Here is a 144179-nt window from a genome sequence, read left to right on the forward strand (position 1 = left end):
AGTTGATTCTCTAAAAAAATTCTGCATTCCTCCACCTTTTTGAGTTAATTCTCCATTTCTTAAAAAAAAAGTTTTTAAATGGAGTTACTGGTGTCTGAACTGAGGGCCGCATGCATGCTGAGCACATACTCTCTCAAGTGAGGTATAATCTCCCCCTTGATTTTTTTAAACTTTACTTTCTTTGTATGCAGAGGTTAGTGACCTCTAATTCTTTTTCTGGAGACTTGTCCATGAACCTGTAAATCTATAATTAGTGGACAAAATTTGATTTATTAAAAAAATCAATGGAACATTCTGCAATCCATTCAAAAGGAAATGCTCATTGACATAAAATGTTTCTCCTTTATGGTGATTTCTAATTTTTGGTCTGCCTTAACTTATTAAAAGTAATCCTCATCATCATAATGACCAAGCTTGCTCTGAGTGGACACTTACCTAAGGCTAAAATGCTTTCCTCATGTTTTAATTCATAGCAGGTGTTTAAGGGTAGGTATCAGTGTCTCCTTTTCTGCAGCTGAGGGGTTGAGAGACGGGGCAGCTTGTCCCAAATCTCACGCAGCTGGCGTTGGCAGGCTCAGGGCTGGAACCCAGGCTGCACAGGATGCATTCTCAATGGCTCCTCTGATCGGCCCCAAGTTGAGTGGTTTCCCGAACTCCTGTGAGTCCATAAATGAACGATTTTAGCGATCTCAGCTTCATGAAGCCTTCAAAGGAGAGACACCAGTGAGAATGTTAGACAGAGTGGCATAAATTAAAATTGTACATTTTCACAAATGTTGCTTTTTCAGGCAATGAGTTAAAAACTTTATATTTTTTTATTTTAGTGCTCTGTAAACACTAAAATCAAAACATTAAAAATGATTATACTGCAAAATTGGAGTGGACTTTGAAAGTCCAACCATTTCTAATGATGTTGCTTGTTTTTCTCTAGTGGTGCTTATTGACAGAAAAATTTACAAAGACTGAATTGTTTCTATGTAGTCTTAGTATGGAGGAAAGTTTTGTCAGTGAATATTGTAAGTAAAATCTTTAATCTTTTCTTTCCTGATGATGAATATGTAAGTTGTTTTCATGGCTTAAGTACATTTCCTCATTTGTGAAATTTGAGTGATGCCCTTTACCTTGTTTGACTGTGAGATGTGGACGCCTTGTATATGAAGCACCCAAGAGCTGCTTAGTAAAAATATGCTGTCACAAGGACAGATAGTTTAGAAGGATCAACTCTGAATACTAAAGAGGGTGGCTTGTTTCTGATGCATATTCAATATGCATATTTATGAATATATGAATATGGCTTAAAGTAACAAGGATTCAGGGTTTTGTGTGTGTGTGTGCAGTATGAAGTTTTAATGAAATCTTTATCATTCTAGTGAGACAGGGGCTAGTTAAATCACCTTAAGCAGACGGCCTTGAATATTATTTACACAGAATGTGTGTTGTTACAACTCAGAATTCATGTTGCCGTGTAACCATCCACTCAGACATTTAAATTCGTAGGAATCTGACCAGAATCATTAAGTTTAGAAAAATCTACATTGATCATTTTCAGGGAATAAGCTTCTCTTTTTGTGATTAAAGAAAATTTTGATTTATTTTTCTGCACTCTTAATAGGTTTTAAAATATCAAAACATTGATTTGACTTGTCACTTTTATTAATAGAATAAATCTCATGCTGTTTTAATGTGCAAATAAATGTTTTTGAATTTCAATACACTTGTATGCTTTCCTGGCTCTTTGAGAAGTATTTTGCAAGATACCTAGATTAATTACTGTTGGAAAAATACAGACGTGACTTTTATGAATATAGGCCTAGTACAGATCTGTTGGTTTTTGCTACAGTGCAAGACATGAGGCCTGGGAGAGATTTGCTGCTGATTGCCAGGAGGACAGATCCCAGATCTCAGTCTCCCCTCCTGTAAAATGAAGTGGCTGGACTGAATTCTTTCCTCTACTAAGAAGTTTCCATGAGCCTGTGTCTTTTGTTTATATTCAGGAGTATTAGCAATGTCAGATTAAATACTGAATACACCTCCCTTCCCCGAAGCAAAGTGCAGTATGTGCTACATAAGATATAATTATCTGATTCTTCTTTCTGATCCAACAGGCAATTTTTGTGTTGCATCTTTCCCAGCAACCTGGAAGGTGTATTTAGCCATAGGTGGTGCTGTTGCACCTTCTAACAGTCTTAATATTCCTTTTGCAAAAGAAGGTTTAACAAATGTTATTTTGTTTTGATTCCGTTGCTTAGTGCTTCAGAATAGCACAATGTCCATTATGTCTGTCTACCTGGAAAAATTATTCTGCTTATGTCTTAGACTTATTCTGTCATCTCGCTGTGAACTTTTCAGACTTGCTGTGCAAACAAAGGCAAAATCGGTCTTTTCTTCCAGTGTTAGCAACCAGTGAGCCGGAATTTTATAAAGCAGCTAAGAGCGGCCTCTGGAGCACCTTAAAGCTGGAAAGTGTACTGAGTTCCCTGAGTATTGACCCAGCAGCTGTGTATCATTTGTTGGGAGGTGATTTTGTACATATAAGAAGGGGTGTAGTTTTTTGTCTTGGGTTTGCGTGCACGTGCTGCCACTGAGCAACGTGAGCCTGAGTTAGTTTGCTCTGAGTTTTTCCCTCGTCTGTGAGATGGGGACGCTCGTATCTGCTTTGCAGAATTGTGAGAATTAGAAATTATGTAAAGTGTTTAGCACAGTGGGAATGTCAAAGGGCTCATAAAGTTTAGCTCCTGTTTTGTATGAAGCCATCATTTTACACTCTTTGGCAGTTACTAAGAAACAGGAAAATAAGAAAAGCTGGTTTTATGCTGAAAGATATTTGAGGAGGTTCCATAGTTCCTATACCCATAATTTAGCATCAGCAGGGTCAGGACAGTTACACAGTCGCCCTGAACCAATGTTAAGCCACAGAATTTTTTGTTACTTCATATATATTGGGGCTTAATGGGACCCAATACATATACACATGTTTTCTCCAGCAGCCAACTTAGAGATGACACAGAAGAACAGGCAGGCGATAAATGGCTCCTGTATTACTGATGAAGCCACGTTCTCCATGAATTTCAGGGCTGTGGGAAAATGCGTGTCATGATACTGTGCCCCAGAACTAGAGACTCATGCAGTCCCAGTTAGCTCTGGGCCACAGTGAGCCTTCCCTTAAGAGGATCTGCCCCATCATGCACAGGGCTGCCTGCCATGGAGCTGAGCATCCCGGGTGCTTCCCAATGGTGGCCAACACTGGAGGGAAAGGAAAGGTTTCATATGCCCTGCTTGTAGATCCGGACTCACACCTCAATCTGTTAGTGTGAGGAGGGCTAGCCGTTGTCCAGGGGTCAGGGGTGTGAAGGGAAAAACACTCTCCATGGACCAGATTGTGGAGGAGGCTTCCCTTCCCTCAGTTTAAACAGGTGGTGGGATGCAACAGAAGGGTGCTCCCCAAGAGTTTATAAGAGGGGAAATAAGGATTTCCTTTGGGACTCAGACTAGCCATGAAACACAGAAGATGATTAGAAGGGAGATTTGTAAATCACTTTCTTATTAAATTCACATTTGTTGAGCACCAAAAAAGTGCTACATTCTTTTCTGAGCGTTTTACAGAAATGAATCCTTCAATCTTCACAACAAGTGAGTAAGGAAGGTTTGATAGTTATCCCAGGTTTACAATGTGGAAATTGAGGCACGGAGAGAGTAAGTAAGTTGGCCAAAGTCACAGAGCTAGTAAGTGACAGAGCTGGTATTTAAACCCTGGCTGTCTGGTTTCCAGGCTCCCAGGGATGGGCTTTGGGTGTTTAGAGGTATCTGCATCCCTGGATCTCTGTACCTCTGTGCATCACTTAGCCCAGAAAGGACAGGGAAAGGAGAGTTACACAGGTGCTCACAGTCGTGTCTCAGCCACAGTCCACGGACAGTGCACTGTGATTGGCGTTAAATGTCTTCCTGGCAGCAGATCTTTTCGTATAACAGAAATTTAGTCCATTCAGTTAATCTAGAAACCCTTCCTGCTCTGCTTCTGTCCACTCTTGTCATGTGACTGCCTGCCTGTGATTGGGCTGTTGAGGAGAATCTGTACTCATGGTTGAACTCTGATATTTCAGTCTGGTTTGTAGTTTCACATCTCCTGTTACATTAATAAATTAAATTTCTGGTTTTCTTGCATCAGTCTCTCATGAGTTTGGTTAATGTGAAACCAGTCCATGGGAGCCCAGGGGTGCTGACGGTATAATTTCTGAGCACGTTGTGGCACTTCTACCTGTGCGGACCTGCGTGGAAGATTTCTGCACAGCAATGACCCAGGCACTCATCTATAAACGCTGGGCGTGCTTGCTGTTAGATAGTACATTATTCCCAAAACAGGGACCTGGCTGATCTGGTGGTCTGCTTTGTAATGAAGATATCTAAAGAATTTATCTTGTTTCCCTCTCCCCATGTCTCCCCTAAAGGTAAACTAAGCCTTTTTACTCATTGCGGATTCTACAATCTCTGCCTCATCCCATCTTTCACGAAGTTCCTTCTTACTAACACACAACTGTTAAAGACTATTTCCTTTGATTATACACAATAAATATGGGAGCATTTGAGAGGTTCTTGGAGTTGGCTCCCTAATCCCTCTCGCTTTCTTTCCTTTTTCCACAGTCTTGAGTAATTCATTCCATGTTGGTAAGACTTCTGCCAGCCAGAACCCACAGTTCCAGGTGAGAAGGATGCAGACTTTATCTCTCCTACCCGAGGGAGAGAGAGAAGAGAATTGAGGTCTGCTCCCCCGTGGTCCCTTTCTGCCCCAGGGCCACTCATGTTCACCTGCAGACTTCTGGCCTCTGCTCACAAGGCCTCTGTCCCAGGACTGACTGCAGCCTTTTCTTCCCTTGTCTTTATTTCCTGTGCCTTTCAGAAGTTGGTCTCTTCTCTGCAATTCAACCCTGGCAGATGTGATGGTGGTCAGCGAGCTGGTGGGCAGTCATTTGGTGACTCCCAGGAGCCATGATGATTCTTCTGAGTCTCTCATTCGGGGTTACAAAACTGTCGAGCACCGGAGGAAGCCCATTCACGTGAGGTCAACACAACATCACATCACTTTCATTTTGTTTTTGAATTTTCAGTGGAGAAAGTATTAGTAGGAAACTGTTCCAGATTTTCGGCCGCCTGCTTTCCTCACCATTATTTCCTTGTTGGCTCTGGCGCTTGTTTAAAGAACCAGGTTTCTTCTTTGGTCATTTGTAGCAGCTGGGCTTGCCGAATCCTTGATCTGCATTTGAAGCAGAATGCTTCTTCGTGATGTCAAACTGATTTTCCTTGTCATGTCTTAATAATTTGTGTACACTCATCAATTGTTTCAAGTGAAATGCTCTTTTCCAATTTCGGTTAACTCACATTTGCTGAACTCCTGCTTTCATGCTGAGGGTAGTTTCTTCTTCCTGTAATAAAATTTAGCAATTTGCATTTACTATGGGAAGGTAACTGGCTGGAGGTGCTTTTTTTCTTACCAGTTTTAATAACAATTCACCCATTAAAATGTACGGTGGTTTTTACTCTATGCCCAGAATTGTTCATCCCAGTCAATCTTAGAAAATTTTCATCCCCCCAACAGGAAGCCCCTTACGCATATGCAGACATTCCCATCTTCCCCATCCTCCCACAGCCTCAGAAAGCCACTTTTCTCTCTCTGTGGATTTGCCTGTGCTGGAAATTTCATGTAAATCGAGTTACTTCATGTAAGTGGAAGCATCTATTGTGACTGACTTCTTTCACACTGAGTAACGTTTTCAATATTTGTCCAAGTTGTGGCCTGGGTCAGTACTCTATGCCTTGCTATTGCTGAATAATATTCCACTGTATGGCTGGGCCCCTCTGTTTACCCATTCATCACGTGATAGACATTTGTGTTGTTTCTGCTTTTTGGCTGTGATGAGTAATGGCGCCGTGAATATTCCTGTAGGAGTTTTTATATGAACATTTGTTTTCAGTTCTCTTACGTGTGTGCTCAGGAAGCAAAATTGCCTGGTCATTCAGAAACCAAATGTTCAACTCTCTAAGGACCTGCCAGGCGTTTTTCCAAAGTGGCCAGTCTGTGTTACATCCTCACCAGCAACGGCTGCGACCTCTGCATCTTCTGTGTCCTCATTAGTGCTTGTTACTATTTTTTTGATTATAACCTATTGTAGTGAGTGTGAAGCGGTTTCTCCTAGTGGTTTTGACTTGATTTCCCTTACAGCTAATGATATTGAACATCGTTTCTTTGTGCTTGTTGGCCATTTGTATATTTTCCTTGAAAAATACTTTTCAGATAATCTATTCATTTTTTAATTGAGTTGCCTTTTTATTGTTGAGTTGTAGGAGGTCCTTTTTTTTTTATATAGATACAAATTCCTTATCAGATAAATGATTTGAAAAAATTTTCTCCTGTGTGTTGTTTTTTCACTTTCTGTATGGTGTCATTTGAAGCAAAGTTTTTAATTTTGATGAACTCCAATTTATCTCTGTTTTCTTTTTTCCTTGTGCTTTTGTGGTAATATTTAATATCTGAGGTATTTTATTTAACCTTTTATATATAAAATAACTTAATTATTAGGACCGTTCTAGGAGACGGGTGCTGTTGTTGTCCCCAGTCTATGGATAGGAGACTGAGATTCAGAAAATTTCACTGACTTATCAGTGTCAAAGCTACACAGTGCTGTTGGAATTCAGACCCTCATGTTTGTCCCAAGTATCTGTGATCCTCACCACCATGCTCCACTCCTTCCTGGAACCGTTAATGAAAAAGTCTTTACTTTTTTGATTTCTTGTTAGTTTTTTTTTTCTCATTGGGGCTTCATCTCCTCATTTCCTTAAAGAGATCAGTGTAGGTTTATTTTAGGTCTCTTGTAGGCAGAAGCATTGCTAACAGTTAACTTCTTTATTACTCACTCCCCAGTGATGGCTTTTGCTAATTGACCTAATCAAGTCATGCTTAAGTCTTTCCTTCTCATGACACTAACAACAGAGTCATGACTTACTGAATGCTCAAAGCAGAAAGTACTTGATTGATTTTATTTTGCTAACCAATCAAACCAATCAAATAAATACCCGGTGTTGAAACATACGGTAAGCCCTCCAGAATAGGGTCACTGTCTTCCTTGTGTTTCATTTGTTTGGTCACAGTGTCTGGATAGTGCCTTGCTGTCCAGCAGTTTTGTTAGGATACGGTGCTTGTGAATCATTCTAAGGACAGAATTTTGACAACAGACTGTGTTGTTCATTTCACGGGGGAAAAGTTAATATAGAAATACTGCTCAGATCTATTTTAAAATTAAGTTTGGAAATTTGAGAAGAGTTCAAGAAACCATACAAAGATCTTTTTCACTAATTTTAGATCTATCTTAGACAAATTATGGTTACATAGCAGAGTAACTTATCAAGTAGATTTGACAAGAGGAGTGTATAATTGATTATTTGTTTTAGTTGAAATATTCTACCTGGGATAAAATATTCAGTGCCCATAAATGAACAAATATGTTTGTATTTCTATGCAACATGGGAGTAGACTTCATATGTTTCTATATAATATATATGACTGTGTGTTTTATTCTGTCTGTCAGTGTTTTTATAGATTTTCAGCAATGTTGTAACTTTGGAATTCTTCTAAGAAAATCACCTCAGATTCTAGTGCAGTTTGTACTGTGTATGCTGTCTTATGCATGGGATTCCACTGTCCCCTTAGTGAGGAATTTCCTCTTCTCTTGTGTTAGAATCAGAGTTAAAGGAACTGTGATTTCTAGGCCTTTGCTTTCCATGTGTTTGCACTTGGGTGTCAATCACAATTTTCCCTTTCTTGAGTTTTCATTGTTCAATTAGAATTTTTGAAAATAACTTAATTTGTTGCATCGGTCTCCCTAGAAACTTGATGTGTTTGTGCTTTTCCGTTTTCAATTAATGAAAAATGTAAATACACTCTTGTTTTTAAGTAGTCCTTTTTCACTAGATATTTGTTTACCTCTTTATAGTTAAAATATTTTTTTCCCAATGAGTGAATCGGTGTGTATATTTTAAAAGAAACTTTACTTTTTATTCTTTTTATTGTAACAGATATATTCATTGTAGAGAATTTAGAAAATAAGGATAAACACAGTAATAACTTCACAATGGCCTCTAATCTCACCTGGAGATACAGTTGTAAGGATTGAAATTGAGAATTACAAGTCCTCTTAAATTGTTCTTCTTTTTCAAGTACGATTTGGTTACTGAGACCCTTGAATTCCCATATGAATTGTAGCAGCAGCTAGTCAGTTTCTGCAGAGAAGCCCGCTGGGATTGTGATCGAGACCACGTTGAATATACGGATCGCTTTGAGGAGCACTGCCATTGCAAGAGCTCTGACTTCTGATCCAGGAATATTCATGGTGTGTCTGTCCAGTTATTTAGGTCTTCTTTAATTTTTTTTTCAACAATGCTTTGAGTTTACAGAGTTTTATTTTACTTTTTGTTTTTTGCCTTTATACTGAGGACAAGTGTGCAAGGTACCAGAATCAGAAGTGTATTTGAGCCCCGCCACTTGCTGCCACAATGGTCACTGTGCACTTGCTTCACCCGCTCTACAATCTTGCACAGAATAGGACCTCAGTAACTCTCTCTCTCTCTTGAATGATTGTATGATTGTTGGATGATGCTTGAGAGTCCTTGTGATGATTTTATTTCCCCAGCCTTTCCCCACTTCTTTACTATGCCCTTTCTCTTCCTTTCCTCCAGCCTGGGTTTCAGTCTACCTGTGGCATTGATTTTTCTTGTCTGTAGACACTACCTTTCACTGGTTCACGATCATTTTACATGTGGGCTGTGGAAAATTGCTAGATGTCCAGAAAGAGCCAATCGATTGCATGCTAGTATTTTTAGAGTGTGTTGCTGTTTTATCGATTGAAATTAAATCAGGCTGACCCCCTGAGCCCTCCCGTGAGCTGTTTTCGCCTTCCTACAGGTGATACTGCTCTGGTTGCTGAATGTGCCCTTTCCCCAGACTTGGTTTTGGAGTTAAGTCACCATCAGTGGAGCCCTCTCTTTAAAAGATGAAGAGAAAATTTGCTCCTTCTCCCTGGTTGGGGACTTGGATGAGATGAGGTACCAGATAAAGAATGGAGCCCCACCTCATTCTAACACCCGCTCGTTCCATTCCTTTCTCCAGGGAAAAAGAGTACAATTCAACACTATAAACATTGATTGTGAGCTAATGAGATAGACAGGACAACCGATCATTTATTAAATATCCTTTCATGCCAGAAACAAATGTATTATACACACAAAAAGCACACAAAGCACGGTAGTAACGTGATTACACACGAGGGTCCGAGTTCGAGTCCTGCTCTGGAGTGACCAGTCCTGAGAGATGGAGAAATGTTAGGTCAGCTTAGCTTCTCCCGGACTTGTTTGCTGTCCTGCAAAGACGGGCTTGCTAGGCGTCCCTCCCCCTTAGAGGTGCTGTGGGGTGTAAATGGCGCGTGGGCAGCCCGAGCACAGCTGCTCATTCCTCGTAAGGGCAGGATAGCATAGCTTTTGTGATTACGGCTTTAAGATCGTCCCGTGTAGACTCTTAGTGCTCCGAAGGGATGCCTTGTGGTTTGGAGATGGGATTCTCACTTCTGTAAATACCCAAGTATTGTGTTATTGGGCCGTGCTGATTTGAATCTATTCTTTAGAAAGTACATATTGTAGATATATTTTTCAAGCATGCATGCTTTTTTCTTTTATTATTTATAGTTCTACCCTCTCTCTTGGTGTGACTTTTCATGGAATCCAGGAAACAGTCCTAAGCCACCTGCCTCTTCACACTTCTCCGTGGTGGTTTTCTTCCCTGACTAGAAGAGGGTTCTGCATAGGAAATTTTCTTTGTTCCCCTTTTCTTGGAGTCACTCTGTCTGTCTGCCCATTTCTCACCTGTCCATCTGTCCATTTATCTACCCACTGAATCTTCTGACATGTTCCAAAAAGCATTTCAGGCAGCTTACAGAAGAACAGATACCAAATAAACAGGTGAGAAAATGGGGCCAAGTTCAGACAGTGAGGCTAGGAGGCAAGCCTGTGTGAGGGTTGCAGGCATGAGAGACACGCGTCTGCCTTGTGACCTATAAGATCGACAGCAACAGTGTGCCTGAGGCTCCCAGCAGACACAGGGAAACAGGGTTTGTGGGAGATGCTCACTGGCTGCGAAATAAATAAGTGGCTTAGGAGATGCCCAGCCTTTCCAGCTACTAAGGCTTAGGAGAATATTTTGAGTTTCTTCCAAAATCAGAATATTGCATCTTTTCTTTTTTCAGAGATCTATGTATAGTTTGTTACATTCTATACCTGGAAATTTCTCCAAAACTGCTTCCCACATGATTCCCATGGCTCGGGAATGGGGTGGTTATGCTCATTGACGGGGGTTGGCCAGAAACAGAAAATGACAGCCTCAAAGGAACCTGGGATTTGTCAGTTATGTTTTGTCAGTACTGTAGAGTTCAAACTCTTTCACAGTATCTCTCCATCTGAGGCGGCAGCGTGCTCTCTTACCAGCATCAGGAGCTCAGGACCACAGGATGGTGCGGGCTGAATGCACTGCCGTCAAGACAGCTGTGCTAGTCACTGCAGGTGTGGTTGTTTTACATACGGCATTTCATGTTCTTTACTAGAATGTTTCAACAGGGAGTTAATTAACTGAGTCAATTCACATTTAATAAATATGATGCTTTGTTGAAAAGACAGTTATAGGCAGAATATAAGCTGTGAAGACTTTAAAAACGGTTTCATTACTGAAATTTCTGTAGGGAAGATACTCAGTTTATCTTATTTATTCCTCTCTTTTAAAGTAACAAAGAAACAAGACAGAAAAGGCAGAGGATGGTTTCTGTTCTTCCTCTCCACTTGCAGGTGCCCTCACCTCCAGTAGCATCCATCCAGACACCAGCACTGACACTGGCCGTGCTCAGAACTGCCTCAGACCTGAAGACACAACTGACAAATAGAAGGGGGCGACGCCCTGTTACAGCAGGTGCTCTCACTTTGTGGGTCCTTATGTAACTGCACGATGTTAATCAGGATCGCCCATTCTACATTGTGTAGCGCTGCTGCGGTGTCTCCTAGTTACTTGTTTCTGTAAGTATTCATGTATTATTCCCCAATGCGTGGTACTACACGCCTAAAAATGATTTTTTCAGATGAAAAATAATTTGCATTTAATATAATAAGTCTGAAAAAAGGGGCAAAAGAGTCTATCCTGGTCCCGCTACTCAGAGATAATAATTAACAATTTAACATTTATTTTCTGTTCTTTTCGTCAGTGTGTATCAGCTCTGTCATAAAAATCAGTGAGCACTCTGTCCCTGTTTACTGTGCGGAAATCTCCATTTTCCATTCGGCTTATTACATGTTTTTCTACAATATTCTATCTCCCCTGGCATGATTTTTAATGACCAGTGTAGCATTCTGTCTTAAGGAATGCATCGTCCATTTTACTTCGGACTTAAATAAACATTTAAATTCCAAGTATACTTAACTGAAATACTGAAAAGAGAACTGTGGTGGTACAGGAAGGCCCCTAACTCACTTCCCATTATTTCCTGAGAGTAAAAGCTGTGGAAAATTTGGTATATATATTTCATGACCTTTATGCCTATGAGATACATATATATACACATATGAGAAATCAATGTATAGGTGTGTGTATATATGCTTTATTTAAAAATGAGACCATACTATATGTTTTTCTGCAGCTCGCTTTATTCACTCAGGGGTATATCATAGACGTCCTCCCACTCCAGACTCACCCGGTCCTTTCAGATAGATTGGAGGGGTCTCCTGATGTGCGGGTGTCGTCTCTTGTCCACGGACACATTTGGTGGGAGAGTGCTGTGGACAAGGCCCTGGACCACTGCGAAACGCCGGCTCCCTCAGCGCCCGCAGCTCGCCTTGATTTACCGTAACATTGTCTTAATGGTGGACAGTTAAGTTTTCTCCACTTTCCACTGTCAGAAAGAATGTTTGACTTGCATCCTTCTTGTACAGACATTCCTGTGATCTTGTATGTATATTCCTTTAGTTAAGGCTTCTGGAAATTTAGTCCCTGGATGTGACACTTACATTCATCACAGACTCCTTTCAAGTGACTCTAGAAATTCCTTCTCCATTGGGGAATGAAAAAATGCACAATTACTTATGTAACCAATTCTCTATCGCTGGATATTATTTCACTTCAGTTTTTCTTCCCACCTTTGTAAACAGTGCTGTGTAAATGCCCTGATGGGTACATCTTTTTGGACTGATTTTTTTTTCCTAAAGGAAACGATTCCTAGAAGTGGAGTTGAGTCAGTGTGTATGTACGTTTTTCAGAGTTTACATATCAATTGATATGTCATCCTCTGAAAAAGTCGCTCATGATTTGTTCTCCAACAGATGGACACTAAATAGAATATCTTAAAAATATTCGCCAATATGATAAGCAAAAGTGCTTTTTCATCGTTTTAGTTTGCATTTGATGACCAGTGAAATTTTGAGCTTTTTTCACTCATTAGCCTTTTGAATTTTTTAAAATGAATGATTCATTTTGTCCTTTGCAAACATTTAAGTGAGGGAGCTTCTTGTTGCTTTGTGACAGCTCTTTGTATGTTATGAAAATTTACTTCGTGACTTCATCAACATGTATCACAGAGTTTTTTCTTGTCATTTCTTTCCTTTCATTTTGTTCAGAAAGTTTTTTTATTCTTGTTGTGGCTCAAACTACTCTTAAGATAGTAAATGTCTTCCTTGTGGGTTTTATCTTTGACATTCTTAGAAATACTTCCTTATAATGGAATAAATCTCTTCTGTAAGTTTTTTTAATCTCTAAGGTGGTGATTATAATAGTACTTGTTATAGTGAGGAGAAGTTGAGTTAATAAGAGCAAAGGGTTGTATTTGCTGTTATTAGTACTTTTTAATATTTACATCACTATGTGCAATTTATCTTGTGGTCATTATGACAGGAATAGAATTTATTCTTTCTAGGTGATTCTGATTGTCCCAGGACAATTATTGAATTCATACTTTTCTCTTTGATTTGAAATCCCATCTGTACAAAATAATTACATACACTAGAGTCTCTTTTTGAACTCATGGTTCCTTTCTGTCAATCTCCCTTCCTTACTCCAGCACCATATCTTACATATTGTAAAAATTTATTTAATCACTGGCAATCTGATTTTTTTTTTATTCTTTTCATCCATCCCAAATTTTCTTGTCTACTATTATGACTTTATTATTCCTGAAGGGTTCCAAAATATTTTGTTCAAGTTAAAAAAATCAGATTGGAATTTTCATGGGAGTTTTTAGTAAGTTTTGAATTATTCTTAGGAGAACTTACATCTTTACAAAACTGCTTTCCTCCATGCAATATGTTTATGTCTCTACATTCATACCTCTTACTTTAACACTCAGTATAGTCCTGAAGTTTCTCCATTTAGAACATGGGCATTATTTTTGAATTTATTCCAGTTTATTGTTTATGTTTTTGTTAATTTTGTGAGAATTTTTTGCTATTATATATTTAAATGCTTAAAACTGACATTTAGAAAGGAAGATTCTGTTTGTCAGTACTCAATTTGTAACTTGTCATTTAAAATTGTAAGTATTAAGCACTTGTTCCAGAATCCTTTCTTTTCTGTTTTTAAAAATTTGTTTCCAAGATTTTCAAAATGGTCATAGCTAAGTAGTAGTATAGGTGGGGAGACAGATGGAGAGAGGTAGTGTGGCTCATGTACAGACTGTGAGCAGTTTCATGGCTGCCTTTAGGCTGGAGAAGCTGCAGAAGAGCCCAGGTTAGACCGGGGGTGGCTTTGTATGCACTTGAAAGCCAGCTCTCCTGCCTGTATGGTGAAGCCTAGTGGGCGTGGCAGGTAGATGATCAAGGTCCGATGGAGGTCATTGGCTGCACAGAGCGCTGTGTCTGTGAGAACTGGCTAACATTACCATGGGAAATGCTTGGCACCATTAACACTGCAGGGGAGCTGGGGAGCCTGTGTGTTAAGGATTTTCCAGTCCTGGGAGTGGGAAGAGCAGACTCTGCATTCAGATCTGAGTTTGAATTCATCCTCTTTAGTTTACTGGTCCCCTGAATTTTGTCAAGTTATACATCCTCTTTGAACTCCTGTTTTCTTGTCTCTCAAAACAGGAGAATTACGGCCTGCTGCTAGAGTGTTTGATCAGTGTAAATGATTTGTGTCTATAAGATGCCACGTACAGCCACAATCTCAGTGAGAAATGGGTTGTCGCCTCTTCTTCTGCAACTCAGTGCTCGATAAGACATCGGGGGAAACCCAGTCCCTAATTTGTTGTGATGCAATGAGGAACAAAATTAACGTCTTGCCTTTCCCTAGCAGTATTCTTACTTCTTTGTTTCATTTACCTCTTTCCTCCTTTACTCTCCCCTTTCACCTCCTCCACCAAAAGAGACTGAGACTGAGAACACTAGATTCAAATTACTTTAAATGTTGGCTCATCCCCATGAAATTACAGTGACATTAAAAAAAATCTGTACACAACCCAGACGATTATATTTGATTTATACACACACACACACACACACACACACACACACACACACAATCAGGATGCCTCCCGTTTGCTGAAGGAGAAGGACCACTTTTTCTGAGTTTTCATTCACTGAGCTTGAGAGGAAAGTCTCTTAAGCAGAAATTCACCTGGCTTCGTGCATGGTTTTTTAAATTGGATTTCTGCTTTGTGTCCATAGAAATATTCTCCTATTAGAAGAGGGGAAGTGGAGACATAGATATTCTGCTGAGATATTGGTGTCATCGTATTTGAGTTGGAAAGGACTTATGACAGCATAGAGTTGTAAGTTTTTATGGGTGAGAATCCATGATAGTGTAACTTGGACAAGAACCCGGGTCTTCTGTCTTCGTGTCCACGTGGATGAAGAGGAAACTGGGTGGGGGATGGCAGGGATCCTTCTTGCATGAGTTCCAGGGTCTTGTTAGTTTTCATTGTTCATCTGCCTTTAGTTTATGTCCATGTGGCCTCTCATGGGAAGGTCACTATGTCCTGATAGATTGAGTTTCTAATCAGCAAAAAGGTCTGGACCCACTAATGGTTCCCAGAGATTTTCTGCTGACCTGCTGACACTTTATATACATGAGACCTAAGAAATTCCTGGATATAAAATCCTTAATGTTATCGTTTGCCCTCGAGTTCCATAGGAATGGAGTGCTGCCTCAGGCTGTCTAAGGCTAGATCTGAACAAAGATAGGGTGATAGGCTGTGCAGATGGACTCTCCCCAGTCTAATGGGATTTCCACCATAGGTTTTAGAATCAGGCAGATTAGTTCAAATCTTGCCTTTACCATTTATTAGCTTTGTGACCTTGAGGAAGAAACTTTACTTTTTTGGGGACAAGTTTTCTTTATCTGTAAATAAGTTCAGTATTTATTTTAGGGTTTTTGTTTTAGAATTGAATGAATCAATTCCCTCATTTATTCCTAAAATACAGATCACATGGTTCTATGCTGGTGCCTTAGTAGTTGATTACTAAGGGACTCAGCAGTGAGAATGTGGGTGAGGACCCCTGGATAATAGAGCTTATATTCCAGGATATGCTTGTAAAAGACTGGATTGCAGTGGATTTTTAGTAAATGTCCACTCCATTCCTAATCCCCATTGATTGTGTATATATCTTTATACTAATATATGAACAATTTTTTATTGCAATTTAAGTCTCTGTAGTATTTAAAGTATGTAGCTATAACAAAAATACGTGAAATAAAATGATCTGACTTTTATTTTCTTTTCAATAAGCAAAACAAAATAAAATAGAAAAGAAAAGAAAAAGTTTTGAAGGAGTAGAAATAATTTTATTTCCGTGGAATCAACTCCCTATGTTAGGTTTTTCGGTTGTGTTCTTAAACAGCATATAAAATTGACAGGTTTTGTGTTCAGTGTTGATAGCTGGGTGAGTATAGTTTCTTTTTGTGGTTGTCTTTGATGAATTATTTGCACTAGATCACAAGTAATGTGCATGTTACATATTGGAAAGGAGGAAACAGTGGAGACATACTACCTCCAATGCAGTCATTTTGTTACCGAGTCCAAACTCATTCTGCTCACCAAATGACAGGCCAATAAACCGGGAGATGAGGTGTTGGAGCAAGGAATAGTGACTTTATTTGCAAAGCTGGCAGATCCAGAAGATGGCAGACTGATGTCCTGGAGAATCATCTTCCACAAGTCAGAATTGAGTCTTCTTTTATACTAAAAAGGGGCGGGGTTTTGATTGGTTGTTGGAAACTTCTTGCTGTATGAATTGCTTGTCCTTTGAATCCGCTGTTCTTGCAGCTGTCCATGCGGATCAAATCATGTTGCCCCTGTGAAAACTCCAAAAAAAAAACAAAGGTTATTCTCTATTTTGCAACTTGCCATCTCTACATAAGTGCAGATGAATTAGCATCCTTCAAGATCACGGCCAGGAGAATAGGCTGTCCTGGATATTTCAGTCTAAAGGCAACTTTCTTTTACAAATGGTGCAGAGCTAGCAAGTCTGAGCCTAGAAAACAGGGCACAGGGTTAAAGCCAAAGGAACAGACCTAACATGGGGTCAAAATTGTTCTTTTCTCTTACAATTCCCTTTTCTGCTTCATAGATAATTTTAGTAAGAAACATGAGCAATTTTGTATTTTTGCTTCTTAATAACCGATAAGTGGGCCAACTATATTTTTGTGAGCAGAGATGCTGTGCGGGCATAGGGGTCACAGCACACTCTTGTTGGGGGTGGCCGACCCCGAAACATGTCTGATGCCACGTGAGTGTTGGTGAGGGTCCCCCTAGCCAGCGGCACTCTTCAGGAAGTAGCATATGTGCTTTGACTTCTTGAGACCTCATTTTCGGCTGTAGGAAATTTTTTCAGATACTGCGATTGAAAAATCACTCCAGCTGGGGATAATTAGGGAAAAAAGGAAAAGGAAAAGGGTTTGGAGTAGAGTAGAAGAGAAGGACATAAGATCACGGAGCCTGAGTGCTTGGCAGCGGGGCCTCGGGAGAGAGGGGAGCAGAGGTGGGGAGGGGCCTGGCCCCGGAACCAGCTCCTGCACCTGTCCCCGTGCCCAAGCCACGTAGCTTCCAATGGGCCTGGGCCACCTCTCTGGGCTGGATGTCACCCTGTGCAGAACCTTGAAAATCGAATGTAAGGGGTGGGCAGCACTCACATAGGGGGTCACTGTGGATTTCGGTCAAGTCCACAGTGCCTTTTCTGGTCATGTGCCTTCACTTGTCCTTTATCTCAGGATCTGAGGGGGAGGAGAAAGGAACTCAGGTAGAGATCCAGGAAGATATCCGACTGTGTTAATAGAGGACAGACACAGTTACAAGGGGACCGAGGACACTTGCAGCAAAGTAAAATGACTTCACAACTATTGCTTCAGAGCTGCAGGTGTGAGAGAGCCTAAGCCTGTTTCAGAGTGCAGGGGACAAGCGGAAAGGAATGGCAAAATTTCCACTGAAAATTGAAATTTTGTTAAATAGCCTGCTACTGTTGCTTGTATCACTTGAATGAATGCAGGCATATTTCTGTGGGCATTTATAGGTTCACTCAACCCCACCAGCCCCTCTTGCCCCCATCGGGGATGGGATTTCTCAAGCACAGTGCACCTCCTGCTTCGGTGGGCCACGCTTTGGGTCCTCGCCTGGGGCCGGGCTGCTGCAAGGCACTGAGTCCCTGAGGCACGGCCTGTGATACACGACAGGAACATCTCTGCTATCGACTGAGGGCCTCCTTTTCCCCCTGCAGTGTAAGAATTCCGGTGACTGAGTTAGAAGCATGCTTCCAAGCTGTCCGTGTCCTCGGCATCCAGAAGCGGAGCCTGGAAGCTTCCGAATTTCTCCAGAATGCAGTCTACATTCACCTTCGGCAGGTGAGTGTATGTCCTTACACAAGTGGAGGAATTACTGCAGTTTTCCTGGAACTTACTCACCACTAGTCCATCTGATTTTTCTGTGCTAGGATTCAGTATGGCCTGCTAAAAAATCTGGAGTCAGATTTTGAAACCCTGATGAAGAGGATTATTTATTTTATTTCACTATATGATAATCTTTTACTTTCAAAATTCAGAATTTTTGGTTCTTTCAGGCATTTTTGGGGGGGTTGGCAAAACAAATTTGCTCTTTCCGTCTTTGCGACCTGTTGCTTTGTGCCTCTCACCTGTCTTCTGTCACTTGTGAGGCAGTTCCATTTGTGACCCTGTCCGTGTTGTTCATGTTATACAACATAAAGTCTGTAAAAGTACAGTCCCTTTTACTCCGAAGACATTCCACAAATAACTCCTTAAATCTGGGTGTTGTTTTAAGAAGACAGAATCATTAGAACATGTAATTGCAGGTTGCTAGTGCAAAATCCCCAAATCAATAGTCTAGCTCAACATCTAAAATCTTTCTAATCTACCTTGGATTTGTATGGATAAGTGAAGCAATTTGCTAAGAATTGAACACCAGGGTTAGAATACAGGCTGGTGTAGCTCAGCAGGTCCTCCTGAGCCAGTGCTGTGCCAGAGGGCGGGGCTGAGGGAGAGGGCGGTGCTTAGGGAAAGAGGAGGGCCAAGGAGGTGGGGGGTCCTGCCCTCCCTGAGCTGACAGTTTCATGGCAAACACCTTCACCATGTGAAGAACTTGGAGTTTCATCTAAGAACACTAGGTTTGAAAAGAGTCATAAAAGAACGGGAGTGACAAAATCCAATTTGTGTCAAGTAGGGGAGAGCAGCTGGAAGGCCACTTGGGAGACTCGTGAGTCCAGGTGGGCAGTGTTGGTGGCTTCTACCTGAGCGGTGGGACAGTCAGTGGGACAGTCACCGGGAAAAAACGAACAGATTTTAGGCATGTTTAGATGGTAAAAAGGAAAGGATGAATGATGTCTGTGAAGGTAGGATGGAGTAAGGCCCAGATTTCTGGGTGGATTAATGAGGTAAATGATGGTCCTGCTGTGCTCTGAGCAGGGAAAGCTGCAGAGGGAGCTTTGGGGGAACGCTGATGAGTTCAGCTGTGGATAAAGTGAAAGGCTGTTATATGTGTGGTCTGGGAGCTCAGGTGAGAGCCAGTAGCGAGTAGGGGGAGGGGAGAGAGACGTTCAAATCATTTTGTCTTGTGAGCATACAAATAATTATGAGTAATGATACACTTACGCCTCTATATTCTGGATTTAACACCCATTAACATTTTGTTATATTCACTGCAGAGGTTCCTAATATTTTTTAATAGAAATAAAATAAATAGAAACAAAATAGTGGAGTTAATAAACATCTTAGAGTTGATGTGTGTCCTTCTATGTATTTTGATACCTCATCTGTTTATAACCATAATCTATAAAAAGTTAACTAGTTTAGCCTAAGTGTTAAACAGAGGGACGTGACACACAGTTTTGGGGCTTGAAGCTGATCTTCTCGGGCAAATTATGTAGCCTCTCTGTACCTTTGTTCCATCTTCTGTGACTGCCCCCGGGCCACTCATCACAGACGATTTCCTAGACTAGATGATGGGAGTGAGGCTGCTGAAGGGGCTAAGAAGTGGCAACTGCTAGGGACACTTAAGAGAGAGACAAAAAGAGATTGAAGTCAATAAACTCAGTACAAACAAATACTCTCAAAAGAGAAAGAATCCTGCAGTGTTTTGAGCCACTTAGCATAAGGGAAACAAAATCACGTGGACCCAAAACTCTTGAGCATGTGAGTATTGTGGGTGGGAATGTGTCATCAGAAAAGGGTTGAGAAAAGGTCTTTTGGTTTCCCTTGACGTTTCCATTAAGGATGGGGAGCAGAAGTGAAAACCCTCAGCTTCAGTGGAAGCTGCTGTTTTGTGTGAAACTGACCAAACTTTGGAGACCAGTCATCAGCGGTGCTGGCAAATGAAGAGATTTCGGGATTGGGTGGGGCACTTGCTGTGACTTCCAGGTGACCTACTTGCTGGGGGCTGTGAGGCGGGCAGTAGGTTTGCAGGGAGACCCGGGCATAATCCCTGGCTCTGAGGCTGCTGATCTGACTAGCAGACCTGGGCACAGGCAGACATAATGGGGCAGCTCGGGATGTGGCCTGGGACACCTGCCGTGCTGAGGGGGAGAAGAGCCCTTCCCTGAGGGGGTGTCCCAGCGGAGAGTGGAAACGTCCTCCTGCAGGGGAGGAAGAGCCTCTGAGCAGGGTGCTGGTTGCACAGGCAAGACCACCCTGAGCACTGAGGGTTTGGGGAGCCGGAAGTCACACAGTGGCCCGAGCAGCCTTGTTCCTGAGAAACTAGAGGGAGAAGAGGCTGAAAATTCAGGCTAGGGTCAGACACTGTGGTGGGTTATGAGTGACAATAAAGGACTGGTCAGGCAGGCATGAGAGAACCCTGTGGGTGTCCCAGCTGGAGCGTCACACCAGAGGGTGGAGCTGAGTTATAGACTTTGCCACTTATTAGCTGTGTGACTTTGAGCAAGATCACCCCACCTCTCTATATATACATTCATCTGTAAAATGACACAGTGACAAGCTCGTGTCATAAGAAGGCTTAGTTTAGCTCTGATCCTCTGTGTCCAGTCCTGTCAGTGCTGCCCTGCAAGTTTCTGCAGTGGCTGCTCTTACCCTGAGATGGGAGGGCATAGAGGGACTTTGTAGCGCCCGAGGGCAGGAAGGGGTTGCTTTAAAAACAGACTTGTAGCCGCCTGCAGCTGCAGGCTTGCAGGCAGTTTGGTTGATGGTCCTGGAGAGGACTTTGGAGGCCTTAGCATCATCATAAGACTTGTTTTCCCTTGGGGGCCGGAATTGCCTATGCAGATTAATGTGGAAAATTTGGGCTTCTGGCAAAGCTGTTTTCAGAGATGATAATATACATAACATATCGTAGAAAATATAATGCTTTTATTTAATCTGTGGGACTTTGCAGCTGTTGGGAACACCTCTGTTGGCCTGGTCTCCACGGAGGACACTAGGGGTCGGCAGAGCGTGCGGGAGGGCAGGTAGCCTGCAGTGCTGCTGCGGGGTGTTCTCCCGAGTAGAGCACTCTGCTGAGTTGACTCTTCTCTGAGTTTGGTTGCCAGATGAGCAGACAGCAAATTAATGAGTTCTGGTGGGATTGTATAATGACAGAAAGAAAGAGGGACCTGTAGTTTTTCTGGACTAGAACACGCTTTTGGTTCCTTATCCAGTGTGTTCCATTACAGAATTGATGAGTTGTGTCTATTCTGGGACTTGTCGACTGAAAAAAATGTGTAGCCTGAAAGTTTAGAGTTACACTTTTTTAGGCGGGAGGACTCGAGGCGGGATGACAGCCTTCAAATCTGTCTGAGGGACTGCTCCCAAGAAGTAGGGGAGGAACTAGGATTATATGGCAGCTTTACAACAAAGACCAGGGAGTTGGAACAATAAAAGATTGCTTGTTATCTAAAGAAATCCAGGCATCTCAAGTTAAAGAATTTAGTGCCTTTGTATGTATCATTTGACCTCACTGGATTCATTCTTTAGACAAGCACCTAGCTATCTAGGGCAATTATCCTGTCTTCTTATTCTCAGTCTGTTCAGAGGGCAGCATTGTGAGTGGCTGTAGAGGCTGGGCTTCAGGTCTGTCCGCACTGGGGGGTGGCGGCAGCCTTGATGACTTGGTTTCAGCATTCTTTGTTTACTGACATGGTTGTAGTATTTTAATTCACATTGTAGTATTTTCATTCACAGACTGATTGTGGATAATCTGGAAACTTGCAAAGGAAACGAGATGGAATTACTGCAGGTAACTTCTACTTTAATAAGCCGTGTGCAAACATAAACATGGAGGAAGCATACATTTGAATTTGGTGGTGTAGGGAAGGGTTTCTGCACATTACAGGAGAACGCAAGGCAGAATATCTCTTCTTTGTTGGCAGGGATGTGGGTCAACCTGTCATTTCTGTAGCGGTTTCTGAGAGCACTTTATGGTAATTAACAAACATTGACAAACGGTGGCACACTTTGCATTTAAGAGCTGACCTGTACAAACGTGTATTGGACAGGTGGATTTCATAGGCAAGTGGTGAGGTGGATTGGAGAGAGGTGTAGCCCAGGCCTGGGCTCAGATTCAGGTTTAAATCGCCATTTCCTCACCAAAGGACCTTGGACTAGAGTGTAACCTCCATTAAACTGTTGGTGAATCTGTGAAATATGCATTATAATATTCGTTTCTTCCTGGGTTTGTTGTAAGTTTTAAACAGTATTATAACACACATGAAACACTTAACAGGCACTTAGCAGTGTTCACTGTGTCCTACCGCCCCGCTTAGCGTGTGTTACAGCCGTAAAGGTAGCATGTGCCTGTTGAGGACGTACTGGCAGCCCCTTGAATAGGTTGTGAATTTGGTGATTTCCTTTAATCCTTGAAACTCTACGTGCCATGGGCAGTTATTTTCATGAACAGATGAGGAATCTTAGGGTAAAGAAGACGGTGTAATTTGCCCAAAGTCAGACCATAATTTTGGGTGCAGGGGCCTCTGTTCAGCATGGGCCCCTGGGCTTTCTGCCCTCTCCTTTCAGCACCAGAGCCAGACGTGGAGTCGCCTGTCTCCCAGCCCAGAATATCCGGCAGGCAGCAACACAAACCTGGACCTGTTCTGCTTAAGCAAAAACTCCGGAGGGGAGGCAGGTACTAAAGGGATAAATGTAAAAACAGACGACTGCAAACTGTTATCAGCTCAGAGAAGGAAAGGAACACGCCTCGCCGTGCAGAGCTGGGAGCTTTCCCTTCAGGGCTGCTCTGGGGGCGTTCATTTCAGCTAAACAAACTCCGCTCCTGCACCAAGGCATGAAGGCAGGGTGCATGTAACCAGGCTGACTGTGCCTCGTTGATCATATTCATTCCTAATCCAGTGTCAGCTGTCACGGGCACTTACCTAGTAAACAGATGTCGGCCATAATCATCACGCACTTTGCTTGGTAGTTTTATTGGCCCCACTTTTGAGATGAGGTAATTGAAGCTGGGGAGTTTGCTGCATGCCCGTGATTACCTTGGAAATACCCCTACTGGTCTTTCAACCTAGACTGGTGTGGCTGTTACATCCCAGCCTTGTGAATGGCATCGTGTAGCTTCTACCAAGTGGCCCAAATGACTGACATTGATTTTCTTAATCCGTAGGAAATGGTATGTGACAATAAGAGAAAAGGTGGTAAGAAATTCTTTGGAAAACTAGAACAAAATCCAATACTTCCCCAGCTGGGGTAGCGTACCCAGTGTCACTCATCCCACTCACAGCCTGGCACCTCCTCCCTCCCGACTCCGTGTTCAGAAGCCACTCTGAGCCTTCGAAGAACATTTTGCCTCGTGACACTTTTGACTAAGACCTATGACCTCTCTGTCCCTGGTTTACTCTCTCTTCAAGGCCATTTAAATTTTATGCAGGCTCCTCAACTCCGATGTAAGAAAAGACTCTTTAAACTTCTTGATGAAGCTCCTTAATGAAGATCTTGTGAAGGAAACCTAGTCAAAACCTGGGAGGTATGCACACAGTGAGTGCATGCAACCTCAGCACTTTGTGAAGTTCAGAATCAGAGGGGTGGGAGACTCAGGAAAGGCTTTTTAAGGTAGAAAGGGGAAAGTGAAAGGATGCAGGCTGTGTGAGACTGAAACATCTCGGTCCCAGCCAGCAAGGCACCTGCGTTCAGGATGGTGTATGGGGAGTACAGAGTTCTCACAAAGAAAGAAGTGGTGGGATGGGAGGGAGGACAGATAGATTCTTTTCTAGGGAAGGAAAAAGTGGGCTGAAAATTTACTGGTTGAATAAGAGGACTGTGACATGATGTGCTTGCATTTTGGAGATAAGGGTTTTGTGGGGACAGGCCTAGGAGAACGCTCTCTGGCTGGGGAGTCAGCACAACAGAGAACCACAGAGAACCGGGCTGACCTCAAGGCCCCTGCTGGGGGAGGGGCTGCCCGCCATTTTGGTCCTGGGGGCTACTTCTGTCCCTTAGCTGGGGCCTCAGAACTCCCTTCACATCCCAGTCCTGTTGATACAAGAAAACATATGTGGGGCATGGGAAGGGCTGTGTCCCAGGCTTTGGTTGAGCCCCTGGAATGTGCCCCACCAGACGTGGGTCCTTGGCTTCATGCAGGAAAGGTTTCAAGAGCAAGCCACTGTTGAGTAAAGGTAGATTTATTCACAGAGACACATTGAAAGGCAGGAGAAATGCCACGAGGTGTGGGGGTTGGGTGCTCAGATTAAAAGTAGGTACACACTCCACAGACAAAGTGTGGGCCTTCTCCGAAGAGGGAGAGAGAGTGATGACCGCGAGGTGGCGCTGTGTTGCTGGTTTTCATGGGCTTGGTTGTTTTATATGCTAATAATTAGAAGGAGCAGCCTAAGGGCAAGGGGCTGGGATTCCCTGGGATTTGGCCATTTCCCACCGTTTGATCTTTTGTGGCTAGCCTTGGGATGGCCATGGTGCCTTGGGGCGTGTTATTCACCATGTTACTATTACAACGGGTGTATAATGAAGCTCAAGATCTGCTAGAAGTAAAATCTCTTCATCCTGAGCCTCAAGGCCTACTGGGGGTTGAATCCTTCACCATTTTGATGTTAATTGCTGTGGCCTTCATTGAATGGCTGTGCTCTGGCCCCTTCCATCCTGTCTCACTGTGTTGACACAGAGAGAGCAAAGGCCCGGCCCCGCCTGTGCTCCTGCATTTAACAGGGAGAGGTGTGGGGTGGGCTGATGATGACTCTGAGTGGTGAGAAGGATGTTTCAGATTTTCCCACGTGGGACATGGGGAAGTGCCAGCAGCCACCGCAGATTTATCTCACGGGCATTATCACTTGTGTCACTCATCTTTTTCTATTTTTCTTTCTTTTTTTTTCAATTATTTAATCTAAATTTAACATCAGGTTTTCTTAGGAAAGAAATTTCTCTTTTTCTTTTCATTGGGGCTCTTTTGGGGGGGTAGGTAATTAGGTGTATTTATCTGTTAGAGGAGGCCCTGGCGGTTGAACCCGGGACCCCGTGCACGCTAAGAACACGCTCTACCACTGAGCTCTACCACCCGCCCCATCATCTTTTACTTTTTGCTTTAGCTGCCAAGAATCTTACGGCTGAATTTCTAGTCGGCCTTTAACACTTACCCTGACTTCATGGCATTCGTTTTTATGAGTTTACTTCCCCCTGGTTTCATTTAAGTATTGAATCTCCATTTTCTCTACACTCTAACTTTTGTCTTTTTGTTGTTATGGTTGTTAAGCTGTGTTAAAAATTGTTTAATTCCTCTTTTAGCAGGAGGCTGAAAGTAAATAAATATGTAAACAAACTTATCACACTTAAATGTTTTATACATTCTAAGCTGTTTATTAGTTACTTAAAAACCGAATTGAATACTGAAGTGATAACATTTTAAAATTATTTTTTAACATTTTATAAAAGTATAGCTGATTTACAATATGATATGTTTCAGGTGTACAATAATTGCACAATTTTTATTGTTATGCTCCATTTATAGTTATTGTAAAACATTGGCTATATTCCCTGTGTCGTAAGATACATCCCTGTAGCGTGTTTATATTACATGGAGCAGTTTGTATAAGAAACTTGGGTAATACAAAGTCTGGGGCGTGGCTCTGTCTAACCCATGTTCCCGGTCACCCTTCCTGTCAGAGCCCAGGCCCTCACTCCTGTCTGCAGGGGAGCAACTGGAGGCAGCCCTCATCAGCGCTGGCACCACCCTCTGAGTGGCAGTGACAGCAGTGACTGTGTGTGGACGTGTAAATTGTTGTTCCAGGAGCTTTACATGCATTTCTGCATTTAATAATTAAAGCCCTCCTGTGAGGAATCATTTTAGGTTTTTAATGAATAATACATTTTATTTTGATTTTGAGAGTTCAAACTTCCAGAAAATTTACTGGAATAGTACAATAAAGGCTTAGATACAGTTCACCTAAAAGGGCACTGTTTGCCCTTTTGTGTCTGGCTTATTTTAGTATAAACTTTCAAGGTCCATCCATGTTGTATCCTCAGTCAGTACTTTATTCTTTTGGTTTTATAATATCCTTTTTCTTTTTTTTTTTTCGTTTTTTCTCTATTTAAAAATATTTTCATTGAATTCTAGTCAGTTTATAATGTTGCGTCAGTTTATAATTTTGCATCAGTTTCTTGTGTACAGCACAACACTTCATTTATATAGGAACATACATGTATTCATTTTCATATTCTTTTTCAACATAAGTTACTATAAGTTATTAAATATATTCTCCTGTGCTATACAGTATAAACTTGCTGTTTACTCTATACATATTCAGTATCTGCAAATCTTGAACTCCCAATTTATTTCTTCCCACACCCTCTCCCCTCTGGTAACCATAGTTTGGTTTCTATGTCTGTGTGTCTGTTTCTGTTCTGTAGATAAGTTTATCTTTTTGTTTGTTTGTTTTTTTAGATTCCACAAGTGAGCGATCTCATATGGTATTTTTCTTTCTCTTTCTGGCTTACTTCACTTAGAATGACATTCTCCACGTCCATTCATGTTTCTACAAATGGCATTATTTTATTATTTTTTTATGGCAGAATAGTAGTCTATTGTACAAATATACTACAACCTCTTTATCCAGTCATCTGTCAGTGGGCATTTAGGTTGTTTCCATGTCTTGATATTGTAAATAGTGCTGCTCTGAATATTGGGGTGTAGGTATCTTTTTCAATTACGGTTCCTTCTGGATATATGCCCAGGAGTGGGATTGCTGGGTCATATGGGAGGTCAATGTTTTGTCTTTTGAGGAACCTCTGTATTGTTTTCCACAATGGCTCCACCAAACTGCAACCACAGTGTAGGAGGGTTCCCTATTCTCCACAGCCTCTCCAGCATTTATTGTTTGTGAACTTCTGAATGATGCCTATTCTGACTGGTGAGATGTGATATTTGATTGCAGTTTTGATTTGCATTTCTCTGATAATGATATTGAGCATTTTTTCATGTGCCTATTGGCCATTTGTATGTCTTCATTGGAGAAAAGCTTCTTTAGGCCTTCTGCCCATTTTTGAATTGAATTGTTTGTTTTTCTTTCTTATCAAGTGTAAAAGGTGTTATATATTCTGGGAATTAAGCCTTTGTCAGTCTCATTTATTGCAACTATTTTCTCCCATTCCATAGGTTGTCTTTTAGTTTTGCTTACTGTTTCCTTTGCTGTGCAAAACCTTGTAAGTTTAATTACATCCCACTTGTATATTTTTGCTTGTATTTCTATTGCTTGAGTAGACTGCTCTAGGAGAACATTGCTGAGATGTATGTCAGATATTTTGCCTATGTTTTCTTCTAAGAGGTTTATAGTGTCTTGTCTACATGTTTAAGTCTTTAAGCCATTTTGAATTTATTTTTGTGTATGCTGTGAGGGAGTAGTCTAACTTCATTCATTTACATGCAGCTGTCCAGTTATCCGTACATCATTTGCTGAAGAGGCTGTCTTTACTCCATTGTATGTTCTCACCTCATTTGTCAAAGATTCAATGACCAAAAGTTTGTGGGCCTATTCTTGGTAATTTTGTTTATCCGTTCATTGATGGATGGATATTGTTTGTAACCTTTGGCTACTCTGAATGATACTGCCATGAATATTGATGTGCAAGTTTTTGTGAGAATATGTTTTCATTCTGTTGGCTGTACAGTTGGCCCGCCATATCTGTAATTTCCATTTCATGGATCCAGATGGCTGATTGTAAAAGGACTCGAACATCCTTGGATTATGGTATCCAGGGTGGGGGGTTCCTGAAACCAACCCCCCGAGGATACTGAGGGATGACTCTACATGTAGGAGTGGAATTGCTGAGCCATATAACTCTAACCTTTTGAGGAAACACCAGACTTCTCCAAAGAAGCTGCACCATTGTCCCTTTCCATTGGCCGCAAATGAGGTATCTCTGCCTCCTCAACGACACTTGTTATTGTCCATGTTTTGATTAAAACCGTCCTAGTGGGTGTAAAATGAGAACTCATTTTGATTTTGATTTGGCTAGTGATGCTGAGCTTCTTTTCATGTGCTTATCGGGCATTTGTGTATTTATTTAAATCCTTGGCAAATTTAAACATTGGGTCGATTTTCTTTGTATTGTTCAGTTGTAAGCATTTTTTATATATCCTGAATACTAGTCTCAGATACATGCTTTGCAAAATTTTTCTCCTATTCTGCAGATTGTCCTTTCACTTTAGTTTTTTTAAGCATTAAAACAATTTCTTTACAGGGGAGGTAATTAGATGTATTGATTTATTTTATTTTTCTTGCTAAGCATGCACTCTGTCACTTGATATACCCACTTCCCCTGTCATTTCACTTTCTTGATGATGTAATTTGTAACAAAAAGGTTTTAACTTTGATGAAGTCCAGTTTATCTGCTTTTTTCTTCTATCACTTGTGCTCTTCGTATTGTATCTAGGAAACCAAAGCCTATCCTAGGACCACAAAGATTTATACTGTGTCTTCTTTTAGAAAGTTTATAGGTTTAGTTTTTACGTTTCTGTCTGTGATCAATTTTGAATTAATTTTTATTTATTTAAAATATGGGGGTCCAGATTCCAGATTCATTCTTTTGCCTGCAGATACTCAGCACTCCCTGCACCATTTGTTGAATAGACTATTCTTTCAATGGAGTGTTGTTGACACCCTTGTGGAAAACTGATTGTAAATGTAAGTTTTTCCCCCTGGGTTTTTATTATGTCTCATAGATTTATTTATCCAAACTTATGCCAGTACCATTCTGACTTAGTACTATAGCTTTTTAGTACCCTTTAAAGTGAGTCCTCCAACTTTGCTCTGCTTTTTCAAGATTGTTTTGGCTGACCTGGGCCCCTTGCACTTCCATATGAATTTTGGGATCACTTTTTCAATTTTTGCAAAGAAGTCAGCTGGAATATTGATAAGGATTCCACTGAATTTGTAACTCACTTTGGGGAGTCTTAACATTTTTAACAATATTGTCTACCATTCCATGAACATGGGATGTGTTCCATATATGTAGGTCTTTTAAGTATTATTTCGGTGATACATCAAAATATTCAATGTACAAATCTTGTAAATTTTTGTTAAATGTATCTCTCATTTTATTTTTAATGCTGTTGTAAATGGAAAGGCTGAGCTTCTTGAGGGTAGGACTATATATTAATTTGTTTATTTCTAGGATTTCTACACAGCAAATACTCTAGGTTTATATTTGCTACATAAATCTATCCACAACTCTTCCCACCCCCGTGTTATAAGAAACCAAGACCCAGGTTAAGCTACCTGAACACCTATGTGGAAGTGAGAAATGAGACCCTTGGGTGGGGCTTTGTGAAGATGATACTGAGAGCTTATTTAGGATGGCTTCATCTTAAATTCCTTTAAACAACACTTTTGGTGTAGTCAGATACATTAAGATCATGCCCTTTTGATGTGCAGAGGAGCTAAGACTATCATTTTCAAATAATTTCTAGTGAGAGTGTTGTACTTGAAATCAAATTTGCATCAATCTTTGAAGATATATGTTTCAGGAATTTTGACTAAAGAACACCTGTCTTTATTCATTAATGACAACTAAATTCTCAAGCAACATGTAAGAGTTTGAGCAAACTGCCCCAGCCCCGTAGTGCTGGTTGGCTGCAGCTGTAACTGGAGTCAGTGCTTACCTCTCCCAGCACGCTTGGGCTGATCTGCTCAAAGGTGTTCGTCCAAATGTTTGTCTGAAGTCTGTTGGACAAAGCCATAAAACATTGAGTTAAGGTTGCTGGAATGCAATATATTCCTATTAATATTAAGTAAGCACATATTGAGTGCTTACTGTATGTTGGGAATTGTCCCTCAGCCTCACATGTATATTATTTCACTTAAAACTTCATATAATTCCTTGTTATTCTCACTTTACAGATAAGGAGACTGAGAATTAGGTCTTCTGTATTTTGGATGGAGCTCATTATCAATGACAGGAAGTTGTAAGGAAAAAGATATTGATTCATCCTGAGAAAATATTTTTCTGACCGTCAGCAGTGAAGAGGGTGAACACTGAAGAAGGTGATCATTGTTTGAGTGAGACGAGCCCCGGATTGTACGGAGTCAGCATCCCTGTCCTGGACACGGCACGTGTAGATCTGTGTGGTGGGTGAGGCGGCGAGGCCGCGCAGGGAACGCGGATGCCGGGCCATTGGGCTGTGCTCAGGCCTGGTGGGGCTTTCTCCTAAGGGCAGTGGACCGTCATTGACAGATCTTAAGTAGGGGAGTGGGGTGCTCTCGTAGATCACTTTTGTCTTGTAGAATGCTTAGAAACATTTAGAAGGCTCTGCAGGAGGTGATGTGATGAGTCAGATTAGGGTGGCTGCCAGGTGTAGGAGTGTAGAATTTTCAAGTGGTTTTCAGTCCCAGTTTTGTGGCTGAGTAGCTGTGTCACTTTGGATGATGCACTCAAGGAAGTAAACAATTTATCTAATCAATTGAAGAAGTGATGTACCGACCTCCCAGGACTGCTGTGGCGATCCAGTGAGATAACGTGTGCACAGTGTGCAGCGTGGTCCCCAGCACACAGTCAGTGCTGAGTGAGTGCCAGTGAGTACCTGGTAGGTCAGGTGTGGGTGGTGGGACTCGGTGACTGAGGAAATCTGGGCCCTGAAGGTGGGGTCCAGTCACATCTGTGAGTGATGGGCCTGAGCTGGGAGAGGCAGGGAGACCTTGCCCCCCGACCAGGGGCCCTGGGTAGGACGGCTATGGGAGGAGCACCGTGAAGTCAGCTCTTTGCAGGTGGAGCTCGAGTTGCCTTTGAGACATCTAAGTGCATTGTCATGAGCTCAAAGAGGAGGTCTGGGCCCGGGCTGTGAATTTTCCTATAATCTTAATCCCTGAGGACGCCGAGGTATTGATCATTGAACGTGAAGACATACTTTACAGGACAAGTGAATAGAATTATCATCTCTGTCATCAAAGCTCACATGTCTTTATTCATCACAAGTTTGCTATTGGGTACTTACAGAGCTCACTTCCCCACCATCCCCTGGGCTCAGGCTCCACAGTAAAGAGCTGGTGAGCCTCCCTCTTTTCCAGAAGAAGGCACATTTAGCTGGTAGAATTCTGTACCTCGCCAGACTTAGAATTTTAGTTTGTTGTTTTAATTCTATTTTCTGTTAGCCATCTCCTGACAGGAGAGACGTTTTACCTCATGGGCATATTTCAATTAGCTGTTACTGAGAATTGCTGATCTGATCCATAGTGTAAGTATTATATTAACCTTGTAGAGTATTTATCATTTTTCTGTCTTTGCCCTTTAATTTTGTATGCCCCTTGAAGTCTCTATCCTATTTGGGGCCTTATTTTTTTTAATTAAAAAATGTCTATTTGCAGTTAAGAAAACAAAAGAAAAGAAAAATTACACATGATAGCTAAACTTAGAAAATATCTAGTGTGTTTTCTGTCTCGGCAACGGAGGGTTCTAGAAACTCGTGAAAACCTTCATTACACAAGTTTCTTAAAATGCTGATTAAGAAATAAAACCTTCTTTCTTCATCTTTCATGCTGCACAGCTAATTGTGAAGAAAGTGAGGGGAAATCCTCAGAAGCCAAGACAAACCAGAAAGCAGGGATTCTGGGTGATACACGAGCCTTAGAAGCCCTGGGGTGCCTGTTGGCTCCTGTACTGAGTTTCAGTTGCCTTGACAGGAGGGTAGGAGGTGAACCCGAGTCCTCTCACACTGGGAGTTGGATGACTGATCATATGTAAGGCCAAGCCCATCCCGAGAAGCATGGTTTACAAAAGGGTTAACTATGAAAAAAAATTCCTCAAGGTAAGACAGTAAGGAAAGTCAATTTTTTTGGAAGAGGGGATAAATAACAAATCCAAAGTAAGGATATAGTTTAAAGCTCTTCTGGCATGAGAGTAACCACAAACTCCTGGCAGAGAATCACAGCTACTCCTGGAATGAGAAGCTGTGGTTTGAATGAATCAGTGAGCAGCCATTCCGAAAAAGGCCTCCAGAGTCTTGAGGATCAAGATACTTGACTGCAAACACCTGTCTTCCAAGGTCTCAATCAAATAACCAGAAAGGTTTTAAAGGAAAGAAGCCATAATCATAGTTTTATTTCTTAACATTACTGTATGCTAGGAATTCAGAGGTGACTATGGAGTCACCTCTTTTATGGACCTCACTTTCTGTTTGGGGAGACAAACTGACATAGTTGGGGAGCTTGGTGGAGGGAGTTGTTAGTCTGTTGCAATTAGCTAGGAAAGGAGATTAAGAAATCAGTGAAGAGTGGGTGAACTTTTTAGCTGAGGAGAGTCTTGTTCAGTTGGCTTTTAATTGCAGGCTCGATGAGTTTTCACTGGAGGGAATAGATTTTACGGAGGATGGACTTAGCTCAGGCCTCTTTAGAATGGACAAGTGAACCTGGAGAAAGACAGTCAAATCTGTGCAGACATTAAAGTTCACTTGAACGTGCTCCATCCCTGAGCCAAAGATAGGACAAATATGCAGCACTTCTTAAGGACAGAGGAGTGGTTTTTAAGGTTCTCCAAGAATGAAGCCCAGGGAACCGAGATGGCCAGTTGTCAAACTGTGACTTTGCTCTTTGGACGGTGTACCCACCAAGGGTATTGGCCTTTTATACATTTCCATTTCTCTTTAATACATGTCAGGTGATGAGGACGTGGGCACAAGTGTTTGACATCTTGTCGAGGCGACTTTGGGTACCTGCCTAGAAACGCGGGCACGGCTACAGCTGCGTCACACATGTTGCCGCCCATCCCGCTCCCCGTCTCCGTGATCACGGCAGAGTGGTTCCTTGTTGACCTGTCCATCTCCTCTGTGACATCATAACCCATGAAAAGACCGGAGAGTATTAACTTGGCTTTGTTAAAGTCAAAGGAACAGATCTAATATGGAGTCAGATTTGTTCTTTCCTATTTCAGTATTGCCATGGAGAAGACAGTTTGGGCAGCTTTTTGTAGGGTCCTCGAGGATTTCTCTCTCAGCCTCTGGGGGCCTCTATTGAAAACCCTTCATAGCTGTCTGGCCTGCTGGAAAACCACTCCGACTCTTTTGCCCTGAAGATGTGTTCAGTTTATAACTCATCTCTACTCCTTGGAAAACAACTCAATAAAAACTCAGTTGGTTTTCCACCAGCCATGGGCAGGGGTGAGGGATACCTTGTTATTATTTCATAAAATAATAATAATAATAAAAATAGTAATAATAAAAATAATAATAGTAATAGTAATAATAATAATAATAATAATAATAATAATAATAATAATAATAATAATAATAATAATAATAATAATAATAAAAGAATTTTTAAAACAGCACTGGGCACATAGGTGAGAGTCAATAAATGCTTCCTGGCTTAAATCAAAAGTGATGACTCAGTTATTCCATGGCTGCTGTATTTGCTGAGCTAGTTACTCCTTTGCTCCATTACACATTTTTTTAACTGAAAAAGAAATACATGCAAATGGTTAAAAAAAATTCAAACAGAGCACAAAAATACACAAGTGAAAGAAGTTATCCCTCATCCTCTGTTCTTCCAGCCCTCCCTGGAGATGCCACTGTTTACTATCCTTTGGGTGCTTTTCCAGATATGCTATGCACATTCCCACCTATGTATGTAAATTCCTTTAAAGTTTTAGTTATTTTTAACTTAAAGTGATTTAAATCCTCAAGTGGCTTCTGCCTGGGTAATAGAACAGAACAAATCTGACTCCATATTAGATCTTTTCCTTTGACTTTAACCCTATGCTTTGTCTCCTAGGCTTCATCTTGCTTGTAAAACAATGTTGCTTAGAGCCTGAAATATACAGGAGAACCTATTCTGAAGGCTCTGATCTTTAAGTATATTTAACACATTTTCATTCATAAAAAGATAAGAAATTGCAGAATAGAAAATAACGTTTGTTTTGTTAGAGGTTTACAGAGATTTGACCCAGGCAGATAGCTGCAAGAACAAAGGATTCTAACAAGAAGGAATTCCTACACCAAGAAGATTGCAACAACCAAGCACGTAGGAAAAGAGCCTGAATTCTGACTTGGGGAGATGGTTTTCCAGGACATTAGTTTGCCATCTAGGTCTACAGAAACTTGCTATTCCATGCCCCAACACCTGGTCTCCCAACTTATTGGCCTGTCCTGCACTGAAGACAATGAATTTGGATTTGGTAGCACTCCTATATACCTAGCAAGCTGGGCACTGGAACTGAGTGTTATGGAAACAACAGGCCAGCCAAGGAACAATCACCACTCGGAGTGTTGGCGTACTCAGATTTATTATGCCGGCGGGCTCAAAGGGGCTTCTGCTCCGAAGTTCTGAGCACCCACATCCAAGACATACACATGAAGTTTTAAAGGGTTAATTACAAGTAAAGGTGTATTAGCCAATAAGGCTCAAGCAACAAAAAGCAAGGAATCAGCACACTGGTGCTTGTCAACTTGTAATAGACACATGTTGAGCTTCGATTTACGGCTTAGCTTGTTAGCCCAGTAAACTGACACTAAACTTCAGATTTACGAGTTAGCCCAGCAGAATTTAGATCAGTAAACCGACACTTATCACACTTAGATTTGTGACTTAGCTTGTTAGCCCAGCTGGGCTTTTCCTTCACATGAGGACAGCTCTCCCACACCCAGGGAACTACTGTGAGCCCTTGATGGTTCCACTAGGGTGGAGTGTGGTTTACCCAGGACGGATGGGGACTATGCACCAACACTCAGGCAGTCTGCTCTGTCTGGGGCTCTGATCTTGAACCACCCCGCTCCCTGCCAGCCCAACACCTGGGACAGTGGAGCTAAGGCAAAGATCGTGCCTGCCTGTTTCCCAGCGTGTAAAAGGGGAATATGTACTCTTCCCAAGGTAGTTCTGAGCGACAACACCTGCGGGTGCTTGGTTCCCAGACCAACAGAAAACCCTGCTCCGCGTGGGGGCAACAGGTGTGATACCCGTAGGGGTTCTGCAGCAGCATCGGATGGAGGGCTGGATCAGGGAGGTAAAACTTGAGCTGCGGGCCTTGAAGTGTTACAGAAGGGTACAGAGGCAGGACTGCCGCCTTCTTCAGGGTGCCACCAGAGGTAAAGCTTTTTCTCTCCATCCCCGCTAGGACCTTACCCTTTCCAGATCCCTCCCTTCTCTCTGCTCTTCCTGTCCATCTGTCTCCCTCCACTTTTTCCCTCCTCTCCTCCCCCTCCCTCACTGCCCCACCTTCTCTCGCAGAACCCAGAGCGGATTGCTGGCCCTCCTGCGCATGGGCGGTCGGTGTCAGCTGGACCGCGGGTTGGAAGCTCCAGCTCGGAGCCGGGGATTAGCCCCAAAGGCTTCTCAGCTCTGTCGCCCGGCAGGCCTTTAGCTCCTGCCTGGGGCCGGTGCCTCTGGCTGTGGAAGTGCAATGTGGGGTCTCCCGGGAAAGGGGTCAGGTGGCTGCGGGAGGGCGGTCCGCGTGTCACAGACCACGAGGGCGCGAGTCAGCCTGTGTTCAGCTGAATTGCTCGGGCCAGACCCCTCTGCCCGCGCCACCTGCCCCAGTGCCCCAGTGCCACAGCTTCCCGGGGCCAGGTGTGCACCTGCCGCCTCTCACCCAGCCGGCCTCCACTCAGTCCGCTGCTGGCGTCCCCTTCCCCTCTCTCGCCCGCGAGTCCTCTCCTCCCGGGCTTCCTCTCCTCGGCCACCGGCCCGTCCCCACAACTGGGCGGGCTGCGTCCCGGGCGGGCTGCGTCCCAGGCGGGCGGGGTCTGCGGACCCGGACGGGGCAGCTGGGGCTGGGGCTGGGGATGGCCACCGAGCGGGGCTGCAGCCCGCGTTTCCACCCATTTCCCTGCCCCGCGACTCCGGGGCTGCCCTGGTCTTCCTTTCCCGCTCCCTGAGGAACAGCTCAGTGGCGTCTGCGCTGCTCCCTGGGCTGAGAGCCTCCGGCTGTAAAGCCCAGCTACTGGTGGAGTTGGGAAAAGGGATCCTCAGTGCCAAGCGAGCTTCTGTCTCCTCCCTCAGTGTTTCTGCCCCAGGTAAGTACCTTGAACACTTTCAGGTGTTATGATGGCGATGCTTGTTGGTGTCATGTGTTTTTATAGTGAGAGGGATTACAGTGTTGATAGCAGGGCTTGGTTCAGTTAAAAATGAGCTGAAGGCATAAGGCTGTGTCATCCTCCTTCCTTCCCTCTCCCAGGGTGAAACGTGTGACCATCGATTTTAAAAATACAGTTACATTCCCTAACTAGCCCAGCCCAGCTTGGTGTGTTAACAGGAACAGCACCACCAGAGGCGTTGGAGACCCAGGGACATTGCAGTCCTAAAGAGCTCCTGGCACAGTTTGGTTTGTTTTGGTTTTTTGTTTTTCTTAAATTGTGGGGCAGACTAAGTAGTATAGAGGGAAAAATAATTGTCAAGAAATATTTTTTCATATAACAGCTTTATTGTGATATTGTTCACACACCATGAAGTCCACCCATTTAAATGGTACAATTCAGCAGCTTTTAGCATATTTACACTTGTGCAACAATTATTATTCCAGAACATTTTCATCACATCAGAAAGACCAGTGGAAATGAATGACCAATCCACCCCTCCCCAGTGGTGGTTCTAAAGAAGTTTCTTGCCTATTCTTGACCATAAGTTAACTTGTTACATTCCATGAAAAATCTGGTAGGAATTCTAATCAGAATTGCAATGAATCTGTCTATCAAAATAGGAAGAATTAATGTCTTTATGGCATAAACTTCTTCTACCCATGAATATAACTGGGACCCTATATTTTCATCTCTCCAGAGCCTGGCCCATGGGAAGTCCTCACTAATTGTTGGGCTTGTGAATGATGAGATTCTATACATCATTAGTTGCAACTGTAGCCTTTCACAGAAGAGAAAATTAACCTCAGTGAAGCCAAGTGACTCTCTGATGGTCAGAAAGAGTGACAGCCAGTGCTGGAGTGATCTAGTGGACTTGGTGCTTGCAACCAAAATTCTTCAGCAGCTACAGCTAAGGGGATTAGAGTGTTCTTTTATTTTTTCTTAATGGCGTTGCTTTTATTTTTACTTATTTTTTTAAATTAATTTTTTTGAAGTGTAGTCAATTTACAATGTTAGTTTCAGATGTACAGCAGAGATTCAGTTATAAACATATGCATATGTATCTATATATCTTTTAGATTGTTTTTAGTACAACTCATTACAAGAAATTGATTATAGTTCCCTGTGCTATATAGTAGGTCCTTGTCATTTATTTTATATTTATTAACGTGTATCTGTTAATCCCCCCTTTCCTGCCTGCTAAACACAGTTGGCTTTCTATGTCCATGAGTCCATTTCTAGGAGCAACATTTTTCTTAGTAATATATGCTGGTTGGCTGCTTTCAGTTTCAGTAATTCCATCTGTGGGTGCTTTTCTTCTGGTGGCCTTTATGTGGTTTGTACACGTGGTAATATAGGTCTGTATTTGGGAGAACTCCAGGCCTCGTGTAGTCCCTGGTACAGAGTTCCCACTGAGTTGATGCTTGAACTGGGAAAAAAACATAGTAAATGTTGGAATTTCCAATATGGTTGAGACTTCCAGGTTTCTATAACCTGCTTAGCCCACCTTAATATTGGCTGCACCCTTACTTGGTAATTTGGTGGAATTCCATGGTATGGTGGTGTAGAGACAGGGCCTTTTATGCTTATTCTCTTTCCTTTTTCTAACACTCATTCTCCTGGGTCTCCCAGATCCTCCCCCAGCAGTGCCCAGGGCTGGCTTGGTGCTGCGCTGAGGATATATTTATTAATAAGGACCTTTCCTCATCTCTTCTGAGCCTCCATTTTTTTCTCTGCACAATGAGGTCTTAGACTAGATATGTGCTTTTCAGTTTCTTTTAAAGCCATGTTTCCTTTGAGAAACAGAAAATGCAAATCACTCCTCCCATCCCAACCCTTTAGATTTTGATACAGCCTCCAAGGAGTGACAAAGCACTTTGTGGAAAATTGATGTGATTGTGATTCCAGGTGGCACAGAAAAGACTCTTCAGAGATTTATTGCAGGGAGAGGGCAGGAAAGGTGCAGTATGTCACACTTTCTAGTGTGAGCACTGGAGCAGTGGCTTGGATTTAAATACGGTGTCTGACGTGGCCTCTCTCTAATCATGTACAATGTGATAAACTTCTCTACCTCAGTTTTTCTTGATGTGTCAAGTTTGCGTGATAATATTTTAGGGCTTTTGTGAAACATTATACACATAATCCATTGGTGTTTCGGTAGAAATAAGACCTGCTAGGGATTCAGGGATTTGTTTAAAAAAAAAAAATCTTGTCCATAGCAATCTGTCGGTGTGTATTTTGAATTTCCTGGAGGGTGAGGGTTGAGTCTAAAGTCCATCGTGGGACAGGTGGCCCATAGTTTTCTGTGCACCTGATTGCCCCCTCCTCCCCAGTCCTCTTCCTCAGTCCAGGATTAAGTTCCCTAGTAGATTTACACAGAGGTCTTGTGGAAATGGCTTTTCATTTTATTGTTTCACCAAGAAGGGCTGCCATCATGATCTCTGTGGTCAGGTTTTGAAGGGCTGCCATCATGATGTCTAGTCAGGTGAAGGCTATGCAATTGGGAGTTTCTATTTAATAAAAAGAAAAAAATTACAAATAGAAAATTAGAACAAGGGTGATGACAGGAGCTCTTGGAAGTGGGCACCATTAGTTTTGTTAGCTTCAGGTGCAGTGGCCTCTTGCCACGAGGACCCATCCTCTTGCTCTGAAGTTGGAGGGACCAATGGGTTGAGTGGGAATGTTAACTGAGTGTATCTCATGTGCTGGGCATTGTCCTATTTGTGCTTTGTGTTCCTTATTTGAGACAGTGAGCTCATTTAACCTCAATAGCCTCTTTAAAAAATTAGACTTTTTATTTTGAGATATAATGTAGATTCCCATGTAGTTGTAAGAGATAATATGGAGAGGGCCTATGGACCCTTTGTATAGTTTTCCTTAATGGTTCCAACTTGCAAGTTTGGGGTACAATTCATTACTGACTCACTAACAATTTGAGGTTTGTTTTATTGCCCTAATTTTATTCACGATTAAACTGGGGCTTAGAGAATCACACAGGCCTGACCAGGTCACCCACATGGTTAGTGTCGAGACGGGTGGAACGTGGGCTTGGGATTTCCAGGCAGTACCATTATGATGGTCTGTGGCAGGGAGCAGCATTCATTTTGCTGGTTTATTCATTCATTCAACAAACATTATTGAGTAACCTCTGTGGGTTAGATGTTTTCATAGGGTTATCTGATTCTTCAGCAGTCCTGAGAATCAGGTATTGTTTATAATTTTTAATCTGAGAAAATTAGCTCTAAGAAATTATAACCCCCCCAAATGAAATATAGCTCATAAAGGAGCGATACTAAATTTGTACAGTCACCCCTTTTTATGCAGGTGGTACCCTAGGCATTTTACATTTGCAAACTTCTGTAATCCAGATATATTCATGTAAGACAAAGATTTTTTTTTTTAATTGAAGTATAGTCAAGTTTACAATGTTGTGTCAATTGCAAGGTTTTTTTTTGAATTTTGAATTAAAAAATATTTTTTCAGGAGGGTAATTAGGTTTATTTATTTGTTTCATTTTTTAAAATGAGGTACTGGTGTTTGAACCCAGGACCTCGTACATGCTAAGCACGTGCTCTACCACTGAACTGTACCCTCCTCCCCAAGGCAAGTTTTCTTATCCATTATTCTGAAGCTTAGGAGTTCAAATAAATTGGATAGAAAACCAGATCTTTTGATCCCACTGTAATCCTTTTCTTTATATTCTACTGAAGGAGGTTGGGGAAAGCACTTCCTTTGTTCACTTCCTTATTCAGCATTTTTCAGCAGTGACTTTGCATCAGGGCCTTGGTAGGTGCTTGGAAACAGAAAACAAGAAATGACCCTTCTCTGCAGGGCAGAAAGCCTAGACCAAAAGCTGGGTAATGTGATCCGAGCTACGGTAGCCATTTGAAGACTCTGAGGACAAACTGTACCCCCGGATTTACTTGAGCTTCCCTTGCCTTCTGGTTGGTACACACCAGGTCACAGCAACCCAGATGGGCCTGCAGCCCACAGTACAGTATGTACCTCGATCTCCTCTCCCCTCTCGTCAGGGCCTGCAACATGAGCATCCCTGACTACGTGCAGTGTGCTGAGGACCACCAGACTTTCCCCGTGGTGGTCGAACAGGTGGGGATCATCTCAGAGGAGAATTTCTTTTGCATCTATAAGTGAATCACCTTGGTGAGTCAGATCAGTCCGTGCGGCTCCCAGTGGGCAAACTGTATCCACTACAGGCACCACTATGCGCCCAAGAATGGGTGGAGCGACTTCCAGACCCACCGCAAGGTCTTGGGCCTTGTCATCATTACTGACTGCCTCTCGGCCAAGGCTTCGAAAAGCTCCACGTGCAGAGGAGCTGTATGGCACCACGCTCTATGGCTCTCAGCACTTTGACTTCTGCTGCATGGGGAGGTGGCCGAGCAGCCGCGCACCAAAGTGGCCTTCAATTTACGAGGAATGCAGGGTGGTGGAGAAGAGGATCAAGGACTTCACTGAGTCACTCTTCATCTTGCCCAAGTCCAAGAGGCTGGACTGTGCATCCGACAATTCTGGGGACAAGATCCTCCTTCTCTGCATCCCATTTGAGAAGGAGGACATCATGGGACTGGACACAGAAAGCAGGTAAGTTTACCTGGAGGCCAGTCCACCCTGGCTGTGTGCCGGGTTTCTTCCCTACATCCAGAAAGGGATCAGCAAGGAAGAGGACTCTCTTGTAGCCAAGTGTGGAGGGAGGTGCAGCCCGCCGGTTTACAGACATTTAAAAGTGAATCCGCCTTTGTTTCAGAGAGATCCTTTTAGGGTTATTGTGGACACTTACTCCAGGTTTTCAGCCAGGACCCTGGTGGGACCCCTGGAGTTGCTGTCCAATAGAGTAGCCACAGCCACTGATGCTAGGAGAGCTGGGGAGGAGGCTGCTCTGAGGTGAGATTTGCTGTAGGTCAAATGAACATCAGACGCTGAGACTTGTCTAGTAAAAAGAATGTAAACTATCTTATCACTTCCTATATTGATTACATGTCAAAATGATAGTATTTTACATACAGTAGGTTAAGATTTGTTCTTAAAATCATTTTCTAGTATTTGTTTTTTGTTTCTTGGTTTGTTTCTTTGTTTACAGTTTTAAATGTGGCAACTGGGAAACTTTCTTTACATGGCTCTCATTTCATTTATGTTGGGCAGCCTGTCTTAAGATAGTCTCATCCCTTTGCTTGTAGATGAGATGCTGAATCCCGAGAGGCAGAACGAGGCGCTGGTTGAGCTGGGGCTGGAGCCGCTGTCTCCTGCCTCCCAGGCCCAGCACCTGTTCGGCTCAGGCCATCTATTCCTGCCCGACAGCCAGCATGCCATGTTAGGACATCAGAATCACCGCCAGGGACCTCCGAATGAACTCCTTATGCAGGGAAAGGCGTATCACGGAGTATGGGAAAGAGCAGGGAAATGTTCATCCTCACTTTGTCCCTGTGATTAAGTCAACGGCCCCACATTGTCTCGGAATTACAGACGAGCTCTTCTGGGCTGCCTACCCCCCCACCATCTGCTCTGTTTCCCCGTGTATCTATAGTGCTGTCCTTCGTGCAGAAGAGGGTGACATGCCTTTGCCGAGAGGTGGTCCCCCTTTGCTGGGGAGAGTGAGGGAAGCTGTGTGCCCACGGCCTACGGCCTCAGGCCTTGAGTCTGGAGAGTACTCATGGCGGTCTGACAGGTGACGGTCGGAGGACCTGGCACGGCTGCCGGGCCCACTGTGGAGGCGGTGCTCTGTGATTCTTGAAATTAACTAAGATCAGATTCTACTTTCTGGTTGTTGGTAAGTTGGAGGAGAAGATGCCAGAGAATTGATAAAAAGAATGTCCAGACCAGCCCTGTGAGTGATAGGCACAGGGGACCCGAGTCCCCCACGTGTGTGAGGTGCCTAGCGGGCTCTGGATGAATTTTCTGTTCCTCCCGGACATAACTCTATGGCTTAAGGAATGGGCAAGGCATGTCATGGCCTGTACTTGTCCTCACAGGGCCCTGTGATCTTCATGCCCGCACTCCCCTTCTGCTCCTTGGAGACGAGGTGTCAGGTTTAGGAGCCTGGGCACTGCTGAGGGCATAGCTGCCAGCACCGTGCTACACCGAGGCTGGCTCCGTTCACCTCACATGTCACCTCCTGCTGAGCCCCCAGGCGTCAGTCAAGGTAGGTCCATAGGTGCAACATACGCAGAGACCACGTTCTCCCCCTGGACAGATTGGTTGGTGAGCAGTGGAAGCCTAGAGCCCTGCCCCAGCCCCAGGCCAGTGCCTCCTCTTTTGTCATAGGAGGCACTGGTGACATTTTTGCTCAGCAACTGCTTGGCTCTGACTCTGCAGACCCACCAGAGAATGCCAACTTGTTTTTGCCTTTTGAAGTCTGCCCTTGGGATTTGGCGGAGTAGCTGGATATGTGCTTAGCCCATAGTGGTTGACACTGTCACCATTGTTTACCCAGAACCTCGTGTACCAGGCATGGCTCTCGGCATCAAAATACAGCAGCGCATTAAACCTCCCTCCTGGTGGGTCTGTCTGTTTTGGTACCATAAGGGATCAGCCAGCATCTTAACGTCAGTGAGATAACGTGGCCAGTGAGCTCGGGTCAAGCACATTCTCCTCCAGTCACTTTTACTGAATTTTTGCTTTTACTATTCCACAGTCATTAATTTTTTAAACAATGCTTTGGTACAGGAACAGCCTAATTCTCTCCTGCTACTCTTGGTGGAAGTGAGTAAAACTGTCCAGCCTGAAATGCGACCACAATTTGTAGCTCAAAATCTGCCTAGACGCATATAGGTGGAGTTTTGGTTAGGGGCGCTGATCATGTTGGGGTCCCCCGGCAGCGCCACTCCCCTCAGGCCCCTGCCTTCCCCGGAGCAGGAGGTGAGTGTGGGTCTCACCGTCCCAGCATCCCTGGCCTCACACACTCACATAAATTCTTGTACATGCTGTCAAAATCATTTTTGTTCTTGTGTGTTTCTAATTTTCTCTTGTTCCTCTTTTCCTTTTTCTTTATTCTTTTTCTCTTGTACTGCCAAGTGAGCATGTTGTTGCGTCTGAAAATGTGGGCTGTGCACACCCTGCATTGGAAATATCCAGATTGCCCTCCACCAGCGGTCACTGGTGAGAAAGTGGCAGGCTCATGGGTGTGCAGCTGCAGGGGACGCTGTTGGAGGAAGCAGTCACCGTTTACTTATTTAATTTTTTTTTTTTTGCATTCAACATCCCTGTGCCATTTACTTTACTTTGCCTTCATAAAGTGGCTTAGGGGGGTCTAAAATCCATGCCACTCTTGTGTTCCCTTTACGAGGCTGGTTTTTCTGAGTATCAGGAAAACATGGCCTTCTCCTAAGTAGCTGGCTCAACTGGATCTTGTTGACACAGCGACCGCTAAAGGGGACCGTAGCTTCCTCTCTTCTCCAGCCAGTGGGCATTCAGAGCCGGGTCTGTGCTTTGCCTCAGCAGCCGTGCAGGCCTCCCTGCCCCGGCCTTTAGTTTTAACCCATGTTGGCATAAATAGCTGACTCCTTGTCTGTTGCAGCTGATGTCCACCACTGACGGCCGTGTAGTTAGTTTGCGGTAGGGAGTCTGCAACACCCCAGCCAACCTTGAAGGAAGATGTTTTGGCCGACCTAGGACCTTGGATTCTCACCCCCATCATGCTTCATCTCACTCGGTGGAAGGGTTTGGCCACCAACATCATGCTGAACATGAGGCCTTGTTTCTCCTTTCATGCTCTGGTCCAAATGTGGACACTTCATTTATCACTGAATTTGTATCGCTTGAGACAGGCCATAATATCTGAATGAGTCCATCACATTCTGGGTGGGGAACAGAACAGAAGTAAGTGTCACAATTAGATGGAGTCTAGGCTGTCCGTGTTGGCTAATGCTGGCTGGGATCTGTGATGGCCGGGCTGTGCCCTGGACACAGGCCTTTCCCGTGGCTCCCGAGAGCCCAGGGGTTGGAGTGAGAACAGCCTTGCCTGGGTTCCTCCATCCTCATCTGCTCACTGGCAAGTGTGGCTGCTAATTAGGAGCTCCCCCAGACCTCGGGCCCTTCAAAGCTCAGACCACGGGAGAACCTTGAGTCCCTTCTCCTGGGCCTCCTTTGTGAGAATCCAGTGCCTTCTGAGGTGACCAGCGGCAGGAGATGCCTCCCCCTCCAGGGAGCACCCTACGGAGGACTGTTAATCAGTGTACCATGCTGTGAACTTGGGGGGTTACGGCCATGGTCCCTGTAGAACCACATTTGAGATGGGCTTAGTGACGGAAATAATAGGACTGATTCCAGGGCAGGGATTAGGGGAGGGAACATTGGAAATTGAATGTGACCTCAAACACATTGTTGGGTGCTGGGGCTGTTACTAAAATGGGGAGTCTGGGAGGTACCTGCCAGGAATCGAATTCCAGAGTAAATGGTGAACATGAGGCATTTTTAAGATGCCATTTGTCATCCAAGTTAGGACTTCAAAGAGGCACTCGTGTGTATGAGATTGTGGCTCAGGTGAAGGAGCCGGACTATAGATACACGTTGGGAATCGTCATTCTTAGCTGGTGTTCATAGCCTTGCATGTGAATTACATCATCTCGAGAGCTGCAGACTGAGGCTGAGGGGGGACAGGGCCCTGCCTGGGTTGGAGGAAAGCCCAGACCATGCAGCTTTGGTGTGTCAGTCAGCGGCATTTGCGATTTTCAGCCTAATGCCATTTATCTTTAAGGGGCTGGGGTGTGTGCAGGGCCAGCCAGGAAGAAATCTGAAGGGAGGGTCGTGGCCACGTGTGTGTCTTGGGAAGATGCAGAGTCTGCAGGGTCCTGGAGGGTAGAGTTCTTAGAAGCTGGGGTTGGAGTGAGGAGTGGGCAGAAGGTAGTCACACTCACCTGTGAGGGAGGGTGGAGTCCTTGGGAGTCCACACCCTACCGGACTCGCTTTCCCATGAACAGAAGGCAATCATACAGAGTATCTGAAGTGAGAAAGGATGGGTGCTGGGAGGGGAGCCAACCTGGAGAATGGTGCTTGGAAAGGTCTGGAATAGTCTCCCTGGAAAATAGAGTTAAAAATACCCAGAATCTTAAGAACGTTGATAGTGACTGGGGAGGAAGCAGTTTTTCTGGCCTCCTAAGGGTAAGTCATGTATCCGGGGATACACAGAAAAATCGGGCATTCTGTTCCGTGGTTTTGATCCTTACCGGGGGAACAGTGCAAGTTTAAAGGGGGAGAAGGGCAGCGGAGGGAAACTAGCCAGGCCCCGTGTCAGGTACCAGTCGGCCGCCCTACTTGCGTGTTGAATTCACATCCATGCTTCCCAGGTGGGCGGTGGCAGCCCCCTTTTGCAGATCGGGAAGCCTTCTCAGAGGGTTAAGGAATTGGTCCGTTTAGTGGCTAGTAAATGCTGCAGCAGAATTCAAGCAAGGCCTTGTCAGACTTCAAGGGCATGTTTTCTCTACTAATTCCGGTACCTCCCTGTTGAACCTGGAATGGTGAATTGGGTCAGTTTTGGAGCCTTTCAGAAAAAGTACGATTTAAGTGCCTCAGGACTGTTTCACAAAGCTCAGCGTTCTTTGATTTTTCTGAAGCACCGCAGTGCTTTTCGCCCCACAGTTGTTAGGTTTTCTCCATTCTCGATGACGTGGTTGCAAATCACGTACAGGTGCAAAACCAGACTTAGCAGCTTCTGAAGGGAAACTCTCCAGTTCTCCCTTGATCGGCTTTCTTCCACGGGATGTAACTATGCTGCAGCGTAGGCCTGAGTTTTACTTATGGAGTGAGGGTTTAATATCCAAAGTTAGCATAAAATGGTCAGATGAAGAAAATCGACGTTGACAATTTATTTTTGGGTTTCATTAGACAAGATATACTATCAATTAATGACCCATATAGCAAATGAAATTGACTACAGAACATTGCATTTCTTACTTTCTATTTAGAGTTCTCTTACAGAATAAGGTTGCCTGCTTTGGAACATCATCTCCACCACCACGGCACCTATCAGTGTGTTGGTGTGATTGCATTTACGCAGTGAATGTAATCTGGTCTTCCTCAGCCCCAAACACTCCAGTGAAGAATCACGGGCTGTAGCCATCTCTTGGTCACGCAAATACTTCTAAAATTATATGATGCCAGAAAAGAAGGAAGAGAGAGAGAGAGATTGCCTTTATCAAAGTTCCTTTCAATTCTAACTGCAAACTGTTGTTGAGCAGCTCTGTTTTCCTTTGGATATGAATATATACATTTCTTTGCATGTAATCTTGGTTTTGGACTAGAACACCAAGTTCTTGCTGTCCACAAGCCACAAAAACAGTAGCCAAATTGCACACGTGTGAAATTGTTTATACTTTTTCCTGAGAAAGTATCCTTGAATTTGGGACTTGGGCTGTGATTTTTGCTTTTTGCTTCCCGCACCCCTCTTGTAATCTCTCACTCCTTCCCACGTGGCCCCCAAGAGTTCGTGGTCTCAAAGGAGCGGGCAAACACCCAGTTGGTCACCATGTACTGCTGCTATAGATGAAGCCCAACCAAGACCTAAAGGACATTATCAGAGAGGACTTCCTGGAAGAAATGGACTCTACATTCATTTGTGAGGACAAAGTGTCAGCCAGGAGAAGTAGTCAAGAATGTGGCTCAGGTGGCAGGTGCAGCCCGGGCAGATGCCTGGAGGCTTTTGGCGTGGGGAAACGGGGAGAGTGCCCTGTGTGGTCCAGGGTGGAAGGTGCCCCTGCTGGTGAGGACACTGGAGAGAGTCCGGGATGGAGGGCTTTGGAAGAGCTTGGGTTTTACTAGAACTGACACAGTAGTCAGTGAAGGGTGTCATCAGAAAGTGACCCTCAGGAAAGGTAATTCTGGTTTTTCTTCTGATATTCTACAGACACAAGGGTCGGGAAGGGTGAGAGTAGGTATGTCTGTCCCTTTGAGACCCACCCCGTCATTCATTTATTCATAACACGTGCACTTCTGTGTGTCTAGGGGAGAGAGGGTGGAGCCACATTAGTAAGCAAAATGTATTTGCTTCTTGTGAGCTTAGCATTGTCAGAAGTTGACTTAGCCTAGAATGTTCTAGGAATAGAGGAACAAATTGTGGTAGTTGGAAGGAGGGAAGGCTTCCTTGGGAAACAGTCAAAATGAGCCTGGAGACAAGTGGGAAGTAGGAGCAAGTCAGGGGGCCCCTGAGGTCACTGGGGACCTGTGTACTGAGGTGAGGCTGGGCAAGCAGTGTCTGGGGTGGGGCTAGAATTCCACCAGGGAGCCTCTGAAGGGTTTGAAGTGGGGGTGATGTAATCAAATTTGTGATTTGGGAAGACTGCTGTGGCTCTGTGTGTGTGTGTGTGTGTGTGTAGCAGGGAAGAGGGGAAGGGTGCCACCAACAGGGGGGGTCATTAGAAGAACATTCACAGGCTGGGAGAGAGGCGTCGGGACTGCTTGGGGACGGCAGGGGCAGTGTGGATGCCGGATTTCCTTATGGGGAGGGCTTGTTAGCAGGGCGACCCTAGAGGCGACTTTTGGCTGGAAGAAAACAGATGGAGGCTGCCAGGTGGACTTTCGTCTTCTCTCCTTCCCTGCCTTGTGTGATGATCTTAGCTCAGCCAGCTTTTGGAAAAGAAGAGCTAAGTTCCAGGGTAGCCCAGGACTTTGTTGAGCTCGTTCGAGTGAGATCTGATAGGATTTAGGTTTGTGTTCAGATCTGCATGTTCACTTAGCTAGAAACGTCCCGTCATTTCGATTTCTATAGGGGTTTTTATTCTTGATAAAGATTGCTTTCTTGGTGAGAGGAAATTTAATACAGCTGTTGGCTTTCTCAAAAAAAAATCATATCTTTTAAGAACTTTAATATTCAAAACAATAGGAATATATTAAAATTTTAAAGTAAGTCTTTGGTGCAGTTTATTTGTTTTCTGAGCTAGTGTGGAGTTAGAGCCTTTGCATTACTTAAGAGCACATACTTGTCAGTATTTAAAGAGCTGTTAGTGAGCGCCCCAGGCCCCACCTCTCAAAACATCATTAAAGGTTGCTCTGAAATAGTGAGGCCATAAAGGTCTTATTTGCAGAAACCAAACAGTTGGTTTATAATATGCAGCATAGCTCCCTTTATAAAATAATAATAGGTTCAAAATTAAGAAAGTGGAGGATAATTGATTTTTTTAAAGCTGAAACATAAACTTTCTTGTGCTAATGTTGCAACTGGAAATTTTGAAAAGAAAAATCCTACTGTAATATCATCTACGTGGAATACATATATGACTTTCACTTTTGAAAAGTAACTGCGCGGTGGTTTTTGAAGTCAGGAGAATTCCAGCTCAGATACTGGCAGTGATGGTTGCTGGTTTTTAATGGAAGGGCCTAAATTTGCCTTCTTAGCATTTTTTTTTTTTTTTTGGAGTGAAAAGTTTGAGTAGTGCTTTGCCAGCATGATTTTGGGTCAATTTGAGGGCAGATGTCGTGTACCAGCAATGAGATATTTCCATGCATTTTATTTTCCGGACATCACCAGGGCACATGTGGGGTTTGTGCCTGCAGGCTGGAATGCTGCTGGACTCCCTGATCCATCACCGTTATGTCCTGGAGCTGCTCCGGACAGTGAATGATTTTCTGTGGCTTCTAGGTAATGTGGTCTGAGGCAGATGATCAGATGTGCAGTTAAAGTACTATTACTTGAAATAAGAGTAACCTAGAAACATGGCTCTAACAATACAGGGTGAGGGAGAATTGGCTGAGCTGCTTGCAGTGGGGAGTCTTCTCAGGTGACTCCCTCACCGTGATTCTTGCCAGTATCCACCCCAGCCCTGCACGGTAGTCCTGCCGAAGCAAGCATGTTCTTTGCTCAGAAACGCACTGAATTTCCTTGTGCCTCTGTTTGTTGGCTTGTTTTTTGAAAGCACGTCTTGCCCTTTGCTTAAATGCCATCCATGGTAGTCACTTCTTACACTCATTCTACTGGACTTCGTCCATAAATAGCTGCTGAATGGAAGAACAGAATGTAGTATCTCCATGTAGTGGAACATTATTCACATGTAAGAGTGAATAAAAAAGAAAAAACAAATAAAGAGGAAAATGAAAAAGGCCACCTGTTCTGGGAACTCCTCCCTGACTGTTCAACCCGCACTTTTCCCTTTGAAACCCAATCACTTATGCTCCACCGTACTCTTTTTGATAGTACTTACTACCTTCTAATAAACTTTAACGGTTTCAAAAAAAAAAAAAAGAGAGAGAGAGAGAGATGCTGATACCACTTCAAAATGGACAAGCCTTGAAAACAGCATTTTAAGTGAAAGGAAGCAGACACAAACGGCCACATATTGTTGATTTCAGTGATCTGAAATGCCCAGAAAAGGCACATGCAGAGGCAGAGAGCAGGTGATGGTTGAAAGGGGCTGGGTGGAGGGGGATTAGGGAGTGACTGTTAGTGACAGGAGGTTTCTTCTGGGGTGATGAAGTGTTCAGGAAATAGATGGTGGTGAGGGCTGCACAACTGTGAGTGTGCAGAAGACTGCTGAGCTCTGTCTCTGGGAGTGCCTGTTGTTGGGGCGGCTTTATTTTGTTCTCATCGTGCAATGAGAAGACTCATCTGCTGCTGTGGCCGTTCTACTCCCGTGAGTGGTGAGGGTCAGAGACTTTGTAGAGTCATGTTTCTTTTTTTTTTGCCCCTTGCTGAGTGTAGGCAAAAAAGGTTTAAGCCTGAGAAAGTGCTCCATCTGCAGAAATGTCTTTTAGTTTTGCATGGTGTAAAAATCTTGAGAGCTTTTTAATCGTTGAGGACAGCCTGTGGGGGGAAACAGCCCGTGAATCCTGGGTGAGTCCCGGAAGAGCTGCGCGTCCCTCCCTGACACGGGTGGGGATTTCACCCCCGTTCAGGCAGTGAAGGGTCCAGACCCGAGAGCGGAGTTGACAGTCGTGAATATTTACATGAATCCGCTGCTTCATCTTGGATATTAATTTCAAGCTGAGTCAGTATGTGGCGGCAGCCTCATCCTACATCAGGAATTTATAGTATCTGCTCTTTGAGGTGAAGACCTGACAGACTTGACTATTTAACAGTCTCCCTTGAATTGATATCTCAGATTACTTTGTCAAAAGGAAAACAGCAGAAATACAGACGTCCTTTAATGCCAATGTGACCTGGAAAGGGTTTAGTCTCTGTGCCTCAGTGGCCTTATCTGCGGGTGGGGATGATGATAACAGTGCTTCCCTCAGAGGGGCTGGTGAGGGGAGAGTTAGAAGCACACATGGAGGACTTACACGAGATGCTCATGAATGACCTAATTTAGTGCTCTCAGCCTGGTCAGGCCTCAGGAGCAGAGATGTCAGAACAGAGCAGTCCTAGCGGGAGCTCGATCCGTGTTGGCAGGTGTTACGATCAGTATCACCTCTGTGGGTTATCAGGTAGTTTTAAGACTTGGTAATATGAATTCATGAATAATGTTAGAAGACTAGACATCTCAGATCCTGTTTAAATAGTTCTCAAGATTTCCTCTGAGAAATGGATGTTTTCTCCCCATCTTAAATCTGAGATGAGTCTCTAAAAAATTCTGTATTCCTCCATCCTTTTGCTTTAATTCTCCATTTCTTAAAAAAGAAAGTTTTTAAATGGAGTTTATGGGGACTGAACTGAGGGCCTCATGCATGCTAAGCACATACTCTCCCAAATGAGGTATAATCTCCCAAATGATTTTTTTTAATTTACTTTCTTAGTATTCAGAAGTTAGAGGCCTCTAATTCTTTTTCTGGAGACTTGTCCATGAACCTGTAAATCTATAATTAATGGACAAAACTTGGTTTATTAAAAACATCAATAGAACTTTCTGCAATCCATCCAAAAGGAAATGCTGATTGAATTAAAATGTTTCTCCTTTAAGGTGATTTCTCCTTTTTGGTCTAGCTTAATTTATTAACAGCCATCCTCATCATCATAATGACCAAACTCGCTCTGAGTGGACACCTACCTAACACTAAAATGCTTTCCTCATGTTTTACTTCATAGCAGGTGTTTGAGGGTAGGTATCAGTGTCTCCTTTTTTGCAGCTGAGGGATTGAGAGATGGAGCAGCTTGTCCTAAATCACACCCAGCTGGCGGTGGCTAGCTCGGTGCTGGAACCCAGGCTGCACAGGATGCATTCTTAATTGCTCCTCTAATCAGCCTCCCGTTGAGTGGTTACCCGAACTGCTGTGACTCCATAAATGGCCGATTTTTGTGATCTCAGCCTTATGAGGCCTTCAAAGGAGAGACACCAGTGAGAATGTGAGACAGAGTGTCATAAATTAAAATTGTACATTTTCACAAATGTTTAATTCTCAGGTAATTACTTAAAAAGTTAATTTTTTTAATTTAGTGGTCTGTTAGCACAAAAAACAAAACATTAAAAACAATTATAGTGCCAAAGAGAAGTGGGCTTTGAAAGTCCAACCACTGTTAATGATGTTACTTGTTTTTCTCTAGTGGCCCTTATTGACAGAAACACTTACAAAGACTGAATTGGTTTTATGTAGTCTTAATATGGAAGAAAAGATTGTCAGTGAATATTATAAGTAAAATCTTTACTCTTTTCTTTCCTGATGGTGAATATGTAAGTTGTTTTCATGGCTTAAGTACATTTCCTTATTTGTGAAATTTGAGTAATATCGTTTAACTTGTCTGACTGTGAGAGTTAGACGCCTTGTATACAAAGAACCCAAGAGGTGCTTAATAAAAATGTGCTGTCAGAATGACAGATATTTTAGAAGGATCAACTCTGAATACTAAAGAGTGTCGCTTATTTCTGATGCATATTCAATATTTATAATATTTATATATATGATATATTTGAATATGGTTTAAAGTAACAAGGATTCATTTTTTTTTTTAGTGTAGTATGAAGTTTTAATGAAACCTGTATCATACTAGTGAGACAGGGACTAGTTAAATTGCCTTAATCAGACGACCTTGAATATTATTTACACAGAATATGTATTGTTACAACTCAGAATTCATGTTGCCGTGTAACCATCCACACAGACATTTAAATTCGTGGGATTCTGACCAGATTCATTAAGTTTAGTAAAATCCACATTGATCATTTTCAGGGAATAAGCTTCTCTCTTTTGTGATTAAGCAAAATTTTGATTTGTTTTCCTGCACTCTTAACAGGTTTAAAATATCAAAACATTGATATAACAAGTCACTTTTATAATAGAATAAAGCTCATGCTGTTTTATTATATAAATAAATGTTTTTGTATTTCATCAATCTTGTATGATATCCTGGCTCTTTGAGAATTATTTTGCAAGATACTTAGATAACCTACTGTTGGAAAAATACAAACGTGACTTTTATGAATATAGGCCTAGTACAGATCTGTTGGTTTATGCTACAGTGCAAGACATGAGGCCTGGGAGAGCTTTGCTGCCGATTGCAGGACAGAACCCATGTCTCAGTTTCCCCTCCTGTAAAATGAAGTGGCTGGACTGAATTCTTTCCTCTTCTAAGATGAGTTTCCATGAACCTATGTCTTTTGTTTATATTCAGGAGTATTAGCAATATCAGATTAAATACTGAATACCCTTCCCTTCCCCCGAAGCAAAGTGCAGTATGTGCTACATAAGCTTTTAGTTATCTGATTCTCTTTTCTGATCCTACAGGCAATTTTTGTGTTGCATCTTTCCCGGCAACCTGGAAGGTCATTTTAGCCATAGGTGGCGCTGTTGCACCTTCTAACAGTCTTAATATTCCTTTTGCAAAAGAAGGCTTAACAAATGTTATTTTGTTTTGATTCCGTTGCTTAGTGCTTCAGAATAGCACAATGTCCATTATGTCTGTCTACCTGGAAAAATTATTCTGCTTATGTCTTAGACTTATTCTGTCATCTCGCTGTGAACATTTCAGACTTGCTGTGCAAACAATGGCAAAATCGGTCTTTTCTTCCAGTGTTAGCAACCAGTGAGCCGGAATTTTATAAAGCAGCTAAGAGCGGCCTCTGGAGCACCTTAAAGCTGAAAAGTGTACTGAGTTCCCTGAGTATTGACCCAGCAGCTGTGTATCATTTGTTGGGAGGTGATTTTGTACATATAAGAAGGGGTGTAGTCTTTTGTCTTGGGTTTGCGTGCACGTGCTGCCACTGAGCCACTTGAGCCTGAGTCAGTTTGCTCTGAGTTTTTCCCTCGTCTGTGAGATGGGGACGCTCGTATCTGCTTTGCAGAATTGTGAGAATTAGAAATTATGTAAAGTGTTTACCACAGTGGGTATGTCAAGAGGGCTCATAATCTTTAGCTGCTTTTTTGTGTGAAGCCATCATTTGAGAGTCTTTGGCAATTACTAAGAAACAGGAAAATAAGAAAAGCTGGTTTTATGCTGAGAGATATTTGAGGAGGTTCCTTAGTTCCTATACCCATAATTAAGCATCAGCAGAGTCAGAACTGTTACACAGTCGCCCTGAACCAACGTTAAGCCACAGAATTCTTTGTTACTTCATATATTTTGGGGCTTAAAGGGATCCAATACTTATACACATGTTGTCTCCAGCAGCCAACTGAGAGATGACACATAAGAGTTGGCAGGCGATAAATGTCTTATTTGTTACTGATGAAGCCACGTTCTCCATGAACTTCAGGGCTGTGGGAAAATGCGTGTCATGATACTGTGTCCCAGAATTAGAGACTCACCCTGTCCCATGTAGCTCTGTGACACAGCGAACCTTCACTTGAGCGGACCTGCCCATTCATACACAAGGCTGTCCTGCCATGGAGCCGAGCATCCCAAGTGCTTCCCAATGGTGATCAACACTGGAGGGAAAGGAAGGGTTTCAAATGCCCTGCTTGTCTTCCCGGACTCACACCTCACTCTGTTAGTGTGATGAGGGCTATCTGTTGGCCAGGGGCCAGGGGTGTGAATGGAGAAGCACTCTCCATGGCCCAGAGGAGTGGTTAGGAGGCATTCCCTCCCTTGGTTTAAACAGGTGGTGGGATGGAAGAGAAGGGTCCTCCCCAAGAGTTTATAAAAGGAGAAATAAGGATTTTCTTTGGGACTTAGACTAGCCAGGAAACACATAAGATGATTAGAAGGGAGACTTGTAAATCACTTTGATATTAAGTTGACATTTGTTGAACACCCAAAATGTGCTACATTCTTTTCTGAGAGTTTTACAGAAATGAATCCTTCAATCTTCCCAACAAGCGAGTAAGGAAGGTTTGATTGTTATCCCAGTTTTACAGTGTGGAAATTGAGGCACACAGAGGGTAAGTTGGCCAAAATCACAGAAATAGTAAGTGGCAGAGCTGGTATTTAAACCCTGGCTTACTGGTTTGAGGCTCCCAGAGATGGGCTTTGGGTGTTTAGAGTTATCTGCATCCCTGAATCTTTGTACCTCTGTACATATGTTAGCCCAGAAAGGACAGGGAAAGGAGAGTTACACAGATGCTCATAGTCATGTCTTGGCCACTGTCGAGAGTGCATCGTGATTGGCGTTATTTGTTTTCCAGGCAGTAGATCAGTTCTTATAACAGAAATTTAGTCCATTGAGTTAATCTAGAAACCCTTCCTGCTCTGTTTCTGTCCATGCTTGCCATGTGACTGCCTCCCCATGATTAGGCCATTGAGAAAATGTACTCATGGTTGAACTCTGATATTTCAGTCTGGTTCATAGTTTCACGTCTTCTGTTACATTAATAAGTTAAGTTTCTGGTTTTCTTGCATCAGTGTGTCATGAGTTTGGTTAATGTGAAACAAGTCCATGGGAGCCCAGGGGTGATGACGGTATAATTTCTGAGCACGTTGTGGCACTTCTACCCTTGCAGACCTGGCGGGAGTATGTCCGCCTTCCTCACTGATTTCCCCCAACAGCAGGGTCCTCTCCCACCCCCGCATGTGAGGCTGGGAGCTCTCTGAGTAGGCCAGTCAGAGGCCAAGTCCACCAATCAGAAAATGATGAAGTACCTGGAAGTGGTTTTAATAGAAGAAAAGGGTTTCCAGGTAGTCCAATGGGCTGTTCGAGTCCGTTTGGTGAAAAGCTGTCCAGTGTCTGTGGTTGAGGTGCTTCTTTGCTGTTGAAAAGCCTGGATTAGATGAAGGGATTTTAAAAAGCAGAAAGGAGTGATTTCAGGTGGTACGTCCACACCGGTGAGAAGTGATGGATGACCACCTGTGTGAGGCATAGACAGGGTCTTACAAACTTCTTAAAATAACTTTAAAAGCTCTTCCATATGAGTGCATTTCATATGGGGTCCAGTTCATCACTAGTCACCCTGAGAGGGCAAATAATTGATGATGGCAGAAAGAACACGGAGGCATCAAAAAGGTCTCAGTCATTTTCCCTTTTTAAAGGATGTGGCAAAGTGTAATATATTTGAGCTGGTTTTTCACTGAACAATTTTTAGTGTTTTCTGCGACTCCCCAATGCCCCAAGGTTCCATGCAGCTGGGTGTCCCCTCAGAGCAGGTCTGTCAGAGCTTGCCCTGGGTAGACGCGGTGTCACGGGGAGCAGGATGGTCAGGGTCCGCAGCTCCTCTGAGCTCCGTCTCCTCATCCGCAGTGCCGGGATTCTCATCCATGTCTACTTAGTAGTGTTGCTGAGAATCACACGTGATGGTTATCAGGTGTGATTTGTGATTGTCTCTGTGATTGGCATATAGTCAATATTTGAAAGAAACACTTTTTTTTTTACTATAATTGTAGCACATAGATTGCAGTGCTTTTTAGTCTGCTTTTTTTTTATATAACTTTATTCTTATTTTTAAATATGCACTTATTTTTATTTATTTTTTTGGACGTACTGGGGACTGAATCCAGGACATTGTTCATGCTAAGCAGGTGCTCTACAACTGAGTAATACACACCCTCCTTGTCTGCACTTGAAAATAAATATTTCAATACACAAAATAGCTCTTAAACACCATCATGGGACCTAGTCACTGTATACAGAGTTGAACACGTATGCTTTTTCAATAAGAATAAATGTTGTTGAGACATACATTTCTGAATCTGTTAATGTGCTTAAAAACGATCATAGGTAGTGATAAACACGAATCTTTGATCCAGTACTTCTTAGGGTCTGTTTTGCCATCAAGTGAAATTACATTCTACAGAGAAAGCTAATTGGATCTCTTTGATATTTGGATGGTTTAGCAGATGATCAAGGCTTTCAAAAGCTGACAGATTTGTATTTTAAACTAACTACAAAGTTATCTTCTAGAAGTTGGAATTCCTAAACTTGTGAAGTGCCCAGTAATCCAGGGGGTATGTGTCTGTGTCTGTGTGAACGTTTGTGTGTGTGACTTCAGGAATCTAGAAATAAGTTTCATATGGACTTCTGATACCTTTCTCCTACAGTTCAAGGTATAGGCATATATTTACACAAATAAATTGATATTCTTTTGTCATTTGGCATATTGGTGGGAATAAGAGTTTCTCATACTTGTTTCAGAAGGGTTGGGGAGCATGAGCTCAGAAAACGGGAGGAGAAAGAGGCAGGGAGACACTTCACACTTTGTGCAGGATATGAGAAACAGTAGCTTTTTTTTCTCTTTTCTTCTAAAGCAAACTGGCACTGAATTGTAACCTACTATTACCCAGAATTGCTTTTCTGATCAGATACAAGTGCCTCAGATTTTTCAAGGCAACATGAATGATGAAATGTGTTTTAGCAGTTATCATTAAAAGTAGTTTTATTTTTCAAGTAGAAGGCTATAGCCTGTTCTTCCAGCGGTACATGAAGTCCTCATTGATCTATGTACATGATCTATGTGCTTAGTTTCTTTGTTTTTTTTTTTTTTTTTAAGTGCTTGTTTCATTGTGGTGTGAATGAATGTTTAAAATTTCTGGATTTTGATCTTTAGAACATGCTGATTTGTCAGAGCTGTTAAAAACCTGATTGTTCTTTGGTCCTTGTTTGTTGGGGCACCCTATTGATTTCTGTTGTCTGTTAAAGCGGGAAATGCTTCCTCTAGCCTGCAGATCATTAAGTGAATGGTTTGCAGTGTGCCTTTAAAATTATTTGAATGCATTGAGCATGTTTGTCCAGTGAATTCTGAATTAACTCATTCTATTGACTTTGCTTTGGTTCTGTGCCTTTGCTCCTCTCCACAAGAATTTGAATTCTCTGTTGCATTTTGTATACGTGTTCTTAACAGGGGAAGAAATTTTGCATTTTTTACAGAGGTGGCTTTTCCTATCCCCTCTGAATGCCTTCTATAATTGATACAATAGTAATCTGTTATTGCAGTGCATAATTCTTTCATAAACTATTTTTTGGCATAATCAGAAACAATGACAAAGTATGATAATAAAAAATATGAAAACCTTCCTTCCTTTGAAGAATAGAAATCAGGTGGTCAGGCTCACGCATGCTTTGTGCCTGACACACTTACTCTCATGTCATTGTGTATCATGATTCGGAGATGGAGTTGCTCCAGGTTTATAGATTTTTGTTTTAATATTTGTGTTGAATTCTTTCTCCAGGCTGATGTTTCCTGTTGCTTTTGTGGAAAGAGTAGAAGGGAAACAAATCCTTTGTTTTGTTTTCAGGAGGCCTGAGTTGATGAGAAAAGGGTTGAGGGTGGGCTGAGGAAAAGAGTGACACTCCCTCTCCTCCCGGCTGAAATTGATAAACAAAGAAATCAATTAAGTGTATCGGTATTTGACCAATAGAAGTTAGAGAGCCCAAAATGGCTAGATATGCCCAATGGAAATTACTGAATTCACCTGCAGAATTATGTGCTTTACCAACTAGAAGCAAATTAGAGCAATCAGAAAAATCAGTAATATAATGAGATATAAAAGGAATATTATATCTTTTATTTCTGAAACTTTTCTACGGTAAGTTGTGTAGAGCTAAAATTAAGTTTCAAGCACCAGGAGTTAAGAGTGTGGGTAGTTCTGTAGGATCGTTATTCACGGATGTGCCTAGACCCTGCTAGAGTGGCTGAAGATGGCAGGAAAAGACCCAGAGGCAGGATTTGTCATCCTAGGGTGTCCTCCATAATGGTTCCATGTGGGACCCCATGATTGGTTTAACAAATTGTAACACACTCCAGCCTCCTGTGAACTTTAAGAAGAAAAATATATGCTTAAAAACTGCTTTGCAAGCAAGTGCCTGTACATCCTCACTCCAGTCTCCTTGCCTTAAAAAGCAGAGACAATGCTTTGCTTGCATAGATGAGCTTTTAGATAGCACTCTGCTGGTTGCAAAGCATGGACCGAGGCCCTCAGCTATAAACGCTGAGCTTGTGTGCTGTTAGATAGTCTATGATCCCCAAAACAAGGACCTGGCTGGTCTGGTGGTCTGCTTTGTAATTCACATGTCTAAAAATGTATCTTGCTCCCCTCACCCCATGACTTCCCTAAAGATACACTAATCCTTTGTACTCATTGTGTATTCTACAATCTCTGCTTCATACTGTCTTTCCCGAAGTTCCTATTACTATCACACAACTGTTAATGAATTTTTCCTTTGATTATACACAATAAATAAGGGTGCAATTGAGAGGCTCGTGGAGTTGGCTCCCTACTCCCTCTCGATTTATTGACTTTTTCCACAGAGACTTGAATAATCATTCCATGTCGGTAAGAATTCTGCCAGCCAACCCACAGTTCCAGGTGAGAAGGATGCAGGTTTATATCTCCTACCCGATGGAGAGAGAGGAGAGAATTGAGATATGCTCCCCCATGGTCCCTTCCTGTCCCACGGCCACTGCAGTTCACCTGCAGCCTTCTGGCCTCTGCTCAGAGGGCCTCTGTCCCAGGACTGACTGCAGCTTTTTCTTCCCTTGTCAACATTTCCTGTGCCTTTCAGAAGTTGGTCTCTTCTCTGCAATTCATCCCTGGTAGATGTGATGGTGGTCAGCGTGCTGGTGGGCAGTCCTTTGGGGACTCCCAGGAGACATGCTGATTCTCCTGAGTCTCTCAATCGGGGTTACATAACAGTCGAGCACCGAAGGAAGCCCATTCACGTGAGGTCAACAGAGCATTTTATCACTTTCATTTTATTTTTAAATTTTCAGTGGAGAAATTATTTGTAGCAAACTGTTCCAGATATTCGGCCGCCTGCTTTCCTCACCACCATTTCCTTGTTGGCTCTGGTGCTTAAGAACCAGGTTTCTTCTCTGGTCATTTGTAGCAGCTGGGCTTGCCGAATCCTTGATCTGCATTTGAAGCAGAATGCTTCTTCCTGATGTGAAACAGATTTTCTTATTTCTGAATATTTCGTGTACACTCAGCAACTGTTTCAAGTGAAATGCTCTTGTCCAATTTCGGTTAACTCACATTTGCTTATCTCCTACTTTCATGCTGAGGGCAGTTTCTTCTTCCTCTAATAAAAGTTAGCAATTTGCATTTACTAGGGAAGGTACTGGCCCGAGGTGCTTTTTTTCTTACCAGTTTTAATACAATTCACCCATTTAAATATACAGTCGTTTTTACTCTATGCCCAGAATTGTGCATCCCATTTAATCTTAGAATATTTTCATTCCCCCAACAGGAAGCCCCGTATGCATAAGCAGTCATTCCCATCTTCCCCATCCTCCCCCAGCCCCAAGGAGCCACTCTTCTCTCTCTGTGGATTTGCCTGTGCTGGACATTTCATTTAAATCGAGTCACTTCATGTAAGTTTAACCGTCTATTGTGACTGACTTATTTCACACTGAGTAACGTTATAAAAGTTTGTCCACGTTGTGGCCTGGGTCAGTACTCTATGCTTTGCTATTGCTGAATAATATTCCACTGTATGGCTGGGCCCCACTGTTTACCCATTCATCAGGTGATAGGCAATTGGGTTGTTTCTGCTTTTTGGCTGTGATGAGTAGTGTCGCCATGAATATTCCTGTAGGAGTTTTTATGTGGATATTTGTTTTCAGTTCTCTTACGTCTGTGCCCAGACAGCAGAGTTGCTGGGTCATTCAGAAACCAAATGTTCAACTCTCTGAGGACCTGCCAGGCTGTTTTCCAAAGTGGCCACGCTGTGTTACGTCCTCACCAGAAAGGGCTGTGCGCTCCGCTTCCTCTGTGTCATTATTAGTGCTTGTTACACTTTTTTTTATTATAAGCTATTGTTGTGAGTGTGAAGCGGTTTCTCCTAGTGATTTTGACTTGATTTCCCATACAGCTAAAGATATTGAACATCGTTTCTTTGTGCTTATTGGCCATTTGTATATTTTCCTTGAAAACTACCATTTCAGATCCTTTATTCACCTTTTAATTGAGTTGCATTTTTATTGTTGAGTTGTAGGAGGTACTTTTTTTTTATAGATACAAATTCCTTATCAGATAAATGATTTAAAAAAAATTTCTCCTGTGTGTTGTTTTTTCACTTTCTGGATGGTGCCCTTTGAAGCAAAGTGTTAAATTTTGATGAACTCAAATTTATCTCTGTTTTCTTTGTTCCTTGTGCTTTTGGGGTATTATTTAAAATCTGAGGTATTTTATTTAAAATTTTATATATAAAATAACTTAATTCGTAGGACCGTTCTAGGAGATGGGTGCGGTTGTTGTCCCCAGTGTATGGATAGAAGACTGAGATGCAGAAAATTTCTCTGAAATATCAGTTTCACAGCTACCCAGTGCTGTGGGAGTTCAGGCACTCATGTTCGTCCCAAACATCTGTGATCCTCACCACTATGCTCCACTACTGCCTGGAATCGTTAATGAAAACGTCTTTCCTTTTTTGATTCCTTGTTAGTTTGTTTTCTCATTGGGGACCTCATCTCCTCATTTTCCTTTCGGATATCAGTGTAGATTTATTTTAGGTTTCATGTAGTCAGAAGTATTTCTATCAGTTAACTTCTTTATTACTCACTCTCCAGTGATGATTGTTGCTAGTTGACCTAATCAAGTCATGCTTAAGTCTTTCCTTCTCATGACACTAAAAACGGTCATGACTTACAGAATGCTAAAAGCAGAAAGTACTTGATTGATTTTATTTTGCTACCCAATCAAACCAATCAAATAAAAACCCACTGTTGACACAGATTATAAGCCCTCCAGGATAGGGTCACTGTCTTCCTTGTGTTCCATTTATTTGGTCACAGTGTCTGGATAGTGCCTTGCTGTTCAGCAGTTTTGTTAGGAAACGGTGCTTGTGAATCATTGTAAGGACAGAATTTTGACAACAGACTGTGTTGTTCATTTCACAAGGGAAAAGATAATATAGAAATACTGCTCAGATCTATTTTAAAATTAAGCTTGGAATTTTGAGAACAATTCAAGAAACCATACAAAGATTTTTCACTAATTTTAGAACTATCTTAAACACATTATGGTTGCATAGCAGAGTAACTTATCAAGTAGATTTGACAAGAGGAGTGTATTATTGATTTTTTGTTTTAGTTGAAATATTCTATCTGGGATAAAGTAATCAGTGCCTATAAATGAACAAATATGTTTGTATTTCTATGCAACATGGGAGCAGACTTCATATGTTTCTATATAATATATATGACTGTGTGTTTTAATCTGTCTGTCAGTGTTTTTATAGTTTTTCAGCAATGTTGTAACATTAGAATTCTAAGAAATTCACTCCCGATACTACTGCAGTTTGTACTGTGTATCCTGTCTTATGTATGGGATTCCACTGTCCCCTAAGTGAGGAATTTCCTCTCCTATTGAGTTAGAAGCAGATTTAAAGGAACTGTGATTTCTAGGCGTTTGCTCTCCATGTGTTTGCACTTGGGTGTCAATCACAATTTTCCCTTTCTTGAGTTTTCATTGTTCAATTAGAATTTTTGAAAATAACTATTAATATGTTTCACCAGGCTCCCTAGTAACTTGATGTTTTTGTGCTTTTCAGTTTTCAAATTATGAAAATTGTAAATGCACACTTGTTTTTAAGTAGTCCTTTTTCACTAGATATTTGTTTACCTCTTTATAGTTAAAATAATTTTTTTCCCAATGAATGAATCACTGTGCATGTTTTACAAGATACCTTTCTTTTTATTTTTCTTATTCTAACAGGTATATTCATTGTAGAGAATTTTGAAAATAAGGATAAACCCAGTAATAACTTAAAAATGGCCTCTAATCTCACCTGGAGATACAGTTGTAAGTTTTGAAATTGAGAATTACAAGTCCTCTCATTTTTTTCTTTTTTTCAAGTACGTTTTGGTTACTGAGTCCCTCGAATTCCCATATGAATAGTAGCAGCAGCTAGTCAGTTACTGCAGAGGAGCCCGCTGGGATTGTGATCGAGACCACGTTGAGTATACAGATCGCTCTGGGGAGCACTGCCATCCCAAGAGCGCTGTCATCTGATCCAGGAATGTGCGTGGTGTGTCTGTCCAGGTATTTAGGTCTTCTTTAATTTTTTTCAACAATGCATAGAGTTTACATAGTATTATTTTACCTTATTTTTTTGCCTTTATACTGAGTACAATTGTGCAAGGTACCAGGATCAGAATTGTATTATAGCCCCGCCACTTGCTGCCACCATGGACGCTGCACTCTTGCTTTGCCCTGTGTAAAATCTTGCACAAAATAGGACCTAAGAAACTCTCTCTTGAATGAATGATTATATGATAGCTGGATGATGCTGGAGAGTCCTTGTGATGATGTCTTTTTCCCACACTTTCCCCTCTTCTTAACTATGCCTTTTCTCTTCCTTTCCTCCAGCCTGGGTTTCAGCCTGCCTGTGGCATTGATTTTCCCTGAGTGTGGACTCTTCCTTTAACTAGTTCACGATAATGTTTCATGCGGGCTATGAAAACTTGCTAGATGTCAAGAAATAGCAAATTCACTGCATGCTAGTATTTTTAGTCTGTGGTATTATATTATCCATTGAAATAAAATCAGGCTGACACCCTGAGCTCTTTTCTCCTTCCTACGGGTGATACTTCTCTGGTTGCTGTCTGTGCCCTTCCCCCAGACATGGTTTTGGAGTTGAGTAAGTCACCATCAGTGGAGCTCTCTCTTTAAAGATGAAGAGAACATTTGCTCCTTCTCCCTGGTTGGGGACTGGAAGAGATGAGGTAACAGATAAAGAATGGAGCCCCATCTCATTCTGACCCCCGCTCTTTCCGTTCCTTTCTCCAGGGGAAAAGAGTACAATTCAAAAATATAAAGATTGTGAGCTAATGAGATAGACAAGACAACCGAACATTTGTTAAATATCCTTTCATGCCGGAAACAAATGTATTATACACACAAAAAGCACACAAATCACGGTAGTACTGCGGTTACAAACGTGGGTCTGAGTTCGAGTCCTGCCCTGGAGTGACCAGTCCTGTGAGATGGAGAACTGGTAGGTCGGCTTAGCCTCTTCCGGACTTGTTTTCTGTCCTGCAGAGATGGGGCTCGCTAGGCGTCCCTCTCCCGTAGAGGTGCTGTGGGGTGTAAATGGCGCGCGTGGGCAGCCCGAGCACAGCTGCTCATTCCTCGTAAGGGCAGGATAGCATCGCTTTTGCGATGACAGCTTTATGACCGTCCCGTGTAGACTCTTAGTGCTCCGAAGGGATGCCTTGTGGTTTGGAGATGGGATTCTCACTTCTGTAAATACCCAAGGATTGTGTTATTGGGCCGTGCTGATTTGAATCTATTCTTTAGAAAGTACATATTGTAGATATATTTTTCAAGCATGCATGCTTTTTTCTTTTATTATTTATAGTTCTACCCTCTCATCTCTTGGTGTGACTTTTCATGGAATCCAGGAAACCGTCCTAAGCCACCTGCCTCTTCACACTTCTCCGTGGTGGTTTTCTTCCCTGACTAGAAGAGGGTTCTGCAAAGGAAATTTTCTTTGTTCCCCTTTTCTTGGAGTCACTCTGACACCCCAACTCTCACCTGTCCATCTGTCCATTTCTCTACCCACTGATTCTTCTGACTTGTTCCAAAAAGCATTTCAGGCAGCTTACAGAAGAACAGATACCAAATAAACAGGTGAGAAAATGGGGCCAAGTTCAGACAGTGAGGCTAGGAGGCGAGCCTGTGTGAGAGTTGCAGGCGTGAGACACACGCCTCAGGCCTGTGACTTATAAGATCGACAGCAACAGTGTGCCTGAGGCTCCCAGCAGACACAGGGAAACAGGGTTTGTGGGAGATGCTCACTGGCTGTGAAATAAATAAGTGGCTTAGGAGATGCCCAGCCTTTCCAGCTACTAAGGCTTAGGAGAATATTTTGAGTTTCTTCCAAAATCAGAGTATTGCATCTTTTCTTTTTTCAGAGTTCTATGTATAGTTGGTTACATTCTATACCTGGAAATTTCTCCAAAACTGCTTCCCACGTGAGTCCCATGGCTCGGGAATGGGGTGGTTCTGCTCATTGACGGGTGTAGGCCAGAAACAGAAAATGACAGCCTCAAAGGAGCCTGGGATTTGTCAGTTATGTTTTGTCAGTGCTGTAGATTTCAGAAAACGCTTTCACCGTTTCTCTCCATCTGAGGTGGCAGCGTGCTCTCTTAGCAGCATAAGGAGCTCAGGGCCACGGGATGGTGGGGGCTGACTGCACTGCTATCAAGACAGATGTGCCAGTCTCTGCAGGCGTGGTGATTTTACATAGTGCATTTCATGTTCTTTAATAGGTTTCAACAGGTAGTTAATTAACTAAGTTAATTAACATTTAAGAAATATGATGCTTTGTTGAAAAGACAGTTATAGGCAGAATATAAGTTGTGAACCCTTTAAAAACGGTTTCATTACTGAAATTTTAATAGGGAAGATTTAGTTTATCTTATTTACACCTCTCTTCAAAAGTAACAAAGAAACAAGACAGAAAAAGCAGAGGATGATTTCTGTTCTTCCTCTCGGCTTGCAGGTGCCCTCACCTCCAGTGGCATACATCCAGACACCAGCACTGACACTGGCCGTGCTCACAACTGCCTTAGCCCTGAAGACACAACTGACAAATAGAAGGGGGCTACGCCCTAAGACAGCAGGTGGTCTTACTTTGTGGGTCCTTATGTAACTGCGCGGTGTTATTCAGGATCGCCCGTTCTACACTTTGTGACGCTGCTGCCGTGTCTCCTAGTTATTTCTGTAAGTACTAGTGTAATTTTTTCAATGTGTGGTACTAGACATCTAAAAATGCTTTTTTCAGATGAAAAATAATGTGTATTTAATATAATAAGTCTGAAAAAAGGGACAAAAGTGTCTATCCTGGTCCCACTACTCAGAGATAATAATTAACAATTTAACATCTATTTTCTGTTCTTTTCATCAGTGTGTATTACATCTGTCATAAAAACCAGCGAGCACTCTGTGCCTGTTTACTGTGTGGAGACATCCATTTTCCATTCGGCTTATTACACGTTTTTCTACTGTATTCTCTCTCCCCTGGCATGATTTTTAATGACCAGTATAGCATTCTGTCTTGTGGAGGCATCGTCCATTTTACTTCGGACTTAAATAAACTTTTAAATTCCAAGTATATTTAACTGAAATACTGAAAAGAGAACTGTGGTGGTACCGAAAGGCCCCTACATCCCTTCCCCTTTTTTTCCTGAGAGTAAAAACTGCTGACAATGTGGTGTATATATTTTATGACCTTTATGCCTGTCATATATATATACACATACATACATACATGTATATGAGAAATCTATGTATATGTGTGTGTATATATGCTGTATTGAAAAATAAGGCCACACTATATGTTTTGTGCAGCTCGGTTTATTCACTGAGGTGTATATCATAGACGTCCTCCCACTCCAGACTCACCCGGTCCTTTCAGATAGAGTAGAGGGGTCTCCTGATGTGCAGTAGATTTGGTCTCTTGTGTAAGGACACCTTTGGTGGGAGAGTACTGTGGACAAGGCCTTGGACCACGCCAAAACGCCTGCCCCTTAGTGCCCACAGCTCGCCTTGATTTACCGCATCATTGTCTTGATGGTGGATACTTAAGTTTTCTCCATTTTCCACTGTCAGAAAGGGTGTTTGACTGGCGTCCTTCTTGTACAAACATTCCTGTGATCTTGTATGAGTATTCCTTTAGTTAAGGTTTCTGGGAATTTAGTCCCTGGATGTGACAATTACATACATCACAGGCTCCTTTCAAGTGACTCTAGAAATTCCTTCTCCTGCGGGGAATGAAAAGATGTAGAATAACTTATGTAACCAATTCTCTATCGCTGGATATGATTTCACTTCAGCTTTTCTTCCCACCATTGTAAAAAGTGCTGTGTAAATGCTCTGATGAGTAAATCTTTTTGAACTGATTTTTTTCTAAACGAAACGATTCCTAGAAGGGGAGTTGAATCTGTGTGTACACACGTTTATCAGAGTTTACATATCCATTGACATGTCGTCCCCCAAACACGTTGCTCACAGTTTGTTCTCTCACAGATGGACACTAGCTAGAACAACTTTTAAAAATATTTGCCAATATGATGAGCAAAAGTGCTTTTTCATTGTTTTAGTTTGCATTTGATGACCAATGAGGTATTCAGCATTTTTCACTTATTAGCCATCTGACTTTTAAAACGTGAATGATCCCTTTTGTCCTTCGCACACAGTTAAGTGAGGGAGCTTCTTGTTGCTTTGTGACAGCTCTTTGTATGTTATGAACATTAACCCCTTGACTTCATCAATATGTATCACGCAGTTTTTACTTGTCATTTCTTGCCTTTCATTTTATTCAGTAGGTTTACTTTTGTTGTGGCCCAAAATATACTTAAGATAGTAAATGTCTTCTTTTTGGGTTTTATTTTTGGTATTATTTTAGAAATACTTTCTTATAATGCTACAAATCTCTTCTGTAGGTTTTTTAATCTCTAAGATGGAGATGATAATAGTACTTGTTATAGTGAGGAGAAGTTGAATTAATATGAGCAAAGAGTTGCATTTGCTGTTATTAGTACTTTTTAATATTTACATCACTATCTGTAATTTTTCTTTGGTTATTATGACAGGAATAGAATTTGTTCTTTCCAGGTGATTCTCTGATTTTCCCAGGACAATTATTGAATTCATACTTTGCTCTTTGATTTGAAATCCCACATGCACAAAATACTTATGTACACTAAAGTCTCTTTTTGAGCTCATGGTTTATTTCTGTCAATCTTACTTTATTACTCCAGCACCATAACTTACATACTGTAAAAATTTATTTAATATCTGACAGTGTGATTTTTTTTTGATTCTTTTCTTCCATCCCAATTTTTCTTGGCTAGTATTATGACTTTATTATTCCTGAAGAATTCTAAAATACTTTGTTCAAGTTAAAGAATAAAAACAGATAAGGGTTTTCATAGGATTTTTTAGTAAGTTTTGAATTATCTTTAAAAGAGCATTCATTTTACAAAGCTGCTTTCCTCCATGCAATATGTTGATGTCTCTACATTCACATCTCTTAATTTACCCCTCAGTATAGTCCTGTATTTTTCTCCATGTACAACATGGGCATTATTTTTGAGTTTAGCCCAGATTATTGTTTATGTTTTACTTAATTTTGTAAGTGAGAATTTTTTGCAATTATATTTTTTAACTCTTCAAACTGACACCTAGGAAGGCAGATTCGGATTGTCAATACTCACTTTGTAACTTGTCATTTAAAATTGTAAGTATTAAATACTTGTTCCAGAATCCTTTCTTTTCTGTTTTTCAAAATTTGTTTCCAAGATTATCAAAGTGGTCGTAGCTAAGTAGTGTATTTGGGGAGACTGATGGAGAGAGGTAGTGTGGCTCATGTACAAACTGTGAGCATTTTCATGGCTGCCTTTAGGCTGGAGAGGCCTCCGAAGAGCCCAGGTTAGACCAGGGATGGCTTTTTATGCACTTGAAAGCCAGCATTCCTGCCTTTGTGGAGAAGCCTGTTGGGCGTGACAGGTAGATGATCAAGGTCCGATGGAGGCCATTGGCTGCACAGAGCGCTGTGACTGTGAGAACTGGCGACCATTAACATGGGAAATGCTTGGCGCCAGGAACACTGCAGGGGAGCTGGGGAGCCTGTGTGTTAAGGATTTTCCAGTCCTGGGAGTGAGAAGAGCAGACTCTGCATTCAGATCTGAGTTTGAATTCATCCTCTCTTGTTTAATGGTCCTCTGACTTTTGTCAAGTTATATATCCGCTTTGAACTCCTGTTTTCTTGTGTCTCAAAATAGGAGAATTACGGCCTGCTGCTAGAGTGTTTGATCAGGGTAAATGATTTGTGTCTATAAGATGCCACGTACTGTCACAAGTTCAGTGAGAAATGGGCTGTTGCCTCTTCTGCAACTCAGTGTTCGACAACACACCTGGGGAAAGCCAGTCCCTAATTTGTGTGTGATGCAAGTAGGAACAAAATTAATGTCTTGCCTTTCGCTAGCAGTATTCTTACTCCTTTGCTTCATTTACTTCTTTCCTCCTTTCATTTCCCCTTTCCCCTCCTCCACCAAAAGAACCTGAGAATATCTCAGAACACTAGATTCAAATTACTTTAAAGGTTGTCTCATCCTCATGAAATGACAGTAACATAAAAAAATCTGTACACATCCCAGAATTCATTGTATTTGATTTACGCACACACACACAATCAGGCTACCTCCCACTTACAGAGGAAGAAGAACCACTTATTCTGAGTTTTCATTCACTGTCCGTGAGAGCAAAGTGTCTTATGCAGACTTTCACCTGGCTTCATGCATGGTGTTTTTAGTTGGATTTCTGCTTTGTGGCCATAGAATTATTCTCCTAACAGAAGAGAGGAAGTGGAGACATAGACATTCTGCTCAGATATTGGTGTCATCATATTTGAGTTGGGAAGGACTTAAGACAGCATAGAGTCGTATCTGTTTATGGGTGAGAATCCATGATAGTGTAACTTGGACAAGAACCTGGATCTTCTGCCATCGTGCCCACGAGGGTGAAGAGGCAACTTGGTGGGGGATGGCAGTGATCCTTCTTGCTTGAGTTCCAGGGTCTTGCTAGTTTTCATTGCTCACCTGCCTTTAGTTAAGGTCCATGTGGCCTCTCATGGGAAGGTCACGCTGTTCTGATAAATAAAGTTACTAATCAGCAAAAAGCTATGGACCCACTCATATTTCCCAGAGTTTTTTCTGCTGACCTGCTGACACTTTATATAAATGAGACCTAAGAAACTACTGGATATAAAATCCTTTGTGTTATCCTCGAGTTCCATAGGAATGGTGTGCTGTCTCAGGCTGTCTAAGGCTAGATCTGAATAAAGATAGGGTGATAGGCTTTGCTGCTGGACCCTCCACAATCAAATGTGTTTTCCACCTTAGTGTTTAGAATCAGGCAGATGAGCTCAAATCTTGCCTTTACCAGTTATTAGCTTAGTGACCTTGGGGAAGAAACTGTACTTAATTGTGTTCAATTTTCTTTGTTTGTAAATAAGTTAAGTATTTATTTTAAGGTTTTTGATTTAGAGTTGAATGAGTTAATTTCCTCATTTATACCTAAAATACATATCGCGTGGCTCTATGATGGTGCCTTGGTTGTTGATTACTAAGGCACTCGGCAGGGAGAAAGGGGGTGGGGGACCCCTGGATTCTAGAGCTTATTATATTCCAGGATATGCTTGTAAAAGACTGGATGTGCAGTGGATTTTTAGTAAATATCCATTCCTTTCCTAATCCGCATTGATTGTGTATATATCTTTATATTAATATATGAACAAATTTATAATGCAATTTAAATCTTTCTGTAGAATTTAAAATATGTAGTTGTAACAAAAATACGTGAAATAAAATGATTTCACTTTTATTTTTTTTCAATAAGCAAAACAAAATAAAATAGAAAAGAAAAAAAAAGGTTTGAAGGAGTAGAAATAACTTTCTTTCCATAGAATCAATTCCCTAACAAAGGTTTTTTGGTTTTGTTGTTAAACAGCATATAAAATTGATAGGTTGTGACATATAGGAAATGAGGAAACAGTGGAGACATAGTACCTCCAATGAAGTCATTTAGTTACCACGTCAAAACTAGTTCTGCTTCCTGAATGACAGGCCAGTAAATCGGGAGATGAGGTGTTAGAGCAAGGAATAGTGACTTTATTTGAAAAGCTGGCAGACCCAGAAGATGGCATACTGATATCCTGGAGAACCCTCTTCCCCAAGTCAGAATTCAGTCTCCTTTTTTACTAAAAAGGGGCGGGGGTGTGGTTGGTTGTTGCAAACTTCTTGCTGTACGAATTGATTTCCTTGGAATCCTTTGTTCTTGCAGCTGTCCATGTGGGTCAAATCATGGCACCCCTGTAAAACCTCAAAAAAACAAAGTTTATTCTTTATTTTGCAACTTGCCATCTCTACATAAGTGTAGAAGAGCTAACATCCTTAAAGATCAGAGCCCGCAAAATAGGCCCTCCTGGATATTTCAGGCTAAAGGCAACTTTCTTTTACAAAAGGTGCAGAGATAACAAGTCTTAGCCTAGAAAACAGGGTACAGGTTTAAAGACAAACGAACACATCTAACATGGAGTCAAATTTGTTCTTTTCTATTACAATTTCTTTTTCCACCTCATAGATAATTTTAGTAAGAAACATGAGCAATTTTTTTACTTTTGCTTCTTAATAACGGATAAGTGGCCCAACTACAGTTTTGTGAACAGGGATGCTGTGCGGGCATAGGGGTCACAGCAAATTCTTGTTGGGGGTGGTCGACCCTGCAACATGTCTGATGCCCTGTGAGTGTTGGTGAGAGTCCCCCTAACCAGGGGCTCTCTTCAGGAACCACCATGTGGGCATTGACCTCTGGAGACTTCTTTTTCAGCTGTAGGAAATTTTTTTTAGATGCTGTGATGAAAAAATCACTCCAGCTGGGGATAATCAGGGAATAAAGGAAGGGGAAAAGGGCTTGGAGTAGTGTAGAAGAGAAGGACAGAAGATCAGGGAGCCTGGGGGCTTGGGGGCAGGGCCTCGGGAGAGAGAGTAGCAGAGGTGGGGAGGGGCCCGGCTCCAGAACCAGCTCCTGCACCTTTCCCTGCACCCAAGCCTCACAGCTTTTAATTGGGCCCAAGACTCTTTCCTGTCTGGATGTCACCCTGGGCAGAACGTTGAGAATCGAAGGTAAGGTGTGGGCAGCACTCACCTAGGGGGTCACTGAGGACTTGGTCAAGTCCACAGTGCCTTTTCTAGTCATGTGTCTTCACCTGTTCTTTATCTCAGGATCTGAGAAGCAGGAGCAAGGAACTCAGGGAGAGATCCAGGAAGACATCTGACTCTGTTAAGAGACGACAGTCACAGCGACACGGGGAGCGAGGACACTTGCAGCAAAGTAAAATGACTTCACAACTATTGCATCAGAGCTGCAGGTGTGAGAGAGCCTAAGCCTGTCTCAGAGTGCAGGGGACAAGAGGAAAGGAATGGTAAAATTAACACTGACAATTGAAATTTTGTTAAATAGCCTGCTAATATTAATTGTATCAAATGAATGTATGCAGGTGTATTTCTATGATCATTTATAGGTACACACAACCCCACCAGCCCGTCTTTCTCCCATCGGGGATGGGCTTTCTCAAGCACAGTGCCCCTCCTGGTTGAGTGGGCCACGCTGCGGGTCCTCGTCTGGGGCCAGGCTGCTGCAGGACACTGAGTCCCCGAGGCACGGCCTGGGAGACATGACAGGAACATCTCTGCTCATAACTGAGAGCCTCCGTTTCCCCCTGCAGTGTAAGAATGCCGGTGACTCAGTTAGAAGCATGCATCCAACCGGTCCTTCCGTGTCATCACCATCTAGAATCGGTGCCTGAATCTTCTGAATTTCTCCAGAATGTGGTTTAAAATCACCTTCGACAATTGAGTGTGTGTCCTCTTACAAGTGGAGGAATTGCTGCCGTTTCCCTGGAACTTACTCACCACTAGTCCATCTGATTTTTCTGTGCTAGGATTCAGTATGGCATGCTAAAAATTCTGCAGTCAGATCTTGAAACACTGATGAAGAGGATTATTTATTTTATTTCTTTATATGATAGAGTTTTACTTTCAAAATTCAGAGTTTTCGGTTCTTTCAAAAAAATTTTTGGGGGTTGGAGAAACAACTTTGCTCTTACCATCTCTGTGACCTGTTGCTTTGTGCCTCTCACCTGTCTTCTGTCACTTGTGAGGTGGTTCCATTTGTGACCCTGTCAGGGTTGTTCATGTTATAAAACATATAGTCTGTTAAAGTACAGTCCCTTTTACTCCGAAGACATTCCACAAATATTCCTTAAATCTGGGTGTGGTTTTAAGAAGACAGAATCATTAGAACATGTACTTGCAGGTTGCTAGTGCAAAATCCCCAAATCAATAGTCTAGCTCAACATCTAAAATCTTTCTAATCTACCTTGGGTTTGTATGGATAAGTGAAGCAGTTTGCTAAGAACTCAAGACCAGGGTTAGAATACAGGCTGGTGTAGCTCAGCAGGTCCTCCCAACCTGATGCTCTGCCAGAGGGAGGGGCCGAGGGGAGAGGGCTTGTCCTGCCCTCCCTGAGCTGACAATTTGATGGCAAAGATCTTTATCAGGTGAAGAACTGGGAGTTTCTTCTAAGAAGAGTGGGTTTGAAAAGAGTCCTAAAACCGCGGGAGTGACACAATCCCTTTTGTCTCAAGTACGTGAGAGCGGCTGTGGGGACACTTGGGAGACTCGTGAGTCCAGGTGTGCAGTGTTGGTGGCTTCCACTTGAGCGGTGGGACGGTCAGTGTGTAAAAGCGAACAGATTGAAGGCATGTTTAGATGGTAAAAATGAAAGGATGAATGCTGTCTGTGAAGGTAGGATGGAGGAAGGCCCAGGTTTCTGGGTGGATTAATGAGGTAAGTGATGGTCCTGCTGTGCTCTGAGGAGGGAAAGCTGCAGAGGGAGCTCTGGGGGAAAACTGATGAGTTCAGCTGTGGATGAAGTGAAAGGCTGTTAGATGTGTGGACTGGGAGATCTGGTGAGAGCAGGTACTGAGTAGGAGGAGGGGAGAGAGACCTTCAAATCATTTTGTCTTGTGAACATACAAATAAGTATGAGTAATGACACACAACACCTCTATATTCTGGATTAAAACCCAGTAACATTTTTCTATATTGACTGCAGAGGTTCTTAATTATTTTTTAATAGAAATAAAAAAATAGAAACAAAATAGTGAAGTTAATGAACATCTTAGAGTTGATGTGTGTCCTTGTATGTATTTTGATACCTCATCTGTTTATAACCATAATCTACAAAAAGTTAGCTTGTTTAGCATAAGAGTTAAACAGAGGGACGTGAAACACACTGTTGGGGGTTGAGGCTGATCACCTTGGGCAAACTATGTCGCCTCTCTGTCCCTTAGTTACTTCTTCTGTGACTGCCTCCAGGCCCCTCATCACAGCTGATTTCCTAGACTAGATGTTGGGAGGGAGGCTGCTGAAGGGGCTAAGAAGTGGTAACTGCTTGGGATACTGAAGAGAGAGACGAAAACAGATTAAAGCCGAGAAACTGAGTACAAATACCCTCAAAAAAGGAAAAAAAAAATCACATAGTGTTTTGAGCCACTTAGCGTAAGGGAAACAAAATCACGTGGACCCAATTTTCTTGAGCATATGAGTATAGTGGGTGGAAGGGTGTCATCAGAAAAGTGTTGAGAAAAGGCCTTTTGGTTTCCCTTGACATTTGCAGTAAGGATGGGAGCAGAAGCGAAAACCCCCTGTTCACTGTGGAAGGTGCTCTTTTTTGCAAAACTGACCAAAGGTTGGAGACAAGTCATCAGCGGTGCTGGCAAATGAAGAGACTTCTGGATTGGGTGGGGCACTTGCTGTGACTTCCAGGTGGCCTGCTGGCTGGGGGCTGTGAGGCGGGCAGTAGGTTTGCAGGGTGACCCGGGCATAATTCCTGGCTCTGAGGCTGCTGGTCTGACTAGCAGACCTGAGCACCCGCAGACCTAATGGGGCAGCTCGGGATGTGGCCTGGGACACCTGCCTTTCTGAGGGCAAGAAGAGGGCTCCCCTGAGGGGGTGTCCCTGTGGAGAGTGGAAAAGTCCTCCTGCAGGGGAAGAAGTGCCTCTGAGCAGGGGGAAGGATGCACAGGCAAGACCAGCCTGAGCATGGAGGTTTTGGGAAGCCGGAAGTCATAAAGTGGCCCAAGCAGCCTTGTTCCTGCTAGATTGGAAGGAAAAGATGCTGAAAAAGCAGGCTAGGGTCAGACCGTGTTGTGGGTTATGAGTGACAGTAAAGGACTGGTCAGGCAGGCACGAGAGAACCCTGTGGGCGTCCCAGCTGGGGCATCACGCCAGAGGGAGGAGCAGAGGTATGGACTTTGCCACTTATTAGCTGTGTGACTTTGAGCAATATCACCCAAACCCTCTCTATATATATCTTCATCTGTAAAGTGACACAGCTCGTGTCATCAGAAGGCTTAGTTTAGCTCTGATCCTTTAGTCCAGTCCTGTCAGTGCTGCCCTGCAAGGTTCTGCAGCAGCTGCTCTTACCCTGAGAAGGGAGGGCGTAGAGGGACATTGTAGTGCCCGAGGGCAGGAAGGGGTTGCTTTAAAAGCAGACATGTAGCCGCCTGCAGCTGCAGGCCTGCAGGCAGTTTGGTTGATGGTCCTGGAGAGGACTTTGGAGGCCATAGCATCATCTTAAAACTTGTTTTCCCTTGGGGACCGGATTTGCCTTTGCAGATTAATGTTGAAGATTTGGGCTTCTGGCAAAGCTGTTTTCAGAGATGAGTATATACATAACATATAGTATAAAATAAAATGCTTTTATTTAATCTGTGGGACTTTGTAGCTGTTTGGAGCAGTTCTGTTGGCCTGGTCTCCACGGAGGACACTAGGGGTCAGCAGAGCGTGCGGGAGGGCAGGCCAACCGCTGTGCTTCTGCGGGGGGTTCTCCCCAGCATGGAGCTCTGTTACGTTGAATCTTCTCTGAGTTTGGTTGCCAAGCGTGCAGACAGCAAATTAATGAGTTCTGGTGGGATTGTATAATGACAGGAAGAAAGAGGAAACCGTAGTTTTTCGGGACTAGAACATGCTTTTGGTTCCTGACTCAGTGTGTTCCATTACAGAATTGATGAGTTGTGTCTATTCTGGGACTTCATTGAAATAATCGTTCAGCCTAAAATTTAAGAGTTATGTTTTATTTGGCGGGAGGCCTCGAGCCTGGATGACAGCCTCTCAGATCTCTGAGGGACTGCTCCCAAGAGGTAGGGGAGGAGCTTGGATAAATAGGAGCTTTACAACAAAGACCAGGTACTTGGAACAATAAAAGATTGCTTGTTATCTAAAGAAAGCCAGATATCTCAAGTTCAAGTATTTAGTGCTTTTCTATGTATGGGATGAAGCAAACATATGGGTTATTGTATTCATTCCTTTGGCAAGCACCTAGCTATCTAGGGACAGTATCCTGTCCTTTCTTATTCTGAGTCTGCTCAGAGGGCACCACTGTGAGTGGCTGAAAGGCTGGGTTTCAGGCATATCCTCGCTGGGGTGTGGCAGCAGCTGCTGAGTGCTTGGTCTCAGCATTCTTTGTTTACTGACATGGTTGTAGTATTTTCACTCACATTGTAGTATTTTCATTCACAGTGCTCCCCCTTGGTCCTAAATTCGACCTATATTTTGAGAGACATTTCATGACCAATTTTGTCCCACGGTGCTAGGATGGCTCATTCCTTTTTCAGGTGAAGAATTTTCTGAGCTGCCATTCAAGGTGTTAGGTTTTTTTTATCAGGGCCTGTTGATACTAAAAGTTTTCTGGATCGCCTGTCTTACTAGTCTATTATGATCCAGGAAATGTTTGCCCTTCGTTGCTCATTCCCATACCTAGAATCACACTATTACATTTATTTTATGCAGGGTTAAAAATTTTATCTATTTCTTCAGGATGTTTAGCCATCATCAATCTTGTAGGCCTAGTTACACGTTGGGAAATGTAACAGACAACAATTTAATAAAATAGAGATCATATAACTAATATAGCTAGTAACGTTTTTAAGTAACGAGTAAGAATTTAATAGTAGAGAAGTTGTATATTTGGGTTAAAATTTTGCTTGTATTTCTGATTGAGTTTGAGTGATCTTATGAGAAAGTTCATATTTATGGTCAGGATCCGAGCAGGTATTAATTGGCCAGGTGAGTTCTCCCACGTTGTAAGATCAACAGTGGCCTAAAGAGAACTATAAATTATTTTTAGAATAACGTTTCTGAGGGCTATCTAGTTAGAGCCTTGGAGTAGGGAAACCCACCAAGGTAACACAGAAGTACTAGACATAGGTAATTTACCATAAACTTAACAATTGGAGTAGTTCATAATAAAAGGTAGGAGAAATTGTCAAAGTAATTGGTATACAAGCCTGGTCCGTTGTCTTGGGTCAGCTGTCGAGCTCAGATGTCGTCTTCTTCTCATCCTGGCCTGGTAGCTTTTTCACCATTTTGGCATTGTTTTCAGGTGAGCAAGTGGTCTATAGGCCAGTGCACTGAAGGGGCTGTTTCTGACAGGAAATGAATTCGAAATTCCGTTTCCTTCAGCTTTTGTGTGTATGGTCTAGTTAAGAGTACTTGATAAAAGGTCTTTCCATTCAGGTTGGAGACAGTTCTTTAAGTCATGCATGTTCCAGTATGTATAATCCCCTGGCTTAGGTCATGGAGCATTGGAAATTTACACAAGGATAGATTACTGAGCTTCGGAAACAAACCTAGAGTATCCTTTTCATAATTAAATTAAACTGTACAGCAATATGACATAAAAGCAAGGAATGATCTGGGAAGTGTCTTAGTAAATATAGACCTCAATTAACAAAACTAGAACTTAATATCCAGTAAAATATAGATTTTTTTCTCTCTAAAATTACCCTCATTTTTCTCAAAGCCAAATCAAGATTAATTTCTTTACAAGTCAAGTCTGATTATTTGATCATATAGGCTTTTTTAAATTGGCTGTGTTGGAACTTTTAATAAGGAGTCTCAGGGTAGAATGTTAATAAGATTTGCTAAGGCCTGGAAAGCCCCGTCAACGGCTTGTCATGGATTTCTGCCTTACAGATTTAGGTAAATTCTTTTCTCTTTAAAATCCTTAAAATACCTTGAGATTCCTATATCTGTTAGAAGATGATCTTCCTCATTTGTCTGATAGAGCCACTGGGGACCTAAGAGTTTTTAGTCTATTGAGGGATCAGATAGAGAGAAAAGATAACTGTTCCAAGTCTGATTACATAGGTATAATTTATCAAATTGCTGTGAATCATAGCTAGCTTAAAGAGAAGAGATTCTTTATGTCTGGGAAACAGGTTAAAAGCCAGTAGTATTTTAAACAAAATCAAAATTTATAAACATATTCACCAGTTTACTCAGTCCCATGTAACTAATTCTTTTAATCACAGTTTTCATTGGAAATTTAAAATTTCTTACCCAGTTTAGTTCACTGCTATAGTTTGAAATTTATTAGAAATCAGTAAATCTCCTTGAAGAGCAAGCATTTTGCAAAACCATCAGAAGACAACCATTAACTGTCTATAAATGACAAAAGATTTAAAATCATGGTTAAACACCGTTACACTATAATCGATAAAGAAACCTGGTCACTATACCCAGAAATATCACTGGTAACATTTCAGATATACCAGAATTTTAGGGAGTCCATATAATTTCTACAATATCTATATTAATAATATTTTCTCATACAATATAACCTTAGAAGATTTATTATTCATTTGACAATATCATGTTATTTAACACGCCAATTGAAACTTACTCTTTTAAAATCTCTCTTTGGGATGTTTCAGGGGCCATCTGTAACTTCCCAAACTTAACTGGAGATTAAAAGAACTTTAATTAGAAATTGATATCTGGGGATCTTTTTAAAAGATTTCAGAACACTTGGTCAGATAAACATATAGGTCACTGTAAAGCAGTACTTATTCATTAACAAGAAAATACGTCAAAGGTAAAGGCAGAACAGATCAGTTAAGTGGTATAAGAAGGTTTACAATCTGTTGCTGAAGGTGGATTAACATTTCAAAAAACATGTTTCCTCTTAACAGCGAGAAAACCAAATCTAGTCTTGTACCAACTTACTTCTAAGATTCATTTACTTTGCCCAAGTTGATTCTAAATTTAGCCAATTCCGACAACGTACGAAACTCTTTCCTTAGGGTACCTCTTCCACAAGCCTTCCACAGCTTTCTATTCTCATATTAGTGTGTCCCTTATTTTCTCTTCCATTCAGAAATAACCAGCTTCAGGACAAAGTCACTATTTTTCATTAACAAAATATAATTCCATTCTTATATCTTCCTTTACACATTTATCTTACTTTCCTAGGATACTGAGATCATTCCCTTAAAAATAGAGTCTATTTCAGGGTGGCACCAACCATTTATTAATATATCTAAACACCTTTAGTTTCTCTGTAAGAGTAAGTTAAATGTTAAGTAATTCATATTTCAATCTTATTTTATCTGAAAATGGCATAGCTATTAAATAAAATCCTATCATTTAACTTAATTTAGCACAACTCTAGAATTTAAAGATACCAAACATTTAGAGATTATGTTAAGCATACATTTTAAAAATATATTTTAAAAATTTACCCAAAGCTCTCATCTCATTTGCATTTAATTTACTTAAAATTTTACCACACCACATTACTGTTATTTTTTTCTTGACAAATCTTCACCAGATATAACAGAATCTTATTTGACTTTCATTAAACCTAGGTACAGTAAAGGTATTATACTTAATATTGATGACTTTAAAGATGTCTATATTAATTAGAACAAACTTAAACTAAACAATATCAAATATTATCTTAATATTGAATTTTTCCAGTTCACGTGATGCTGAAAGTCAATTTGTTCAGTTTTTATTTTAAAAATACTTAATTTGTAAGCTCTTATTTTTTACGTCAATTAAGCAGAGATCTTTGACTTTGATTTTTTTTTTTTAGCTGTATAAATATCTCACATCTGTAATGTGTACGCAGGTTTATAAACAGACAAAAGCTAGAGATCTCATAGCTTCACTTTAAAAGTTAATTATAATATAGGTATAATAATAGTTCTAGTAGGCTGAATTTGCTTGCTCAAATCACTAAGGCTTACTATTTATGAAACAGATATTTAAGATTTCTTGACAAAGTCTGAAGGACCCGTCAGAGTTCTGAGTTCTAAAATGCCAAAAATTTCTTGGCCCTAAGTTTTATCTCATTGAGCTAACTAGGCTCAGTACTAGGTCACTGTTTCTGTATTTACATTTCTGGTCTGCAAGACAAAGACACACGCTTCCAGTTCCCCAGAGAACTGCTCTGTCACCCAGAACCAATTGTATCTCCTTAATTGGCATTTTTTTTATCAATCAGGAGAGCTGTAAACAAAGAATTCAATGTTTTAAAACTTTAAGGTTTACTTTATCATGTCTTCCAAAGCTTGCATAAGGTATTTAGTGATGTCTCTTTTCCTTGAGTTATAAGTTAAACCCAGGGTAAACCTCTTATTATATTTTTTTTATTAGCCACTGTATATTAGTTTTTAGTTCTACGTTATATTGGATGGCTCATGTAACTCTATTGGTTTCCTTTACTTTGTTCAATTAATATTTTCTGAGGGACAGATATGTGCCCAGCCTTATAATACCAAGAAGGGGAAGCGTTTTTCCATTGAAACAGATCTATCCCACAACATAATTAAGCAAAAGGTTTACATAAAGACCATTTAAATATACCAATTTTATAAATATTTATCTCAAATTTTTTAAATCTTATACCTTTAATTTTTATATTTATTAGGTTTAATCAATAATTTTTATTTCTAGAAGGATTGCCAGAAACTTTTTGTTGTTTTTGTTCATTGTATCTAATTTTATAGAAAAGTCTCTAGGATGCCCAAGTTTCAGCCAAAGTGCTTAGGTCCTACTCAATTTTTAATTTGATTAATTGGTCTGTTGTCCCAATCATTAATCAAGTATATCAGTCTATATATACATATATTTTAAACTGTGGCAAATAAAATGGACTTGTTTGAACTTTAATGTTGGGGGCAGTAGGTGATCTCTCTGGCCCTTTTTTTTAACTTTACTAGTGTAGTATCAAAACCTTGTATCTATTCCAAAAATGTCCATTTTATTTATCTCATTCAAAATAACCATATAAAAATATTTATCCATTTGGGATAAGCCCTTATCTTTTTTTTTCTGACATTTTTACAATCCTTTTTCCAGTTATTCAACTTAATTACCAATAATTATTCTAAGTTTTTATTAACATCTCTAGAACCATTTATTGGAAAGGAAAAACACAAATGTAGCTTTTCAAAACAGTTTTTTTTTTAAACTAAGTTCTTAGGTTAACAATTAGATATATTTTTCTATCTTTAAACTTGATTTTAATAGGTACCAATTAAACAGCTGTTTATCATGAGATCTCTTTCAACTTTCACAAATTTAAAAGCTTTTCCAAATTAAAGGATCCATCATATGGCCATCAATTTATATATATATATATATAGTGATTTTAAATGAATAAGATGAAGAGGCTTTTCCACATGAGAGTGGGGGTGTTGCCTAAATAAAATTCAAAGCTTTACTCTCCAAAAGCTAAAGGCCTTTGTGGTCCAGGCTGATGCAACAAAGTTTAAGATGGCAAAATATCTGAAAATTGGTACAAACAAAGAATTGCTTAGAATCCAATTTATTTACGTGGCCACCATATGTACGCAATACTTGTACCTTTTGTATGGCAGAGTCCAAGGTTTCCTTTAAAAAGAAAGTAAACATACATATACATACATAAACACACTTAAAAGACCCAGAGAAAGATAAAACGTTTACATTTCAAGGACACAGGAAGAGAAATTCAAGTTCCCCCTAAAGTGGATTTTGTTTTTATAAGTTCAGAATTCCAAAAAATGTTTCTATCAGGCCTGTTTATTTACTTTCAGATTGAGATTTTCTTTTCTAATTCCCAATTAATGTTGTAAGTTTTGTATGTACATAAACCTGGCTGGGGTATTAATTGGAGGCTGGCAATCTGTCATTTCTTTTTCTTTTCTTTTCTTTTTTTTATTTTTTTTGAAAGTTCTATTCCCCATTGTAAGGTCGGGTACTCAGAATAAATTTGCTAGTAAGATTTCCCGCAGGGACAACTCTATGGCATGAAGTCTTTGTCTCTACCACTCCTGCAAGATTCTCTGTCACCCGAGAAAGCTGTTACCAGCCAGGAGGATGGTCCCATTTTTGGAGTTGAAAGGTTCCTCGTAAGAGTTTTACTTTTATCCTGAAAAATTCAATGGATGTAACCAAATTGAGGAAAACATTAGACCAGCCTCTTACCTAACCACTCAGTCCTGAACCCAGTGTTTTCAACTTGGACCCACTCAGGACGTCTCCACTGGGTGAGTATTTTCCTAATAGGTTTCCACCAGCCCACTTCTGACGTCTCTTCAATGTGGGTATTTCCCGTTACCATTCAACGAGGTCCCACCCAGTATGTCTCCACTGGGTGGGTAATTCCCCCCAGTCTCCTTCAACTGGAGGGCCAGGTACCTGGAAACACCGCCAAATAAAACTCAGGATTATCAACCAATATATGAGATCCGAGAACCAGGAGAGACTCACCCAAATTCATCTGGACTCCCCGAGGAGGCAGATGGTCACAAAGGGCCACTGCTGGTACAAAGGCCCCAGTTACTCGGAGAGTTCAGGTGGAGAAAGTCTGCTCTGGGTCCCTTCATGGTGTCCAAAACAGTTGACTGAAATACATGTGCCACCTAAAATTTAAGAGTTATGTTTTATTTGCGGGAGGACTCGAGCCGGGATGACAGCCTCTCAGATCTCTCTGAGGGACTGCTCCCAAGAGGTTTGGGATGAGCTAGGATATATAGGAGCTTTACAACAAAGACAAGGTTGTTGGAACAATAAAAGATTGCTTGTTATCTAAAGAAAGCCAGGTATCTCAAGTTCAATAATTTAGTGCTTTTCTATATATGGGAGGAAGAAAATATTTTGGACTCACTGAATTCATTCTTTAGACAAGCACCTAGCTATCTAGGGCCAGTATCCTGTCCTTTCTTATTCTGAGTCTGCTCAGAGGGCACCATTGTGAGTTGCTGCAGCGGCTGGGCTGCAGGCCTTTCCTCGCTGGGGGGTGGCAGCAGCCGCTAATGACTTGGTTTCAGCATTCTTTGCTTACTGACATGGTTGCAGTATTTTCATTCACATTGTAGTATTTTCATTCACGGAATGATTATGGATAATCTGCAACCTTGGAAAGCAGCCGAGATGGAATTACTGCAGGTACCTTCTACTTTAATAAGCCGTGTGCAAACATAAACATGGAGGAAGCATACGTTTGGATTTGGTGGTGTAGGGAAGGGTTTCTGCACATTACAGGAGAACGCAATGCAGAATTCCTTAAGTCCACCTTTCTTTTCTGTAGTGGTTTCTGAGAACAGTTTATGGTAATTAACCAACATTGACAAACGGTAGCACACATTGCATTTAAGAGCTGGCCGACTGCACACTTAGGTATTGGACAGGTGGAATTCATAGGCAAGTGATCAGGTGGCTGGGAGAGAGTTGGAGACAAGGCCTGGGCCCAGAATCCGGTTTAAATCGCCATTTCCTCACCATAGGGCCTTGGACTAGAATGTAACCTCTCTTAACCTGTTGGTGAATCTGTGAAATGGGCATGATATTATTCGTTTCTTCCTGGGATTGTTGTAAGTTCTGAAGAGTATTGTAGCACACATGAAGCACTTAACACACTGGCATTTATCAGTGTTCACTGTGTGCGGCCGCCCCACTTCGCGTGTGTCAGAGCCGTAAAGGCAGCATTTGTCTGTTGAGGACGCACTGGTAGCCCCTTGGCTAGGTTATGAATTTGGTGATTTCCTTTAATCCTTGTAACTCTGTGTGCCATGGGCATTTATTTTCATGGACAGATGAGGAATCTCAGGGTAAAGAAGACTGTAATTTGCCCAAAGTCAGATCATAATTTTGGGTGCAGTGGCCTCGGTTCAGCATGTGCCCCAGGGCCTTCTGCCCTCTCCGTTCAGCAGTAGAGCCAGATGTGGGGTCAGCTGTTTCCCAGCCCAGAATATCTGGCAGGCCGCAAGACACACTGGCCCTGCGCTGCTTGAGCAAAAACTCCGGGGGGAGGCAGTTATAAAAGGGATAAACATAAAAACAGATGACAGCAAACTGTGATCAGCTCTGAGAAGGAAAGGAACACACCTCGCAGTGCAGAGCTGCGAGCTTTCCCATCAGTGCTGCTCTGGGGGCGTTCATATCGGCTAAACAAACTCTGCTGCTGCACCAAGGCAGGAAGGCAGGGAGCGTGTGGCCAGGTAGACAGGGCCTTGTTAATCATACTCATTCCCCATTAAGCTGCAGTGTCATGGGCACTTACCTAGTAAACAGATGTCTTCCATAATCATCACGCACTTTTCTTGGTAGTTTTATTGGCCCCACCTTTGAGATGAGGTCATTGAAGCTGGGGAGTTTGCTGCATGCCCGTGATCACCTTGGAAATACCCCCACTGGTCTATCAACCTAGACTGGTGTGGCTGTCATGTCCCAGCCCTGTGAATGGCATCGTGTTGCTTCTCCCAAGTGGCCCAAATGACTGACATTGATATTCTTAATTCGTAGGAAATGGTATGTGACAATAGGTGAAAAAGGTAGTAAGAAATTGTTTGGAAAACTAGAACAAAATCCAATTCTTCCCCAGCTGGGGAAGCGCACCCAGTGTCACCCACCCTACTCACTGCCTGTCACCTCCTCCTTGCTGACTCCACGTTCAGAAGCCACTCTGAGCCTTTGAAGAACATTTTGCCTCATGACAATGTTGAATAGGACCTGCGAACCCTCTGTCCCTGGTTAACCCTCTCTTCAAAGCCATTTAAATTTTTTGCAGGCTCCTCAGCTCAGATGTAAGAAAAGACTCTTTAAACTTCTTGATGCAGCTCCTTAATGAAGATCTTGTGAAGGAAACCTACTCAAAACCTGGGAGGTATGCACACAGTGACTGCAAACTCAGCACTTTGTGATGTTCAGTATCAGATTCGTGGGTGACTCAGGAAAGGCTTTTATAAGGTAACAAGGGGAAAGTGAATGGACGCAGGATGTGTGAGACTGAAACATCTCGGTCCCAGCCAGCAAGGCACCTGCGTTCATGATGGTGGGTGGGGAGTGCAGAGTTGTCACAAAGAAAGAAGTGGTGGGATGGGAGGGAGGACAGTTAGGTACTTTACTGGGGAGGGAAACAGTGGGTTGAATATTTCCTGGTTGAACAAGAGGACTGTGACATGATGTGCTTGTATTTTGGAGAGAAGGGTTTTGTGGGGACAGGCCTAGTGAGAACGCTGTCAGGCTGGGGAGTCAGCACAACAGGGAAACACACAGAACTGGGCAGACCCCAGGGCCCCTGCTGGGGAAGAGGCTGCCCGCCAATTCGAGCCCTGGGGGCTGCTTCTGTCCCTTAGCTGGGGCCTCAGAGCTCCCTTCACAACCCAGTCCTGTTGATACAAGAAAAAAAAAACGTGACGCATGAGAAGGGCTGTGTCTCAGGCTTTGGATGAGCCCCTGGGATGTGCCCCACCAGATTTTGTTCCTTGGCTTCATGCAGTAAAGAATTCAAGAGCAAGCCAGTGTTGAGTAAAGGTATATTTATTCAGAGAGATACATTGAAAGGCAAGAGAAACTTCACGAGTTGTGGGGGTTTGATGCTCAGATTAAAAGTAGGTACACACTCCACATAGTGTGGGCCTTCTCTGAAGAGGGAGAGAGAGTGGTGACCCCGAGGTGGTGTTTTGTTGCTCTTTTTTCTTGGGCTTGGTGGTTTCATATGCTAATAAGTAGAAGGATCAGCCTTAGGGCAAGGGGCTTGTATTCCCAGAGAGTTGACCATTTCCCACCCTTTGACCTTTTGTGGCTAGCCTTGGGACTGCCATGGTGCCTGGGGCATGTTATTCACCATGTTACTATTACAGTGGGTGCATAATGAAGCTCAAGATCTGCTAGAAGTTAAATCTCTTCATCCTGTGCCTCAAGGCCTATTGGGGGTTGAATCCTTCACCATTATGATGTTAATTGTTGTGGCCTTCCTTGAATGGATGTGCTCTGCCCCCTTCCATCCTATCTCACTGTGATGACACAGAGAGAACAAAGGCCGGGCCCTGCCTGTGCTCCTGCATTTAACAGCGGGAAGTGAGGTGTGGGCTTATGATGACTCTGAGTGGTGAGAAGGATGTTTCAGATTTTCCCACGTGAGACATGGGGACCTGCCAGCACCCACTGCAGAACTATCTCACGGGCATCGTCGCTTGTGTTGTTTTGGAAACAACAGGCCAGCCAAGAAATAAGCACCACACAGAGGGTTGGAGTACTGAGATTTATTACCCCGGCGGGCTCAGAGGGGCTTCTGTTCCGAAGCTCTGAGCACCTCCAAGACCTGCACGTGAGGTTTTATAGGTTTAATTACAAGTATGGGGCTATTAGCCAATAAGGCTCCAACAACAAAAAGCAAGGAATCAGTACACTGAAGCTTATCAATTTGGAACAGATCACATTACTGACAATTGTTGACATCGGATTTACGAGTTAGCCCAGCAAAACTTACATCAGTAAACGGACACTTATCACACTTAGATTTGTGACTTAGCTTGTTAGCCCAGCTGGGCTTTTCCTTCACAGTGTCACTCATCTTTTCTGTTTTTTTTTTTTTTTAAGTATTTAATCCAAATTTAATATCAGGATTATTTGGGAAAGAAATTTCTCTTTTTCTTTTCTTTGGGGCTCTTTGGGGGGGTAGGTAATTAGGTGTATTTATCTGTTAGTGGAGGCCCTGGTGTTCGAACCCAGGACCCTGTGCACGCTAAGCACACGCTGTACCGCCCTCCCCATCATCTTTTTCTTTTTGCTTTATCTGTCAAGAATCTTACACCTGAATTTCTAGTCGGCCTTTAACACTTGCCCTGACTTCATGGAATCCATTTTTATGACTTTACCTCCCCCTGGTTTCATTTAAGTATTGAATCTCCATTTTCTCTTCACTCTCAGTTTTGCCTTTTTGTTGTTATGGTTGTTAAGCTGTGTTTGAAAAAATTGTTTAATTTCTCTTTTAGCAGGAGGCTAAAAGTAAATAAATATGTAAACAAACAGCACACTTAAATGCTTTTATACATTCTAAGCTGTTTAGTAGTTACTTAAAAACTGAATTGAATTTTAAAGTGATAACATTTTTAAATTATTTTTTAATTTTTTACAAAGATATAGCTGATTTAAAATATGATATATTTCAGGTGTACAATAGATGCTCCATTTATAGTTACTGTAAAACATTGGCTGTATTCCCTGCGTTGTAAGATACATCCCTGTAGCGTGTTTACATTATATGTTGCAGTTTGTATAAGAAAGTTGGGTAACGCAGAGTCTGGGATGTGGCTGTGTCTGACCCAGGTTCACGCTCACACTGCCTGTTAGAGCTCAGGTCCTCACTCCTGTATGCAGGAGAGCGAGTGGAGGTAGCTCTCATCAGCGCTGGTAACAACCTCTGAGTGGCAGTGAAAGCAGTGACTGTGTGTGGACGTGCAAAGTGTTGTTTCAAGAGCTTTACATGCATTTTTGCATTTAATAATTAAAGCCCTCCTGTGAGGAAGCGTTTTATGATTTTAATGAATAAAAGTTTTTTTTGATATTGATAGACTTCAAACCTCCGGAAAATTTACAGGAATAGTACAATAAACACTCAGATACAGTTCACCTTAAAGGGCACTATTTGGCCTTTGTGTCTGGCTTATTTTAGCATAAAGTTTGAAGGTTCATCCATGTTGTAGCCTGAATCAGTACTTTATTCTTTTAGTTTGATAATATCCTTTTTCTTTTTTTTCGTTTTTGGTCTATTTAAAAACATTTTCATTGAAGTCTAGTCACTTTATAATGTGTCAGTTTCTTTTGTACAGCACAACACTTCAGTTAAAGAAGAACATACCTGTATTCATTTTCATAATCTTTTTAAACATAAGTTACTATAAGATAATAAATATATTCTCCTGTGCTATACAGTATAAACTTGCTGTTTATTCTATACATACTCTGTATCTGCAAATCTTGAACTCCCAATATATTCCTTCCCACACCCTCTCCTCTCTGGTAACCATAGTTTGGTTTCTATGTCTCTGTGTCTGTTTCTGTTCTGTAGATAAGTTTATCTTTTTGTTTCTTTGCTTTATTTTTTGTTTTTTGTTTTTTTGTTTGTTTGTTTTAGATTCCACATGTGAGGGATCTCATATGGTATTTTTCTTTCTCTTTCGGGCTTACTTCACTTAGAATGACATTCTCCAGGTCCATTCATGTTGCTGCAAATGGCATTATTTTATTATTTTTTTATGGGTGAATAGTAATCTATTGTACAAATACACTACAAACTCTTTATCCAGTCATCTGTCAGTGGACATTTAGGTTGTTTCCATGTCTTGCTATTGTAAATAGTGCTGCTCTGAAAGTTGGGGTGTAGGTGTCTTTTTGAATTACGGATCCTTCTGGATATATGTCCAGGAGTGGGATTGCTGGGTCATATGAGAGGTCAATTTTTAGTCTTTTGAGGAACCTCTATACTGTTTTCCACAATGGCTCCACCAAACTTCATTCCCACCACAGTGTAGGAGGGTTCCCAATTCCCCGCAGCCTCTCCAGCATTTACTGTCTGTGAACTTCTGAATGATGGCTATTCTGACTAGTGAGAGTTGATACTTGATTGCAGTTTTGATTTGCATTTCTCTGATAATGATATTGAGCATTTTTTCATGTGCCTATTGGTCAATTGTATGTCTTCATTGGAGAAATGTTTCTTTAGGACTTCTGACCATTTTTGGATTGAATTGTTTGTTTTTCTTTCTTATGAAGTGTAAAAGCTGTTTACATATTCTGGGAATTAAGCCCTTGTCAGTCTCATTTATTGCAACTATTTTCTCCCATTCCATAGATTGTCTTTTTGTTTTGCTTATTGTTTCCTTTTCTGTGCTAAAGCTTCCAAGTTTAATTAAATCCCACTTGTATATTTTTGCTTGTATTTCTATTGCTTGAGTAGACTGCTCTAGGAAAACATTGTTGAGATGTATGTCAGATGTTTTGCCTATGTTTTCTTCTAAGAGGTTCATAGTGTCTTGACTACATGTTTAAGTCTTTAAGCCATTTTGAATTCATTTTTGTGTATGCTGTGAGGGAGTAGTCTAACTTCATTCATTTACATGCAGCTGTCCAGTTTTCCCTACATCATTTGCTGAAGAGGCTGTCTTTACTCCATTGTATGTTCTCACCTCCTTTGTCAAAGATTCAATGACCAAAAATTTGTGGGCCTATTCTTGGTAATTTTGTTTACCCATTCATTGATGGATGGATATTGTTTGTAACCTTTGGCTACTCTGAATGATACTGCCATGAATATTGATGTGTAAGTTTTTGTGAGAATATATTTTCATTCTGTTGGCTGTACAGTTGGCCCGCCATATCTGTAGTTTCCACTTCATGGATCCAGATGGCTGGTTGTAAAGGGACTCGAACATCCTTGGATTATGGTATCCAGGGTGGGGGGTTCCTGAAATGAACCCCCCGAGGATACTGAGGGATGACTCTATATGTAGGAGTGGAATAGCTGAGCCATATATTTCTAACCTTTTGAGGAAACACCAGGCTTTTCCAAAGAAGCTGCACCATTGCTCCTTTCCAACGGCTGCATATTGAGGGTTCCCACTTCTCTGCCTCCTGACCGACACTTGTTATTGTCCATGTTTTGATTATAACCATCCTAGTGAGTGTAAAATCAGATATCATTTTGATTTTGATTTCGCAAGTGATGCTGAGCATCTTTTCATATGCTTATTGGCCAATTGTGTATCTATTTAAATACTTGGCATATTTAAAAATTGGGTCGATTTTCTTTGTATTGGTCAGTTGTAAGCATTTGTTTTATATCCTGGATACTAGTCTCTTATTAGATATATGCTCTGCAAAATTTTTCTCCTATTCAGCAGATTGTCGTTTCACTTTACTTTTTGTAAACATTAAAACAATTTCTTTCTAGGGGAGGTAATTAGATTTATTCATTTTATTTTTCTTGCTAAGCATGCACTCTATCACTTGAGCTACCCCCTTCCCCTTTCATTTCACTTTCTTGATGATGTCCTTTGTAACAAATGGTTTTAATTTTGATGAAGTCCATCTTATCTTTCTTGTTTTTCACTTGTGCTCTTGGTATTGTATCTAGGAAGCCATAGCCTATCCTAGGACCACAAAGATTTAAACTATGTCTTCTTTTAGAAAATTTATACATTTAGTTTTTACGTTTCTGTCTGTGATCCATTTTGAATTAATATTTTATTTGTTATATAAAATACGGGGGTCCAGATTCCAGAATCATTCTTTTGCCTTCAGATACCCAGGTGTCTCTGCACCATTTGTTGAATAGACTATTCTTTCAATGGAGTGTTGTTGGCACATTTCTGGAAAAATGACTGTAAATGTAAGTTTCCCCCCTGGATTTTTTATTGTGTCTCATAGATTTTTGCATTCAAACTTATGCCAGTACCATAATGACTTTAGTACTATAGATTTGTAGTAACCTTTGAGTGAGTCCTCCAAATTTGCTCTTCTTTTTCAAGATTGTTTTGGCTGTCCTGGGCCCCTTGCACTTCCATATGAATTTTGGCATCAGTTTTTCAATTTTTGCAAAGAAGTCAGCTGGAATTTTGATAGGGACCCCATTTAATTTGTAGATCACTTTCGGGAGTCTTAACATTTTTAACAATATTGTCTACCATTCCATGAACATGGGATGCCTTCCATATATGTAGATCTTTTAATTATTTTTTTGGTGATACTTCAAAATGTTCAATGTGAAAATCTTGTAAAATTTTCTTAAATGTATCTCTCATTTCATTTTTAATGCTGTTGTAATTTGAAAGGCTGAGCTTCCTAAGGGTGGGACTATATATCAATTTATTTATTTCTAGGATTCCTACACAGCAAATACCCTAGATTTATATTTGCTACATAAATCTATCCACAATTCTTCCCACCCCCGTGTCATAAGAAACCAAGACCCAGGTTAAGCTACCTGAACTCCTATGTGGAAGTGAGAAGTGAGACCCTTGGGTGGGGCTTTGTGCAGATTATAATGAAAGCTTATTCATTATGGCTTCATCTTAATTTCTTTTAAACAATCCTCTCAGTGTATATAGTCAGATACATTAAGAACATGACCTTTTGATGTGCAGAGGAGCTAAGACAATAATTTTCAAATAATTTCTAGTGAGAGTGTTGTACTTGAAACCTAATTTGAATCAATCTTTGAAGATTTATGTTTCAGGAGCTTTGACTATATAATACCTGTCTTTATTCAATAACTACAACTAAATGCTCAAACAACATGTAAGAGTTTGAGCAAACTGCCCCTGCCCCGTAGTGCTGGTTGGCTGCAGCTGTAACTGGAGTCAAGGCTTACCTATCCCAGTACGCTTGGGCGGATCTGCTCAAAGGGGTTCGTCCAATAGTTTGTCAGTAGTCTTTTGGACAAAGCCATAAAACATTGATTTAAGGTTGCTGGAATGGAATCTATTTTATTAATATTAAGTAAGCACATATTGAGTGCTTACTGTATGTTGGGAATTGTCCCTCAGCTTCATATCAATATTATTTCGCTTAAAACCTCTCATATTTCCTTGTTATTCATACATTGCAGATAAGGAGACTGAGGATTAGGTCTTCTCTCTTTTGGGGGGAGCTCATTATCAATGATGGGAAGTTGTAAGGAAAAAGATATTGATTCACCCTGAGAAAATATTTTTCTGAGAGTCAGCAATGAATAGGGTGACCACTGAAGAGGGTGATCATTGTTCGATTGAGACGATCCCCGGGTTGTAGGGAGTCAGCATCCCTGTCCTGGACACGGCACGTGTAGCGCTGCGTGGTGGGTGAGGCGGCGCGGCCGCGCAGGGAACGCGGATGCCGGGCTGTTGGGCTTTGCTCAGGCCCGGTGGGGCTTTCTCCTAAGGGAAGTGGAACGTCATTGTCAGATTTTAAGTAGGGGAGAAGGGTGCTCTCGTACATCACTTTTGTCTTGTAGAATGCTTAGAAACATTTAGAAGGCTCGGCAGGAGGTGATCTGATAAGTCAGAGTAGGGTGTTTTTGAGGTGTAGCAGTGTTCAATTTTCAAGTGATTTTCAGTACTATGTTTGTGTCTCAGTAGCCGTGTCACTTTGGATGACACACTCAAGGAAGTGAAACAATTTATCTTATTAATTGAAACAGTGATATACCGACTTCCCAGGACTGCTGTGGAGATCCAGTGAGATAACGTGTTCATAGTGTGCAGTGTGGTCCCCAGCACAGAGTCAGTGCTGAGGGAGTGCCAGTGAGAACCTGGTAGGTGAGGTGTGGGTGGTGGGACTCATTGACTGAGGAAATTGGGCCCTGAAGGAGGGGTCCAGTCACATCTGTGAGTGATGGGACTGAGATGGGAGAGGCAGACAGACCTTGACCCCGACAAGGGGCCCTGGGCAGGACGGCCATGGGAGGAGCACCATGAATTCAGCTCTTTGCAGGTGGAGTTGGAGGTGCCCTTGAAACATCTAAGTGCAGTGCCACAATCACAGAGGAGGTCTAGGCCCTGGCTGTGCATTTTCCTATAATCTCAATCCCTGAGGACGCCGAGGTATTGATCATTGAACGTGAAGACATACTTAAAAGACAAGTGAATAGTAGTATCATCTCTGTCATCAAAGCTCACGTCTCTTTATTCATCACTCACTTTGCTAATTGGGTACTTACAGAGCTCACTTCACCGTCCTCACCTGGGCTCAGGCTCCACAGAAAAGATCTTGTGAGTCTCCCTCTCTTCCAGAAGAAAACACATTTAGCTGGTAGACTTCTCTACTTCGCCAGACTTAGAATTTTAGTTTGTTGATTTAATTCTGCTTTCTGTTGGCCGTCTCCTGACAGGAGAGACATTTTACCTCATAGTCAGGTTTCAATTAGTTGTTACTGAGAATTGCTGATCTGATCCATAGTGTATGTTTTCTATTAACTTTGTAGAGTACTTATCATTTTTCTGTCTTTGCCCTTTAATTTTGTTTCCTCTTCAATGTTCTATCCTATTTGGGGCCTTATTTTATTTTTTAATTAAAAAATGTCTGTTAGCAGTTAAGAAAACAAAAGCAAAGAAAAAATGCACATGATAGCTAAATTTAGAAAATATCTATTGTGTTTTCTGCCTTGGCAATGGAGGGTTCTAGAAACTCTTGAAAACCTTCATTACATAAGTTCCTTAAAATGCTGATTAAGAAATAAGACCTTCCTTCCTCATCTTTCAAGCTGCACAGCTAATTGTGAAGTAAGTGAGGGGAAATCCTCAGAAGACATGTCAAACCAGAAAGCAGGGATTCTGGGAGATACGCGAGCCTTAGAAGCCCTGGGGGGCCAGTTGGCTCCTGAACTGAGTTTCAGTTGCCTTGACAGGAGGTCAGGAGATGAGCCCAAGGCCTCTCACACTGGGAGTTGGATGGCTGTTCTTATGTAAGGCCAAGCACATCCTGAGAATCCTGCTTTATAAAAGGGTGAATTAGAATGAAAAGTAAAAAAGCATTCCTCAAGGCAAGGAAGTAAGGAAAGTTAAATTTTTTGGAAGCGGGGAAAAATAACATATCCAATGTATGTATTTAGTTTAAATCTGTTCTGGCATGAGAGTGACAACAAGCTCCTGGCAGAAAATCACAGCTCCTCCCGGAAAGAGAAGTTGTGTTTTGAATGAATCAGTGGACAGCCATTCCGAAAAATGTCTCCAGAGTCTACTGGATCAAGATACTGAACCCAAACTCCTCCCTTCCATGGTCTCATTTAAATAACCAGAAAGGTTTTAAAGGAAAGAAGCCATAATCATAGTTCTACTTATTAACATTAACATATGCTAGGAATTCAGAGGTGACTATGGAGTTGTCACCTCTTTTATGGACCTTACTTTCTATTTGACATAGTTGGGGAACTTGGTGGAGGGTGGTTTTAGTCTGTTGCAATTAGCCAGGAGAGGAGATTAAGAAAGCAGTGAAAGGCGGGTGACATTTTTAGCTGAGGACAGTCCTGTTCAGTTGGTTTGTAATTGCAGGCTCGTTGAGTTGTCACTGGAGGGAATTGATCTTATGGAGTTTGGACTTAACTCAGGCCTCTTCAGAATGGACAAGTGAACCTGGAGAAAGACAGTCAAATCTGTGCAGACATTAAAGTCCACGTGAACGTGCTGTATCCCTGAGCCAAAGATAGGACAAGTAGGCAGCACTTCTTGAGGACAGAGGAGTGGTTTTTAAGGTTCTCCAAGAATGAAGCCCAGGGAACCGGGATGGCCAGTTGTCAAACTGTGACGTTGCTCTTTGGACGGTGTACCCACCGAGGTTATTGGCCGTTTATAGGTTTCCATTTCTCTTTAATGCATGACAGGTGATGAGGACGTGGGCATACACTTTTGACATCTTGTCGAAGTGACTGGGTACCTGCCTAGAAGGGCGGGCACAGCTACGGCTGCGCCATACATCTTGCCGCCCATCCCGTTCCCTGGCTCCGTGATCACGGCAGAGTGGTTCCTTGATGACCTGTCCGTCTCCTCTGTGACATAGTAACCCAACAAAATAACGGAGCGTATTAGCTTGGCTTTGTTCTTTTCCATCCTTCCCTTCAAATGATGATGACTGATAATGGACCCAGTTACGTTTGCATATGATTTACACGTAGTGCTGTCAGTACAAACCTTGTAATCCCCACTGTGTGATCTAGAGAAGAAAGTTACATTCTTTCCAAATTGTTTTGATGCACTTATGTGGGAAAATGATGTACGTTTGAATATATATTTCCTCTCTGAATCATCATGGCTACAGATGAATATTTGTAGACATGGAATGAGTTTACTGTATTTGAACTGTATGGTCCCCTAAATTCTCCCCAGCTTTTTAAAGTCATCACTGGAGTGCTACCTCCACAGTGTCCCAAAGCATCCACCACTGCCTGTTCTTCGGACACTGTGAGTTTCCAAGTTGGAGAAGGCTGATGGCTGTTGAGGCATTCTCTGGCACATCTCTGGCTGGCTGATGTGAGCTTAGCAAACAAGACTTGGCAGACAGTATCTAACCATGGTCACGTCCATTTCTGGAACACTCATGGAGGATTTTACACCTATGCTAGTGGCATACGTTATTTCTTTTAGTTTTCAAAACAATCATAATTAGATTTTATCACTTGTATTAATAAGGAAACTGTCAAAGCGAGTGATGTGCAGACTTTGGACTGGAACACGGGTCTTTCTGATCCCTATCTCTGTTCCCTCCCCAGCCTATCCTTCCAAATGTCCAGGAGACTCTTCCTCAGTCTTGAGTTTCCCGCTGATGTTACCACTCTCTTTGTTTCTGGAGAGGAAAACAAGTCTAAACTTACTTTCCAGTTGGAAATGGAATGGAGAGTTAACGTTGGAAGCCGGGAGAGTCTGTCCTGTGATGAAGCGGTCTCTGAGCCACTTCCATGGGGACGTCACGTCACTGTCTGGGCCCCTTGCACAGCCTGTGCACAGGTGATAAGCCAGATGTGCCGAGCAGTCCTACCGGACAGGGAAGTGCGTTGGAAATGAGTTTGGGTATTTGGTTTCATTACATATGTTCCTGAGGGCCTTGGCCTGGCACTTCAAATGGGACCACTCCCTGTCCCACAGACTCATGCTCTGGGCCCGTGCAGACCTAACGTGGCCTCAGCCTGGGCTCAGGGCCCGTGGTGATGAGGAGCATTTTAGTCCAGGGTCTGCCGGAGGCTCTGACACTTCTGGGCCATGGGAATTTGTCCAGGATGATAATAAATCCTCCCCGAGATTCAGATTTCCTTGCCTGTGAGCCGGGGTAGTAATAGTTTCTGAAATGATTGTAATGATTCAGTAACGGTCACAGCGTGTGCTGGCAGGTAGCTGGTGTTTAAGGAGCAGAAGTCGCAGTCACTCTGTCAGCCTCTCACTGTGTGCTATGTGCTATGAGAGGTTGTGTGTTTGGTGAAAGTCCCGCCCAAACCCTAGGGTGTAGATGAACTTTTGTTCCTTTACTTTCCCGTCCTTTTCCTATTTCCCTTCTCTGTGTCCCATGTTTAGGTAGCAGATTCCTCTGTTTCAGGGAATACGGACCTTTCTAGTAAAAGGAGAGGCGGAACGCGGAAAGGTGGGGCCCAGAGTGGGTCTGGAGCATCTGCACAGCGCTGCTTCCCTGCATTTCTGCATCCGGTCCCATCAGTGCATGAAGTCAGCCTTCCTCTTCCTTCCTGTATCGTTGGGTCTCTGTTTTAAGGGAAAATTTTTTACGGGTATTTTTTCCATTACATGTTTCGTTCAAATGCTTGTTGCTTTTCTCCCTGTGCTTCAGCATTCCTAGGAGAGAATTCAGCAGTGCAGCATCCTCTCCGAGGTCTATGAGTTGATCGGCTTCCACCGCAAGTCCTCCTTCTTCAAGAGGGTGGCCCCCGTGCAGCGCGTGGCCCCCGGCATTACGGAGCCTGGCGGGAAGGCCTGCTACCGACTCCTTCTGCAGACGCTTCCTGGCTACAGTCTGTCGCTGGATCTGCAGGACTTCAGCAAAGGTGTTCGAACTAAAACATTGCTTCAGTCCCATTAACCATGCCTGGTTTGGGCCCTGCTGTCCTGTCTCATCAGGGTGAATTCTGATTCGTTTAGAATAGGGCTCAGCAGACTTTTTCTGTCAAGGGCTTGGGAGTAAGTATTTCAGTGTCTGCAAACCTCCTGATCTCTGGTGCAGCTGCTCAGCTCTGCTGTTCAGACGCCAGATCATCCGGATATTCCACACACCCACAGAGCTTTATTAACAGCTGTGTCTGGGGCTGGATTCAGTGTATGAACTGCAGTTTGTCCCCACAGCCTCTTCATTATTGACGCCTGCAACAGAGCATGCATTTGCGACACTGGGTGAACCTGCACTGACACGTCATCATCACCCAGAGCCCAGACTTGACACTAGGATTTACACTTGGTGGTGTGCACTCTGTGGGTTTGGACAGATGTGCAATGACATGTATCCACCGTCACAGCATCATACAGAGTAGTCTGTCTTAGTGACCTTAAAATGGTCCGTGCTGCACCTCATTCATTGCTCCTTCCCCTCTAGCCTCTGACAGCCACTGATCTTTTAGTCTCTGTGGTTTTCCCTTTCCCAGAACACCATACAGTTGGAATCAGACAGTTGCGGAACCTTGCCAGATTGGCTTCTTTCACTTAGTAATATGCATTTAAGGTTCCTCCATGTCTTTCCATGCCTTGATAACTCATTTCATTTTAGCACCAAATAATAGTCCATTTTCTGGCTGGACCACAGTTAATCCATTCACCTAATGAAGAACAGCTTAGTTGCTTCTGAGTTCTGGTGATTATGAATAAAGCTGCTATTAACACCTGTATGCAGTTTTGTGTGTGGACATAAGTTTCCATTTCGTCGAGTAAACACCAAGGAGCACAGTTGCCGGATCATGTGTTAGGAGTACATTTAGTTTTGTAAAAAATTGCCAGACCGTCTTCCAAAGTATCTGGGCCATTTTACATTCCCACCAGCAATGCATGAGAATTCCTGATGCTCCAAATCCTCACCAGCATTCGGTGCTGTCAGCGTTCTGCGTTTTGGCAGTTCTGACAGGTGTGCAGTGGTACCTCGCTGTTTCAGTCTGCATCCCCTTGATGATAGATGCTGGGGAGCACCTTTCCATAGATTTCTTTGGCATCTAGATTTTTTCTTTGATGAGGTCTGTGTCAGGCATTTTGCTCATTTTTTAATCAGGTTGTTCATCCTTCTTGTTGAGTTTAAAGAGATTTTGGTATATTCTGGATATCAGCCCCTTATCAATGTGTCCCTGCCCTTCACCTGCAGCACCGGAGTTGTCCTTTGGGTCTCAGTGGAGTGTCAGCTCTTCAAAGAGGTTCCCTGTCTTCCCTCTGCCTAAATACTGTCCTTGTATTTTTCACTTTCATTGACTCATTTTGTTCTTTTTATATAGCATTTCCCATAATTTGTAAGTATATTAAAAAAAAAAAGGGCAATGATTGAACACCACCTCCTCCACCAGGCTGTCTGCCCTGTGAGAGCAGAGGCCCTGTCCCCACTCACCATTTCCCATGACAGCACATGGCACATGTCCATGTAAAAGTGTGTAACGTGGGGCCAAACCTGATGAGCAGCTATGATGACATGTGTTGGCTACCATTTATTGAGTAGACTTTGTTTCTGATGTAAATTATTAAATCACATGAATGAAACTTGTTTGTTTTGAAAAATAAAACAACAAAGCACACCTCCATTTGATTGGTACTTTCTACTTAGCCTTCTGACACAGGAGGGGATGTTCACAATCATTTTCTGGAGGAGGTTGGGGAGGTAAAGTAAGAGAGTGAGATCAAATAAAGTAAAAATGATAACTATCAGTTGGCTTTATTTTCACTAAGACATAAAAGTTACTTTAAACCCAATCTCAGCTGTTGTTCTGTTGTTTTAAACATTTCTCATAGAATTAAATGGAAGCCCACTAAACCCTGAAAGGGAAATTGTGTGCTCAGGTCCTGAAAAGTGTTTATGTCTATTTCTTGAAATGCACATTTTCCCTGCTGGTTACAGAAATTCGAGGCGGGAACACAGCCGTGCGCTGCGTGTCTGCCGGCTTCACGGGCTGCTCACTGTCATTTTCATTTTCTTGTGTTGCAGTTTATGAAGGTTTTCCATGAGGTATATTGCTCAGCCTTTTCCTGAATGAAGGATTGAATTTTCCACAGGAAATCTTATGAAAGAGAGTGACAAGGCACATGGGTTTCCCAAAAAGGAATACTTGATGTAATAAACTCTCACTATGGTGAACTTTTTTAATACAAGCCAGTTGAAAATTTTATCACTTGGTCATAGGCCACAAATCTGTCTTAAGAATAAAAAGATTCAAATTTTATAGAAGAAGCAGTTTGAATCAAGTAGAAATTATGATTTGTACACTAGTTGGTGTTAGAAATTATACTCAGTCTTATCATAATTGCCTGTGGTAGGAACTGGATTATTATTTATTTATTAAAAAAAATCCACTAGGTGCTATTTGCCCCATTCTTGATGCAGCAGTGCTGAGGTTAGTTAAGTTGGGCCATTTAGGATTGTTAGCTAGGTTTTCCGGACATTGATTTCAGCCTCTTTATATTTTTTACAATCTCTTCTTTTGTATCGGCCTTTGGTCTTTTGACAACGTGGAAATACTGCACGGATCTGCCTTTCCCTTTTTTCCTGTCTTTGTGGGAAAAGATTTCTGAAAGACAAACTACTAGGATATTAAGGATTTTGTGTGGGGTAAGTTTGTTCAGTTCTAAGGATTTCAATTAATACGTATTAATACTTGCTATTCAGCTAATGACAGTAAAATTATAAACTAACTTAAGTATACATGAGTAAGTATAGTACAATAAGCCAATCACCCAGATTAAGGAATTCACAAACTTTTCCATATTTCCTTTATTCAGACCTTTGTTCTTTTATTTGTCCTTTGTTGAAGTATTTGACAGCAAATCCAAGAAGACATGTCATTTTACCCTATGTGCTCAAGTAGGCATGTCTGAAAAATGAGGGCCTTTTTTTGATCAGGTTTTTCCATTTGACCCATGTGCTCATTAAGTACCAGCTTTATCATGCATCTCACTAGGCATTAGGGATCCTTGGGGCAATGAGACAGTCCTGGCTCCCAAGGAAGTAAGGGCTGATGGAAGAAACCAACACAGGAGCTTGGGTGCCTCTTTAAGGTCCCTACTGGATGACACCAATTGGACAAATTTTGTGCACAATACAGTAGGATTCACAGAAGGGACTGGTCAGACTTGTAGGGCAGGCCGTGAGAGAGGCGGTCAGCAGGGCTACAAGAGGAGGACTCATTTGATCAGAATCTGAAATCCTTTCTGCCAACCTTTCTACCAAGCCCCCAAGGCCATCACAAACAACCCTGTGCTGTAACTGTTTTTGATTCCAGTTACCACATCTCCTTCAGGAAGGATTTTAAGGTGGAAAATATTTAAAATCCGTAATTGTTGCCAGAAGGGACATAGAACAAGGAACATGTAAACAACACAAATGTCCATCAGCACATGACTGGATAAAGACGAGGTGATACATATATACAATGGAATACTACTCAGCCATAAAAGATGCCATTTGCAGCAATATGGATGGACCTGAAGACTGTCATTCTAAGTGAAGTGGGGTGGAAAGAGAAAGAAAAATGCCATATGACTTCATTTATGGGGAATCTAAAATTAATAGCAATAATAATAAGACCACAAATGAACTAAATATTGTTTTGATTTTTTGAATATATGCAAGCACATCTGACTGTCCTTTGTGATTGGATTACCATATTCTGTTTATTCTTTTGTAGATGTCCTTATTCCTCTGGTAACTAATTTTAAAAATCTAAAGCTCTAATCTCTTCTTATGAAACAATAATTAGTACATATATGTAAACTAAAAACTGCAGTATGCTCTATACATGTATTTACATGCAATATGTGTATGTGAAGTTGAACTGTAAAAATTCTACCTGATAAAACTGAAAAAGGAAAAAAATAAAATTTTTTTTTAAAAAAACACCCCTCTTTAGATATTAAAACGTTCATTTCTGAGATTCTGTGAAAGACAGCATGGAAGTAGGTTTTTAAGATTTTCTCCTTGTTCCTCGGTGAGCAGCCTGGGCTGCACAGCTTGGCCGCCACAGGCACCCAGGACTTGCCGGCTTGCTCCTCACTTGTTGGGAGGAAGATTAGCTGCTTCAGGAATATTTATGCTCTTAGAAGTTGCTGAAAACCCCACAGAGCTTCTGTTTACATGGAGTGTATCTGTCAATATACCCCATTATAGAAATTAGAACAGAAAATTTAAACCCAAGAAATGACAAGCACACCCTGCCCCAGCACGTGTTCAAAGTAGTGCTGCCACGGTGGCGTGTGTTGGTTCTAGAAAAAATGCACCATACAGTCAAGAATGAGGGTGAATCCACAGATCTCATCTCAGCAATGCTATGAAGAGGTGGGACCCAAAGCCCGTAAAACAGTGCTGAAGTCCCCAGAAGTCCCAGAACACACAGAGCCATGGGACCAAGAATCCAGTGTCTCATGGATCATCAGCTGTGGAGACCGCGTCCTGGGTCAGGAGGAGCAGAATTAGGGATAGAAGGCACACAGTCCTATTGACAGCAAAGCTTTAAAGGTTTTGAATTGACTGAAAGTTTGGCAAAGATTTGCATTTAGACTACTACATTTCCTCTCCTGGAGACGTTAGAAGGAAAACACTGATTAATAGAGGATGATTGTAATGGATTAATTATGATACTGATGACATGGGCTGCGAATACTAACCCTGCACTCAGTGTAGACTAAGCCTTTTATGTACACAATTCATTAGTTCTCCACACCCCTGCAACGTGGCATTAAGCACTCATACAACCATGAAACCAGTGACTATAAAACAGTCACAAGCCTTCCTCTCCAGCGTGAGGTAGCAAAACCAGTAAGGGTTTTCAATGACAAATGCCAAAATCATATATTTTTGGGAAAGAAAGCAAATGAAACACTGAAGAACAATAAACCAAAAGAGCAGATGGAATGGAAAATTTTATTGAAGAAAGCAATGATTGATTCAATTAAAACAGCTAATGTCCCTGGTATAATTGAACCATCAATCCAAATTTTTGGAAAAGTGGGTTGTGAAATTACTGTCTCATTTAATATTGGAATTCCCATTTGGACCAATTTGATATGCACCACTGGTGTGAGGTTAGATATTTAGGTAAATAACAATATTCCTATTTTTTAAGTTAACAGGAAACATAACACAGGACTCCAGATTTAGGGAGAGAATGCAAAAAAATACTATCATACTCCATCCAGTAAGGACAAGTGTCCCTGCGTCACCAAAGCAATGAGAATTTGCAGAAAGAAAACACAGTTCCAATTGTGACAAATACGAGACCGTGAGCCATGAGTTACGAGAACAAGCAACTGTTTAAATGCCATGGGCAAATTTTTTTTATCATCTTGAAAACATCACTGATGTTCTAGGTAAGAAAAATAATTGTTTTACTAGCAAATCCAACTGACACGGGAGTTTTTCCAAGTGAGAAGGTGATTCCAAAAAGTGCAGGAAAATGAGTAAAGATGATCTGCGCAGTGACGGAGATGGTCTTAGACTAACCAGCACCACGATTCCCGGTTTTACACTTGCTCTCTTCTCATCACCTCTGACACAAGAACTCATCAAATGATTGTTTTTTCTTTAGGGAAAAAAAGAAAAATAAAATCTAAATACAAGATGTGGTATGTAAAGCAGTAATGAAGTTTTCTAACCTTATAATGCAGCCAGTGTAATGTAGCACTTATTCGGGCACTAGAATTTTTTAATTTATTTCTTTTATACCCTATTTCTATCCTAAAGGAGACACTTAAATTTTTCTACTTTATTCAATGTATCTTGTGAGGGTTGTGATATACACTGGTATGGCAGTTTTAAGAGATTCAAAATCGCCTCTTTGATTGTGGTCAGGAAAGACAAGGCTCCCTCACAGCTGCGACGGAGAAGGAATCCCCGGAGTCAGCCTCCGGGCAGCTTCCGAACCGCATTTGCTTTCACTTGGCACAGGACACCATCAGCAAGTGTAACTCTGACAAGGAGATTTCCCCAGGGACTTGGGAGGTGCTCTAACATTCTGAAGCCACTTGTTTCCCAGTTAGGTAAGGGTTGGAAAAATAGTTTATTAGAAGTGACTCCCTTTGTATGTGCCTTTTGTCCTGAGTGGTCACTAATTAGCATAGAATATAAAATACCCCATAATATAAGAATTTAGGCAAAACATCTTTCCATCTACCTGTCTATTTGTTTATCATATTTATAGTTACTTTACATTATTATGACGTTCACTTCTGGGCACCAGAAAAGAAAGGTTAAAAAATATTTATTGTCAATAGGGGGGACTGGGTCTAAGGGTTAAAAACCACTCCTGCTAACAATAAAAACCATATAATAATTTTAATCTCAGTTGCATCAGACCTTCCAGAATTACTCCTTCAATTTCACTGTTAAAACAGTAATGGAATCTCTGTTCTTCCAAGACTTGGGCCTGATCGCCACCCATCCAGACATCTGTCTGTGGGTCCCTACTTGTCCTCGAGGCCCCCGAACACACCTCATGGGGTGAACTTTCTTCAGTGTCCCTACTGTAGGGGAAACCATGAAGTCCCAGGCACTATCCAGGATTAACACCTACCTGCAAAAATCAAAGTCATGTGACTGAAATGGGACAACCCAGGTGGAGTTATAAGACTGAAAGCTCACCAAAAAACAGGTTTGGGGGCCTAACCCAAGCCCTCCAGCTCCTAAAATGAAGAAGGACAGGGAGTCCCAATTAGCCACGAGACTGGGGGGCTTCATTACTCCATGAATAAATGATTTGTTCCAGTGCCACCTTTAGACAGGGAACCCCAGAACCCAAACTTGGAAGCACCCCGTCCCCTCCCCTCTGAACAAATATTCTCTCAAGACACGTAGTGAGAGATGGGAGCCCCGATGAGCTCTGGAATAAGATGCAATCTGAAAGACTGCTGGTAACAAATGGTGTGGAGCTCGGGCAGCCCCCAGGGCCACCAGCCCTTCTGGTACCCACACTTCCATCCACAACAGTTTCTTCAGGACCCTTATGCACACATAACCATCAAACAAAAATGATTGCTTAGACATATTTTAAGAGAAATAACATGAGAATGCCAAATTCAAGACAAGTCAGAATCAAGACCCCAGAGTGTTTACTGAATGAGATCTCACGTGTGCTCCACAGTGAGCTTTAAACCCTTAGGACACAGTCATGGAACAGTAGGCATTTTCTTTCTTTCCTCCAAGTTGGCTTTACTGCAGAACTCCTTAAACACAGGAAGACTCTGGATCCCACCTCTACTACTTACACAAAGGGCTCATCTCACCATTTGGAGTGGGATCAGCGATGGTGCGGCCGGCTTCAGTGTGCGCACTGCCGTGCCCAGCTCCCCGAGGAGCAGAGCTCCCCCCACGGGCACTGCAGTGCCTGCAAGAATCAGGTGTCTGATGAGTGAGCCTGGGGCGGGCAAGACAGGAAGCAAGCACCGCTTCCTCACACTCTGCAGGTGATCTCTGTGTCATCTTGAATAAATACAGTCAGCATTAAAGATGTTTGGCAAGAGGGTAAAAGTTAAGGCCTCCCCAAATCTCCTCGCATTCCTTTAGTGGGAGTCCTGTTAGAACACATGGTGACAAGAGACTCTGGCTTTACATGTACACGTTGCCCTCAGGGCTGCAGGTGAGGCCACGGTGCTGCCTCCGCCCCACCTCCTGCCCTCGTCCCCCAGACCTCACAGGGGCCGCTGACTCATTTCTCTGACTTTCTCTCCTTGGTATTGCAGCTCTTCCAGCTTTTAAGAGCTCATAAGAACCTCACCAGAAAATCTTTAACAATGAAAGCAAATCAAATGAAATCAACCACAGAAACACACTGCCTTCATCATTACTTTACATTTTAGGAAGAAATTCTTGAAGACGACTCCCTGACCTGAAGGGATGAATTGAGGAGAAAAGAAAAGAAGACAAGCATTTTTGGCCCACAAAAAATGAAAGGTAACCAGATGGTGGCTAGTTATCATTGCACCTCTCTACTCGCCCCAATTTCACATGCCCCTCCCAACTCAACTCATCAGAAATCGACTGAAGGAGACGGCTTTGCAAATTTATTGGAAGCCAAAGAAATCGCTCCAGAAACAGTCTCCCAAACCCAGCGAGAACACTGTAAACTGACCAGTGCCAGGATCTGAATACTAAAACACACAGATTCAAACTCCGACACCCTCCCTGGTGGGTGTACTTACCGTGAAGGTGATGCCGTGAAATTTGTCAGCATCCAACATATAAAAATGAATGGGACACCAGTTTTCAACATCACAGTCCCTCTGAAACAACTGGTAGTCAATTAGCGTTTGTCGGCAGCAAAAGTCGATTTTCTCCCCTGCACGTGGAGATCAACACACAGAAGAGACTGATGATCCCCGCTGCGAGTGTAGCTAAGTGTGTCTAAGCAAACTGGCTCCATCAGCCTCCTGATGAGCAGGGGAGTGTGTGAGCCGCGGGGCTCTGCAGACTAATGGCCAGGCATTGAGGGCGCTTCCTTACTTTGGGGAGAAAAACGCGGAAGCAGCACTCGCTGTAAATAAATTCTAATTAAAATTTCAGTTGCGCTTCCTGCAGCGTAACCCACGCCAATAGATGAGGCTCCCTCCGTGCTGTCCAGTCATGTGAGCCAGGCTCATTACTATACCTGTGTGTTTGGTTTAGCAAGTGAATCATGTCTGTTTTCTGGAAATTACATGAGGGTGGAAAACCTTCCAAACATGTTCATTTATTTGCTGTGGAATTTGTTTAATACTCTTAAGAACATTTACAATGACAACCTTCTTAAGTAAGCATCTTTGCCCGACAGACATTTCCAGGCACATGTGCCAAAACCTAGGACAACCCAGAAGCAAAATCAAATCCGTTTCAGCTGCACAGCACCACAGAATGCGTCCAGTTTGTGAGTCAACGATTTTTTTCTCCACACCCTTTTACACTTCTGCCCAAATTAATAAGCCTCTGCTTCTCTTGTATAGTGAGTATCGTATGACTCATCTTCTCTGCCTGTAAAATGGAAATGGGAGATAGTTCTACCCAATAAAATGTCATAGAACTAACCACCAAAATTATATATATTAAAAAAAAAAAGCCAGTGCTTTATGCTGTCCAGGGATATGAATCATTTATTTAATGTGTCAATTGTTACAAGAATAAACTTTTCTAAATGTAAAACCTCCTCAGAAATCTTCAAGTACTTTTCAAGAAAAATATCACAGAAAATTTCTGAAAAGTATTTAAAGGAAAACCATTTTTAACTGAATCATATTCTAGGCACACTGAATAAATTCTCTTTAGAGAACTCCTACTTTTTTTTTTTAATAAATGACCTATAAAAATACACCCAGCATTAATCAGTAAATCTTCATTCCTTATTTTAAAATTCTTAAGGTATGCTATTTTTCTTAAATCAAATGAGGAGGTATTCTCAAGCCAATGGACAACGGAATTACCTAAGAGGACATTATAAACCAGCAAGAGCAACTAGCACTTTGCCAAGCATTCTGCCTGAGAGTCACTCGTACCATCTCATTTTGACCTGACCACTTGGACGTGAGCTCCATCAGCCCATTTAACACATGAAGAAACTGAGGCTGTAGGTGGTCATGTTTCCAGTACTTGATGGAGCCAGTATCCAAACCCGGATCTTTGTCTATAGAGCCTGCGCATTTACCATATCACACTTAACATTTCTCACTCTTCAAATGCACTCAGTCCCCGAGGTAACACACCTTCCTTGCGTTTCTGAGAATTTTAGGAAGTACTGAATTACAAGGACTAAGAAGTCATTTGTGTGGGCTAATTTTTTATTTTCTGATTTTCCTGAATCAGCTCAGGCTGAATTCATACTACTTACGAGGAGAAGTCCTGAGGCAGAGGAGAGAGGGGAAGATAAGCCAGACATAAACAATTTCAAGAGATCCAATTCATCAAGGAAGCAAAGTATTAAATAAACAACTTCAACAACAAGCTTGTCAATAAACCTTGGTGTCTCTGTCTCAGCCTGAAGGAGGGTAAGCCCTCCAACCCATCTGCCTTCCAGCCACTTACCCTGGATGATATTGGTTCCCTCACCTGTGACACGTGTGTTTTCCAGGGAATCTTTGTAGAGATTAAATGATAAAAATATATGCAAAGGGGATACTTATTTGTTAGACAGTAGGCACTAAACAAATAATAAAATTATTTTATTTCATGAAAATGGGAGGTAGGTCTCCCAATTAAACATTCCTGATAGAATCCCAACGAGGACTTTAATTTATCTGCCAGAAATTGTAAAATAACTTTTCTTTTTTAAAGGCTGTATCCATTCTCCCTACTTTTTACCAATCCTGGCTGTTATCCTGAAAATCTATTCCCAGAACTTGGCATCCATCTCCCATATTTAAATCCTTAAAGTTTGAAATTATGTTGAAGCTTGGGCACATAAAGATTCACACCATAATTCACAGAATAAACAAAGACCACAGGAACAGGGCCACTTCCAGACCCCATGTGCTCAGGACAGTCTCCAAACTTCATAAAATCAGATGCATGATGTTTGAACAGAAAGAAAATTGAATGTGATCAAGGAGGCTGACATAGAGCACTGGCCGGCTCACGAGACGACTCCTTCACCCCTCATCTGACTTAAGTCATCTAACAGTTATCAGTTGACCTCTAACTAAAAGTAAAACAGGGGTAGGGTTGGAAAGTAACATTTTTTTCCTACAATATATACATATTGTCAACTAAAAATTGGCACTTGTCATCTACCTCTGATTTGATTAAGTCATGAGCCACTGCAGCTGCTGACCTTGAACACCCTCTGAAAGTAGTTCAGGGTGGAGATCAGGAATGGGGCGCTCTGTGCTCTGGGAAAATGGGCAGAAAATCTTTCAGATAGTTAGACATTTTCAGGAAATTTTATGAGCCCAAATTCTTGCATATCCTCCTATCTAGAAAAGCACTAAAATCATTAACAAAGACACCTGTTCCTCGAATAGCAGCAGCCTCTGACTTAACGTACACTTGACTGCACGCCTGCATTCAATGAAATCTCATATAATGCTGAACTCCCCCTCAAATTCAGAGCAGTTCCTCCGAGCTCTCTGAGATGCTGACACCTGGGCTCTGGTCCTCATTTTGCCCCAGATAAAACTTAACCCACAACTCTCACGTTGTGTGTTTTAACGACAGTACCACAAAAATTAAGCTTACATACTTGAACTCATAGTAAACTTTCAGTATCAAACATTTCTTGACTTAAATTACTTTTTAAAAGTAAATAATTATTCCATTTTTTAAATATAGCATCTTTAAATATAAAGTAACAGATATTTGTGAATCTTAGGAAAATATATTCTGGAAAAATTTTTAGCTAATTAATAAAAAAGCTATTGTGTGGAGTTATAGAAATTCAGAAGTGGAAAAGAATAGTATTGTAACTCAACTTCTTGTTTTAATTGCAGAGATCCCGAGGCCTCAATAGACACATAAATTTGCCTGATTTTATACACTGTCCTTTAACAAAACCTAGAACTAAGATCCTGGTCTTTGAGAAACCAAGACTTGTTCTGCTTGTGCAGGGCTGAATCTGATGAAATTGGGTGGTGAGAAATAACCAGAATGCGGGGGGCTGGGCGAGGCAGTGGAGGAAAGGAGGGTCTCACCTGGTCGTGGGTGAGAAATAGGCTCCCACAGTGCTGGTGTGATGGGCATCCCCCAAGTGCCTGAAAACTACTATTTAGCACACCTGCCACCGAAACGCACACAAGCTGTTTAACTAAAAGGCTGACCAGGAGGCTTTCTCAGTGACACAACAAGCTATTTTCATGTAACTCTACAACTACAGGAAGAGAAAGAATAGAAAGCTGATATTAATTATTAATAATTTACACCAATAGCCAAGGAATTTCCAGGAGAAATATAAAGACTTGTTGGAAGTTTCATTATGTGAACTTACTGCCAATTCAATTGTCTTAAAAGTTGTTCTATAAATTATATTGTCCTTTGCTGTTAAAAATCACATTTGAAAGAAATAATGTTTCTTAACGGTGTTTCTGGAATTTTCTTCTATTTCCTAACACCAAATCTCAGAGCTTTAAAGAAATGGAGGGTTGGAATTTTGTCCACTCTTCTCTAGGCAATTTGTTTTTCCTTCAAAGAACAAGGGGGGAATCACACAGAAAAGCATTTGAGCATCAGGCTGCTTACATTTCCTCTGGAAGTCTTGGAAAATAACGTGGAAATGAACAGCAGGACAGCAACCTGGCGGGAGGGTCACTGGCTAGAAGGTGAGAACAAATTTGTTCTCCAACGTGCTCTGGTAGCCACTAGTTTAAATGAACCGAGCAATTGTTCAAGCATACACGCACCTCTACGTGAAAATCTCAACCGTTACCAACCGCTCAGTGCAGCCCAAAGCAATGGGCGGACTGCAGAGGCCCCCGGCGGCTCATCATGGTGTCTTACACCATGTGCAGGATGATCGGTTCCTCCCCGCGCACTCCCTCCCCTCCCCTCGAGGGAGAAGGCTGGTCCTGAGTTGAGCTTACCTCATAGCAAGCTGTCTCTCAGCCCTCTGTCTAAAGCAAGATAAAAGCAGGAAAGCTACCTGGGACTTTACAGAACCATCCCAAAAGGGAACTGAAGCACCTTTCTTCCCTCCTCTCTGCTGCCTGGAATGTGGACCTGATGGTTGACCCTCAGGCAGCCACTTTGGGCCATCAGGTTGATGGGCTGAAGATAACAGGCATCTTGTTCTCTGACCCAGTGGCCATCATGCAAACCAGCCCTAGGCTACCGATTGCTTGACTTCTTTATGTAAGAGGGAAATACAATTTTAGCATGTTTAAGCAACTGCTGTTATCTGGGGAACTAGGTGTTGTGCATTGCCATGGTAAGACCTAATAATAAAGTTCAATATTCACCAAAAACTCTTTACCAAATAGTTAATAAATGATAAAGAGATCTTGATTTTTGTTTTAAAGCTATGAAATTTAAATCAAGTTACAGCATATGCCAGTAAAACAAGACACTGTGGAGATAAACAAAACAGAGTTTGTAGAACACAGTCCCAAATCATCCTCCTCTCCAAGGCACAGAAAGACAGCAGTGACTCTACGTGCCAAGGCTGGAGTCACATGGGATCCTTGTTTTCCTTGTCTTGGGTTATGTTTTGTTTCCAGCCTTGGGAAAAATGGATAAGACTGCTGGTCAAATCATTTCAGGAGCAGCTTCCATCATGTAGAACCCCAGTCTCTTCCTTTCCTCTGCCTCATGGAATGTTCTGACACAATATCAGTCCAGCCTTCTAAATTGAGCAAATGGGGCTCAATCTGCTTTTAGACAGAGTTAAAAATAGACATTAAAAAGCATAACTAGGAAATCTTATCTTCCAGAGGTCATTGCACAGATGAAATAGGAGAATATCTGTGAATCACTCTGTAAACACTAAGTACAATACAAACAATATTAGTACTGATTCTATGTTACATTCATCAATAAAGGAATACAGAACACTTTCTTACCAGAAGGAAAAGGTGCTTTGTAATTTTCTGTCACTTTAATTCTTCAAAAGTTTCTATAAAATTGATGTCTTTAAAAAAATCAATGCACATTAGGGACTAATTTTAAATCCTTCACATCCCCCGGTTTAACACATATCAAGAATGTTACCATTTCTAGATATTTTATTTAGGAAAGCCTTTGGTATACATGTGGCACAGAGCACGGCAAATTGTCAGTATCACTCAGGATAGGAAAACCATGTTGGATACCCGAACTTGAGGACATGAAGAAGATGCCTGACATGTCCCACTGACCTTCCAAGCTATTCTTTTTCAAACACTTGTTTCTTCTTGGTCCAGAACAGACACGCATTTGTTGATGTCAGACCCTTTAAGTGAAAAGGTCAACCCATCATTGCCACTTTAGAGAATGAAATCTTACCCTCCTCATCCATGTGGACATAGCATCCTTACTGATTCCGAACATAAAAAATGACAATTGATGACATCTCAGGATGCTCCAATGCAGAGGTCCTCTGCTGCAGTGAGGAGGAAAGAGTCGTGTGCTTCAAGATGTACTTACTGTATTTAGCTCACTTGGCAAGACACGGCAACTTGTCTAAGCTAAAGCTTAAAAGTGGCGAATAGAGACAACATCCATGGCAAAGGGCATTCGGAGGCTAATTCCTTGGCCTCACTTCATCGCTTCTCAAGAGCCGTCGGCAATACCTTGAGAAAGGCAGCAACGTGGTACCCAAGTCTTCAAAAAGCTGCACCTCCACTAGTTGACAGTAAAGCAAGTGTCATCTGGCTCAACAGATCTCCCTGTGTCTCTACAGTGTATGGCTACATTTTCTTAATTTTCTCGGTTGGGGGACACTCCAATTTTGAAAATCCCCCTCCCTGCAGTAGAAGTTCTTAGTTTCCCAATCAAAATGCAGGCTTGAAGGGGGGATAACAGAGCTGATAAAACATGTATCACTATTTATTCCTTGATATATTATTGGCACACAGACTAAAAATCTTTGGGTCAGTTGGACATCAAGATCATATATAATTTACACAATTGTCAACTGTCATTTTACTACCAGCCCCTGAAACAGTCACGTGGTCACTAGGTTTTCTTTTTCCTTCCCTTGACACTGGATTTGATGATTTCTAACAAGACACAATAGATTTTTGAAAAGAAATCTGGTTCACCTTTTGTTTTTAAACTAATTTTGTGTACCTGACCCTGACTTCACTCTAACATTCACAAAAAGCTATCCAAGGACACCCACTTTTGACATCTTCTCTAGATGTCTCGAATAGACTGCTGAGCTGATTCTTCCAGATCATTAAAATATATATGCACATTATGCTGTGGCCCTCTTCAATTTGTGGTGTTTTCAGTAATCATTACCTCTTTGGATGCTTTATTACACATTTAACATTTCTTTATCCAATTTAGTTACATTAGTATATAAGATTTCAAAACTACTGGTTTCTCAAAATGATGATATTTAAAATCTATGGCCTTTTCTTAATCAAGTAATTCTATAAGGCTGTCAAGGACAGCAGTGGAAGTTGTGTGTGGTGATTGCTGCTTCAGAGTCTCCGGTCCTGCCCCATGATCTTGCAGGTGTTTACGCATCCTTGTGAATGTCAACACATCAGTCTATTAGGAGCTGAAATTAAACTACCTGGATGTTAATTTTTCTTTTAAAAACAATAAACTCAATTTCCCCTACTAATTCTTTATTGTTTCTCATACTGAGGCTCACCACTTTTCCTAATATATATGTTTGGTGGGGAGGGGGCACAGCCCTGAAAGCCTGCAGACAGCACCCACTCTATAAGATTAACCAGAGGTGGCCGTGGATGTTGTGTGACTTCAGCCACTGAGCACGAGCACCTGCTGTCCCTCCAACTGTTCTGCCTCCATTGCTGACAGTCCTGAAGGTCACTGCCTCTTGTAAAATTCTACAACATTACAGTTCATATATTTTTAAAAGGTATCAAATTGTGAAAGTCGTCTATTGATTGTGTAAAATGGGGGGTACTTGCCTTTGCTCATTTCAGGCTAAACTAAGTCCAGAAGGACACACACACACACACACACACACACACACACACACACACACACTCAGTTCTGAGTGCCCCCAAAGAAAAGTTTGAAAGTCTTCGGGTAAGAGGTGACACGCAAACCTTTGGAATTTTGAGCTCTGTGAAAGTATCACTTATTCAGAAATTAAGCATTATAGTTCTAGACCAACAGAATCAGGGTCCTCCGCAAGTTACTTACCAGAGATTTTTTAAAGAAACTATCTTCCCTAAATTCCAATGATAAATCAAATATCCATGGAAAGAATATAGATCAGTAATATCAAGCAACAATTTCTACACTAATGCTGATTAGCCATCAGCCCAAACCAAAGGACATAGAAATAAGACACCTGGAGATAAAGAGATGGAAGAGAGGTATTAAAAAGCAAGAATATAAAAGAAGTAATGGCCATATGGAAACCTGCTCATTTTTTTGAAATAATTACTTGGTTAAAGGAACTCACTCTTGAGGATTGGTAATGCACCAAGAGGAAATCTAGCAGGGAAAAGAAGCAGAAGCAGGTCTTAGTTTTCTCCGAGGCTGATCCTAAATGAAAAAAAATTTCCTTGGCTTCCACAATACACAACCTGCATTGATGTCTAAGCAGAAGAGTGAGGATGAGAGAAAACCGAATATGTGTGGAAGCCACCCTTCACCAACACTGCTGGAAAACAGAATTGTGGTGTTGGGGCACTGCCCGACCGATATATATAACAGCAGGAATAAGCTCTAACTAGGTATCTGAGCGAAAAATGCTTTTAGCTTTAAATCTACTCAAGTAAACATGCAGAGAAATCATGGTAAGTGCTTGAGATTTAGCCTTGCTGTTTAGGTGAGACAAAGGAATACTTCTACACTTGTTCCATTTTGGAAACATATGTGAGTGGAAGCCAACTTTCACCTAGGTTTTTGAGAACCCAGTTTCTGGTCTCGGGGAATTACGGTACTTACTTATATAAGGTGAGGCACAAGCTCCAGTTGGCTTTTCCATTCCAAAGAGCTTTTACTTGAAACCAGCTTTCAGAATCATGCTGAGAAATCAGAGTTAGTGTTTCTATATGTCACTCCACCTTTTATGCTGTATGAAAGAACTCCACAACACATGCTCAATTTTTAGATAATGTATGAGTTTGGAAGCTGTCCTTCAACTAGCTAATTGGGAACCCACAGTTTCTGGGGTAGGGAAACTACGCTACATACATATCTATGGGGATGCATTAGTACCAAAACTGTTTTTCACTGCAAACCATGTTTACTTGCAACCGGCTCTGAAAAAAACACTGAGAAATCAGAGTAAGTGTTTCTGTATGTCACTTAACTGTCAATGCTGGACGAAAGAACGCCTCTCCACATGATAACTTCTGACATTTGAATGTGTGTTGGAGGTGTCCTTCACCTTACTTGTTGGAAGCCCAGAGTTTCTGGTCTAGGGGAACTAAGCTACTTACAAATGTAACCGGAGGCAGTCGTTCCAACGCGGTTTTCCTAAGCAAACCACTTTTACTTTGAAACCAGCGTTAGTAAACACGCTGAGAAATCAGAGAATGTGTTTCTACATGTCACTCTGCCTTTTATGATGGATGAAAGAACGCCACTCCAAATGCTCTATTTTCAAATCTGTATATGTATGGAAGCCTTCTTTCACCTATTTGTTGGGAACCATAGTTTCAGGACTAGGGGAACTACGCTGCTTTCTTATATTTGGGGACGTCCTAGCACCAACCCTCATTTCCACTGCAAACCGCTTTACTTGAAACCGGCTTTGAGAAACATGCTGAGAAATCAGAGATAGTGTTTCAGTATGTCACTTAACCTTCAATGCAGGATGAAAGAACGCCTCTCCACATGCTCACTTATGACAGCTGGATGAGTGTTGGAGACGTCCTTCACTTAAAATGTTGGAAAACAAGATTTTCTGGTCTAGGGGTACTACGCTGCTTACATATCTAAGGGGAGGCACTCTCTCCAATGCAGTTTTCCACACAAACAGCTTTTACTTTTAAATCGGCGTTAGTAAACATGCTGAGAAATCAGAGAATGTGTTTCTACATGTCACTCTGCCTTTTATGCTGGATGAAAGAACATCACTCCACATGCTCTATTTTCAGATCTGTATAAGTGTGGAGGCAGTCCTTCACCAAGCTTGTTGGGAACCCAGAATTTCTGGACTAGGGAAACTACGCTGCTTTCATATATATGGCAATGTACTAACACCAACTCGGTTTTCCTATGCAAACCGCTTTTACTTGAAACCGGCTTTGCGAAACATTCTGAGAAATCAGAGTAAATGTTTCTGTATGTCACTTTACCTTCAATGCTGGATGAAAGAACGCATCTCCACATGCTCACGTCTGACAGCTGAATGTGTGTTGGAACTGTCCTTCACCTAACTTGCAGTAAAACCATTGTTTCTGGTCTAGGGGAACTACGCTACTAACATGTCTAAGGGGAGGCACTCGCTTCAACGTGGATTTCCACAGCTAACTACTTTTACTTTGAAATCGGCGTTAGTAAACATGCTGAGAAATCAGAGAATGTGTTTCTATATGTCACTCTGCCTTTTATGCTGGGTGAAATAAGGCCTCTACACATGCTCTATTTTCAAACCTGTATATGTATGGAAGCCGTCCTTCACCTAGCTCGTTGGGAACCAACAGTTTCTGGACTAGGGAAACAACGCTGCTTTCATATATATGCGAACGAACTAGCACCAACTCTCATTTCCACTGCAAGACGTTTTTACTTGAAACGGATTTCAGAAACATGCTAAGAAATCAGAGTGAGTGTTTCAGTATGTCACTTAACCTTCAATGGTGGAAGAAGGAACGCCTCCCAACATGCTCACTTCTGACATCGAAATGTGAGTTGGAGCCATTCAGATAACTTCTTCGAAAACAAGGGTTTCTGGTCTAGGGGAACTACGCTGCTTACATATCTAAGCAGAGGCTCTCGCTCCAAAGTGGTTTTCCACAGCAAACCACTCTTCCTTAGAAACTGGCATTAGGAAACATGCTGAGAATTCAGAGTAAGTATTTCTGTATGTCACTTAACCTTCAATGCTGGATGAAAGAACGCCTTTCCACAAGATCACTTCTGACACTTGAATTTGTGTTGGAGACGTCCTTCTCCTAACCTGTTGGAAAACCAGAGCTTCTGGAAAACGGGAACTACCCAATTTACATATCAAAGCGGAGGAACTCGATTCAAAGCAGTTTACCAAAGCAAAGTGATTTTTCTTTCAAACCACCGTTTCACAGTAAACATAAAAGGCAGAGTGAGATGTACAAACACGTTCTCTGATTTCTCAGTATATTTCTTAAACCCGGTTTCAAGTAAAAGCGGTTTGCAGTGAAAAACTTAGTTCGTGCTAGTACGTCCCCATATATATGAAAGCAGCGAAGTTTACCTTGGACTGAAAATCTGGGTTTCCAACAAGCTAGGTGAAAGGTGGCTTCCACACTCCTATATTCCTGAAAATTGAGCATGTGGAGAGGCGTTCCTTCATCCAGCATAAAAGGCAGAGGGACTTCTAGACACACATTCTCTGATTTCTGACCGTGTTTCTTATGCCGGTTTCAATGTAAAAGCGGTTTGATCTGGAAAACGAAGTTGGAGCGAAAGCCCCCCCTTACAAATGTAAGTAGCGTAGTTCCCCTGTACCAGAAACTATGGATTTCCAACAAGTTAGCTGAAGGACGGCTCCAACACAAACTCAGATATCAGAATTGAGCTTGTGGAGAGACGTTCTTTCATCCAGCATTGAAGGTTAAGTGACATACAGAAATAATTACTCTGATTTCTCAGCATGTTTCTCAAAGCCGATTTCAAGTAAAGGCGATTTGCAGTTTAAAATTGAGTTAGTACTATTACGTCCTGATATATATGGAAGCAGCTTAGTTTGCCTTGGACTGAAACTCTGGGTTTCCAACAAGCTAGGTGAATTAAAGCTTCCAAACTCATAGAGTTATGAAAATTGAGCATGTTGAGAGGAGTTCCTTCATGCAGAATAAAATGCAGAGGTATTACAGACACACATTCTCTAAAATTTCAGCATGTTTCCTAACGCCGTTTTCAATGTAAAAGCGATTTAGTGTGGAAAACCACGTTGGAGTGAGCGCCTGCCATTAGATACGTAAGTAGCTTAGTTCCCCTACAACAGAACCTCTGGTATTCAAACAAGTTAAGTGAAGGTCGTCTCCAAAACAAATTCAGATGTCAGAAGTAAGCCTGTGGAGAGGAGTTTTTTCATCCAGCATTGAAGGTTAAGTGATATACAGAAACAGATTCTATGAGTTGTCAGCATGTTTCTCAAAGCCGGTTTCAAATAAAAGAAGTTTACAGTATAAAACCGAGTCCATGCTAGAAAGTTCCTATATATATGAAAGAAAAGTAATTTCCATTGGACTGAAACTCTGGGTTATCAACAAGGTAGATGAAGGATGGCTTCAACACTCATTCAGTTTTGAATATTGAGAATGTGGAGAGATATTCATTTGTCTAGCGTAAAGGGAATGGTGTGCAGGAGAAACACCTACACTGGATTCTGACTATGCTTCCTAGTGCTGGTTTGAAGTTCATGCAGTTTTCATTGTAAATACGAGTTGTAACTAGTATCTCCACATTTATACAAATGTAGTGAATTAAACCACTCATAACAAACTGTGTGTTCCCAAGAAATTTAATTGAAGACTTTCACACACATTTAACACTCAGAATTGTGCAAGTGGAGAGAAGTTCGTTAATATATAAAAAGGAAAAGGGTTGAAATAGAATCACATACCCTGGACTCACAGTATGATTCAGAGTGACACTTTGAAGTTCACGCAGTTTTCACTGTAAAATCGACTTGGAGCTAGTACTTTCCCATATATATGCATGTAGCGTATTTACCCACTGAAAAGAAACGGTTTTTCCAACAATTAAGCTTTCTGATGCCATGCACAAATATTTATCTGTCAGAATTGAGAATGAGAAGAGAAGTTCTATTATCCAGTATAAATGGAATGGACTGTAGTAGAAAAAATTACTCTGGTTTATCAGTATCTTATCTTAGATCAGGGCAAATATCATGAAGTTTTTCTGTAAAGCTGAGTTGGAGCTAGTAATCAGCATATATATGTATGTAGGGCAGATTACAACAGAAAAAAAATGTGTTCTAAACAATTTAGAACATTAAAGACTTACCAAAAATTTAACACTCAATATTCAACATATAGAGAGACATTTGTTCAACTAACAAAAGGGAGTGGGTTCAGGAGAAAGACTTATAATGGATTTTTACTCTGTTTCCTAGTGCTGGTTTGAAGTTCTTGCAGTTTTCACTGTAAAACCGAGTTGGAGCTAGTACATCCCCACATATATGTATGGAATGGAGTTTGCAACTGAAAAGAAACTTTGTGTTCCCAACAAGCTAATTGAAGGACGGCTTTCACACACACTTATCTCTCAGAACTGAGCAAGTGGAGAGACGTTCGTTCATCTAGCAACAAGGGAACGGGTGGCAGGAGACACTTTTTCTCTGCTTTCTCAGTCTGTTTCCTAGTGCCGGTTTGAAGTTCCTGCAGTTTTCACTGTAAAACCGAGTTGGAGCTTGTACCTCCCCATATATATGTATGGAAAGGAGTTTGCAACTGAATACAATCTATGTGTTCCCAACAAGCTAGGTGAAGGACGGCTTTCATACAGAATTATCTCTCAGAACAGAGCAAGTGGAGAGACGTTCGTTCATCTAGCACCAAGGGAACGGGTGGCAGGAGACACTTTTTCTCTGCTTTCTCAGTCTGTTTCCTAGTGGCGGTTTGAAATTCCTGCAGTTTTCACAGTAAAACAGATTTGGAGCAAGTACCTCCCCATATATGCATGGACTGGATTATGCAACTGAAAAGAAACTTTGTGTTCCCAACAAGCTAGGTGAAGGACGGCTTTCACACACACTTATCTCTCAGAAATGAGCATGTACAGAGACGTTCGTTCATTTAGCACCAAGGGAACGGGTTGCAGGAGACACATTTTCTCTGCTTTCTCAGTCTGTTTCCTAGTGTCGGTTTGAAGTTCCTGCAGTTTTCACAGTAAAACCGAGTTGGAGCTTGTACCTCCCCATATATATGTATGGAATGGTGTTTGCAACTGAAAAGAAACTTTGTGTTCCCAACTAGCTAGGTGAAGGACGGCTTTCACACACACTTATCTCTCAGAACTGAGCATGTACAGAGACGTTCGTTCATCTAGCACCAAGGGAACGGGATGCAGGAGACACTTTTTCTCTGCTTTCTCAGTCTGTTTCCTAGTGCCGGTTTGAAGTTCCTGCAGTTTTCACTGTAAAACCGAGTTGGAGCTTGTACCTCCCCATATATATGTATGGAAAGGAGTTTGCAACTGAATACAATCTATGTGTTCCCAACAAGCTAGGTGAAGGACGGCTTTCATACAGAATTATCTCTCAGAACAGAGCAAGTGGAGAGACGTTCGTTCATCTAGCACCAAGGGAACGGGTGGCAGGAGACACTTTTTCTCTGCTTTCTCAGTCTGTTTCCTAGTGGCGGTTTGAAATTCCTGCAGTTTTCACAGTAAAACAGATTTGGAGCAAGTACCTCCCCATATATGCATGGACTGGATTATGCAACTGAAAAGAAACTTTGTGTTCCCAACAAGCTAGGTGAAGGACGGCTTTCACACACACTTATCTCTCAGAAATGAGCATGTACAGAGACGTTCGTTCATTTAGCACCAAGGGAACGGGTTGCAGGAGACACATTTTCTCTGCTTTCTCAGTCTGTTTCCTAGTGTCGGTTTGAAGTTCCTGCAGTTTTCACAGTAAAACCGAGTTGGAGCTTGTACCTCCCCATATATATGTATGGAATGGTGTTTGCAACTGAAAAGAAACTTTGTGTTCCCAACTAGCTAGGTGAAGGACGGCTTTCACACACACTTATCTCTCAGAACTGAGCATGTACAGAGACGTTCGTTCATCTAGCACCAAGGGAACGGGATGCAGGAGACACTTTTTCTCTGCTTTCTCAGTCTGTTTCCTAGTGCCGGTTTGAAGTTCCTGCAGTTTTCACAGTAAAACCGAGTTGGAGCTTGTACCTCCCCATATAAATGTATGGAATGGAGTTTGCAACTGAAAAGAAACTTTGTGTTCCCAACTAGCTAGGTGAATGACGGCTTTCACACACACTTATATCTCAGAACTGAGCATGTACAGAGACGTTCGTTCATCTACCTCCAAGGGAACGGGTTGCAGGAGAAACATTTACTCTGGTTTCCCAGTCTGTTTCCTAGTGCCTGTTTGAAGTTACTGCAGTTTTCACTGTAAAACCGAGTTGGAGCTAGTACCTCCCCATATATATGTATGGAATGGAGTTTGCAACTGAAAAGAAACTTTGTGTTCCCAACAAGCTAGGTGAAGAACGGCTTTCACACACACTTATCTCTCAGAACTGAGAAAGTGGAGAGATGTTCGTTCATCTAGCACTAATGGAACGGGTTGCAGGAGACACTTTTTCTCTGCTTTCTCAGTCTGTTTCCTAGTGCCGGTTTGAAGTTCCTGCAGTTTTCACTGTAAATCCGAGTTGGAGCTATTACCTCCCCATATATATATATGGAGGGGAGTTTGCTACTGAATAGAATCTATGTGTTCCCAACAAGCTAGGTGAAGAACGGCTTTCACACAGAATTATCTCTAAGAACTGAGCAAGTGGAGAGACGTTCGTTCATCTAACACTAAGGGAAGGGGTTGCAGGAGACACATTTTCTCTGCTTTCTCAGTCTGTTTCCTAGTGCCGGTTTGAAGTTCCTGCAGTTTTAACTGTAAAACGGTGTTGGAGCTTGTACCTCCACATATATATGTATGGAATGGAGTTTGCAACTGAAAAGAAACTTTGTGTTCCCAACAAGCTAGGTGAAGGACGGCTTTCACACACAATTATCTCTCAGAACTGAGCAAGTGGAGAGACGTTCGTTCATCTAGCACCAAGGGAACGGGTTGCAGGAGACACTTTTTCTCTGGTTTCTCAGTCTGTTTCCTAGTGCCGGTTTGAAGTTCCTGCAGTTTTCACTGTAAAACAGATTTGGAGCTAGTAACTCCACATATATATGCAATGAGTGGAGTTTGCTACTGAAAAGAAACTTTGTGTTCCCAACAAGGTAATTGAAGGACGGCTTTCAAACACACTTTTCTCTCAGAACTGAGCAAGTGGAGAGACGTTCGTTCATCTAGCACCAAGGGAACGGGTTGCAGGAGACACTTTTTCTCGGCTTTCTCAGTCTGTTTCCTAGTGCCAGTTTGAAGTTCCTGCAGTTTTCACAGTAAAACCGAGTTGGAGCTTGTACCTCCCCATATATATGCATGGAATGGTGTTTGCAACTGAAAAGAAACTTTGTGTTCCCAAAAAGCTAGGTGAAGTACGCCTTTCACACACACTTATCTCTCAGAACTGAGCAAGTGGAGAGACGTTCGTTCATCTAGCACCAAGGGAACGGGTTGCAGGAGACACCTTTATTTTCTGCTTTCTCAGTCTGTTTCCTAGTGCCGGTTTGAAGTTCCTGCAGTTTTCACTGTAAAACCGTGTTGGAATTAGTACCAACCCATATATATGTATGGAGTGGAGTTTGCAACTGAAAAGAAACTTTGTGTTCCCAACAAGCTAGGTGAAGTACGCCTTTCACACACACTAATCTCTCAGAACTGAGCAAGTGGAGAGACGTTCGTTCATCTAGCACCAAGGGAACGGGTTGCAGGAGTCACTTTTTCTCTGCTTTCCCAGTCTGTTTCCTAGTGCCGGTTTGAAGTTCCTGCAGTTTTCACTGTAAAACCGAGTTGGAGCTTGTACCTCCCCATATATATGTATGGAATGGAGTTTGCAACTGAAAAGAAACTTTGTGTTCCCAACAAGCTAGGTGAAGGACGGCTTTCACACACATTTTTCTCTCAGAAATGAGCATGTACAGAGACGTTCTTTCATTTAGCACCAAGGGAACGGGTTGCAGGAGACACTTTTTCTCTGCTTTCTCAGTCTGTTTCCTAGTGCCGGTTTGAAGTTCCTGCAGTTTTCACAGTAAAACCGAGTTGGAGCTTGTACCTCCCCATATATATGTATGGAGTGGAGTTTGCAACTGAAAAGAAACTTTGTGTTCCCAACAAGCTAGGTGAAGGACGGCTTTCACACACACTTATCTCTCAGAACTGAGCAAGTGGAGAGACGTTCGTTCATCTAGCACCAAGGGAACGGGTTGCAGGAGACACTTTTTCTCCGCTTTCTCAGTCTGTTTCCAAGTGCCGGTTTGAAGTTCCTGCAGTTTTCACTGTAAAACCGAGTTGGAGCTTGTACCTCCCCATATATATTTATGGAATGGAGTTTGCAACTGAAAAGAAACTTTGTGTTCCCAACAAGCTAGGTGAAGGACGGCTTTCACACACAATTATCTCTCAGAAATGAGCATGTACAGAGACGTTCGTTCATTTAGCACCAAGGGAACGGGTTGCAGGAGACACTTTTTCTCTGCTTTCTCAGTCTGTTTCCTAGTGCCGGTTTGAAGTTCCTGCAGTTTTCACAGTAAAACCGAGTTAGAGCTTGTTCCTCCCCATATATATATGGAATGGAGTTTGCAACTGAAAAGAAACTTTGTGTTCCCAACTAGCTAGCTGAAGGACGGCTTTCACACACACTTATCTCTCAGAACTGAGCATGTACAGAGACGTTCGTTCATCTAGCACCAAGGGAACGGGTTGCAGGAGAAACTTTTACTCTGGTTTCCCAGTCTGTTTCCTAGTGCCTGTTTGAAGTTACTGCAGTTTTCACTGTAAAACCGAGTTGGAGCTAGTACCTCCCCATATATATGTATGGAATGGAGTTTGCAACTGAAAAGAAACTTTGTGTTCCCAACAAGCTAGGTGAAGAACGGCTTTCACACACACTTTTCTCTCAGAACTGAGAAAGTGGAGAGACGTTCGTTCATCTAGCACTAAGGGAACGGGATGCAGGAGACACTTTTTCTCTGCTTTCTCAGTCTGTTTCCTAGTGCCTGTTTGAAGTTCCTGCAGTTTTCACTGTAAATCCGAGTTGGAGCTAGTACCTCCCCATATATATATATGGAGGGGAGTTTGCTACTGAATAGAATCTATGTGTTCCCAACAAGCTAGGTGAAGGACGGCTTTCACACAGAATTATCTCTCAGAACTGAGCAAGTGGAGAGACGTTCGTTCATCTAGCACTAAGGGAAAGGGTTGCAGGAGACACTTTTTCTCTGCTTTCTCAGTCTGTTTCCTAGTGCCAGTTTGAAGTTCCTGCAGTTTTCACTGTAAAACAGATTTGGAGCTAGTACCTCCCCATATATATACATGGAGTGGAGTTTGCTACTGAAAAGAAACTTTGTGTTCCCAACAAGGTAATTGAAGGACGGCTTTCAAACACAATTATCTCTCAGAACTGAGAAAGTGGAGAGACGTTCGTTCATCTAGCACCAAGGGAACGGGTTGCAGGAGACACTTTTTCTCTGCTTTCTCAGTCTGTTTCCTAGTGCCGGTTTTAAGTTCCTGCAGTTTTCACAGTAAAACCGAGTTGGAGCTTGTACCTCCCCATATATATGTATGGAATGGAGTTTGCAACTGAAAAGAAACTTTGTGTTCCCAACTAGCTAGGTGAAGGACGGCTTTGAAACACAATTATCTCTCAGAACTGAGCAAGTGGAGAGACGTTCGTTCATCTAGCACCAAGGGAACGGGTTGCAGGAGACACCTTTTCTCTGCTTTCTCAGTCTGTTTCCTAGTGGCGGTTTGAAGTTCCTGCAGTTTTCACTGTAAAACGGAGTTGGAGCTTGTACCTCCCCATATATATGTATGGAATGGAGTTTGCAAGTGAAAAGAAACTTTGTGTTCCCAACAAGCTAGGTGAAGGACGGCTTTCACACACAATTATCTCTCAGAACTGAGCAAGTGGAGAGACGTTCGTTCATCTAGCACCAAGGGAACGGGTTGCAGGAGACACTTTTTCTCTGGTTTCTCAGTCTGTTTCCTAGTGCCGGTTTGAAGTTCCTGCAGTTTTCACTGTAAAACCGAGTTGGAGCTTGTACCTCCCCATATATATGCATGGAATGGTGTTTGCAACTGAAAAGAAACTTTGTGTTCCCAACAAGCTAGGTGAAGTACGCCTTTCACACACACTTATCTCTCAGAACTGAGCAAGTGGAGAGACGTTCGTTCATCTAGCATCAAGGAAACGGGTTGCAGGAGACACTTTTTCTCTGCTTTCTCAGTCTGTTTCCTAGTGCCGGTTTGAAGTTCCTGCAGTTTTCACTGTAAAACCGTGTTGGAATTAGTACCACCCCATATATATGTATGGAGAGCAGTTTGCAACTGAAAAGAAACTTTGTGTTCCCAACAAGCTAGTTGAAGGACGGCTTTCACACACACTTATCTCTCAGAACTGAGCAAGTGGAGAGAAGTTCGTTCATCTAGCACCAAGGGAACGGGTTGCAGGAGACACTTTTTCTCTGCTTTCCCAGTATGTTTCCTAGTGCCGGTTTGAAGTTCCTGCAGTTTTCACTGTAAAATCGAGTTGGAGCTTGTACCTCCCCATATATATGTATGGAATGGAGTTTGCAACTGAAAAGAAACTTTGTGTTCCCAACTAGCTAGGTGAAGGACGGCTTTCACACACAATTATCTCTCAGAACTGAGAAAGTGGAGAGACGTTCGTTCATCTAGCACCAAGGGAACGGGTTGCAGGAGACACTTTTTCTCTGCTTTCTCAGTCTGTTTCCTAGTGCCGGTTAGAAGTTCCTGAAGTTTTCACTGTAAATCCGAGTTGGAGCTTGTACCTCCCCATATATATGTATGGAGGGGAGTTTGCTACTGAATAGAATCTATGTGTTCCCAACAAGCTTGGTGAAGGACGGCTTTCATACTGAATTACCTCTCAGAACTGAGCAAGTGGAGAGACGTTCGTTCATCTAGCACCAAGGGAACGGGTTGCAGGAGACACTTTTTCTCTGCTTTCTCAGTCTGTTTCCTAGTGCCGGTTTGAAGTTCCTGCAGTTTTCACAGTAAAACGGAGTTGGAGCTTGTACCTCCCCATATATATGTATGGAATGGAGTTTGCAACTGAAAAGAAACTTTGTGTTCCCAACTAGCTAGGTGAAGGACGGCTTTCAAACACAATTATCTCTCAGAACTGAGCAAGTGGAGAGACGTTCGTTCATCTAGCACCAAGGGAACGGGTTGCAGGAGACACCTTTTCTCTGCTTTCTCAGTCTGTTTCCTAGTGGCGGTTTGAAGTTCCTGCAGTTTTCACTGTAAAACGGAGTTGGAGCTTGTACCTCCCCATATATATGTATGGAATGGAGTTTGCAACTGAAAAGAAACTTTGTGTTCCCAACAAGCTAGGTGAAGGACGGCTTTCACACACAATTATCTCTCAGAACTGAGCAAGTGGAGAGACGTTCGTTCATCTAGCACCAAGGGAACGGGTTGCAGGAGACACTTTTTCTCTGGTTTCTCAGTCTGTTTCCTAGTGCCGGTTTGAAGTTCCTGCAGTTTTCACTGTAAAACAGATTTGGAGCTAGTAACTCCCCATATATATGCAATGAGTGGAGTTTGCTACTTAATAGAATCTATGTGTTCCCAACAAGCTAGGTGAAGGACGGCTTTCATACAGAATTATCTCTCAGAACTGAGCAAGTGGAGAGACGTTCGTTCATCTAGCACCAAGGGAACGGGTTGCAGGAGACACTTTTTCTCTGCTTTCTCAGTCTGTTTCCTAGTGGCGGTTTGAAATTCCTGCAGTTTTCACTGTAAAACAGATTTGGAGCAAGTACCTCCCCATATATATGCATGGAGTGGATTAGGCAACTGAAAAGAATCATTGTGTTCCCAACAAGCTAGGTGAAGGACGGCTTTCACACACACTTATCTCTCAGAAATGAGCATGTACAGAGACGTTCGTTTATTTAGCACCAAGGGAACGGGTTGCAGGAGACACTTTTTCTCTGCTTTCTCAGTCTGTTTCCTAGTGCCGGTTTGAAGTTCCTGCAGTTTTCACAGTAAAACCGAGATGGAGCTTGATCCTCCCCATATATATGTATGGAATGGAGTTTGCAACTGAAAAGAAACTTTGTGTTCCCAAATAGCTAGGTGAAGAACGGCTTTCACACACAATTATCTCTCAGAAATGAGCATGTACAGAGACGTTCGTTCATCTAGCACCAAGGGAAAGGGTTGCAGGAGAAATTTTACTCTGGTTTCCCAGACTGTTTCCTAGTGCCTGTATGAAGTTACTGCAGTTTTCACTGTAAAACCGAGTGGGAGCTAGTACCTCCCCATATATATGTATGGAATGGAGTTTGCAACTGAAAAGAAACTTTGTGTTCCCAACAAGCTAGGTGAAGAACGGCTTTCACACACACTTATCTCTCAGAACTGAGCAAGTGGAGAGACGTTCGTTCATCTAGCACCAAGGGAACGGGTTGCAGGAGACACTTTTTCTCTGGTTTCTCAGTCTGTTTCCTAGTGCCGGTTTGAAGTTCCTGCAGTTTTCACTGTAAAACAGATTTGGAGCTAGTAACTCCCCATATATATGCAATGAGTGGAGTTTGCTACTGAAAAGAAACTTTGTGTTCCCAACAAGGTAATTGAAGGACGGCTTTCAAACACACTTTTCTCTCAGAACTGAGCAAGTGGAGAGACGTTCGTTCATCTAGCACCAAGGGAACGGGTTGCAGGAGACACTTTTTCTCGGCTTTCTCAGTCTGTTTCCTAGTGCCGGTTTGAAGTTCCTGCAGTTTTCACTGTAAAACCGAGTTGGAGCTTGTACCTCCCCATATATATGCATGGAATGGTGTTTGCAACTGAAAAGAAACTTTGTGTTCCCAACAAGCTAGTTGAAGTACGCCTTTCACACACACTTATCTCTCAGAACTGAGCAAGTGGAGAGACGTTCGTTCATCTAGCATCAAGGGAACGGGTTGCAGGAGACACTTTTTCTCTGTTTCTCAGTCTGTTTCCTAGTGCCGGTTTGAAGTTCCTGCAGTTTTCACTGTAAAACCGTGTTGGAATTAGTACCACCCCATATATATGTATGGAGAGGAGTTTGCAACTGAAAAGAAACTTTGTGTTCCCAACAAGCTAGTTGAAGGACGGCTTTCACACACACTTATCTCTCAGAACTGAGCAAGTGGAGAGACGTTCGTTCATCTAGCACCAAGGGAACGGGTTGCAGGAGACACTTTTTCTCTGCTTTCCCAGTCTGTTTCCTAGTGCCGGTTTGAAGTTCCTGCAGTTTTCACTGTAAAACCGAGTTGGAGCTTCTACCTACCCATATATATGTATGGAATGGAGTTTGCAACTGAAAAGAAACTTTGTGTTCCCAACTAGCTAGGTGAAGGACGGCTTTCACACACAATTATCTCTCAGAACTGAGAAAGTGGAGAGACGTTCGTTCATCTAGCACCAAGGGAACGGGTTGCAGGAGACACTTTTTCTCTGCTTTCTCAGTCTGTTTCCTAGTGCCGGTTAGAAGTTCCTGAAGTTTTCACTGTAAATCCGAGTTGGAGCTTGTACCTCCCCATATATATGTATGGAGGGGAGTTTGCTACTGAATAGAATCTATGTGTTCCCAACAAGCTTGGTGAAGGACGGCTTTCATACTGAATTACCTCTCAGAACTGAGCAAGTGGAGAGACGTTCGTTCATCTAGCACCAAGGGAACGGGTTGCAGGAGACACTTTTTCTCTGCTTTCTCAGTCTGTTTCCTAGTGCCGGTTTGAAGTTCCTGCAGTTTTCACAGTAAAACGGAGTTGGAGCTTGTACCTCCCCATATATATGTATGGAATGGAGTTTGCAACTGAAAAGAAACTTTGTGTTCCCAACTAGCTAGGTGAAGGACGGCTTTCAAACACAATTATCTCTCAGAACTGAGCAAGTGGAGAGACGATCGTTCATCTAGCACCAAGGGAACGGGTTGCAGGAGACACCTTTTCTCTGCTTTCTCAGTCTGTTTCCTAGTGGCGGTTTGAAGTTCCTGCAGTTTTCACTGTAAAACGGAGTTGGAGCTTGTACCTCCCCATATATATGTATGGAATGGAGTTTGCAACTGAAAAGAAACTTTGTGTTCCCAACAAGCTAGGTGAAGGACGGCTTTCACACACAATTATCTCTCAGAACTGAGCAAGTGGAGAGACGTTCGTTCATCTAGCACCAAGGGAACGGGTTGCAGGAGACACTTTTTCTCTGGTTTCTCAGTCTGTTTCCTAGTGCCGGTTTGAAGTTCCTGCAGTTTTCACTGTAAAACAGATTTGGAGCTAGTAACTCCCCATATATATGCAATCAGTGGAGTTTGCTACTTAATAGAATCTATGTGTTCCCAACAAGCTAGGTGAAGGACGGCTTTCATACAGAATTATCTCTCAGAACTGAGCAAGTGGAGAGACGTTCGTTCATCTAGCACCAAGGGAACGGGTTGCAGGAGACACCTTTTCTCTGCTTTCTCAGTCTGTTTCCTAGTGGCGGTTTGAAGTTCCTGCAGTTTTCACTGTAAAACGGAGTTGGAGCTTGTACCTCCCCATATATATGTATGGAATGGAGTTTGCAACTGAAAAGATACTTTGTGTTCCCAACAAGCTAGGTGAAGGACGGCTTTCACACACAATTATCTCTCAGAACTGAGCAAGTGGAGAGACGTTCGTTCATCTAGCACCAAGGGAACGGGTTGCAGGAGACACTTTTTCTCTGGTTTCTCAGTCTGTTTCCTAGTGCCGGTTTGAAGTTCCTGCAGTTTTCACTGTAAAACAGATTTGGAGCTAGTAACTCCCCATATATATGCAATGAGTGGAGTTTGCTACTTAATAGAATCTATGTGTTCCCAACAAGCTAGGTGAAGGACGGCTTTCATACAGAATTATCTCTCAGAACTGAGCAAGTGGAGAGACGTTCGTTCATCTAGCACCAAGGGAACGGGTTGCAGGAGACACTTTTTCTCTGCTTTCTCAGTCTGTTTCCTAGTGGCGGTTTGAAATTCCTGCAGTTTTCACTGTAAAACAGATTTGGAGCAAGTACCTCCCCATATATATGCATGGAGTGGATTAGGCAACTGAAAAGAATCATTGTGTTCCCAACAAGCTAGGTGAAGGACGGCTTTCACACACACTTATCTCTCAGAAATGAGCATGTACAGAGACGTTCGTTCATCTAGCACCAAGGGAAAGGGTTGCAGGAGAAATTTTACTCTGGTTTCCCAGACTGTTTCCTAGTGCCTGTATGAAGTTACTGCAGTTTTCACTGTAAAACCGAGTGGGAGCTAGTACCTCCCCATATATATGTATGGAATGGAGTTTGCAACTGAAAAGAAACTTTGTGTTCCCAACAAGCTAGGTGAAGAACGGCTTTCACACACACTTATCTCTCAGAACTGAGCAAGTGGAGAGACGTTCGTTCATCTAGCACCAAGGGAACGGGTTGCAGGAGACACTTTTTCTCTGGTTTCTCAGTCTGTTTCCTAGTGCCGGTTTGAAGTTCCTGCAGTTTTCACTGTAAAACAGATTTGGAGCTAGTAACTCCCCATATATATGCAATGAGTGGAGTTTGCTACTGAAAAGAAACTTTGTGTTCCCAACAAGGTAATTGAAGGACGGCTTTCAAACACACTTTTCTCTCAGAACTGAGCAAGTGGAGAGACGTTCGTTCATCTAGCACCAAGGGAACGGGTTGCAGGAGACACTTTTTCTCGGCTTTCTCAGTCTGTTTCCTAGTGCCGGTTTGAAGTTCCTGCAGTTTTCACTGTAAAACCGAGTTGGAGCTTGTACCTCCCCATATATATGCATGGAATGGTGTTTGCAACTGAAAAGAAACTTTGTGTTCCCAACAAGCTAGGTGAAGTACGCCTTTCACACACACTTATCTCTCAGAACTGAGCAAGTGGAGAGACGTTCGTTCATCTAGCATCAAGGGAACGGGTTGCAGGAGACACTTTTTCTCTGTTTCTCAGTCTGTTTCCTAGTGCCGGTTTGAAGTTCCTGCAGTTTTCACTGTAAAACCGTGTTGGAATTAGTACCACCCCATATATATGTATGGAGAGGAGTTTGCAACTGAAAAGAAACTTTGTGTTCCCAACAAGCTAGTTGAAGGACGGCTTTCACACACACTTATCTCTCAGAACTGAGCAAGTGGAGAGACGTTCGTTCATCTAGCACCAAGGGAACGGGTTGCAGGAGACACTTTTTCTCTGCTTTCCCAGTCTGTTTCCTAGTGCCGGTTTGAAGTTCCTGCAGTTTTCACTGTAAAACCGAGTTGGAGCTTCTACCTACCCATATATATGTATGGAATGGAGTTTGCAACTGAAAAGAAACTTTGTGTTCCCAACTAGCTAGGTGAAGGACGGCTTTCACACACAATTATCTCTCAGAACTGAGAAAGTGGAGAGACGTTCGTTCATCTAGCACCAAGGGAACGGGTTGCAGGAGACACTTTTTCTCTGCTTTCTCAGTCTGTTTCCTAGTGCCGGTTAGAAGTTCCTGAAGTTTTCACTGTAAATCCGAGTTGGAGCTTGTACCTCCCCATATATATGTATGGAGGGGAGTTTGCTACTGAATAGAATCTATGTGTTCCCAACAAGCTTGGTGAAGGACGGCTTTCATACTGAATTACCTCTCAGAACTGAGCAAGTGGAGAGACGTTCGTTCATCTAGCACCAAGGGAACGGGTTGCAGGAGACACTTTTTCTCTGCTTTCTCAGTCTGTTTCCTAGTGCCGGTTTGAAGTTCCTGCAGTTTTCACAGTAAAACGGAGTTGGAGCTTGTACCTCCCCATATATATGTATGGAATGGAGTTTGCAACTGAAAAGAAACTTTGTGTTCCCAACTAGCTAGGTGAAGGACGGCTTTCAAACACAATTATCTCTCAGAACTGAGCAAGTGGAGAGACGATCGTTCATCTAGCACCAAGGGAACGGGTTGCAGGAGACACCTTTTCTCTGCTTTCTCAGTCTGTTTCCTAGTGGCGGTTTGAAGTTCCTGCAGTTTTCACTGTAAAACGGAGTTGGAGCTTGTACCTCCCCATATATATGTATGGAATGGAGTTTGCAACTGAAAAGAAACTTTGTGTTCCCAACAAGCTAGGTGAAGGACGGCTTTCACACACAATTATCTCTCAGAACTGAGCAAGTGGAGAGACGTTCGTTCATCTAGCACCAAGGGAACGGGTTGCAGGAGACACTTTTTCACTGGTTTCTCAGTCTGTTTCCTAGTGCCGGTTTGAAGTTCCTGCAGTTTTCACTGTAAAACAGATTTGGAGCTAGTAACTCCCCATATATATGCAATGAGTGGAGTTTGCTACTTAATAGAATCTATGTGTTCCCAACAAGCTAGGTGAACGACGGCTTTCATACAGAATTATCTCTCAGAACTGAGCAAGTGGAGAGACGTTCGTTCATCTAGCACCAAGGGAACGGGTTGCAGGAGACACTTTTTCTCTGCTTTCTCAGTCTGTTTCCTAGTGGCGGTTTGAAATTCCTGCAGTTTTCACAGTAAAACATATTTGGAGCAAGTACCTCCCCATATATATGCATGGAGTGGATTAGGCAACTGAAAAGAATCATTGTGTCCCCAACAAGCTAGGTGAAGGACGGCTTTCACACACACTTATCTCTCAGAAATGAGCATGTACAGAGACGTTCGTTTATTTAGCACCAAGGGAACGGGTTGCAGGAGACACTTTTTCTCTGCTTTCTCAGTCTGTTTCCTAGTGCCGGTTTGAAGTTCCTGCAGTTTTCACAGTAAAACCGAGATGGAGCTTGAACCTCCCCATATATATGTATGGAATGGAGTTTGCAACTGAAAAGAAACTTTGTGTTCCCAAATAGCTAGGTGAAGGACGGCTTTCACACACACTTATCTCTCAGAAATGAGCATGTACAGAGACGTTCGTTCATCTAGCACCAAGGGAACGGGTTGCAGGAGAAATTTTACTCTGGTTTCCCAGACTGTTTCCTAGTGCCTGTAAGAAGTTACTGCAGTTTTCACTGTAAAACCGAGTGGGAGTTAGTACCTCCCCATATATATGTATGGAATGGAGTTTGCAACTGAAAAGAAACTTTGTGTTCCCAACAAGCTAGGTGAAGAACGGCTTTCACACACACTTATCTCTCAGAACTGAGCAATTGGAGAGACGTTCGTTCATCTAGCACTAAGGGAACGGGTTGCAGGAGACACTATTTCTCTGCTTTCTCAGTCTGTTTCCTAGTGTCGGTTTGAAGTTCCTGCAGTTTTCACTGCAAATCCGAGTTGGAGCTAGTACCTCCCCATATATATGTATGGAGGGGAGTTTGCTACTGAATAGAATCTATGTGTTCCCAACAAGCTAGGTGAAGAACGGCTTTCTCACACACTTATCTCTCAGAACTGAGCAAGTGGAGAGACGTTCGTTCATTTAGCACCAAGGGAACGGGTTGCAGGAGACACTTTTTCTCTGCTTTCTCAGTCTGTTTCCTAGTGCCGGTTTGAAGTTCCTGCAGTTTTCACTGTAAAACAGATTTGGAGCTAGTACCTCCCCATATATATACATGGAGTGGAGTTTGCTACTGAAAAGAAACTTTGTGTTCCCAACAAGGTAATTGAAGGACGGCTTTCAAACACAATTATCTCTCAGAACTGAGAAAGTGGAGAGACGTTCGTTCATATAGCACCAAGGGAACGGGTTGCAGGAGACACTTTTTCTCTGCTTTCTCAGTCTGTTTCCTAGTGCCGGTTTGAAGTTCCTGCAGTTTTCACAGTAAAACCGAGTTGGAGCTTGTACCTCCCCGTATATATGTATGGAATGGAGTTTGCAACTGAAAAGAAACTTTGTGTTCCCAACTAGCTAGGTGAAGGACGGCTTTCACACACACTTATCTCTCAGAACTGAGCATGTACAGAGACGTTCGTTCATCTAGCAACAAGGGTACGGGTTGCAGGAGAAACTTTTACTCTGGTTTCCCAGTCTGTTTCCTAGTGCCTCTTTGAAGTTACTGCAGCTTTCACTGTAAAACCGAGTTGGAGCTAGTACCTCCCCATATATATGTATGGAAAGGAGTTTGCAACTGAAAAGAAACTTTGTGTTCCCAACAAGCTAGGTGAAGAACGGCTTTCACACACACTTATCTCTCAGAACTGAGAAATTGGAGACACGTTCGTTCATCTAGCACCAAGGGAACGGGTTGCAGGAGACACTTTTTCTCTGCTTTCTCAGTCTGTTTCCTAGTGGCGGTTTGAAATTCCTGCAGTTTTCACTGTAAAACAGATTTGGAGCAAGTACCTCCCCATATATATGCATGGAGTGGATTAGGCAACTGAAAAGAATCTTTGTGTTCCCAACAAGATAGGTGAAGGACGGCTTTCACACACACTTATCTCTCAGAAATGAGCATATACAGAGACGTTCGTTTATTTAGCACCAAGGGAACGGGTTGCAGGAGACACTTTTTCTCCGCTTTCTCAGTCTGTTTCCTAGTGCCGGTTTGAATTTCCTGCAGTTTTCACTGTAAAACCGAGTTGGAGCTTGTACCTCCCCATATATATGTATGGAATGCAGTTTGCAACAGAAAAGAAACTTTGTGTTCCCAACAAGCTAGGTGAAGGACGGCTTTCACACACACTTATCTCTCAGAACTGAGCAAGTGGAGGACGTTCGTTCATCTAGCACCAAGGGAACGGGTTGCAGGAGAAACTTTTACTGTGGTTTCCCGTCTGTTTCCTAGTGCCTGTTTGATGTTCCTGCAGTTTTCACTGTAAATCCGAGTTGGAGCTAGTACCTCCCCATATATATATATGGAGGGGAGTTTGCTACTGAATAGAATCTATGTGTTCCCAACAAGCTAGGTGAAGGACGGCTTTCACACAGAATTATCTCTCAGAACTGAGCAAGTGGAGAGACGTTCGTTCATCTAGCACTAAGGGAACGGGTTGCAGGAGACACTTTTTCTGTGATTTCTCAGTCTGTTTCCTAGTGCCAGTTTGAAGTTCCTGCAGTTTTCACTGTAAAACAGATTTGGAGCTAGTACCTCCCCATATATATGTATGGAATGGAGTTTGTAACTGAAAAGAAACTTTGTGTTCCCAACAAGCTAGGTGAAGAACGGCTTTCACACACACTTATCTCTCAGAACTGAGAAAGTGGAGAGACGTTCGTTCATCTAGCACTATGGGAACGGTTTGCAGGAGACACTTTTTCTCTGCTTTCTCAATCTGTTTCCTAGTGCCGGTTTGAAGTTCCTGCAGTTTTCACTGTAAATCCGAGTTGGAGCTAGTACCTCCCCATATATATATATGGAGGGGAGTTTGCTACTGAAAAGAAACTTTGTGTTCCCAACAAGGTAATTGAAGGACGGCTTTCAAACACAATTATCTCTCAGAACTGAGAAATTGGAGAGACGTTCGTTCATCTAGCACCAAGGGAACGGGTTGCAGGAGACACTTTTTCTCTGCTTTCTCAGTCTGTTTCCTAGTGGCGGTTTGAAATTCCTGCAGTTTTCACTGTAAAACTGATTTGGAGCAAGTACCTCCCCATATATATGCATGGAGTGGATTAGGCAACTGAAAAGAATCTTTGTGTTCCCAACAAGCTAGGTGAAGGACGGCTTTCACACACACTTATCTCTCAGAAATGAGCATGTACAGAGACGTTCGTTTATTTAGCACCAAGGGAACGGGTTGCAGGAGACACTTTTTCTCTGCTTTCTCAGTCTGTTTCCTAGTGCCGATTTGAAGTTCCTGCAGTTTTCACTGTAAAACCGAGTTGGAGCTTGTACCTCCCCATATATATGTATGGAATGCAGTTTGCAACAGAAAAGAAACTTTGTGTTCCCAACAAGCTAGGTGAAGGACGGCTTTCACACACACTTATCTCTCAGAACTGAGCAAGTGGAGAGACGTTCGTTCATCTAGCACCAAGGGAACGGGTTGCAGGAGAAACATTTACTCTGGTTTTCCAGTCTGTTTCCTAGTGCCTGTTTGAAGTAACTGCAGCTTTCACTGTAAAACCGAGTTGGAGCTAGTACCTCCCCATATATATGTATGGAATGGAGTTTGCAACTGAAAAGAAACTTTGTGTTCCCAACAAGCTAGGTGAAGAACGGCTTTCACACACACTTATCTCTCAGAACTGAGAAAGTGGAGAGACGTTCGTTCATCTAGCACTAAGGGAACGGGTTGCAGGAGACACTTTTTCTCTGCTTTCTCAGTCTGTTTCCTAGTGCCGGTTTGAAGTTCCTGCAGTTTTCACTGTAAATCCGAGTTGGAGCTAGTACCTCCCCATATAAATATATGGAGGGGAGTTTGCTACTGAAAAGAAACTTTGTGTTCCCAACAAGGTAATTGAAGGACGGCTTTCAAACACAATTATCTCTCAGAACTGAGAAATTGGAGAGACGTTCGTTCATCTAGCACCAAGGGAACGGGTTGCAGGAGACACTTTTTCTCTGCTTTCTCAGTCTGTTTCCTAGTGGCGGTTTGAAATTCCTGCAGTTTTCACTGTAAAACACATTTGGAGCAAGTACCTCCCCATATATATGCATGGAGTGGATTAGGCAACTGAAAAGAATCTTTGTGTTCCCAACAAGCTAGGTGAAGGACGGCTTTCACACACACTTATCTCTCAGAAATGAGCATGTACAGAGACGTTCGTTTATTTAGCACCAAGGGAACGGGTTGCAGGAGACACTTTTTCTCTGCTTTCTCAGTCTGTTTCCTAGTGCCGGTTTGAAGTTCCTGCAGTTTTCACTGTAAAACCGAGATGGAGCTTGAACCTCCCCATATATATGTATGGAATGGAGTTTGCAACTGAAAAGAAACTTTGTGTTCCCAAATAGCTAGGTGAAGGACAGCTTTCACACACACTTATCTCTCAGAACTGAGCATGTACAGAGACGTTCGTTCATCTAGCACCAAGGGAACGGGTTGCAGGAGAAATTTTACTCTGGTTTCCCAGTCTGTTTCCTAGTGCCTGTTTGAAGTTACTGCAGTTTTCACTGTAAAACCGAGTAGGAGCTAGTACCTCCCCATATATATGTATGGAATGGAGTTTGCAACTGAAAAGAAACTTTGTGTTCCCAACAAGCTAGGTGAAGAACGGCTTTCACACACACTTATCTCTCAGAACTGAGCAAGTGGAGAGACGTTCGTTCATCTAGCACTAAGGGAACGGGTTGCAGGAGACACTTTTTCTCTGCTTTCTCAGTCTGTTTCCTAGTGTCGGTTTGAAGTTCCTGCAGTTTTCACTGCAAATCCGAGTTGGAGCTAGTACCTCCCCATATATATGTATGGAGGGGAGTTTGGTACTGAATAGAATCTATGTGTTCCCAACAATCTAGGTGAAGGACGGCTTTCTCACACACTTATCTCTCAGAACTGAGCAAGTGGAGAGACGTTCGTTCATTTAGCACCAAGGGAACGGGTTGCAGGAGACACTTTTTCTCTGCTTTCTCAGTCTGTTTCCTAGTGCCGGTTTGAAGTTCCTGCAGTTTTCACTGTAAAACCGAGTTGGAGCTTGTACCTCCCCATATATATATATGGAATGAAGTTTGCAACAGAAAAGAAACTTTGTGTTCCCAACAAGCTAGGTGAAGGACGGCTTTCACACACACTTATCTCTCAGAACTGAGCAAGTGGAGAGACGTTCGTTCATCTAGCACCAAGGGAACGGGTTGCAGGAGAAACTTTTACTGTGGTTTCCCAGTCTGTTTCCTAGTGCCTGTTTGAAGTTCCTGCAGTTTTCACTGTAAAACCGATTTGGAGCTTTTACCTCCCCATATATATGTATGGAATGGAGTTTGCAACTGAAAAGAAACTTTGTGGTCCCAACAAGCTAACTGAAGGACGGCTTTCACACACACTTATCTCTCAGAACTGAGCGTGTACAGAGACGTTCGTTCATCTAGCACCAAGGGAACGGGTTGCAGGAGACACTTTTTCTCTGCTTTCTCAGTCTGTTTCCTAGTGCCGGTTGGAAGTTCCTGCAGTTTTCACAGTAAAACAGATTTGGAGCTAGTACCTCCCCATATATATTCATGGAGTGGAGTTTGCTACTGAAAAGAAACTTTGTGTTCCCAACAAGGTAATTGAAGGACGGCTTTCAAACACAATTATCTCTCAGAACTGAGCAAGTGGAGAGACGTTCGTTCATCTAGCAACAAGGGAACGGGTAGCAGGAGACACTTTTTCTCTGCTTTCTCAGTCTGTTTCCTAGTGGCGGTGTGAAATTCCTGCAGTTTTCACTGTAAAACAGATTTGGAACAAGTACCTCCCCATATATAGGCATGGAGTGGATTAGTCAACTGAAAAGAATCTTTGTGTTCCCAACAAGCTAGGTGAAGGACGGCTTTCACACACACTTATCTCTCAGAAATGAGCATGTACAGAGACGTTCGTTCATCTAGCATCAAGGGAACGGTTTGCTGGAGAAACTTTTACTCTGGTTTCCCAGTCTGTTTCCTAGTGCCTGTTTGAAGTTCCTGCAGTTTTCACTGTAGAACCGAGTTGGAGCTAGTACCTCCCCATATATATGTATGGAATGGAGTTTGCAACTGAAAAGAAACTATTTGTTCCCTACAAACTAGGTGAATGACGGCTTTCATACACAATTATCTCTGAGAACTGAGCAAGTGGAGAGACGTTCGTTCATCTAGCACTAAGGGAACGGGTTGGAAGAGACACATTTTCTCTGCTTTCTCAGTCTGTTTCCTAGTACCATTTTGAAATTCCTGCAGTTTTCACTGTAAAACAGAGTTGGAACTAGTACTTTCCGATATATATGTATGGAGTGGAATTTGCAACTGAAAAGAATCTTTGTGTTCCCAACAAGCTAGGTAAAGGGCGGCTTTCACACACACATATCTCTCAGAACTGAGCAGGTACAGAGACGTTCGTTCATCTAGCACCAAGGGAACGGTTTGCAGGGGAAACTTTTTCTCTGTTTCTCAGCGTGTTTCCTAGTGACGGTTTGAATTTCCTGCAGTTTTCAGTGTAAAACCGTGTTGGAACTAGTACCTCCCCATATATATGTATGGAGTGGAGTTTGCAAGTGAAACAAACTTTGTGTTCCCAACAAGCAAGTTGAGGGACGGCTTTCACACACAATTATCTCTCAGAACTGAGCAAGTGGAGAGACGTTCGTTCATTTAGCACCAAGGGAACGGGTTGCAGGAGACACTTTTTCCTTGCTTTCTCAGTCTGTTTCCTAGTGCCAGTTTGAAGTTCCTGCAGTTTTCACTGTAAAACAGATTTGGAGCTAGTACCTCCCCATATATATACATGGAGTGGATTTTGCTACTGAAAAGAACTTGTGTTCCCAACAAGTAATTGAAGGACGGCTTTCAAACACAATTATCTCTCAGAACTGAGAAAGTGGAGAGACGTTCGTTCATCTAGCACCAAGGGAACGGGTTGCAGGAGACACTTTTTCTCTACTTTCTCAGTCTGTTTCCTAGTGCCGGTTTGTAGTTCCTGCAGTTTTCACTGTAAATCCGAGTTGGAGCTTGTACCTCCCCATATATATGTATGGAGGGGAGTTTGCTACTGAATAGAATCTATGTGTTCCCAACAAGCTAGGTGAAGGACGGCTTTCATACAGAATTATCTCTCAGAACTGAGCAAGTGGAGAGACGTTCGTTCATCTAGCACCAAGGGAACGGGTTGCAGGAGACACTTTTTCTCTGCTTTCTCAGTCTGTTTCCTAGTGCCTGTTTGAAGTTCCTGCAGTTTTCACTGTAAAACCGAGTTGGAGCTTGTACCTCCCCATATATATGTACGGAATGGAGTTTGCAACTGAAAAGAATCTTTGTGGTCCCAACAAGCTAAATGAAGGACGGCTTTCACACACACTTATCTCTCAGAACTGAGCGTGTACAGGGACGTTCGTTCATCTAGCACCAAGGGAACGGGTTGCAGGAGACACTTTTTCTCTGCTTTCTCAGTCTGTTTCCTAGTGCCGGTTTGAAGTTCCTGCAGTTTTCACTGTAAAACAGATTGGAGCTAGTACCTCCCCATATATATGCATGGAGTGGAGTTTGCTACTGAAAAGAAACTTTGTGTTCCAAACAAGGTAATTGAAGGACGGCTTTCAAACACAATTATCTCTCAGAACTGAGCAAGTGGAGAGATGTTCGTTCATCTAGCAACAAAGGAACGGGTGGCAGGAGACACTTTTTCTCTGCTTTCTCAGTCTGTTTCCTAGTGGCGGTTTGAAATTCCTGCAGTTTTCACTGTAAAACAGATTTGGAGCAAGTACCTCCACATATATATGCATGGAGTGGATTAGGCAACTGAAAAGAATCTTTGTGTTCCCAAAAGCTAGGTGAAGGACGGCTTTCACACACACTTATCTCTCAGAAATGAGCATGTACAGAGACGTTCGTTCATCTAGCATCAAGGGAACGGGTTGCTGGAGAAACTTTTACTCTGGTTTCCCAGTCTGTTTCCTAGTGCCTGTTTGAAGTTCCTGCAGTTTTCACTGTAGAACCGAGTTGGAGCTAGTACCTCCCCATATATATGTATGGAATGGAGTTTGCAACTGAAAAGAAACTATTTGTTCCCTACAAGCTAGGTGAATGACGACTTTCATTCACAATTATCTCTGAGAACTGAGCAAGTGGAGAGACGTTCGTTCATCTAGCACTAAGGGAACGGGTTGCAGGAGACACTTTTTCTCTGCTTTCTCAGTCTGTTTCCTAGTACCATTTTGAAATTCCTGCAGTTTTCACTGTAAAACAGAGTTGGAACTAGTACTTTCCGATATATATGTATGGAGTGGAATTTGCAACTGAAAAGAATCTTTGTGTTCCCAACAAGCTAGGTAAAGGGCGGCTTTCACACACACTTATCTCTCAGAACTGATCAGGTACAGAGACGTTCGTTCATCTAGCACCAAGGGAACGGTTTGCAGGAGAAACTTTTTCTCTGTTTCTCAGCGTGTTTCCTAGTGACGGTTTGAATTTCCTGCAGTTTTCAGTGTAAAACCGTGTTGGAACTAGTACCTCCCCATATATATGTATGGAGTGGAGTTTGCAAGTGAAACAAACTTTGTGTTCCCAACAAGCTAGTTGAAGGACGGCTTTCACACACAATTATCTCTCAGAACTGAGCAAGTGGAGAGACGTTCGTTCATTTAGCACCAAGGGAACGGGTTGCAGGAGACACTTTTTCTCTGCTTTCTCAGTCTGTTTCCTAGTGCCAGTTTGAAGTTCCTGCAGTTTTCACTGTAAAACAGATTTGGAGCTAGTACCTCCCCATATATATACATGGAGTGGATTTTGCTACTGAAAAGAAACTTTGTGTTCCCAACAAGTAATTGAAGGACGGCTTTCAAACACAATTATCTCTCAGAACTGAGAAAGTGGAGAGACGTTCGTTCATCTAGCACCAAGGGAACGGGTTGCAGGAGACACTTTTTCTCTGCTTTCTCAGTCTGTTTCCTAGTGCCGGTTTGAAGTTCCTGCAGTTTTCACTGTAAATCCGAGTTGGAGCTTGTACCTCCTCATATATATGTATGGAGGGGAGTTTGCTACTGAATAGAATCTATGTGTTCCCAACAAGCTAGGTGAAGGACGGCTTTCATACAGAATTATCTCTCAGAACTGAGCAAGTGGAGAGACGTTCGTTCATCTAGCACCAAGGGAACGGGTTGCAGGAGACAATTTTCTCTGCTTTCTCAGTCTGTTTCCTAGTGCCGGTTTGAAGTTCCTGCAGTTTTCACTGTAAAACAGATTTGGAGCTAGTACCTCCCCATATATATACATGGAGTGGAGTTTGCTACTGAAAAGAAACTTTGTGTTCCCAACAAGTAATTGTAGGACGGCTTTCAAACACAATTATCTCTCAGAACTGAGAAAGTGGAGAGACGTTCGTTCATCTAGCACCAAGGGAACGGGTTGCAGGAGACCCTTTTTCTCTACTTTCTCAGTCTGTTTCCTAGTGCCGGTTTGAAGTTCCTGCAGTTTTCACTGTAAATCCGAGTTGGAGCTTGTACCACCCCATATATATGTATGGAATGGAGTTTGCAACTGAAAAGAAACTATGTGTTCCCTACAAGCTAGTTGAAGGACGGCTTTCATACAGAATTATCTCTCAGAACTGAGCAAGTGGAGAGACGTTCGTTCATCTAGCACTAAGGGAACGGGTTGCAGGAGACACTTTTTCTCTGCTTTCTCAGTCTGTTTCCTAGTGCCGGTTTGAAGTTCCTGCAGTTTTCACAGTAAAACCGAGTTGGAGCTTGTACCTCCCCATATATATGTATGGAATGGAGTTTGCATCTGAAAAGAATCTTTGTGTTCCCAACAAGCTAGGTGAAGGACGGCTTTCACACACACTTATCTCTCAGAACTGAGCGTGTACAGGGACGTTCGTTCATCTAGAAACAAGGGAACGGGTGGCAGGAGACACTTTTTCTCTGCTTTCTCAGTCTGTTTCCTAGTGGCGGTTTGAAATTCCTGCAGTTTTCACTGTAAAACAGATTTGTAGCAAGTACCTCCACATATATATGCATGGAGTGGATTAGGCAACTGAAAAGAATCTTTGTGTTCCCAAAAGCTAAGTGAAGGACGGCTTTCACACACACTTATCTCTCAGAACTGAGCGTGTACAGAGACGTTCGTTCATCTAGCACCAAGGGAACGGGTTGCAGGACACACTTTTTCTCTGCTTTCTCAGTCTGTTTCCTAGTGGCGGTGTGAAATTCCTGCAGTTTTCACTGTAAAACAGATTTGGAACAAGTACCTCCCATATATATGCATGGAGTGGATTAGGCAAATGAAAAGAATCTTTGTGTTCCCAACAAGCTAGGTGAAGGACGGCTTTCACACACACTTATCTCTCAGAACTGAGCAAGTGGAGAGACGTTCGTTCATCTAGCAACAAGGGAACGGGTGGCAGGAGACACTTTTTCTCTGCTTTCTCAGTCTGTTTCCTAGTGGCGGTTTGAAATTCCTGCAGTTTTCACTGTAAAACAGATTTGGAGCAAGTACCTCCACATATATATGCATGGAGTGGATTAGGCAACTGAAAAGAATCTTTGTGTTCCCAAAAGCTAGGTGAAGGACGGCTTTCACACACACTTATCTCTCAGAAATGAGCATGTACAGAGACGTTCGTTCATCTAGCATCAAGGGAACGGGTTGCTGGAGAAACTTTTACTCTGGTTTCCCAGTCTGTTTCCTAGTGCCTGTTTGAAGTTCCTGCAGTTTTCACTGTAGAACCGAGTTGGAGCTAGTACCTCCCCATATATATGTATGGAATGGAGTTTGCAACTGAAAAGAAACTATTTGTTCCCTACAAGCTAGGTGAATGACGACTTTCATTCACAATTATCTCTGAGAACTGAGCAAGTGGAGAGACGTTCGTTCATCTAGCACTAAGGGAACGGGTTGCAGGAGACACTTTTTCTCTGCTTTCTCAGTCTGTTTCCTAGTACCATTTTGAAATTCCTGCAGTTTTCACTGTAAAACAGAGTTGGAACTAGTACGTTCCGATATATATGTATGGAGTGGAATTTGCAACTGAAAAGAATCTTTGTGTTCCCAACAAGCTAGGTAAAGGGCGGCTTTCACACACACTTATCTCTCAGAACTGATCAGGTACAGAGACGTTCGTTCATCTAGCACCAAGGGAACGGTTTGCAGGAGAAACTTTTTCTCTGTTTCTCAGCGTGTTTCCTAGTGACGGTTTGAATTTCCTGCAGTTTTCAGTGTAAAACCGTGTTGGAACTAGTACCTCCCCATATATATGTATGGAGTGGAGTTTGCAAGTGAAACAAACTTTGTGTTCCCAACAAGCTAGTTGAAGGACGGCTTTCACACACAATTATCTCTCAGAACTGAGCAAGTGGAGAGACGTTCGTTCATTTAGCACCAAGGGAACGGGTTGCAGGAGACACTTTTTCTCTGCTTTCTCAGTCTGTTTCCTAGTGCCAGTTTGAAGTTCCTGCAGTTTTCACTGTAAAACACATTTGGAGCTAGTACCTCCCCATATATATACATGGAGTGGATTTTGCTACTGAAAAGAAACTTTGTGTTCCCAACAAGTAATTGAAGGACGGCTTTCAAACACAATTATCTCTCAGAACTGAGAAAGTGGAGAGACGTTCGTTCATCTAGCACCAAGGGAACGGGTTGCAGGAGACACTTTTTCTCTGCTTTCTCAGTCTGTTTCCTAGTGCCGGTTTGAAGTTCCTGCAGTTTTCACTGTAAATCCGAGTTGGAGCTTGTACCTCCTCATATATATGTATGGAGGGGAGTTTGCTACTGAATAGAATCTATGTGTTCCCAACAAGCTAGGTGAAGGACGGCTTTCATACAGAATTATCTCTCAGAACTGAGCAAGTGGAGAGACGTTCGTTCATCTAGCTCCAAGGGAACGGGTTGCAGGAGACAATTTTCTCTGCTTTCTCAGTCTGTTTCCTAGTGCCGGTTTGAAGTTCCTGCAGTTTTCACTGTAAAACAGATTTGGAGCTAGTACCTCCCCATATATATACATGGAGTGGAGTTTGCTACTGAAAAGAAACTTTGTGTTCCCAACAAGTAATTGTAGGACGGCTTTCAAACACAATTATCTCTCAGAACTGAGAAAGTGGAGAGACGTTCGTTCATCTAGCACCAAGGGAACGGGTTGCAGGAGACCCTTTTTCTCTACTTTCTCAGTCTGTTTCCTAGTGCCGGTTTGAAGTTCCTGCAGTTTTCACTGTAAATCCGAGTTGGAGCTTGTAACACCCCATATATATGTATGGAATGGATTTTGCAACTGAAAAGAAACTATGTGTTCCCTACAAGCTAGTTGAAGGACGGCTTTCATACAGAATTATCTCTCAGAACTGAGCAAGTGGAGAGACGTTCGTTCATCTAGCACTAAGGGAACGGGTTGCAGGAGACACTTTTTCTCTGCTTTCTCAGTCTGTTTCCTAGTGCCGGTTTGAAGTTCCTGCAGTTTTCACAGTAAAACCGAGTTGGAGCTTGTACCTCCCCATATATATGTATGGAATGGAGTTTGCATCTGAAAAGAATCTTTGTGGTCCCAACAAGCTAGATGAAGGACGGCTTTCACACACACTTATCTCTCAGAACTGAGCGTGTAAAGGGACGTTCGTTCATCTAGCACCAAGGGAACGGGTTGCAGGAGACACTTTTTCTCTGCTTTCTCAGTCTGTTACTTAGTGACGGTTTGAAGTTCCTGCAGTTTTCACTGTAAAACAGATTGGAGCTAGTACCTCCCCATATATATGCATGGAGTGGAGTTTGCTACTGAAAAGAAACTTTGTGTTCCAAACAAGGTAATTGAAGGACGGCTTTCAAACACAATTATCTCTCAGAACTGAGCAAGTGGAGAGACGTTCGTTCATCTAGCAACAAGGGAACGGGTGGCAGGAGACACTTTTTCTCTGCTTTCTCAGTCTGTTTCCTAGTGGCGGTTTGAAATTCCTGCAGTTTTCACTGTAAAACAGATTTGGAGCAAGTACCTCCACATATATATGCATGGAGTGGATTAGGCAACTGAAAAGAATCTTTGTGTTCCCAAAAGCTAGGTGAAGGACGGCTTTCACACACACTTATCTCTCAGAAATGAGCATGTACAGAGACGTTCGTTCATCTAGCATCAAGGGAACGGGTTGCTGGAGAAACTTTTACTCTGGTTTCCCAGTCTGTTTCCTAGTGCCTGTTTGAAGTTCCTGCAGTTTTCACTGTAGAACCGAGTTGGAGCTAGTACCTCCCCATATATATGTATGGAATGGAGTTTGCAACTGAAAAGAAACTATTTGTTCCCTACAAGCTAGGTGAATGACGACTTTCATTCACAATTATCTCTGAGAACTGAGCAAGTGGAGAGACGTTCGTTCATCTAGCACTAAGGGAACGGGTTGCAGGAGACACTTTTTCTCTGCTTTCTCAGTCTGTTTCCTAGTACCATTTTGAAATTCCTGCAGTTTTCACTGTAAAACAGAGTTGGAACTAGTACTTTCCGATATATATGTATGGAGTGGAATTTGCAACTGAAAAGAATCTTTGTGTTCCCAACAAGCTAGGTAAAGGGCGGCTTTCACACACACTTATCTCTCAGAACTGATCAGGTACAGAGACGTTCGTTCATCTAGCACCAAGGGAACGGTTTGCAGGAGAAACTTTTTCTCTGTTTCTCAGCGTGTTTCCTAGTGACGGTTTGAATTTCCTGCAGTTTTCAGTGTAAAACCGTGTTGGAACTAGTACCTCCCCATATATATGTATGGAGTGGAGTTTGCAAGTGAAACAAACTTTGTGTTCCCAACAAGCTAGTTGAAGGACGGCTTTCACACACAATTATCTCTCAGAACTGAGCAAGTGGAGAGACGTTCGTTCATTTAGCACCAAGGGAACGGGTTGCAGGAGACACTTTTTCTCTGCTTTCTCAGTCTGTTTCCTAGTGCCAGTTTGAAGTTCCTGCAGTTTTCACTGTAAAACAGATTTGGAGCTAGTACCTCCCCATATATATACATGGAGTGGATTTTGCTACTGAAAAGAAACTTTGTGTTCCCAACAAGTAATTGAAGGACGGCTTTCAAACACAATTATCTCTCAGAACTGAGAAAGTGGAGAGACGTTCGTTCATCTAGCACCAAGGGAACGGGTTGCAGGAGACACTTTTTCTCTGCTTTCTCAGTCTGTTTCCTAGTGCCGGTTTGAAGTTCCTGCAGTTTTCACTGTAAATCCGAGTTGGAGCTTGTACCTCCTCATATATATGTATGGAGGGGAGTTTGCTACTGAATAGAATCTATGTGTTCCCAACAAGCTAGGTGAAGGACGGCTTTCATACAGAATTATCTCTCAGAACTGAGCAAGTGGAGAGACGTTCGTTCATCTAGCACCAAGGGAACGGGTTGCAGGAGACAATTTTCTCTGCTTTCTCAGTCTGTTTCCTAGTGCCGGTTTGAAGTTCCTGCAGTTTTCACAGTAAAACCGAGTTGGAGCTTGTACCTCCCCATATATATGTATTGAATGGAGTTTGCATCTGAAAAGAATCTTTGTGTTCCCAACAAGCTAGGTGAAGGACGGCTTTCACACACACTTATCTCTCAGAACTGAGCGTGTACAGGGACGTTCGTTCATCTAGCACCAAGGGAACGGGTTGCAG

General features: G+C 42.2%; 1 long non-coding RNA gene across 1 annotated transcript; it reads left to right on the forward strand.

Moving 5' to 3' along the window:
- Window positions 1–10482: 10482 nt before the first annotated feature.
- LOC141577227 (uncharacterized) lies at window positions 10483–97092 on the forward strand. Its single transcript, XR_012506089.1, has 11 exons — window positions 10483–10596; window positions 10876–11100; window positions 17773–17896; window positions 39828–40598; window positions 62029–62214; window positions 62962–63169; window positions 64089–64148; window positions 64679–64899; window positions 70962–71161; window positions 83644–83739; window positions 95163–97092. It is a non-coding gene; the product is annotated as an uncharacterized LOC141577227 (long non-coding RNA).
- The last annotated feature ends 47087 nt before the right edge of the window (window positions 97093–144179 follow it).

This window comes from Camelus bactrianus, chromosome 3 (genome assembly GCF_048773025.1).
Source record: "Camelus bactrianus isolate YW-2024 breed Bactrian camel chromosome 3, ASM4877302v1, whole genome shotgun sequence".
Classification (NCBI taxonomy): Eukaryota; Metazoa; Chordata; class Mammalia; order Artiodactyla; family Camelidae; genus Camelus; species Camelus bactrianus.